The sequence below is a fragment of the Lepisosteus platostomus genome, chromosome 5 (assembly GCF_059453375.1).
Source record: "Lepisosteus platostomus isolate fLepPlt1 chromosome 5, fLepPlt1.hap1, whole genome shotgun sequence".
NCBI lineage: Eukaryota > Metazoa > Chordata > Actinopteri > Semionotiformes > Lepisosteidae > Lepisosteus > Lepisosteus platostomus.
Window position 1 is genome coordinate 25212301 of NC_142615.1, and position 134067 is coordinate 25346367.

The 134067-nt window shown below is 46.3% G+C and overlaps 1 protein-coding gene, 32 non-coding genes and 2 pseudogenes across 33 annotated transcripts; 20 read left to right on the top strand and 15 right to left on the bottom strand.

The window, feature by feature from the left end:
• Positions 1 to 3380: 3380 nt before the first annotated feature.
• trnaw-cca (transfer RNA tryptophan (anticodon CCA)) lies at positions 3381 to 3452 on the bottom strand. The gene has a single exon. It is a non-coding gene; the product is annotated as a tRNA-Trp (tRNA).
• Positions 3453 to 9303: 5851 nt separating this feature from the next.
• On the bottom strand, positions 9304 to 9385 carry trnal-uag (transfer RNA leucine (anticodon UAG)). The gene has a single exon. It is a non-coding gene; the product is annotated as a tRNA-Leu (tRNA).
• Positions 9386 to 14633: 5248 nt separating this feature from the next.
• LOC148665380 (U7 small nuclear RNA) lies at positions 14634 to 14689 on the bottom strand. Its single transcript, XR_015939044.1, has one exon. It is a non-coding gene; the product is annotated as a U7 small nuclear RNA (small nuclear RNA).
• An 11526-nt stretch (positions 14690 to 26215) lies between these two features.
• On the top strand, positions 26216 to 26287 carry trnah-gug (transfer RNA histidin (anticodon GUG)). The gene has a single exon. It is a non-coding gene; the product is annotated as a tRNA-His (tRNA).
• A 574-nt stretch (positions 26288 to 26861) lies between these two features.
• On the bottom strand, positions 26862 to 26934 carry trnav-aac (transfer RNA valine (anticodon AAC)). Its single transcript has one exon. It is a non-coding gene; the product is annotated as a tRNA-Val (tRNA).
• A 1890-nt stretch (positions 26935 to 28824) lies between these two features.
• Positions 28825 to 28897, bottom strand: trnav-cac (transfer RNA valine (anticodon CAC)). Its single transcript has one exon. It is a non-coding gene; the product is annotated as a tRNA-Val (tRNA).
• Positions 28898 to 29591: 694 nt separating this feature from the next.
• Positions 29592 to 29663, top strand: trnah-gug (transfer RNA histidin (anticodon GUG)). The gene has a single exon. It is a non-coding gene; the product is annotated as a tRNA-His (tRNA).
• Positions 29664 to 30419: 756 nt separating this feature from the next.
• Positions 30420 to 30492, bottom strand: trnaf-gaa (transfer RNA phenylalanine (anticodon GAA)). The gene has a single exon. It is a non-coding gene; the product is annotated as a tRNA-Phe (tRNA).
• Positions 30493 to 31516: 1024 nt separating this feature from the next.
• On the top strand, positions 31517 to 31588 carry trnad-guc (transfer RNA aspartic acid (anticodon GUC)). The gene has a single exon. It is a non-coding gene; the product is annotated as a tRNA-Asp (tRNA).
• A 621-nt stretch (positions 31589 to 32209) lies between these two features.
• trnav-cac (transfer RNA valine (anticodon CAC)) lies at positions 32210 to 32282 on the bottom strand. The gene has a single exon. It is a non-coding gene; the product is annotated as a tRNA-Val (tRNA).
• A 694-nt stretch (positions 32283 to 32976) lies between these two features.
• Positions 32977 to 33048, top strand: trnah-gug (transfer RNA histidin (anticodon GUG)). The gene has a single exon. It is a non-coding gene; the product is annotated as a tRNA-His (tRNA).
• A 1853-nt stretch (positions 33049 to 34901) lies between these two features.
• trnad-guc (transfer RNA aspartic acid (anticodon GUC)) lies at positions 34902 to 34973 on the top strand. Its single transcript has one exon. It is a non-coding gene; the product is annotated as a tRNA-Asp (tRNA).
• Positions 34974 to 35594: 621 nt separating this feature from the next.
• On the bottom strand, positions 35595 to 35667 carry trnav-cac (transfer RNA valine (anticodon CAC)). Its single transcript has one exon. It is a non-coding gene; the product is annotated as a tRNA-Val (tRNA).
• A 694-nt stretch (positions 35668 to 36361) lies between these two features.
• trnah-gug (transfer RNA histidin (anticodon GUG)) lies at positions 36362 to 36433 on the top strand. Its single transcript has one exon. It is a non-coding gene; the product is annotated as a tRNA-His (tRNA).
• Positions 36434 to 38286: 1853 nt separating this feature from the next.
• Positions 38287 to 38358, top strand: trnad-guc (transfer RNA aspartic acid (anticodon GUC)). The gene has a single exon. It is a non-coding gene; the product is annotated as a tRNA-Asp (tRNA).
• Positions 38359 to 38979: 621 nt separating this feature from the next.
• trnav-cac (transfer RNA valine (anticodon CAC)) lies at positions 38980 to 39052 on the bottom strand. Its single transcript has one exon. It is a non-coding gene; the product is annotated as a tRNA-Val (tRNA).
• A 694-nt stretch (positions 39053 to 39746) lies between these two features.
• trnah-gug (transfer RNA histidin (anticodon GUG)) lies at positions 39747 to 39818 on the top strand. Its single transcript has one exon. It is a non-coding gene; the product is annotated as a tRNA-His (tRNA).
• A 1853-nt stretch (positions 39819 to 41671) lies between these two features.
• Positions 41672 to 41743, top strand: trnad-guc (transfer RNA aspartic acid (anticodon GUC)). The gene has a single exon. It is a non-coding gene; the product is annotated as a tRNA-Asp (tRNA).
• Positions 41744 to 42364: 621 nt separating this feature from the next.
• Positions 42365 to 42437, bottom strand: trnav-cac (transfer RNA valine (anticodon CAC)). The gene has a single exon. It is a non-coding gene; the product is annotated as a tRNA-Val (tRNA).
• A 694-nt stretch (positions 42438 to 43131) lies between these two features.
• trnah-gug (transfer RNA histidin (anticodon GUG)) lies at positions 43132 to 43203 on the top strand. Its single transcript has one exon. It is a non-coding gene; the product is annotated as a tRNA-His (tRNA).
• A 1853-nt stretch (positions 43204 to 45056) lies between these two features.
• On the top strand, positions 45057 to 45128 carry trnad-guc (transfer RNA aspartic acid (anticodon GUC)). Its single transcript has one exon. It is a non-coding gene; the product is annotated as a tRNA-Asp (tRNA).
• Positions 45129 to 45749: 621 nt separating this feature from the next.
• On the bottom strand, positions 45750 to 45822 carry trnav-cac (transfer RNA valine (anticodon CAC)). The gene has a single exon. It is a non-coding gene; the product is annotated as a tRNA-Val (tRNA).
• Positions 45823 to 46516: 694 nt separating this feature from the next.
• trnah-gug (transfer RNA histidin (anticodon GUG)) lies at positions 46517 to 46588 on the top strand. Its single transcript has one exon. It is a non-coding gene; the product is annotated as a tRNA-His (tRNA).
• Positions 46589 to 48442: 1854 nt separating this feature from the next.
• Positions 48443 to 48514, top strand: trnad-guc (transfer RNA aspartic acid (anticodon GUC)). Its single transcript has one exon. It is a non-coding gene; the product is annotated as a tRNA-Asp (tRNA).
• A 621-nt stretch (positions 48515 to 49135) lies between these two features.
• On the bottom strand, positions 49136 to 49208 carry trnav-cac (transfer RNA valine (anticodon CAC)). Its single transcript has one exon. It is a non-coding gene; the product is annotated as a tRNA-Val (tRNA).
• Positions 49209 to 49902: 694 nt separating this feature from the next.
• On the top strand, positions 49903 to 49974 carry trnah-gug (transfer RNA histidin (anticodon GUG)). Its single transcript has one exon. It is a non-coding gene; the product is annotated as a tRNA-His (tRNA).
• Positions 49975 to 50548: 574 nt separating this feature from the next.
• On the bottom strand, positions 50549 to 50621 carry trnav-aac (transfer RNA valine (anticodon AAC)). Its single transcript has one exon. It is a non-coding gene; the product is annotated as a tRNA-Val (tRNA).
• Positions 50622 to 51827: 1206 nt separating this feature from the next.
• trnad-guc (transfer RNA aspartic acid (anticodon GUC)) lies at positions 51828 to 51899 on the top strand. The gene has a single exon. It is a non-coding gene; the product is annotated as a tRNA-Asp (tRNA).
• Positions 51900 to 59595: 7696 nt separating this feature from the next.
• Positions 59596 to 67432, top strand: LOC148665406 (uncharacterized). The gene is made up of 11 exons (XM_088631615.1): positions 59596 to 59811; positions 61035 to 63781; positions 64005 to 64139; positions 64258 to 64392; positions 64642 to 64707; positions 65180 to 65271; positions 65393 to 65519; positions 65614 to 65734; positions 66267 to 66325; positions 66433 to 66547; positions 67113 to 67432. Exons 2-11 carry the CDS (start codon positions 61793 to 61795, stop codon positions 67127 to 67129), a joined length of 2856 nt encoding a protein of 951 aa, XP_088487741.1. The 5' UTR covers positions 59596 to 59811; positions 61035 to 61792; the 3' UTR covers positions 67130 to 67432.
• Positions 67433 to 94810: 27378 nt separating this feature from the next.
• Positions 94811 to 94882, top strand: trnap-agg (transfer RNA proline (anticodon AGG)). The gene has a single exon. It is a non-coding gene; the product is annotated as a tRNA-Pro (tRNA).
• A 7526-nt stretch (positions 94883 to 102408) lies between these two features.
• Positions 102409 to 102527, bottom strand: LOC148665408 (5S ribosomal RNA; annotated as a pseudogene).
• Positions 102528 to 110932: 8405 nt separating this feature from the next.
• LOC148665409 (U1 spliceosomal RNA) lies at positions 110933 to 111086 on the bottom strand (annotated as a pseudogene).
• A 7025-nt stretch (positions 111087 to 118111) lies between these two features.
• Positions 118112 to 118169, top strand: LOC148665410 (U7 small nuclear RNA). The gene has a single exon (XR_015939005.1). It is a non-coding gene; the product is annotated as a U7 small nuclear RNA (small nuclear RNA).
• Positions 118170 to 127851: 9682 nt separating this feature from the next.
• On the top strand, positions 127852 to 127939 carry trnay-gua (transfer RNA tyrosine (anticodon GUA)). Its single transcript is given in 2 exon segments — positions 127852 to 127888; positions 127904 to 127939. It is a non-coding gene; the product is annotated as a tRNA-Tyr (tRNA).
• Positions 127940 to 131565: 3626 nt separating this feature from the next.
• On the top strand, positions 131566 to 131647 carry trnal-uag (transfer RNA leucine (anticodon UAG)). Its single transcript has one exon. It is a non-coding gene; the product is annotated as a tRNA-Leu (tRNA).
• Positions 131648 to 134067: the final 2420 nt, after the last annotated feature.

Sequence of the window (134067 nt, forward strand, 5' to 3'; positions counted from 1 at the left end):
GGCTCTCTATAGTCATTTTTAAAAATACTAATCCGAGTGGATTACTGGACATATCCTCAGTAAAGGGGAATATGTAAGTAATGATTATCCAAATTGCATTTTTGTATGAAACACATTTCAGAAAATCGAAAACCAATTTTCAAAACTCACAATAACACAAACTGGCATGTTAGACGACAAGTAAATAAGACAAAGGCAAAACGTGAATTCTCTAAGTCTTAAAATCTTGCATTTTGCAAGAAATGTTATTATAGCAGTTTACAATGGGACATTTAGAACATGGCATATGAGAATATATGGTTAACGGAGGATGAGCAAAGGGTGATGACACTTTCTGCTTATTGCTATGACCCTCCCTCCTGATTATAAAATTGTCTCACAATTCTGCCACTGAGGTGTGAGACACAATGTAACAGACTCTCAAAATCCTGAACTTCAGGTAATGTTGCTGTACCATTTTTAAGATATGACCTTCTGAATATGGCATGAGAGAATTCATAGGGAAAAGCTAATTGCTCTTTCTGTTGTATTGTGATGGCCCCTGTTTAGAAAAAAAACATCTCAGAATTCTGACACAAAGGTGTGAGTCACAATGTAACAAATTATGAAAATCATGAACTATAAGAAAATTTACTGTACCTTTTTTTTAATATGACCCTCTGAACATGGCATGTGAGGATTTATAGTCAACAAAATAGCACCCCTTCTGCTGAATTACTTTTTCCCTCCTTCCTCATTACCAAAACATCTTAGTATTCTGACACTAAGGTAAGAGACAAAATCACTCACCACGAACATTTATAATGACAAAACTTCACTGTTGCATTTCTGCATTGTGACATTCTGAACATGGCATGTTAAAGTATATAGAAAACCTAGATCAGAAAAGGCTAAATGTAATTCATAGTGATTTATATTTTTTTAATTCTTTCTAAATGAAAAAAAATGTTTTTCAGTGATTATGACACTTCGGTATTACATAAAATATGCTTCAATGCCAAAATAAATAATAATGGAAAAAAATACCCACAGTGGACATTCATAGTTGTGATTATAGGAATGTTATATATCAGGTGAGTAGCTGTGTCAGCATGCGTAGGCTGCAAAGGAACAAGTAAAGGATTATTCCATGCTGAAAAGAAAGGAAACATAACGTTTACTGCAGTTTAAAGACGTTAGGAAGTTTTACGGCTAACAGCTCCACATCAACTTCCTTTTATAACTAACTTCATCAGATCCCTCAACTCCCAACTCTTCCAATTTCTCACTTCAGAGAAGGATAAAAAACATCCTCTACAGAGAAAAACCATCAACACCCCTACCACCACCTCCAATCCTATCCTTGTTTTTACTATACCCTCTGACCATTCCCTTTCACCCCTTTGCATCCTCAGCTAACTTATTTTAAAATTACAATAGACTGTATAGTATTTATGTTTAAAATTAAGGTAAATATGTCAAAATATCAAAATCCAACTGCACAGTGCTATCGTAACAATGCTTGTCAAGTTCTCAAACAAACCTGCATTGTATTTTTAAAATATTTCAGCAGAGGATTCAACTGGAGTATAAATGAAGATTCGACGATAATTTCTTTTGACTGAATATGGTTTTCTGGGGAGTTGCAATGTTGGGCATTATTGGACATTTCCCGGTGACCCTGACACGTGTTAAACACTCGCATTTCCTGCATATATTAAAATGGTTATGGTTTCACTGAGAAATCCAATTGACTTAAGACAACGTTTACATTGCAGAAGAAACCCATCCCTGGATGGACTCGAACCACCAACCTTTCAATTAATAGCCAAATGCGCTAACCGATTGCGCTACAGAGCATCTCGAATCACAAGTTTTCGGTTAAAAAAAAATCTCTTACCGTTTATTTTGCCAGCCAGTAATATTTCTTCTGCACTGATAACCAAGAATTGAATTTCATTTTTCGCAAGCTGTGTGAATTTCATCAAAAACAAGTTTTCCAGAAAGGAAATGAACACATGCATTTAACGAAATTAAGCCCTTTGTGATTGCCCGAAATGATACGTTCTGTACTACAAGATAGGAAGAAAGACACGGCTGGGATTTGAATCTCGGTTCTTTTGTTTAATAGAGAAGCGCTTTAACCAACTAGGCTACGGTGACAGGACAACCTTCACCTTTTACAGCCGCTTGGACACACCGCTACTGACATCTGCGTTCAGTAAGCGCTTAACCTGCGCTCAGAGCAAATTGCCTCTTTTACATAGCAGCCCCGACACTGAGAAACGAAGAGAACTGGCTTTTATCTGCCATTTTCATGTCCAATGCGTTTGACATCTCCCAAGGGCGACAGAGTTCTTTTGCGACACTATTTCTTCTTCTTTTTTATTTCTGTACGCTTTGATAAAAAACGAGAAATCGTGCAACGGAAAAATATCTTTTTTTCATAGAGAAAACGTGCACCAGGAAATGTTGTGTTGAGAAGAAATGATTTAACATGATACGTGACCTAATTTATCGGAGCAATTGCTCGACCAGCAAGATCTGGAGAGGTTGGAGAGTCTGGTGGATGTGATAATTATACGGTGTTGTGGAAGAAAACAGTCTTTCTTTGAATTCTCAGTCAATCGGAATTTCAGTGCGAAACATAAACCCCTTGTCTGATTTAAAGAGATTATATTTTAAAACTCATAAAAAATCAGAAAACACATGTTTCTCACTTTGAAATTTTAGACGGAGCGGTGCATTACTAGTAGCGGCGCTGAGCACACTATGGGGAAATTCAGGTCATGTGAAATGCCAGCAGTTTAATAAACAACGCGTCTGATTTCGGATCATAAGATTGTAGGTTCGACTTCTACCTGGCTCGTGTAAATTTTATTCAAGCTCCTCAGTAATAGATGTATATTATGTAATGAACCGCACCTGAAAGCAAACGTTGGGTCTGTTTCCTTTGTTTTCCAGCATGAAAAAGCAAATCGTTACAAAAAGCACCTGCTAATGTCCAATAGCGGGTTTTGTTTTCAAATTACAGTTTCAGGCTTCAGACACTTTTTAATAAAACAAAAGTGTCCGGAAACTCATTAACTTTCAGGTTTGCTTGAACCTGTATTAAAAAAAAGTTATCTGAAACTTCCGGGATTCCATTATCTGATGTAGCTGTCTCTAAAGTTGGACGTGATGTTAAGCAGATGTGAACTGTGCCTTTTCTCTTAAAAAAAAACAAAGTTCTTTTTTCCCCTCCACTCCAATGCTGGAGACTGAAAGCCTGTGTGACCTCCACACTGCGTGTCCTGTACTGCTCTATTTTGTTTTGATTATCTATGTGGTGTACAGATAGAATTCAACTGCATGGGGTGAATTCCGTGTTCAGGACCAGCAGAACCTGAAAAAGTAACAGCTGACTTCGACATGATTTGAACACGCAGCCTTCTGATCTGGAGTCAGGCGCGCTACCGTTGCGCCACGAAGTCACGGTTGTCAGTGCTGTTGAATTTCCCAAAGGAGACAAATCAGCTTCACAAAAAAAAAAATCTCCTGTGAAGAGCGCAGCTCTCCGAAGAGAGTCTCTTCTTCCCAGACCACATTTTATTCTTCCTGCGCAGCTCTTGTGCAGGTGTTGTTCTCAATTACAGATCCAGGAACACTGATTTTTTTTTCTATTTTTTTTTAATTAAGTACCCCATGGTGCAACGGTAGCACGTCTGACTCTAAATCCCCAAGTTCATTTTCAAAGTATATCGGAGTCAACTGATACTGATCAGGTTCTGCTGCTACTGAACCCGCAGTCTTCACCTTAAGGTTCAATTCCTCAAGCCTTTTGACCTTATATGTCCATCCCTTCTCGTCAAAACTCGTATTTTCACAGAGTACCCTTCAGAAATCGCAGTATAGAATGAAAAAACTCCAGTAGATCTCGGCCGCTGTTGGTGATTTTCCTTTAAAAATAAATGAATCTCTGGAAATTTTACGGAGTGTATCACTTTCACTGAGACCGAGAAGTGTTAAGCTGTACATGAGTCTTTGTGGTTCGGTTGTTAACCAAAAGGGTGGTGGTTTATCACTTTATCTCCACGGCCGGTCTTGTACCGCAATCAAATACAGAGCCCGTAGGAGGCAGTAAGCTCGCATATATAGCTCACTGTGTATATAATGAAGAAGCAGAGGTTAGTTTCTCATCTGCGCGTTACAGAGCCTTACGCAACTCGTACTGTACCAACAGCTAGGGTTTGATCCCTGCACGGGCTATTAGTTGAAAAGCCATTGTAAATGACGTGTAAGAGATTTATAGATACTGTAGATCAGTGGTTCTCAAACTGTGGTACGCGTACCGGCAGTGGTACGTGGAGTGCCACCAGGGCCAAATGACCCTGGAACTGTGTAGTGTGCACTGAAAAATCGGGACGGGTTTTCATATTTTGTATTTTAATACTTGTCGAATACGCAGCCTACATACTACGATACAGTGCGTGCTAATACTTCAGTGGACACAAGAGATACTCTGTAATTCTATACCACTCTATAGGAATGCGTGCTACGGATGCAAGTGACCAATTGTATTTAAAAAAGCTATTGTATCTCCAGCAAATAGGGAGAAAGGAGAATGTGCGTGATTTTGGAACAATGCCAACATTGTAAACACAGGAATGCATAGAAATACGTGCTACGAACGCAGGCAATCTTGTGAGCACACGAAAGCGTGATAGAAAAATATTTAAGAACTGTTCGAATTTGAGAAAAATACACCGAGCGTCTCTGTGTTTCGCTCCCATGCACATGAAATAAAAACTTTAAATAAATACGGAAATAAAAACGGAAACGCGGAAAAAGCTTGCGGATTGCTAAAGCAGGTAAGCTACACTATTTTTGAAGAACCTTATTTACCGTTGGCAAAAGAGCTGACACGTATTATGTGTGGAAAAAAAGCTGCTAAACAGCTCGACCTGCTGCCCCCCTTCCCCTGAAAGACACAGTCATTCATAGAATTATTGAAATGAAGGATTATATCAAAAGTACACTGATAGAGCGCGTTAAGATGAGCAGATGTTTTTCACTGCAATTAGATGAGTCTGTAGTCGATTTGGCCAATTTGCTCGTTTACGTTAGATACGAGTTTGAGGGTCCCATGAAGACTTTCTGTTCTGTAAACCGCTACCAACAGGAACTACAGGAGAGCACATATTTCAGCTTCAGAATGAATTTATCGAAGAGAACGACCTCGACTTGATAAAATGCATCTGAGTTTGTACAGACGGTGCTAGAGCAATGACAAGCCGACATAACGGTGCAGTTGCACGAATTAGAGAGGTTGCTCCAGAAATTAATGTACGCATTACAACATCCGTCATCCGTTTGCCGTCAAGAAAATGCCTGATGATTTAATATCTGTTAGACTCTGTTGTGAATTGTATCAAGGCTCGAAAAATTAATTCACATCTCCTTTGCTCAACTAAATAGGCTCACCCCTCTCACTGAAATGGTGCTTTTTTATTAGTTGTTGTTAATGTTTTTTTTCTGTAAAATACTTTGAGAAGTCACCTTTAAAGGCGCTATATCAAATAAAGTTCATTATTATAATATTTATTATATGTATGTGTGAGTATGTGCACGTACACTCATGTTGGTCATTGAGAATTTCTGGGGTTCCTATGAGATGATGACTTGTAGGTGGTACTTGGATGCTTTGGTTGGATTAGGGGTGGTACTTGGTCCAAAAAGTTTGAGAACCACTGCTGTAGATACTTTATTGATCCCATGAGGGAAATTAATAAAGCTTATCCAGCTGGCTTTTATGTTTCACACTAAATTGCGATCTTGAAACCAAAATAATTAGAAATATGGAACACAACCATTGTTCTCCAAGAAGGAAAGCTGTTTAACACTGACGTCACTCCTTTTTATTTAACCCAGATTGTGAAGACAACTCCACCCTATCAAAGGAAAATGTTGCACAAAAGTTGGAAAGCACACTCTGAATCCATCTGTACTGTATATTTGATTTCCGCGATCCGTTCAAGGCTGCTTGGTGCTTTGCAAGCAAGTCATGTTCAGGGAAGAAACTCAGCTTAGAGAACTACTGGTGCATTTTCACTCATTGAATTTGATCTTTGTACTCTCTTTTCATTCTCAGCTATAATATTTCAAAATTACAATTCGGATTTCTTGGAAAACTTCACAGGCATTATTAAGTTAGGACTGTACAATTGTATTTTAATATCTTGGTATATTTACCTTCATTTTAATATGGATGTAACCATAAATGTTGTACTTTTGTCGTACATTTTAACTGAGGACACACGACGACTATTATACCTTGTGATACATGCAAGACATCTGTAAACGAAGATGTAATTAGTCAAATTGGCAATTAACAGAAAACCAAAATTGTATAATATTATTTCTCTATGTCGATGATCAGTTGAAGGATTTGAAGAAACTATATATTATTCCTCGATATCGATGATCAATTGAAGGATTTGAAGAAACAGCAGCGATAGCAGGTGATTTTGGTTTTGAACCCATCTTTACACCTCAATAATCCATTTGTCCTCGAAAAAAGAAAAGACAGGCATGTTTTGAGTCTCATAATGATCATCTTCTCGATCCAAAGAAACATATAAATTTGATTCCTTCTGTAGTATTTTGGATTTTCTTACGAAAATCTCACGAAGTATTGCCAGGATCTATATTTAGCGTTCGGTAGCGATAACACTGCTGATATTGATTGAGTAGAAATCTATGATGTATTGACAACTTTATCTGAAGCGAGAAGTCCTAGAACGCTGTCTATGAAGTGTTAGGATTCATACCAAGATATACGTTTTGTTTTCAACCCAAAATGCTGCTATTGCATTACACATTATATGAACATTACCAGTTTTGGTAGCTTCTCTGCATGATTTTTCAAAACTGAAACTAATTACAATATTATTTAAGATCAACCATGACAAAAAAATTATAAATCAGGACTAATATTAATATCAACTGATGTTACTACAGAAAAAAAGATTTAACTGAAATATTAATAAGACTATGCAAGCCTAAAAAGTAGAACAATTCAATTTATATAACTTTTTTTTTTTAGAAATGGGCTCACACACCGGAAGACACTAATGTTTCTCTTCGTTAGAGTATGTGAATAACAGTTTAACCCAAAATATTTGGAGTCCAGAGGGAGGACTTGCTCGCTGAATGATCTCTCAAGAAATCCCTGGTGAGATTCAACAGGTGTTTTCTTCAGCAGCCACTAAAAGTCTGATGACCTTCTCTGGATTTCCTGAATATGACGTAAAATTAGTTCAAATCATTTGGTAGTTAACACAATGAAATGCTTTGGAGGTACATTTAAAACAGCAGAGCAAGACTGTAGCACTTCGTGTGTGACTGAATTTAATTGTGTAAACCTGGCTCTCTATGAACACGAGCAAAGAGTTCTTACTCAACAGAAGATTGCGATGTGAGCACAATAATATAAGACAGCTGGAGACGCCAGAGATTGAACTCAGGAGTTCATACATGAAAAGCATGCACTCTACCACTGAGCTACATCCCCTATGGCACAGATGGTGGAACTGACTTAAAGATGTGCATATGTTTACTGACCACAATCCACCCTTCATGAATAATTGAAATGAATAATTTATTTTTATATCCAGTCACATGGGCGACGGTGGTTGATTCTTCAATGGGGGAGTGCGTTTTTCTACCTCCTTACTCGACTGTCTTTCAATTATGTTTTCTTTGAAACCTTTTTGCATCTTTTAAGTGCTTGCGATTAAATTACGCATAGAAAAACAGCAGTACAGTTGATGTTCATGGACTGATGCACACAACTCCAGTGATAAAGCCCTTTTGTAAATATTGTAGAAGAATGTTAAAGGGCGAAACAACGCTCCAACCACGTGAATGGTAACAAGAAGGATCGTGTTCTTATTTAATATGTGCTTTTGAATTGCCTTGTCAATACACACAGGCTTTAGAGATGGACAAATAATTGAGTGAATCAAATTAGTTTTTGTTGGTTGTCTGTGTCTTCATAACTTTGTAGGTGAGAGAGAGGATTGCGAAAATGTGCAGGTGCTTCTCAGAAGTGCGTTGGTGGTATACGTTCCTTCAAATAACTGAGCCAGTGCATCCCAAATCTTTTCAAGATGATCTGTGATCTGGTAACACATCTCCTGAAACTAACATTCGAGGTAGGAAGTGTGCTCTTAAACACCAAAACACTCAAAAAGGAAGAAGCAGATCTCTGTACACAAGACGGTAGTGCGATATTAGAATTTCAGAGTTCTTGACGGATTCAGGCTGCTTCTCAGAGGTCCTTGCTCGCCAAATAACTTTGCATCTGAGGAAGAGCACCACGGAAAAAACCCAACTCAACAAGAGAGCACGTTGGTTGCTCTTGCTCTTAATGCAAGGAGCTGTTTTTTTTTTCCACCCAATAATAATTATTAACCAGAAACAGCAGCACAGGTAGGTCGCATTTGTGATTATGTCATTTCTCTGCTTCAGCAAGGTCAATAAAAGACTCTGAAAGTAGTAAAGCAAAACTGAACTCAAAATCATATTAGGAATTCTGAGCGATATCTCCATACAGGTAATCCAATAAGAACGTTGAAATATTTGAATATCATCTCTCTGTAGATTGCGCTGCTTTTTACCCAGAGTAAAACTATTGGATTGAAGGAATGCTAACCGCTGGGTTAAAATGTATAGTTGTTATTTGGAGAAATCTGTAAACTCGTGATCGACAGTGCTGATTATTTTCCGGAGACGGAGCACTGATGACCTATCCGAGCTAATTGATAAAGCTCACCCAGTGGATACTCTAGCAGAACGTCAAAGAACATTCACCTTTGTATCCAAAGAAACCACAGGAACAACATCAGGAAGCACCATCAATTCCCCTTTTAAATCTTTCCTGTAAGGTATGCTATGTGAATTCATGAAGTTAATCCTCTGATCTCTTTTGATCACAAACAAAGTACTTCTGATGGAGCGCTATGTTCAAGGAGTTACCCCTGCCAACGATTCGGCGTGAAGAATTAAAAGTTTCACAGACAAAAGCAGCTCACCACCACAGCCAATATTGAATGTACTGTACTTGCCGGTACACTATCATGTGCACTGCCTCAAAAGTGATCTTGGCAGATGTTGTTCCCTACATAAAGCTGAACGTGCCAAAGAGAATTTCTGTTGAGAAAACAAAATATTTTTTCTGCCTTGATGTTAAGCCTGTCTTTTAGAAAGTTTATCTCTTAACACCTGCAGCCTAACAAAAAGCACTTTTACTGATCGTATTGCAGGTCTTAAAACATTAACGTTTGGCAGCGGTGGGATTTGAACCCACGCCCCCAGAGAGACTGGAGCCTAAATCCAGCGCCTTAGACCGCTCGGCCACGCTACCTTCCTCCATGTCCATCTTCCTCACATTGCTGGCTTGGACTGGGGGGCTTCAGCTCTTGTCGTCGGATCTAATGATATCATGACATGTGGAAGTGACTGCACCTTCATCTTCCGAGATGCTTTCAATAGCACAAACGCTACTTTCACCGGCACAAACATAGCAATAACGAAGGAGGTGGGTTTCATCCTTTGTGCTGTTTGTAGGGGCGCAACTCTACGTCGATCTACTGACTTGAAGAGCAAAAATCAAAATCCTCTCCTACTACTATTGCTTTTTTCATAGTTTCTTCAAATCCTTCATTTGAACGTCGATTTTGAAGGATATTGATGATAATACCACATAAATTGTGGTTTTCTTGTGATCGCCAATTTTATTCAAATATCAGCCTTTTTTACAGTTCCTTGCGTGTTTCACAAGGTATAATAGCCCCCCTCGCATCCTCAGCTAACATATTTTAAAATTACAATAGCTTATACAGCATGCATGTTTACATTTATATTAAAATTAAAGTAAATATACAAGAATACATACAGTACTAACCCAATAATTCTTGTCAGGTTCTCCAACAAATCTGCGTTGTTATTTTAACATGTTTCAGCTGAGGGTGCAAAAGGAGTATAAATGAATTATCCCGCCAGCCATTCAAAGACCAAATTCCATGAGTGAACATTATTTTCTCAGAAGTTGCCGGCATTGGACTTTGCCGGTGGTATTGAATTATGTCCAAACTGTTGTAGTAGTTCCTTCTTGAAATTCGACACGTGCAAAGCACTCGTAATATCATAGGTGTTAAATTTCGCTGAGTCTATTCGAGTCATGGTGTGTATCCCTGCCTATCATTGGGAGACAGGTAGCTTTTTTACACTCAGATTCCAATCTTCAATGCTTTGTGTGAGAGCTTACATAACTTTCATTTTCTCACATTTTCTGACGACTGTTCCAAAGGGGCACCCTGTCAATTCCGAATACTTTTCAAAAATCTGCCTGCATGTTTGATTATTGTCATTTCATTTAAAAAAAGTTCAATATTGATCATAACTAAAGAAAATAATGATCATGAACAAAAAAGGGATAAAGATGCGAGTCGATCTTGAATCACAGCTGGGTGACACGGGCTTCTGTTCTGATATGGTTGTATGAGAAACAGGAGGAATCGCCAATCTCCTATAGAACATGAGTTGAATCATGAGTGAGACATTTCGTATACTCGTGCATATGTCAACGCCTGACCTACATCGTAAAACTAACATTAAGTTGTCAGAGACATTCATTTATATACAAACAAGAGACAGACCAAGTAATAATTCTACATTAGTTCAGGTGGGTAAACCTGAACTAACTAACTAATAAACCTATTAATAATTCTACATTAACGTGTCCTACACTGATCAGACTAATTGACATGGTCTGATTCAGAGCCTGTGCAGTTCGTGCTAATTACAACAACGACAGTTCTGAAACCTCATCACCGAACTGAGCACAAGTTCAGCTGTTCTCCAGTTTTGTTACGCATGGTTTTTCATTGCAATTGAGTTCAGAGCTGGAGCTGACCTCCAGACAGTACAGTTTTTTGGGTAAGTTGTCGATGCAGGAGGCTGCAGACAACTTACCCAAAGTGTTTTCTATAGCTTTCAGGTGCAGTTCATTTATATAAAAGAATGTAAGTGGTATAAACTCAACAAGCCAGATGGCAGTCGAACCTATAATTTTCTGACACGAGGCCTAACGCGTTATTCATTACGCCACTGACCCTGCTATTATAGTGTTAAAAAAACGCGTTTTCTACGTCTGTTTAAAAATCACTAAAAAAGACAAAGGGCTTGTGTGTTGCGCTAAAATTCCGCTTCATTTTGAATGCAAATAAAAACCGTTTTGTTCCGTGAAATCATACATTTGTCACATGCTTCATACTATACTTCTCTCTTGTATTAGTAAAGCATTTTGATTTAAACTGAACAATATATTGTAACGCAACAAGGGCTCAGGCGGGCGCCGTCGCCGCATTAGGTCGGCCCCCCACCGTCGGGGGCTCGAACCCGGGACTCCCATGTCTCTCTGCAGCGACCCAGCCCGGTGAGCTAAAGAGAGATCTCCCCACAACCCACGGGCTGTGGTCCTGCTATCACAGGGAAGGGCAGTGACGTCACCTGCTCTGGTACACCGGCTCTTACACAGTGCCTGTCGGCCGTAAGCGTTACACTATGAAAGGTTTCATCTATACACTTACACATAATAAGTATACGAATAAATACTCGGAAGAAGCCGCAGCTCAGGTATTAGAGAGATTTAAAATCGGATCGGAGGATTTAGAGTCCAGACTGCAAACCAACAGCTGACACAGGTCTTTTATAGAACCGTTTTGATTTCCTCTACTTTGTCCCCGTGACGTCATTGTCCTGCTCGCAGCCGAGCCCGACACACGTCTGGTTTCTGTCGCTGGGCGCATACCCTGCGGTCCATGCGGGTCCTGATACCCCAGTACAATGACGGGGACGCTAAACTGTAAACAGGTGCCGTCCTTTGGCTGAGACGTAAAACCAAGGTCCTGACTCTCTGTGATCATTCAGGAGAATGGTGGTGGTGGCGGGGAGTCCCCATTACCTGTAAAGCGCATTGAGTGGAGTATCCAGAACAGCGCTATATAAGTGTAAGCAATAATGATTATTATTATTATGTAAAATGCAATAAAAAATAAAACAAAATATCAAACTTTGATTCAAATTAGATTAATATAAAACTGATAAAGCTAATGCTTTTTTCAGGGCTATATCTACTTTTTTTTTAAAAAAGCGAAGTCTGTCGCGACTGAAAGTTAGAGAAGGTATACCAGCGGGTGCCTTCATATCGTGAGCGTCAGTCTCGCCCGTAGCTGCGAGAAGGTTAAAAGCGCACAAGTGATTTGTCTTTCGTCAAAGTAACTGCCGGAGCAGTAAGATGCAGAGCACCATCCAGCAGCTGTAGACGATGTTCGGGGAAGAGCTAATTCTGTTTTCAGCACAGGGAGTGAGAATGAGCTCAGTCCGGCTCCCAGCAGAATCCATCCTGGTTTGGTTACAGTGAGTCTGAGGCTCTTTGGATCGTAACATAAAAAAAACAATTGCTCACATCGTGTGACTTCCACGACAGGAAGGAAAGATATCACTTAAAAAAATCAGAACTGAAGATTTGGATCCGGGGCCTCATACTTATAAAATTATTAAAATAATAATTATCAAAATATCAGATTGTGTTTCTGCAAAATTTCGTGTACAGTACGCCATTTTTATCTAAAACAGTCACAACGAGGGCTTTACACGCAGTCTGGGGTATTTTCCCCTTTTATATTTTTGCCACTTTATATCGAACCTGTTATACTCCCAGAAGTGCACAGTAGCTTGTACTTAATAAAAATGTACAATTCACCGCTGGTATAAACAGATGTGTGCCGTGTTTGCCTTTGTAAGCATTTGTTTAAAAAATAAGTTCACAATACGATAAAAACACAGAAAGCACAAACTTTATAATACAACGATACAAAATCAATACCAAATCATTATGCCAATTAAGTAACTATCCTTTGAAAACAGAGAACACCTTTATATCTACAAAAAACTTGACATTTGTATGTATTTTTGAATTACAAAGCAGACAGTGTAGTCCCTTAATTCAAAGATCAGATCTTGGCCAAAACAAGACAATCAGACGTGGGCTGAATTCGGAACAGGAGCCTTTGCTTAGTCGATTATTGAGCTTTTGATCAATGTCTGAATAAAACAGAGTCGCTTTTTTAACTCTTTGATTAAATTACATGAAAAGCACCTTCCTTCGAGCCGGAATCAAACCAACGACCTAAGGATTCCCTGTTGACTCCACTACAGTCCCCCACTCTACCAACTGAGCTATCGAAGAGATGCTGTAGCATTGCTCTCTGGCACATACTGCCCAATGAAGTAAAATGTGAAATGGGTGATTTAAATCCCACTTCGACATCAAGTTTCCAACTCGTTTCCTTAGTCTCATTTACCTTGAATTTAAGCCACGAACCAGGATTCTACTGTATAAACTTCCAGGGATATTACAAAATGTTTGATGGGGCATCAATCATTCCAGGCGGAAATTGATTCCTTTTTTTTCTCGAGGGATCATATTAAACATTTCATTAGTATCGAGAGGAGGATCACTAGTAGACACAAAACAAACAGTTTCTTCCTGTCTTTATTAGAAAGTAGCGTTTGTGCTACATTAATAATATTTTCGTGGAAATAAAGAAGTTGTAAATTTTAAAAATTTATATTTGAATCGAAATGTGGTTTTGAGTTAAATATTAGCGTGTTCATGTAATTAGTTTGTGTTTGTCATTACTATATATTGCCATGTTACTAGAATTTGTAACTGAAGTTTACTAGTTGTGTTTTTTATGATGATTAGACATTTGAATACAATATTGTATATAATGTATAATTTGAACTACATATTGTTCAGGTGTGAATAATTGTATATTTTAAGAATACATTTCTAAAACAAATCATTGGCTTTATTTACTAGTTTCTACACCTATAAAAATCTTGCTTTGATGTATAATAGAAATCAAAGAAAGATGTCTCTTATACATCAAAGATGAGCAGTGTGTGTCGTGTTCACAGCTGATAACTAGAAGATGTCTGGAAGAGGCAAAGGCGGAAAGGGACTCGGGAAAGGAGGTGCTAAGCGTCACCATAAGGTTCTCTGCGACAACATCCAGGGAATCACCAAGCCCGCAATCCGCAGCCTGGCTCGCCATTAGGGAGTGAAGCGGATCTCCAGGCTGAACTACGAGGAGACCCGCGGGGTGCTGAAGGTGTTCCTGGAGAACGTCACCTACACCGAGCACGCCAAGCACGCCAAGAGGAAGACCGTCACTGCCATGGACGTGGTGTACGCGCTGAAGCGCCAGGGCCGCACCCTGTACGGCTTCGGAGGCTAAACAGGAGCGGAGCTTCACTACCGGACCCCGACGTATAAACCCAAGTGACCCAGTGACATTTGTCACTGCTGAGGTTGCTTTATGGGTCTATTTTCTATACTGTGCTGATCAATTGGAAATCAAATGGCAAAAAAGACCCATTCCCGCACCTAAGGTCAAATATTAGGAATCAAAACTGCTCGAGTGTATGGAAGCACACAGCTTTATCAAGATTTCCAAGTGCAAGATCTTTTTATTCATAAAAGACCCTATTTATGTTGTATGAGAAATATTAATATTAATACAGAATCCTTTTTCACCAAATAAATGGGGTTCCTGACTTCAGAAAGCCTTCTAGACAAATACTAAAAGAGCAAAAATTCAATTTGGTAAATGAAATGAAAACACATACCCTACCAAACCTTGAGTACAGGCCATTCAGGATGATAATACAAAACCATTTATAATTCAACAAATAAAACCTGTCAACTGGTAATCACCACTTATCATAAAAAAATAAGTAGCAATACACAGTAGGGGACTCTTGGGTGCAAGTTAAATCCATGCAAGAAGGGGTTTAGTGTTATATTTCCAAATCAGATATGCAAATGAGAGATCTGGCCCAGCCAATCTCAAAGCTCCCATGGTATGGAATGGAGCTGCTCCCCTTTTCTAGTTATTCACACTGGAGTTAGGTTACATATTAGCACATTTCATCTAACAGTTGCTCCAGAAACAAAAAATGTAAACAAATGATCTGGAATGTGACCAAACCTATGAGAATGTAGTTCAACAGATAACTTGTAAACCTTGTCATAAGATTTTTTTTGTGCTACAAAATATACTTTATTCCGCAAAAAAAAAAAACATCTCAAAAGGAACATCTCACTCATATTAGCACTCCATGTAATAAAAAACAACGGCGGAACGGAGATTGATTGTCCGTTATCAATCTTTTCAAGTGGGGGCGGATTTGCGCAATTAAGAGAGTCCCTCCAAACCTACCACTTGCTATTGTCCTTTAATCCCTGTATAGGGCCCAAAGTCCATTCCAGCACTCCCTCGCCGTGGGGAAACCCCATTTGGCGACGTGGTGCTTCGTCCTCCTCCTGAGGTCCGCCAGGATCCTCTCCTCCAGCTCCCTCGCCCCCCACTTTATGTTGTGCCGGATGAGAGTGTTCCTCGCCTTCCACAGTCATTGTTTTGTGAGGGACAGTAGCAGCCCCCACAGGTCCTGTGTCCCCTTGTCCAGTCCGGTGGGTGCCAGCCCCCAGCAGAATGTACTGGTAACTGAGCACCGCATCCTTTCCCAGGAGTTGCATAATGTTGTCCATTCTGCCCCACACCGCCTTGGCGAAGAGGCAGCTCCAGAACACGTGCTCCTGAGTCTCCTCGACAAAACACGTGTCCCGGGGGCAATGCGGATTCCTGGTTAGCGAGTGTCTGTAGAGAACCTCTCTGGTAGCCAGTCTCTTGTGTACAGCCATCCAGTTGAGGTCCTTCAGTTGGTTGTCAAGTTCTTTGGGCTGTGTCCTTTCCCAGACTTGTCTGGGAACCTGCAGCCTTTCGTCAGCGACCAAATGCCCCCTCACCTCTTTGTACAGGGCTCTGTGGTTGGTGCAGAGCTCTGGCTGTCTCGTGGCCTCGTACCTCCTGCTCCACTTGACAGCGTGGGTGTAGAACTTCGGTCGCCTCTCTGCCTTGGGCCCAGTGTTTGACCACTGGACCAAGTGCCTCATCGGGACAGAGAGCCACAGCCTGACAATGTACTGGTACTTGTGGCCAATGGGCTCCTGCAGCGCCCGACAGAGGTTGCAGTAGAAGATGCAGAGTTTCAGGGGGAAATGTGGGACATCTCGAACCCCTTCCTCGACCGGCTGACACATCCGGTTTCTCGTGATGTACTCGTACTTGCCACCCCAGACGAAGCCGAAGATCATCCCTTGCGGCGCTCGTCTGAGTCTGGCCGGCAGCGGGTACACCACCGCCAGGTAAACCAAAGCAGGCAGGATGTCTGCTTTCAACACCATCACTTTCCCTGTGTAGGACAGCGACCGCGTTTTCCACAGACCCAGCTTCGCATTCACCTTGGCGATCATCTTGGTCCAGTTGTTGGTCTCGTTGTCCTGGCTCTGGAAGGAAACCCCCAGTATTTTGAGGGGCTCCGTGCAGAGCTCGAGACCCTCCGGCGCTGTCGTCCTGTGCTTCCAGGGCCCGAAGAACTTCAGTTTGCTCTTTCGGCCTCGCCCCCCACTTTCGACCATGAGGCTCTGGAGTATTGCTCCATGACCTGCAGGGCCCTCCTTAACCCCCTGTCCGACCTCAGGAACAGCGTCGTGTCGTCGGCGTACTGGGAGATTTTCAGGGTTTCCCCCGCGCCTCCCGGTATCTCCAGGCCGTCGATGACAGGGTCCCATCTCACCGTCTCTGCTAAGGGCTCTTGAAGAGGAGATGATGCCCTCCCTCATGGTGTCTCCGATTTTCCCCCGGCGGAAGATCTTCTGTGCCACTTCCACCAGATCTGCCGCCAGGGTGTCCCAGAAGCAGGTGTAGAATTCCTTGGGGAGTCCGTCCGGCCCTGGCACCTTGCCATTCTCCATGGACAAGTACGCCGCCTTCAGCTCCTCGGCCGCGATCGGACCCTCCAAGTCCTCCCTCACCTCCTCCGGTACTCGTGCCTTCAGCTCCTCCAGAAAAGCATCGCCTGCCTCCACCTCCGTCTGCTTTTCTGAAAACAGCTCCGTGTAGAAAGCGGTGGCCGCTTCTACCTTGTCGCTTTCGTCCAGCACTTCCTCTCCATCTCCCCGTCTCAGGCCGTGGATCACCCTCTTTTTCTGGGCTCCTCGGACCTGATTGAGTTTGCGGAGCCTCTCCTTCAGGTCCCGTGCCCGGCTGAATTGAAGGCTCCTCCCCCGTTAGCCGAGCTGTACTCCTCCTATAGTTGTCTCTGGAGTCGTGCAGCTTCCTTCCTCTCCCTGGCCGCCTTCCGTCTGCAGTACGTCTGCGCCAGGGTTCGGGTCCTGTCCTTCACCGACTCCCACCATTCCACCATGGAGCTGTAGCCGTCTCTCAGATTGACCCAGCTCGTGTAGTCTTTACGGAACAGTGCCTTGAAGTCGTCTTCCTGCAGTATCTCCCGGTTCAGCTTCCAGTACCCACGACCGAATCCCGGCAGGTTGGTGTTAGCCACCACCGTCAAGCGCTCGTGGCTGGAATACCACTCCGGGGACACCGTCGCCGATTCCAGGGAGCAGGTCGTGTGCAGAAAGATGTAGTCCATGCGGCTGCACACTCCCCGGGAGTTTTTCCATGTCGTTCCGGCGTCGTTAGGGCGGCACCGTCTGAAACCGTCTACCAGGGAGAACTGCTTGAGTAGCGACTCCAGCTCTGCCGAGCTAGCGTTGCTCCCCTTCTCCCGGTCAATGTTGAAGTCCCCGCCAAGCACCACCTGTCTGTAGGTGGTGCAGCAGCTGGCCAGGTCAGCAAACACTTCCTTCCGGATAGAGGGTTCCGTCGGAGCATAGACATTAATTGCTCTCAACTTCTGCCCCCTCCAGTCGATGTCTGCGACCAGGATCCGGCCCTGCACCACCGAGAAGGAGGAAACCAGCGTCATCTCTGGGTTTCTGAGGAGGATTCTCACTCCGGAAGAGTGGACCCCTCCTACGCTCCAGCATGATTCTCCCTTCGTCCATTCCCTGGTGAATGTCAGCTTGTCCCTTTCATCTTTCAGGTGGACCTCCTGTAAGAAACAAACTGAGAAAGACTTTGAGACCAGATCATGAAAGACTCCCCATCTTTTCACCGGGTCTCTTAGCCCTCTCACGTTAGTTGTTAGAAAGGTAAGTTTCACAATCATGATTAAACAAGTGAAAGTTGAACCTCCTCTCTTTGTGCTTACAGTGGAAAACTTGGGAGTCTACATCTGGGCACTGTTTAGCCTAGATGTAACTCCTCTCGTTCGGGTCCTGGGGGGAATATGCTGGGCTCCCTCCAGGTCTCGCTGGGGACTGAAAGGTAAACATGCTGGACAGGTCCAGCCCTACCATCAGTCCCAGCTCCAGGGCGGCTTCAAAGTAATCTTGTCTTCCTCGAGGATACTCTCCGCCACCGCTTCGGGAAGGCTTTTTTCTTCCCTTTCTCCAGGAGTTTCGGGGACCTCCAGTTGCTCCTGGGCCTTGGGGGAGGGGGGCTCCACTTCCTGGGCTGCCTCTTCCTGTTGTTCCTGGGCCTCAGGGGAGGGGGTTCCGACTTCCTGGGCTGCCTCTTCCTGTTGTCCCTGGGCCTCGGGGGAGGGGGTAACCTCTTCCTGGGCTGCCTCCTCCTGTTGTCCGTGGGACTCGGAGGAGGGGGGTTCCGTTTCCTGGGCTGTCACTTCCTGTCATCTTTGGGCCTCGGGGGGGGGATTTCCATTTCCTGGGCTGCCTCCTCCGGTTGTTCCTGGGCCTCGGGGGAAGAAAGTTCCGTTTCCTCTAGGATGAGGAAACGGTTCTCCCTTACCACTGTAGGAAAACCGGCTCAGGGACGCCAAATATGTAAGAAAACCGGCTCAGGGACGCCAAATATGTAATCATAGTGGCTCTCTGAAGGCACCAGTTCTGTAGGGTTTGGGCATTTACTGAGACAATTATTAATTGTAGCAGTAAATCACAAAGTTGATTCTTTTGATGGCTTTAGAATCCAACCATGCGACATAACTCAAACAACGCACACACACAGGTACTAATACATGAGGATACATTTATTAATACATAAAATATGCATGTAAACCTAACAGATCTTATCGAGAGGGTTATCAGAATACAAAAGATATATATTCAGTCAGTTACGAAGTGTTACACATATCAAGAGGACATACATTCAGTATATCATTCATTAAGACCGTTTCGTAAAGTGAACTTGGTTACAACTTCTACATTAGATACTCAAAACAAGAACATAACTCTTAGGAATTAAATTGATATCAACTGGTTGGGATTACAATTGAATTCTCGAGCTGTCATGCATTGAAGTTGAATACTCATCCAATCTCTGGGGATTCAGATCTCCTGCGGGCACAAAGAAACAGTTGCAGGCTGTTGCTGTCCAATCTGCGCTCTCTGGCTCGGTGCCAGGCTGTGCTGTGCGGCTTGCGATGGTGCGCTGCAGATGCTCACTGACCGGCTAGTTAGTGTTGGCTTTAACTAGCAAAGTTTGTGCACAGGAGAAAAGATGACTGTGGGTCCCAGCAAGTCAGGAAGAGGACTGGTTCGTTCCTGATGAAGAGCTAGTTCTGAATAGTGATTCAGCTGTCCACAGTTCCGACCTGTTCACGAGGCCTGCTGCTGGTTTCTCTCTGGCAACCTCCACTCTAGACTGAACAAAGGAAGGTTCTGGCACTCGGAAACTCTGGCCGTTCCGTGGTTGTCCGGGCTGAGTCTCAGGATGGTCAGGAGGCGCTCTGCGAGAATGTCCTGCCCTTGGGAGCCTTCTGCTCCTGGGCCGTCCTGCCCTGGAATTCTCCTTTGAATTCCCTTTAGAACAGTCCACAGAATCATCTCCAGAATCTTACTGAATCTTACTGAATCTTACTGAATCTCGTGTTGCCTGTTTTTACCTGGAGGAACTTCAGCTCATTGATTGGCTGAAAGTTCCATGGGCACCAGAGTCCCACGTGGGTTACTCGGCCCTACCAGTCCCTGATTGGTTGATCAAGGTGAGATATGAGTCACTTACTCCCGACACTTAGGAATGCAGTCCAGATGTCCAACTGGCACTCCCTAGACAGATAGGCGCCAATGGGTGACCATTGATCATGATAGCCAGGCTTAGCTAAGTGCATCCCCCTTTGGGAGCTGTCCTTATCAAAAGAAAACATCTTAAATCAGCCTGCATGAATAGTTTCTCTGTGGCTGCACCACAGAGATGAACAGAGAAATGGGGCCTTAATTCTGCCTTATTATTAAGCCTCGCCGCTACACCACTCTTTTCTTTTGTCCTTCCGAAGGTGGATCCTCTTTCCCTTCTTGCTGGGAGTTATCCAGGGCCCTTCCTCCGGTCAGCCATTTTGTCCGTCGTCCTGGCGATCATCTTGAGGCACTGGTGCGGCTGGGGTGTGGCCTCGGCAGTTTCGGTTCTCTGCGGGGGAGGTGCGGGTTCTTTGTTCTCACCTCTCTCCCTTTGTCTTGAGACCGGTTTCTGCTGGTCGGCTTCCACCACCTGCGCAAACGAAGGTTTGCTTACCTTGCATTAGTGAAGGAGGTGTCCCTCGGCGCCGCATCCATCGCACTTTTTGGCTGCCCGGCAGGTTTTTGCCAGGTGCCCCTCTTTGTTACAGTTGTGACATCTGACGATGTCACACGTGTTCTCCTTGTGGCCGGACTGTCTGCACTTCTTGCAGAAATCCGGCATCCTGGGGTAGTAAAGGTACCCCCTGTCAGCTCCGATGTTGAAGCGGGCCAGGGGGTGCTGGAAACCGTCGACGCCCTCTAGGTCCTCTTTCAGGAGGACTCGGTACTGGCCTTTGCCGTACCAGACGCCGCAACTGTCCCTGATCTCCGTCGGTTTGCCCACCACAGTTACATACCTCCCTAGGTACGCTGTTACCAGTGCCATTGGTACGTAGGGGTTGTACGTGAGGATTGTGATGGTCCTCTGGTTTGTCTTCCTCATAGGCTCCGGCCTGAAATCAGAGAAACGGGGGTGCTTACCTTTTTCTCTGATCATTTTCGTTGCCTTTTCATATGAGGCGTCCGTGGCTATGTAGGCCTCCATGTATCTCTCTGCCTTGTTGTCTTGCAGGCAGTAGAGATCTCCGGCCACCAACTGCAGGATCCCTCTCAGGAAGGTAATGAAAAAGGATTTCGCAGTTGGCATCGTCTCTGTTTTCTTGGTCCAGTGGAACCGGATCAGTGTCTTCTTGTCTGCCATCTGGAAAGGAGAAAAAAGAAAAAAGGAGAGAAAGAGAGAGAGCAAGGTCCTGTGGAGAGGACGGTTTAGCTGCTAAAGGAGCAGCGAGTGAGCCCTGGACTTTGTCCTTGTGGGCAAAGCCCAGCTAGGTGCAGGCGCAGGAGGAGAGAGACAGAGGGAGCGGATAGTGCTTCCGAGTCTCGAGGAAGAAAGCAAGCACCGCGGGCAGGCCACGAGTACCTACTCCCAGCCAAGAGGCCAAGGAGGTGGAGCAAGAGAAAGGGGGAGGGGAGAGGAGAGAGCAGAGAGAGAGAACGTTGCTGCCGGATCCCACCCAGCTCAGCTGCTGCTTGGCCTTAACCCCCTAGGCTCAACCTAGGGCGATACCAGCTCAAGCACTCTTCAGGATCTTCGATTGCCTTCTAGAACTTTGGAAAGACAAGAACTGCGGGCATGCCACTTGAACTTGATCTTAGCCAAAAGGCCGATAAAATTGGATTCCAGCTCACTGGCCCTGCAAAACTTAGTTCAAGACTTTAAACTCTCAGACACATATAGATGTATATATCCCACAACAGCAGGATATACATGGTCAGGGAGGAATAGCAGCTCCAGAATTGACTATTGCTTTGTCTCAGAGAGAGTGAAAGTTGTTGGGGTCACTCTTCACCCTGTCTTCTTCTCAGATCATCAGGCTTTAGGGTGTAGAGTGGAACTCCAGGGCGGGACTGTCTTTGGCCCAGGCCTCTGGAAACTCAACACAAAGCTGCTAGAGAACGAGGGGGTAGTATCCCGCTACAAGGAGAAACTATCACAGTGGCTGTCCTTGCAGTGTCTGTACGGGTCAGTAAGAGAGTGGTGGGAGGAGGTGAAGGTGAGGACAAAGGCCTTTTTCATGGCTGAGGGAAGGAAGGCTGCTGCCAGACGGAGAGGAGTGCTAGCCAGGAAACAGAGGCAGCTGCAGCGTCTCTACACAATGCTGCACAGTGGCTTCGATGTGCTTGAGGATATCACCCTTTTAAAAAAGGACATCCGGAGCATAGCCGAAGAAAGCAGTCGAGGAGTGCTGTTAAGAAGCAGAGTGCAGTTCTTGGAAGAAAATGAGAAGTGTACCTGCTTCTTTTTCAGGAAAGTGGTAGGCTCCAAGTCTGTTCTCTCTCTTCCCTCCTCATCAACTACACTTTCCATGACAGAGCTGAGTGCTATCCTCTCCTGCATCGAGGCCTTCTTGTCACGGACGTCCAAAGGGACTAACTGTGGGGAGCAAGAGTGCGGAAAAAGACCCATATGCGTAGCGGCGAGACGGGAAAAAGGCCCGGGCTCATTAGTGCAAAGAGTTCAGGAATGCCGTATAGAAACCTGTGCCCTCAGGGAGCGGACGTGGGGCGCCCTGGTGCTAGGCGGGTCTCAGGACATCCGAACGTCAGTGCTGAGCGAGGACAGAGTGCAAGACCCAGAAATATATAGCCCAAGGGAAAGAGAGGGAAAGGAAGGACAGCAGACCAGGAACTAGGGACAGGACAGAGAAGGACCGCCCTCTGGCTGCAGAGCGCGTGACACTTCTACTCAAGACTGTACAGCTCTACAGAGGTAAAGGATGAAGAAATTCATTTTTTTACCTCAAAGCTAGAAAACGTTTTGAGTGAAGAAGATAGGGAAGTACTTGAGGGGGATTTGACAGTAGAAGAGCTGAGAGGCTATGGAGAGCTTACAGAAGGGGAAAACTCCGGGTGCTGACAGGCTCCCTAAAGGGGCGTCTGCTTTTACTACTTGCATGAATGAAGGCAAAAAAAAGCCAATCCATGTGAACGAACGGCGCTTTACAGAGGAGTACTGCCTGACTGGATCGTTGATGAACGACAGAGGTCACTCCGACCTCTTCTCGGTTTTCTTCAATGACTTACTAAGGATCTTCTTCACATTCGCCCATGCAGGGGAAGCCAGTTACACCAAAGCAAACGCAGGAAAGTGCAATTCAAGCAGAGACCAGGAGAGACTTGTTTACACCGAGAGTGGGCGGAGAATGGAACAATGCGCCCAGCCCTGTTGCTGGAGCCGACTCTTGATGAGATCTTGGGCTCACTAAGAAGCCCCCGCTGGATGCTAATCTTTCTGTTGTTCTTGCAGGTCCTGCACTGCATTTGAGCCAACAGAGCTCGTCCTGGTCTGTCGGCACAGCCCAATTGCGAATGATCTGCTCCGTGTACAGAAGGAACGTGCGTTTGGTACAAGAGTGCATGAAGGCACCGGAAATACATTGGCAACAAATGACCGGTCGCTCAAGACCTCTGTGAAGTACAGGAGCGTGCAAAACGATGCTGTTTCCGCCCAGTCTCGAACCGGGGACTTTTCAGGTTTCAGCGTCACTTTAGGAAGGGGGTGCTGCAGAGAGGAACAGAGGGCTCCATGAAACAAAACGCTGAAACGAGAAAGGGAAGCGTCACTTTAGGAAGGGGGTGCTGCAGAGAGGAACAGAGGGCTCCATGAAACAAAATGCTGAAACCCGGGATCGAACCAGGGACCTTTAAATCTTCAGTCTAACACTCTCCACACCCACCTGCTCCAGCCTTCCTGTGTTGCGGCATGAGCGCACCAAGAGGAGCGGGAGAGTGTTGCAGGAACGTCACTCAGAAGGAAAGCCACCCAGGTGCGCCCTCTGAGCTCTGTCCAGCGCATCTTCCTCGCATGGACTCCTGCCTGCGACGGGCAGGAAACAATTAGCAAGAACAGAACGACACCCCATGGGTGTCTCATGACCGCACCTTAGGTTGTGACACGTGCAGGTGTGAGGGGTTGCCGGGCTACTTTGGAGCAGAGCTTGGGCGGAGGGGGGGCAGGAAAGCAGACAAAGAGGTGACACTTCAAGGTCTGCACGATCACAGCTCTCCGACGCCCCAGGCTTCCGCTCGATAAGCTACTGGACACACCCGCCCCTCCTCACACAGACCGTGGAAAAGCCCCCGAGTGGGAGGGCTCTCTCTTCCTCCCAGGAGCTCTTGGACACGACCCACAGACAGGGCGGGGGGAGCTGCCGCCTGCAAACACGGCTCCAGGCAGGACTCCACTCCGCAGGAGCCGCAGAGCAGAGGAGATGGGGGCAGCTTAGCTCCTGTGCAGAGACCTGAGCTGTTGTTGCTGTGGATGCTGTCTTTTCTGTTCTCGGGGTAGGACATCAGGAAGCACATTGAAGCGCTGCGACATGCACTGTACAGATGCCGCCACTACTGGGCCCGATTTCCCCGGATCGAAACCGGGCTGAAACAGGCCTGTTTCGTTTGTTGCCACGCACACTGTTTGGGGATTCGCCTAGCGCTGTGATCGAAAAGACCCACTCACCTCTTAGTGTGGCGGGATCTGCACAGTGGATGTCGCAGCGCATCCTGCTTTCACTTCAATGCACGTCCTGATGTAACCCGGTCTCCCGCGTGACAGGTGGGGATACTCGCCACTATACTAACGAGGAAGACATCGCTCTCTGCTTAGTGTGCAAAACACTTACTTGCAGCATTGTGGGTGCTGTGGTTTAAATGCTATTGGTTTGTGTACAGAATACCCCTATCCCAGTGCATTGTGCCACATTAAATAAACGCACGAGAAAAAGAGATTCAGAACGCAAAGCTGTGTCAGTGTTCTGTGTAAAAAATCGGTTTGAACATCATGGGAGCTGTTTTTAATAAGCTGCTGAGTAAAGAATATTTTAATCTTCCTGCTGTCAGTAGTATTGTGCATATAGTTGACTCTTACCTGAATGAAAACAGGACGTAAAGAAAGGGTTTCAGAATTCAGACAAAGCTTTATTCGCGTGCTTACAGTCTGAGTAATTGGAGACTGCACTATTCTGTTGCCTATAGTCATATACGGGTTTTTCGCATGAAGCCGTATTGAACAGTATTTCTCGCGTTGTGATCTTGTGTATACAGCGGTCCCCCAGGTTCCAGTTAGTGCGTAATTACGCATCGATGAAAAACCGGAGGTTTAAAAAAAGATAATTAGCTCACTGATACTTTGATGTAGAGGCTGTGGAAATATCCACATGTCGTGGTCTTTAAAATGTATTTGGTTTGAAGGCGTTCTGTGCTTCCGTTGCGAAGATATGGACAAAATAATATTCGTGATTGGTCAAAAAAATGTCATATAAACGAAAAAGTAAAGGCTGAGAAAGCATTCACAATGTATTTTATACACAAAGCAAGTATTCTCGCGATTCTAAGAGGTTTCGTGTAAACGCTACAGGCGTGCCAAAATCGTTATCGAACTTCAAGCTAACTTTACTCCGGTGGACCTTTCGCGTGTGAGGCGAATGTGATAAGCACTACACTACGGAAACGGTGGTAAGACGTGCCCAGCGGCCCAGCGCTGAGCTTCGCCAATGCGATTCAGCTGTTTCCAGTGCCTTTATTGGAGTGCGCTGATGGACCGTGCTCTCTCTCCAGAGACCAGCACGCCTGTCATGGACGGAGCAGGAAAGGCGGCGCCACATTCTACAGCCCTCTCCACGCAATCGACGAAATCGGGCTACTGAAGTGGAGAAAATCGCCTCTCCAGAAAGTGCAAATATCATCTTGGAGACTATAAATCCTATTGCCGAAGGTCAGCCCTGTCTACCAGAGTAACCCTCCCACAGCGATGATCAGCTCGTCTCACACGCGAGAAGTTTCGGTTGGAAACAAGCGCCCCATCTTCTCGCACGTTTTGCACGTTCGAGTAGTTTTAATGCGGCTCTTTCGTACACGGTGCTGATCTTTTGGAAAGCAGGAGGCAAAACCGAGTCGAACCGCCTGGGTGAAAACCAGGAACCCTAACCGCTAGACTATATGGCAGCGAACAACCATGCTGTTCCCGGCATCATGCAAGCAAACTACATAAATATGAGAAAACACGCAAGAGAGTTGTCACTCAGAGTGTCGAAGGGTCGATGTATACTGGGGCTCAGTTGAAATGCAACGTCAGGACTTTTCCGAATTGTGTCACACGAAGAGAGCACAGCCCTTTCCGCCCTGCCGCGTGTGTCTCGGTAACTCGCTGTGATCGTATAGTGGTCAGTACTTTGCGTTGTGGCCGCAACAACCCCGGTTCGAATCCGGGTCACGGCAGAATAGGGGCGTCTGCTTTTACTACTCGCACGAATGAAGGCAAAAAAAAGCCAATCGACGTGAACGAACGGCGCTTTACAGAGGAGTACTGCCTGACTGGATCGTTGATGAACGACAGAGGCCACTCCGACCTCTTCTCGGTTTTCTTCAATGACTTACTAAGGATCTTCTTCACATTCGCCCATGCAGGGGAAGCCAGTTACACCAAAGCAAACGCAGGAAAGTGCATTTCAAGCAGAGACCAGGAGGGACTTGTTTACACCGAGAGTGGGCGGAGAATGGAACAATGCGCCCAGCCCTGTTGCTGGAGCCGATTCTTGATGAGCTCTTGGGCTCACTAAGAGGCCCCCGCTGGATGCTAATCTTTCTGTTGTTCTTGCAGGTCCTGCGCTGCTTTTGAGCCGACAGAGCTCGACCTGGTCTGTCGGCACAGCCCAATTGCAAATGATCGGCTCCGCGTACAGAAGGAACGTGCGTTTGGTACAAGAGTGCACGAAGGCACCGGAAATACATTGGGAACAAATGACCGGTCGCTCAAGACCTCTGTGAAGTACAGGAGCGTGCAAAACGAGGCTGTTTCCGCCCGGTCTCGAACCGGGGACCTTTCGCGTGTTAGGCGAACGTGATAGCCGCTACACTACGGAAACCGGTAGGGACTGCTGCTGGTGTCTCGCTTGCGTTTCGGGCTGAGAAAGGGACGCGTCACTTTAGGCAGGGGGCGCTGGAGAGAGGAACAAAGGGCGCGATGAAACAAAATGCCAAAAACCGGGATCGAACCAGGGACCTTTAGATCTTCAGTCTAACGCTCTCCCAACTGAGCTATTTTTAAAGCCCACAGCCACCTGCTCCAGCCTTCCTGTGATGTGGCATGAGCGCACCAAGAGTAGCGGGAGAGTGTTGCAGGAACGTCACTCAGAAGGAAAGCCACCCAGCTGCGCCCTCTGAGCTCTGTCCAGCGCATCTTCCTCGCATGGACTCCTGCCTGCGACGGGCAGGAAACAATTAGCAAGAACAGAACGACACCCCATGGGTGTCTCATGACCGCACCTTAGGTTGTGACACGTGCAGGTGTGAGGGGTTGCCGGGCTACTTTGGAGCAGAGCTTGGGCGGAGGGGGGGCGGGAAAGCAGACAAAGAGGTGACACCTCAAGGTCTGCACGATCACAGCTCTCCGCCGCCCCAGGCTTCCGCTCGATAAGCTACTGGACACACCCGCCCCTCCTCACACAGACCGTGGAAAAGCCCCCGAGTGGGAGGGCTCGCTCTTCCTCCCAGGAGCTCTTGGACACGACGCCCAGACAGGGCGCGGGGAGCCGCCGCCTGCAAACACGGCTCCAGGCAGGACTCCACTCCGCAGGAGCCGCAGAGCAGAGGAGATGAGGGCAGCTTAGCTCCTGTGCAGAGACCTGAGCTGTTGTTGCTGTGGATGCTGTCTTTTCTGCACTCGGGGTAGGAGTGAATGTTGAGTTGCCCTTAGAAATGAAGCAGAGCACTTCAACGGCACGGGTGTGTGTGTGTGTGCGCCCTGGTGATTCTGGGAGACAGATCGAACCTGGGCTAAAAGAGAGGGGGCTAAGCCCTCTTCCATTTGCTAGTTCAAAGTTGTACAACCCATTTGTATCTGCTAGGCGGCGCAGTCGTCGTGCACAAAGAACACTTTGAAAAGCGTCAAAGGCAAGTCATTCCGAGTTGGTCGTTTGTGTTTTCCGTTCAGACGCGAAATGCTGACATGATCTCTCGGCTCCTCGGTTGTCATTTCTGCTCCGTAAAGGGATCACAGCACGCGTCGGCTTCCAGCATGCTGGGTCGGAACACGATGCCGGGGGTTGGAGAGAGCGACGTCTTTCTCGTTAGTATAGTGGCAAGTATCCCCGCCTGTCACGCGGGAGACCGGGGTTCGATTCCCCGACGGGGAGTAGCTTTTCTTTCACCTCCTTAGAGAAATGACTGCCTTTCACTTCTCTGTTTTCTTTCACAGCGTCGTGCACCTTTTCATTGCTCTCGCTTTCAGAGCCTCCGCACGGCAGTCGACTCGACATCAGGAAGCACATTGAAGTGAAAGCAGGAAGCGCTGCGACATGCACTGTGCAGATCCCGCCACACTAAGAGGTGAGTGGGTCTGTTCGATGCACAAAGAACGCTTTGAGAAGCGTCAAAGGCAAGTCATTCCGAGTTGGTCGTTTGTGTTTTCCGTTCAGACGCGAAATGCTGAAATGATCTCTCGGCTCCTCGGTTGTCATTTCTGCTCCGTAAAGGAATCACAGCACGCGTCGGCTTCCAGCACGGTGGGTCGGGACACGATGCCGGGGGTCGGAGAGAGCGATGTCTTCCTCGTTAGTATAGGACCTGTCACCTGTCCCCACCTGTCACGCGGGAGACTGGGGTGCATCAGGACGCGCCTTGAAGTGAAAGCAGGATGCGCTGTGACATGCACTGTGCAGATCCCGCCACACTAAGAGGTGGGTCCAGTGGGTCTGTTCGATCACAGCGCCAGGCGAATCCCCAATCCCCTTTTGTGCCTGGCGACAAAAGATGTCTGTTTCCGCCCGGTTTCGAACCGGGGACCTTTCGCGTGTGAGGCGAACGTGATAACCACTACACTACGGAAACGGTGGTAAGAAGTGCCCAGCGGCCCAGCCCTGAGCTTCGCCAATGCGATTCAGCTGCTTCCAGTGCCTTTATTGGAGTGCGCTGATGGACCGTGCTCTCTCTCCAGAGACCAGCACGCCTGTCATGGACGGAGCAGGAAAGGCGGCGCCACATTCTACAGCCCTCTCCACGCAATCGACGAAATCGGGCTACTGAAGTGGAGAAAATCGCCTCTCCAGAAAGTGCAAATATCATCTTGGAGACTATAAATCCTATTGCCGAAGGTCAGCCCTGTCTACCAGAGTAACCCTCCCACAGCGATGATCAGCTCGTCTCACACGCGAGAAGTTTCGGTTGGAAACAAGCGCCCCCTCTTCTCGCACGTTTTGCACGTTCGAGTAGTTTTAATGCGGCTCTTTCGTACACGGTGCTGATCTTTTGGAAAGCAGGAGGCAAAACCGAGTCGAACCGCCTGGGTGAAAACCGGGAACCCTAACCGCTAGACTATATGGCAGCGAACAACCATGCTGTTCCCGGCATCATGCAAGCAAACTACATAAATATGAGAAAACACGCGAGAGAGTTGTCACTCAGAGTGTCGAAGGGTCGATGTATACTGGGGCTCAGTTGAAATGCAACGTCAGGACTTTTCCGAATTATGTCACACGAAGAGAGCACAGCCCTTTCCGCCCTGCCGCGTGTGTCTCGGTAACTCGCTGTGATCGTATAGTGGTCAGTACTTTGCGTTGTGGCCGCAACAACCCCGGTTCGAATCCGGGTCACGGCAGAATAGGGGCGTCTGCTTTTACTACTCGCACGAATGAAGGCAAAAAAAAGCCAATCGACGTGAACGAACGGCGCTTTACAGAGGAGTACTGCCTGACTGGATCGTTGATGAACGACAGAGGCCACTCCGACCTCTTCTCGGTTTTCTTCAATGACTTACTAAGGATCTTCTTCACAATCGCCCATGCAGGGGAAGCCAGTTACACCAAAGCAAACGCAGGAAAGTGCATTTCAAGCAGAGACCAGGAGGGACTTGTTTACACCGAGAGTGGGCGGAGAATGGAACAATGCGCCCAGCCCTGTTGCTGGAGCCGATTCTTGATGAGCTCTTGGGCTCACTAAGAGGCCCCCGCTGGATGCTAATCTTTCTGTTGTTCTTGCAGGTCCTGCGCTGCTTTTGAGCCGACAGAGCTCGACCTGGTCTGTCGGCACAGCCCAATTGCAAATGATCGGCTCCGCGTACAGAAGGAACGTGCGTTTGGTACAAGAGTGCACGAAGGCACCGGAAATACATTGGGAACAAATGACCGGTCGCTCAAGACCTCTGTGAAGTACAGGAGCGTGCAAAACGAGGCTGTTTCCGCCTGGTCTCGAACCGGGGACCTTTCGCGTGTTAGGCGAACGTGATAGCCGCTACACTACGGAAACCTGTAGGGACTGCTGCTGGTGTCTTGCTTGCGTTTCGGGCTGAGAAAGGGACGCGTCACTTTAGGCAGGTGGCGCTGGAGAGAGGAACAAAGGGCGCGATGAAACAAAATGCCGAAACCCGGGATCGAACCAGGGACCTTTAGATCTTCAGTCTAACGCTCTCCCAACTGAGCTATTTCGGCAGTGCGCAAAGCCCACAGCCACATGCTCCAGCCTTCCTGTGTTGTGGCATGAGCGCACCAAGAGTAGCGGGAGAGTGTTGCAGGAACGTCACTCAGAAGGAAAGCCACCCAGCTGCGCCCTCTGAGCTCTGTCCAGCGCATCTTCCTCGCATGGACTCCTGCCTGCGACGGGCAGGAAACAATTAGCAAGAACAGAACGACACCCCATGGGTGTCTCATGACCGCACCTTAGGTTGTGACACGTGCAGGTGTGAGGGGTTGCCGGGCTACTTTGGAGCAGAGCTTGGGCGGAGGGGGGGCGGGAAAGCAGACAAAGAGGTGACACCTCAAGGTCTGCACGATCACAGCTCTCCGCCGCCCCAGGCTTCCGCTCGATAAGCTACTGGACACACCCGCCCCTCCTCACACAGACCGTGGAAAAGCCCCCGAGTGGGAGGGCTCTCTCTTCCTCCCAGGAGCTCTTGGACACGACGCCCAGACAGGGCGCGGGGAGCCGCCGCCTGCAAACACGGCTCCAGGCAGGACTCCACTCCGCAGGAGCCGCAGAGCAGAGGAGATGAGGGCAGCTTAGCTCCTGTGCAGAGACCTGAGCTGTTGTTGCTGTGGATGCTGTCTTTTCTGCACTCGGGGTAGGAGTGAATGTTGAGTTGCCCTTAGAAATGAAGCAGAGCACTTCAACGGCACGGGTGTGTATGTGTGTGCGCCCTGGTGATTCTGGGAGACAGATCGAACCTGGGTTAAAAGAGAGGGGGCTTAGCCCTCTTCCATTTGCTAGTTCAAAGTTGTACAACCCCTTTGTATCTGCTAGGCGGCGCAGTCGTCGTGCACAAAGAACACTTTGAAAAGCGTCAAAGGCAAGTCATTCCGAGTTGGTCGTTTGTGTTTTCCGTTCAGACGCGAAATGCTGACATGATCTCTCGGCTCCTCGGTTGTCATTTCTGCTCCGTAAAGGGATCACAGCACGCGTCGGCTTCCAGCATGCTGGGTCGGGACACGATGCCGGGGGTTGGAGAGAGCGATGTCTTCCTCGTTAGTATAGTGGCAAGTATCCCCGCCTGTCACGCGGGAGACCGGGGTTCGATTCCCCGACGGGGAGTAGCTTTTCTTTCACCTCCTTAGAGAAATGACTGCCTTTCACTTCTCTGTTTTCTTTCACAGCGTCGTGCACCTTTTCATTGCTCTCGCTTTCAGAGCCACCGCACGGAAGTCGACTCGACATCAGGAAGCACATTGAAGTGAAAGCAGGAAGCGCTGCGACATGCACTGTGCAGATCCCGCCACACTAAGAGGTGAGTGGGTCTGTTCGATGCACAAAGAACGCTTTGAGAAGCGTCAAAGGCAAGTCATTCCGAGTTGGTCGTTTGTGTTTTCCGTTCAGACGCGAAATGCTGAAATGATCTCTCGGCTCCTCGGTTGTCATTTCTGCTCCGTAAAGGAATCACAGGACGCGTCGGCTTCCAGCACGGTGGGTCGGGACACGATGCCGGGGGTCGGAGAGAGCGATGTCTTCCTCGTTAGTATAGGACCTGTCACCTGTCCCCACCTGTCACGCGGGAGACTGGGGTGCATCAGGACGCGCCTTGAAGTGAAAGCAGGATGCGCTGTGACATGCACTGTGCAGATCCCGCCACACTAAGAGGTGGGTCCAGTGGGTCTGTTCGATCACAGCGCCAGGCGAATCCCCAATCCCCTTTTGTGCCTGGCGACAAAAGATGTCTGTTTCCGCCCGGTTTCGAACCGGGGACCTTTCGCGTGTGAGGCGAACGTGATAACCACTACACTACGGAAACGGTGGTAAGAAGTGCCCAGCGGCCCAGCCCTGAGCTTCGCCAATGCGATTCAGCTGCTTCCAGTGCCTTTATTGGAGTGCGCTGATGGACCGTGCTCTCTCTCCAGAGACCAGCACGCCTGTCATGGACGGAGCAGGAAAGGCGGCGCCACATTCTACAGCCCTCTCCACGCAATCGACGAAATCGGGCTACTGAAGTGGAGAAAATCGCCTCTCCAGAAAGTGCAAATATCATCTTGGAGACTATAAATCCTATTGCCGAAGGTCAGCCCTGTCTACCAGAGTAACCCTCCCACAGCGATGATCAGCTCGTCTCACACGCGAGAAGTTTCGGTTGGAAACAAGCGCCCCCTCTTCTCGCACGTTTTGCACGTTCGAGTAGTTTTAATGCGGCTCTTTCGTACACGGTGCTGATCTTTTGGAAAGCAGGAGGCAAAACCGAGTCGAACCGCCTGGGTGAAAACCGGGAACCCTAACCGCTAGACTATATGGCAGCGAACAACCATGCTGTTCCCGGCATCATGCAAGCAAACTACATAAATATGAGAAAACACGCGAGAGAGTTGTCACTCAGAGTGTCGAAAGGTCGATGTATACTGGGGCTCAGTTGAAATGCAACGTCAGGACTTTTCCGAATTATGTCACACGAAGAGAGCACAGCCCTTTCCGCCCTGCCGCGTGTGTCTCGGTAACTCGCTGTGATCGTATAGTGGTCAGTACTTTGCGTTGTGGCCGCAACAACCCCGGTTCGAATCCGGGTCACGGCAGAATAGGGGCGTCTGCTTTTACTACTCGCACGAATGAAGGCAAAAAAAAGCCAATCGACGTGAACGAACGGCGCTTTACAGAGGAGTACTGCCTGACTGGATCGTTGATGAACGACAGAGGCCACTCCGACCTCTTCTCGGTTTTCTTCAATGACTTACTAAGGATCTTCTTCACATTCGCCCATGCAGGGGAAGTCAGTTACACCAAAGCAAACGCAGGAAAGTGCATTTCAAGCAGAGACCAGGAGGGACTTGTTTACACCGAGAGTGGGCGGAGAATGGAACAATGCGCCCAGCCCTGTTGCTGGAGCCGATTCTTGATGAGCTCTTGGGCTCACTAAGAGGCCCCCGCTGGATGCTAATCTTTCTGTTGTTCTTGCAGGTCCTGCGCTGCTTTTGAGCCGACAGAGCTCGACCTGGTCTGTCGGCACAGCCCAATTGCAAATGATCGGCTCCGCGTACAGAAGGAACGTGCGTTTGGTACAAGAGTGCACGAAGGCACCGGAAATACATTGGGAACAAATGACCGGTCGCTCAAGACCTCTGTGAAGTACAGGAGCGTGCAAAACGAGGCTGTTTCCGCCCGGTCTCGAACCGGGGACCTTTCGTGTGTTAGGCGAACGTGATAGCCGCTACACTACGGAAACCTGTAGGGACTGCTGCTGGTGTCTCGCTTGCGTTTCGGGCTGAGAAAGGGACGCGTCACTTTAGGCAGGTGGCGCTGGAGAGAGGAACAAAGGGCGCGATGAAACAAAATACCGAAACCCGGGATCGAACCAGGGACCTTTAGATCTTCAGTCTAACGCTCCCCCAACTGAGCTATTTCGGCAGTGCGCAAAGCCCACAACCACCTGCTCCAGCCTTCCTGTGTTGTGGCATGAGCGACCCAAGAGTAGCGGGAGAGTGTTGCAGGAACGTCACTCAGAAGGAAAGCCACCCAGCTGCGCCCTCTGAGCTCTGTCCAGCGCATCTTCCTCGCATGGACTCCTGCCTGCGACGGGCAGGAAACAATTAGCAAGAACAGAACGACACCCCATGGGTGTCTCATGACCGCACCTTAGGTTGTGACACGTGCAGGTGTGAGGGGTTGCCGGGCTACTTTGGAGCAGAGCTTGGGCGGAGGGGGGGCGGGAAAGCAGACAAAGAGGTGACACCTCAAGGTCTGCACGATCACAGCTCTCCGCCGCCCCAGGCTTCCGCTCGATAAGCTACTGGACACACCCGCCCCTCCTCACACAGACCGTGGAAAAGCCCCCGAGTGGGAGGGCTCTCTCTTCCTCCCAGGAGCTCTTGGACACGACGCCCAGACAGGGCGCGGGGAGCCGCCGCCTGCAAACACGGCTCCAGGCAGGACTCCACTCCGCAGGAGCCGCAGAGCAGAGGAGATGAGGGCAGCTTAGCTCCTGTGCAGAGACCTGAGCTGTTGTTGCTGTGGATGCTGTCTTTTCTGCACTCGGGGTAGGAGTGAATGTTGAGTTGCCCTTAGAAATGAAGCAGAGCACTTCAACGGCACGGGTGTGTATGTGTGTGCGCCCTGGTGATTCTGGGAGACAGATCGAACCTGGGTTAAAAGAGAGGGGGCTTAGCCCTCTTCCATTTGCTAGTTCAAAGTTGTACAACCCCTTTGTATCTGCTAGGCGGCGCAGTCGTCGTGCACAAAGAACACTTTGAAAAGCGTCAAAGGCAAGTCATTCCGAGTTGGTCGTTTGTGTTTTCCGTTCAGACGCGAAATGCTGACATGATCTCTCGGCTCCTCGGTTGTCATTTCTGCTCCGTAAAGGGATCACAGCACGCGTCGGCTTCCAGCATGCTGGGTCGGGACACGATGCCGGGGGTTGGAGAGAGCGATGTCTTCCTCGTTAGTATAGTGGCAAGTATCCCCGCCTGTCACGCGGGAGACCGGGGTTCGATTCCCCGACGGGGAGTAGCTTTTCTTTCACCTCCTTAGAGAAATGACTGCCTTTCACTTCTCTGTTTTCTTTCACAGCGTCGTGCACCTTTTCATTGCTCTCGCTTTCAGAGCCACCGCACGGAAGTTGACTCGACATCAGGAAGCACATTGAAGTGAAAGCAGGAAGCGCTGCGACATGCACTGTGCAGATCCCGCCACACTAAGAGGTGAGTGGGTCTGTTCGATGCACAAAGAACGCTTTGAGAAGCGTCAAAGGCAAGTCATTCCGAGTTGGTCGTTTGTGTTTTCCGTTCAGACGCGAAATGCTGAAATGATCTCTCGGCTCCTCGGTTGTCATTTCTGCTCCGTAAAGGAATCACAGCACGCGTCGGCTTCCAGCACGGTGGGTCGGGACACGATGCCGGGGGTCGGAGAGAGCGATGTCTTCCTCGTTAGTATAGGACCTGTCACCTGTCCCCACCTGTCACGCGGGAGACTGGGGTGCATCAGGACGCGCCTTGAAGTGAAAGCAGGATGCGCTGTGACATGCACTGTGCAGATCCCGCCACACTAAGAGGTGGGTCCAGTGGGTCTGTTCGATCACAGCGCCAGGCGAATCCCCAATCCCCTTTTGTGCCTGGCGACAAAAGATGTCTGTTTCCGCCCGGTTTCGAACCGGGGACCTTTCGCGTGTGAGGCGAACGTGATAACCACTACACTACGGAAACGGTGGTAAGACGTGCCCAGCGGCCCAGCCCTGAGCTTCGCCAATGCGATTCAGCTGCTTCCAGTGCCTTTATTGGAGTGCGCTGATGGACCGTGCTCTCTCTCCAGAGACCAGCACGCCTGTCATGGACGGAGCAGGAAAGGCGGCGCCACATTCTACAGCCCTCTCCACGCAATCGACGAAATCGGGCTACTGAAGTGGAGAAAATCGCCTCTCCAGAAAGTGCAAATATCATCTTGGAGACTATAAATCCTATTGCCGAAGGTCAGCCCTGTCTACCAGAGTAACCCTCCCACAGCGATGATCAGCTCGTCTCACACGCGAGAAGTTTCGGTTGGAAACAAGCGCCCCCTCTTCTCGCACGTTTTGCACGTTCGAGTAGTTTTAATGCGGCTCTTTCGTACACGGTGCTGATCTTTTGGAAAGCAGGAGGCAAAACCGAGTCGAACCGCCTGGGTGAAAACCGGGAACCCTAACCGCTAGACTATATGGCAGCGAACAACCATGCTGTTCCCGGCATCATGCAAGCAAACTACATAAATATGAGAAAACACGCGAGAGAGTTGTCACTCAGAGTGTCGAAGGGTCGATGTATACTGGGGCTCAGTTGAAATGCAACGTCAGGACTTTTCCGAATTATGTCACACGAAGAGAGCACAGCCCTTTCCGCCCTGCCGCGTGTGTCTCGGTAACTCGCTGTGATCGTATAGTGGTCAGTACTTTGCGTTGTGGCCGCAACAACCCCGGTTCGAATCCGGGTCACGGCAGAATAGGGGCGTCTGCTTTTACTACTCGCACGAATGAAGGCAAAAAAAAGCCAATCGACGTGAACGAACGGCGCTTTACAGAGGAGTACTGCCTGACTGGATCGTTGATGAACGACAGAGGCCACTCCGACCTCTTCTCGGTTTTCTTCAATGACTTACTAAGGATCTTCTTCACATTCGCCCATGCAGGGGAAGTCAGTTACACCAAAGCAAACGCAGGAAAGTGCATTTCAAGCAGAGACCAGGAGGGACTTGTTTACACCGAGAGTGGGCGGAGAATGGAACAATGCGCCCAGCCCTGTTGCTGGAGCCGATTCTTGATGAGCTCTTGGGCTCACTAAGAGGCCCCCGCTGGATGCTAATCTTTCTGTTGTTCTTGCAGGTCCTGCGCTGCTTTTGAGCCGACAGAGCTCGACCTGGTCTGTCGGCACAGCCCAATTGCAAATGATCGGCTCCGCGTACAGAAGGAACGTGCGTTTGGTACAAGAGTGCACGAAGGCACCGGAAATACATTGGGAACAAATGACCGGTCGCTCAAGACCTCTGTGAAGTACAGGAGCGTGCAAAACGAGGCTGTTTCCGCCCGGTCTCGAACCGGGGACCTTTCGTGTGTTAGGCGAACGTGATAGCCGCTACACTACGGAAACCTGTAGGGACTGCTGCTGGTGTCTCGCTTGCGTTTCGGGCTGAGAAAGGGACGCGTCACTTTAGGCAGGTGGCGCTGGAGAGAGGAACAAAGGGCGCGATGAAACAAAATACCGAAACCCGGGATCGAACCAGGGACCTTTAGATCTTCAGTCTAACGCTCCCCCAACTGAGCTATTTCGGCAGTGCGCAAAGCCCACAACCACCTGCTCCAGCCTTCCTGTGTTGTGGCATGAGCGACCCAAGAGTAGCGGGAGAGTGTTGCAGGAACGTCACTCAGAAGGAAAGCCACCCAGCTGCGCCCTCTGAGCTCTGTCCAGCGCATCTTCCTCGCATGGACTCCTGCCTGCGACGGGCAGGAAACAATTAGCAAGAACAGAACGACACCCCATGGGTGTCTCATGACCGCACCTTAGGTTGTGACACGTGCAGGTGTGAGGGGTTGCCGGGCTACTTTGGAGCAGAGCTTGGGCGGAGGGGGGGCGGGAAAGCAGACAAAGAGGTGACACCTCAAGGTCTGCACGATCACAGCTCTCCGCCGCCCCAGGCTTCCGCTCGATAAGGTACTGGACACACCCGCCCCTCCTCACACAGACCGTGGAAAAGCCCCCGAGTGGGAGGGCTCTCTCTTCCTCCCAGGAGCTCTTGGACACGACGCCCAGACAGGGCGCGGGGAGCCGCCGCCTGCAAACACGGCTCCAGGCAGGACTCCACTCCGCAGGAGCCGCAGAGCAGAGGAGATGAGGGCAGCTTAGCTCCTGTGCAGAGACCTGAGCTGTTGTTGCTGTGGATGCTGTCTTTTCTGCACTCGGGGTAGGAGTGAATGTTGAGTTGCCCTTAGAAATGAAGCAGAGCACTTCAACGGCACGGGTGTGTATGTGTGTGCGCCCTGGTGATTCTGGGAGACAGATCGAACCTGGGTTAAAAGAGAGGGGGCTTAGCCCTCTTCCATTTGCTAGTTCAAAGTTGTACAACCCCTTTGTATCTGCTAGGCGGCGCAGTCGTCGTGCACAAAGAACACTTTGAAAAGCGTCAAAGGCAAGTCATTCCGAGTTGGTCGTTTGTGTTTTCCGTTCAGACGCGAAATGCTGACATGATCTCTCGGCTCCTCGGTTGTCATTTCTGCTCCGTAAAGGGATCACAGCACGCGTCGGCTTCCAGCATGCTGGGTCGGGACACAATGCCGGGGGTTGGAGAGAGCGATGTCTTCCTCGTTAGTATAGTGGCAAGTATCCCCGCCTGTCACGCGGGAGACCGGGGTTCGATTCCCCGACGGGGAGTAGCTTTTCTTTCACCTCCTTAGAGAAATGACTGCCTTTCACTTCTCTGTTTTCTTTCACAGCGTCGTGCACCTTTTCATTGCTCTCGCTTTCAGAGCCACCGCACGGAAGTCGACTCGACATCAGGAAGCACATTGAAGTGAAAGCAGGAAGCGCTGCGACATGCACTGTGCAGATCCCGCCACACTAAGAGGTGAGTGGGTCTGTTCGATGCACAAAGAACGCTTTGAGAAGCGTCAAAGGCAAGTCATTCCGAGTTGGTCGTTTGTGTTTTCCGTTCAGACGCGAAATGCTGAAATGATCTCTCGGCTCCTCGGTTGTCATTTCTGCTCCGTAAAGGAATCACAGGACGCGTCGGCTTCCAGCACGGTGGGTCGGGACACGATGCCGGGGGTCGGAGAGAGCGATGTCTTCCTCGTTAGTATAGGACCTGTCACCTGTCCCCACCTGTCACGCGGGAGACTGGGGTGCATCAGGACGCGCCTTGAAGTGAAAGCAGGATGCGCTGTGACATGCACTGTGCAGATCCCGCCACACTAAGAGGTGGGTCCAGTGGGTCTGTTCGATCACAGCGCCAGGCGAATCCCCAATCCCCTTTTGTGCCTGGCGACAAAAGATGTCTGTTTCCGCCCGGTTTCGAACCGGGGACCTTTCGCGTGTGAGGCGAACGTGATAACCACTACACTACGGAAACGGTGGTAAGACGTGCCCAGCGGCCCAGCCCTGAGCTTCGCCAATGCGATTCAGCTGCTTCCAGTGCCTTTATTGGAGTGCGCTGATGGACCGTGCTCTCTCTCCAGAGACCAGCACGCCTGTCATGGACGGAGCAGGAAAGGCGGCGCCACATTCTACAGCCCTCTCCACGCAATCGACGAAATCGGGCTACTGAAGTGGAGAAAATCGCCTCTCCAGAAAGTGCAAATATCATCTTGGAGACTATAAATCCTATTGCCGAAGGTCAGCCCTGTCTACCAGAGTAACCCTCCCACAGCGATGATCAGCTCGTCTCACACGCGAGAAGTTTCGGTTGGAAACAAGCGCCCCCTCTTCTCGCACGTTTTGCACGTTCGAGTAGTTTTAATGCGGCTCTTTCGTACACGGTGCTGATCTTTTGGAAAGCAGGAGGCAAAACCGAGTCGAACCGCCTGGGTGAAAACCGGGAACCCTAACCGCTAGACTATATGGCAGCGAACAACCATGCTGTTCCCGGCATCATGCAAGCAAACTACATAAATATGAGAAAACACGCGAGAGAGTTGTCACTCAGAGTGTCGAAGGGTCGATGTATACTGGGGCTCAGTTGAAATGCAACGTCAGGACTTTTCCGAATTATGTCACACGAAGAGAGCACAGCCCTTTCCGCCCTGCCGCGTGTGTCTCGGTAACTCGCTGTGATCGTATAGTGGTCAGTACTTTGCGTTGTGGCCGCAACAACCCCGGTTCGAATCCGGGTCACGGCAGAATAGGGGCGTCTGCTTTTACTACTCGCACGAATGAAGGCAAAAAAAAGCCAATCGACGTGAACGAACGGCGCTTTACAGAGGAGTACTGCCTGACTGGATCGTTGATGAACGACAGAGGCCACTCCGACCTCTTCTCGGTTTTCTTCAATGACTTACTAAGGATCTTCTTCACATTCGCCCATGCAGGGGAAGTCAGTTACACCAAAGCAAACGCAGGAAAGTGCATTTCAAGCAGAGACCAGGAGGGACTTGTTTACACCGAGAGTGGGCGGAGAATGGAACAATGCGCCCAGCCCTGTTGCTGGAGCCGATTCTTGATGAGCTCTTGGGCTCACTAAGAGGCCCCCGCTGGATGCTAATCTTTCTGTTGTTCTTGCAGGTCCTGCGCTGCTTTTGAGCCGACAGAGCTCGACCTGGTCTGTCGGCACAGCCCAATTGCAAATGATCGGCTCCGCGTACAGAAGGAACGTGCGTTTGGTACAAGAGTGCACGAAGGCACCGGAAATACATTGGGAACAAATGACCGGTCGCTCAAGACCTCTGTGAAGTACAGGAGCGTGCAAAACGAGGCTGTTTCCGCCCGGTCTCGAACCGGGGACCTTTCGTGTGTTAGGCGAACGTGATAGCCGCTACACTACGGAAACCTGTAGGGACTGCTGCTGGTGTCTCGCTTGCGTTTCGGGCTGAGAAAGGGACGCGTCACTTTAGGCAGGTGGCGCTGGAGAGAGGAACAAAGGGCGCGATGAAACAAAATACCGAAACCCGGGATCGAACCAGGGACCTTTAGATCTTCAGTCTAACGCTCCCCCAACTGAGCTATTTCGGCAGTGCGCAAAGCCCACAACCACCTTCTCCAGCCTTCCTGTGTTGTGGCATGAGCGACCCAAGAGTAGCGGGAGAGTGTTGCAGGAACGTCACTCAGAAGGAAAGCCACCCAGCTGCGCCCTCTGAGCTCTGTCCAGCGCATCTTCCTCGCATGGACTCCTGCCTGCGACGGGCAGGAAACAATTAGCAAGAACAGAACGACACCCCATGGGTGTCTCATGACCGCACCTTAGGTTGTGACACGTGCAGGTGTGAGGGGTTGCCGGGCTACTTTGGAGCAGAGCTTGGGCGGAGGGGGGGCGGGAAAGCAGACAAAGAGGTGACACCTCAAGGTCTGCACGATCACAGCTCTCCGCCGCCCCAGGCTTCCGCTCGATAAGCTACTGGACACACCCGCCCCTCCTCACACAGACCGTGGAAAAGCCCCCGAGTGGGAGGGCTCTCTCTTCCTCCCAGGAGCTCTTGGACACGACGCCCAGACAGGGCGCGGGGAGCCGCCGCCTGCAAACACGGCTCCAGGCAGGACTCCACTCCGCAGGAGCCGCAGAGCAGAGGAGATGAGGGCAGCTTAGCTCCTGTGCAGAGACCTGAGCTGTTGTTGCTGTGGATGCTGTCTTTTCTGCACTCGGGGTAGGAGTGAATGTTGAGTTGCCCTTAGAAATGAAGCAGAGCACTTCAACGGCACGGGTGTGTATGTGTGTGCGCCCTGGTGATTCTGGGAGACAGATCGAACCTGGGTTAAAAGAGAGGGGGCTTAGCCCTCTTCCATTTGCTAGTTCAAAGTTGTACAACCCCTTTGTATCTGCTAGGCGGCGCAGTCGTCGTGCACAAAGAACACTTTGAAAAGCGTCAAAGGCAAGTCATTCCGAGTTGGTCGTTTGTGTTTTCCGTTCAGACGCGAAATGCTGACATGGTCTCTCGGCTCCTCGGTTGTCATTTCTGCTCCGTAAAGGGATCACAGCACGCGTCGGCTTCCAGCATGCTGGGTCGGGACACGATGCCGGGGGTTGGAGTGAGCGATGTCTTCCTTGTTAGTATAGTGGCAAGTATCCCCGCCTGTCACGCGGGAGACCGGGGTTCGATTCCCCGACGGGGAGTAGCTTTTCTTTCACCTCCTTAGAGAAATGACTGCCTTTCACTTCTCTGTTTTCTTTCACAGCGTCGTGCACCTTTTCATTGCTCTCGCTTTCAGAGCCACCGCACGGAAGTCGACTCGACATCAGGAAGCACATTGAAGTGAAAGCAGGAAGCGCTGCGACATGCACTGTGCAGATCCCGCCACACTAAGAGGTGAGTGGGTCTGTTCGATGCACAAAGAACGCTTTGAGAAGCGTCAAAGGCAAGTCATTCCGAGTTGGTCGTTTGTGTTTTCCTTTCAGACGCGAAATGCTGAAATGATCTCTCGGCTCCTCGGTTGTCATTTCTGCTCCGTAAAGGAATCACAGCACGCGTCGGCTTCCAGCACGGTGGGTCGGGACACGATGCCGGGGGTCGGAGAGAGCGATGTCTTCCTCGTTAGTATAGGACCTGTCACCTGTCCCCACCTGTCACGCGGGAGACTGGGGTGCATCAGGACGCGCCTTGAAGTGAAAGCAGGATGCGCTGTGACATGCACTGTGCAGATCCCGCCACACTAAGAGGTGGGTCCAGTGGGTCTGTTCGATCACAGCGCCAGGCGAATCCCCAATCCCCTTTTGTGCCTGGCGACAAAAGATGTCTGTTTCCGCCCGGTTTCGAACCGGGGACCTTTCGCGTGTGAGGCGAACGTGATAACCACTACACTACGGAAACGGTGGTAAGACGTGCCCAGCGGCCCAGCCCTGAGCTTCGCCAATGCGATTCAGCTGCTTCCAGTGCCTTTATTGGAGTGCGCTGATGGACCGTGCTCTCTCTCCAGAGACCAGCACGCCTGTCATGGACGGAGCAGGAAAGGCGGCGCCACATTCTACAGCCCTCTCCACGCAATCGACGAAATCGGGCTACTGAAGTGGAGAAAATCGCCTCTCCAGAAAGTGCAAATATCATCTTGGAGACTATAAATCCTATTGCCGAAGGTCAGCCCTGTCTACCAGAGTAACCCTCCCACAGCGATGATCAGCTCGTCTCACACGCGAGAAGTTTCGGTTGGAAACAAGCGCCCCCTCTTCTCGCACGTTTTGCACGTTCGAGTAGTTTTAATGCGGCTCTTTCGTACACGGTGCTGATCTTTTGGAAAGCAGGAGGCAAAACCGAGTCGAACCGCCTGGGTGAAAACCGGGAACCCTAACCGCTAGACTATATGGCAGCGAACAACCATGCTGTTCCCGGCATCATGCAAGCAAACTACATAAATATGAGAAAACACGCGAGAGAGTTGTCACTCAGAGTGTCGAAGGGTCGATGTATACTGGGGCTCAGTTGAAATGCAACGTCAGGACTTTTCCGAATTATGTCACACGAAGAGAGCACAGCCCTTTCCGCCCTGCCGCGTGTGTCTCGGTAACTCGCTGTGATCGTATAGTGGTCAGTACTTTGCGTTGTGGCCGCAACAACCCCGGTTCGAATCCGGGTCACGGCAGAATAGGGGCGTCTGCTTTTACTACTCGCACGAATGAAGGCAAAAAAAAGCCAATCGACGTGAACGAACGGCGCTTTACAGAGGAGTACTGCCTGACTGGATCGTTGATGAACGACAGAGGCCACTCCGACCTCTTCTCGGTTTTCTTCAATGACTTACTAAGGATCTTCTTCACATTCGCCCATGCAGGGGAAGCCAGTTACACCAAAGCAAACGCAGGAAAGTGCATTTCAAGCAGAGACCAGGAGGGACTTGTTTACACCGAGAGTGGGCGGAGAATGGAACAATGCGCCCAGCCCTGTTGCTGGAGCCGATTCTTGATGAGCTCTTGGGCTCACTAAGAGGCCCCCGCTGGATGCTAATCTTTCTGTTGTTCTTGCAGGTCCTGCGCTGCTTTTGAGCCGACAGAGCTCGACCTGGTCTGTCGGCACAGCCCAATTGCAAATGATCGGCTCCGCGTACAGAAGGAACGTGCGTTTGGTACAAGAGTGCACGAAGGCACCGGAAATACATTGGGAACAAATGACCGGTCGCTCAAGACCTCTGTGAAGTACAGGAGCGTGCAAAACGAGGCTGTTTCCGCCCGGTCTCGAACCGGGGACCTTTCGTGTGTTAGGCGAACGTGATAGCCGCTACACTACGGAAACCTGTAGGGACTGCTGCTGGTGTCTCGCTTGCGTTTCGGGCTGAGAAAGGGACGCGTCACTTTAGGCAGGTGGCGCTGGAGAGAGGAACAAAGGGCGCGATGAAACAAAATACCGAAACCCGGGATCGAACCAGGGACCTTTAGATCTTCAGTCTAACGCTCCCCCAACTGAGCTATTTCGGCAGTGCGCAAAGCCCACAACCACCTGCTCCAGCCTTCCTGTGTTGTGGCATGAGCGACCCAAGAGTAGCGGGAGAGTGTTGCAGGAACGTCACTCAGAAGGAAAGCCACCCAGCTGCGCCCTCTGAGCTCTGTCCAGCGCATCTTCCTCGCATGGACTCCTGCCTGCGACGGGCAGGAAACAATTAGCAAGAACAGAACGACACCCCATGGGTGTCTCATGACCGCACCTTAGGTTGTGACACGTGCAGGTGTGAGGGGTTGCCGGGCTACTTTGGAGCAGAGCTTGGGCGGAGGGGGGGCGGGAAAGCAGACAAAGAGGTGACACCTCAAGGTCTGCACGATCACAGCTCTCCGCCGCCCCAGGCTTCCGCTCGATAAGCTACTGGACACACCCGCCCCTCCTCACACAGACCGTGGAAAAGCCCCCGAGTGGGAGGGCTCTCTCTTCCTCCCAGGAGCTCTTGGACACGACGCCCAGACAGGGCGCGGGGAGCCGCCGCCTGCAAACACGGCTCCAGGCAGGACTCCACTCCGCAGGAGCCGCAGAGCAGAGGAGATGAGGGCAGCTTAGCTCCTGTGCAGAGACCTGAGCTGTTGTTGCTGTGGATGCTGTCTTTTCTGCACTCGGGGTAGGAGTGAATGTTGAGTTGCCCTTAGAAATGAAGCAGAGCACTTCAACGGCACGGGTGTGTATGTGTGTGCGCCCTGGTGATTCTGGGAGACAGATCGAACCTGGGTTAAAAGAGAGGGGGCTTAGCCCTCTTCCATTTGCTAGTTCAAAGTTGTACAACCCCTTTGTATCTGCTAGGCGGCGCAGTCGTCGTGCACAAAGAACACTTTGAAAAGCGTCAAAGGCAAGTCATTCCGAGTTGGTCGTTTGTGTTTTCCGTTCAGACGCGAAATGCTGACATGGTCTCTCGGCTCCTCGGTTGTCATTTCTGCTCCGTAAAGGGATCACAGCACGCGTCGGCTTCCAGCATGCTGGGTCGGGACACGATGCCGGGGGTTGGAGTGAGCGATGTCTTCCTCGTTAGTATAGTGGCAAGTATCCCCGCCTGTCACGCGGGAGACCGGGGTTCGATTCCCCGACGGGGAGTAGCTTTTCTTTCACCTCCTTAGAGAAATGACTGCCTTTCACTTCTCTGTTTTCTTTCACAGCGTCGTGCACCTTTTCATTGCTCTCGCTTTCAGAGCCACCGCACGGAAGTCGACTCGACATCAGGAAGCACATTGAAGTGAAAGCAGGAAGCGCTGCGACATGCACTGTGCAGATCCCGCCACACTAAGAGGTGAGTGGGTCTGTTCGATGCACAAAGAACGCTTTGAGAAGCGTCAAAGGCAAGTCATTCCGAGTTGGTCGTTTGTGTTTTCCGTTCAGACGCGAAATGCTGAAATGATCTCTCGGCTCCTCGGTTGTCATTTCTGCTCCGTAAAGGAATCACAGCACGCGTCGGCTTCCAGCACGGTGGGTCGGGACACGATGCCGGGGGTCGGAGAGAGCGATGTCTTCCTCGTTAGTATAGGACCTGTCACCTGTCCCCACCTGTCACGCGGGAGACTGGGGTGCATCAGGACGCGCCTTGAAGTGAAAGCAGGATGCGCTGTGACATGCACTGTGCAGATCCCGCCACACTAAGAGGTGGGTCCAGTGGGTCTGTTCGATCACAGCGCCAGGCGAATCCCCAATCCCCTTTTGTGCCTGGCGACAAAAGATGTCTGTTTCCGCCCGGTTTCGAACCGGGGACCTTTCGCGTGTGAGGCGAACGTGATAACCACTACACTACGGAAACGGTGGTAAGACGTGCCCAGCGGCCCAGCCCTGAGCTTCGCCAATGCGATTCAGCTGCTTCCAGTGCCTTTATTGGAGTGCGCTGATGGACCGTGCTCTCTCTCCAGAGACCAGCACGCCTGTCATGGACGGAGCAGGAAAGGCGGCGCCACATTCTACAGCCCTCTCCACGCAATCGACGAAATCGGGCTACTGAAGTGGAGAAAATCGCCTCTCCAGAAAGTGCAAATATCATCTTGGAGACTATAAATCCTATTGCCGAAGGTCAGCCCTGTCTACCAGAGTAACCCTCCCACAGCGATGATCAGCTCGTCTCACACGCGAGAAGTTTCGGTTGGAAACAAGCGCCCCCTCTTCTCGCACGTTTTGCACGTTCGAGTAGTTTTAATGCGGCTCTTTCGTACACGGTGCTGATCTTTTGGAAAGCAGGAGGCAAAACCGAGTCGAACCGCCTGGGTGAAAACCAGGAACCCTAACCGCTAGACTATATGGCAGCGAACAACCATGCTGTTCCCGGCATCATGCAAGCAAACTACATAAATATGAGAAAACACGCGAGAGAGTTGTCACTCAGAGTGTCGAAGGGTCGATGTATACTGGGGCTCAGTTGAAATGCAACGTCAGGACTTTTCCGAATTATGTCACACGAAGAGAGCACAGCCCTTTCCGCCCTGCCGCGTGTGTCTCGGTAACTCGCTGTGATCGTATAGTGGTCAGTACTTTGCGTTGTGGCCGCAACAACCCCGGTTCGAATCCGGGTCACGGCAGAATAGGGGCGTCTGCTTTTACTACTCGCACGAATGAAGGCAAAAAAAAGCCAATCGACGTGAACGAACGGCGCTTTACAGAGGAGTACTGCCTGACTGGATCGTTGATGAACGACAGAGGCCACTCCGACCTCTTCTCGGTTTTCTTCAATGACTTACTAAGGATCTTCTTCACATTCGCCCATGCAGGGGAAGCCAGTTACACCAAAGCAAACGCAGGAAAGTGCATTTCAAGCAGAGACCAGGAGGGACTTGTTTACACCGAGAGTGGGCGGAGAATGGAACAATGCGCCCAGCCCTGTTGCTGGAGCCGATTCTTGATGAGCTCTTGGGCTCACTAAGAGGCCCCCGCTGGATGCTAATCTTTCTGTTGTTCTTGCAGGTCCTGCGCTGCTTTTGAGCCGACAGAGCTCGACCTGGTCTGTCGGCACAGCCCAATTGCAAATGATCGGCTCCGCGTACAGAAGGAACGTGCGTTTGGTACAAGAGTGCACGAAGGCACCGGAAATACATTGGGAACAAATGACCGGTCGCTCAAGACCTCTGTGAAGTACAGGAGCGTGCAAAACGAGGCTGTTTCCGCCCGGTCTCGAACCGGGGACCTTTCGTGTGTTAGGCGAACGTGATAGCCGCTACACTACGGAAACCTGTAGGGACTGCTGCTGGTGTCTCGCTTGCGTTTCGGGCTGAGAAAGGGACGCGTCACTTTAGGCAGGTGGCGCTGGAGAGAGGAACAAAGGGCGCGATGAAACAAAATACCGAAACCCGGGATCGAACCAGGGACCTTTAGATCTTCAGTCTAACGCTCCCCCAACTGAGCTATTTCGGCAGTGCGCAAAGCCCACAACCACCTGCTCCAGCCTTCCTGTGTTGTGGCATGAGCGACCCAAGAGTAGCGGGAGAGTGTTGCAGGAACGTCACTCAGAAGGAAAGCCACCCAGCTGCGCCCTCTGAGCTCTGTCCAGCGCATCTTCCTCGCATGGACTCCTGCCTGCGACGGGCAGGAAACAATTAGCAAGCAACAGAACGACACCCCATGGGTGTCTCATGACCGCACCTTAGGTTGTGACACGTGCAGGTGTGAGGGGTTGCCGGGCTACTTTGGAGCAGAGCTTGGGCGGAGGGGGGGCGGGAAAGCAGACAAAGAGGTGACACCTCAAGGTCTGCACGATCACAGCTCTCCGCCGCCCCAGGCTTCCGCTCGATAAGCTACTGGACACACCCGCCCCTCCTCACACAGACCGTGGAAAAGCCCCCGAGTGGGAGGGCTCTCTCTTCCTCCCAGGAGCTCTTGGACACGACGCCCAGACAGGGCGCGGGGAGCCGCCGCCTGCAAACACGGCTCCAGGCAGGACTCCACTCCCCAGGAGCCGCAGAGCAGAGGAGATGAGGGCAGCTTAGCTCCTGTGCAGAGACCTGAGCTGTTGTTGCTGTGGATGCTGTCTTTTCTGCACTCGGGGTAGGAGTGAATGTTGAGTTGCCCTTAGAAATGAAGCAGAGCACTTCAACGGCACGGGTGTGTATGTGTGTGCGCCCTGGTGATTCTGGGAGACAGATCGAACCTGGGTTAAAAGAGAGGGGGCTTAGCCCTCTTCCATTTGCTAGTTCAAAGTTGTACAACCCCTTTGTATCTGCTAGGCGGCGCAGTCGTCGTGCACAAAGAACACTTTGAAAAGCGTCAAAGGCAAGTCATTCCGAGTTGGTCGTTTGTGTTTTCCGTTCAGACGCGAAATGCTGACATGGTCTCTCGGCTCCTCGGTTGTCATTTCTGCTCCGTAAAGGGATCACAGCACGCGTCGGCTTCCAGCATGCTGGGTCGGGACACGATGCCGGGGGTTGGAGAGAGCGATGTCTTCCTCGTTAGTATAGTGGCAAGTATCCCCGCCTGTCACGCGGGAGACCGGGGTTCGATTCCCCGACGGGGAGTAGCTTTTCTTTCACCTCCTTAGAGAAATGACTGCCTTTCACTTCTCTGTTTTCTTTCACAGCGTCGTGCACCTTTTCATTGCTCTCGCTTTCAGAGCCACCGCACGGAAGTCGACTCGACATCAGGAAGCACATTGAAGTGAAAGCAGGAAGCGCTGCGACATGCACTGTGCAGATCCCGCCACACTAAGAGGTGAGTGGGTCTGTTCGATGCACAAAGAACGCTTTGAGAAGCGTCAAAGGCAAGTCATTCCGAGTTGGTCGTTTGTGTTTTCCGTTCAGACGCGAAATGCTGACATGATCTCTCGGCTCCTCGGTTGTCATTTCTGCTCCGTAAAGGGATCACAGCACGCGTCGGCTTCCAGCATGCTGGGTCGGGACACGATGCCGGGGGTTGGAGAGAGCGATGTCTTCCTCGTTAGTATAGGACCTGTCACCTGTCCCCACCTGTCACGCGGGAGACTGGGGTGCATCAGGACGCGCCTTGAAGTGAAAGCAGGATGCGCTGTGACATGCACTGTGCAGATCCCGCCACACTAAGAGGTGGGTCCAGTGGGTCTGTTTGATCACAGCGCTAGGCGAATCCCCAATCCCCTTTTGTGCCTGGCGACAAAAGATGTCTGTTTCCGCCCGGTTTCGAACCGGGGACCTTTCGCGTGTGAGGCAAACGTGATAACCACTACACTACGGAAACGGTGGTAAGACGTGCCCAGCGGCCCAGCCCTGAGCTTCGCCAATGCGATTCAGCTGCTTCCAGTGCCTTTATTGGAGTGCGCTGATGGACCGTGCTCTCTCTCCAGAGACCAGCACGCCTGTCATGGACGGAGCAGGAAAGGCGGCGCCACATTCTACAGCCCTCTCCACGCAATCGACGAAATCGGGCTACTGAAGTGGAGAAAATCGCCTCTCCAGAAAGTGCAAATATCATCTTGGAGACTATAAATCCTATTGCCGAAGGTCAGCCCTGTCTACCAGAGTAACCCTCCCACAGCGATGATCAGCTCGTCTCACACGCGAGAAGTTTCGGTTGGAAACAAGCGCCCCCTCTTCTCGCACGTTTTGCACGTTCGAGTAGTTTTAATGCGGCTCTTTCGTACACGGTGCTGATCTTTTGGAAAGCAGGAGGCAAAACCGAGTCGAACCGCCTGGGTGAAAACCAGGAACCCTAACCGCTAGACTATATGGCAGCGAACAACCATGCTGTTCCCGGCATCATGCAAGCAAACTACATAAATATGAGAAAACACGCGAGAGAGTTGTCACTCAGAGTGTCGAAGGGTCGATGTATACTGGGGCTCAGTTGAAATGCAACGTCAGGACTTTTCCGAATTATGTCACACGAAGAGAGCACAGCCCTTTCCGCCCTGCCGCGTGTGTCTCGGTAACTCGCTGTGATCGTATAGTGGTCAGTACTTTGCGTTGTGGCCGCAACAACCCCGGTTCGAATCCGGGTCACGGCAGAATAGGGGCGTCTGCTTTTACTACTCGCACGAATGAAGGCAAAAAAAAGCCAATCGACGTGAACGAACGGCGCTTTACAGAGGAGTACTGCCTGACTGGATCGTTGATGAACGACAGAGGCCACTCCGACCTCTTCTCGGTTTTCTTCAATGACTTACTAAGGATCTTCTTCACATTCGCCCATGCAGGGGAAGCCAGTTACACCAAAGCAAATGCAGGAAAGTGCATTTCAAGCAGAGACCAGGAGGGACTTGTTTACACCGAGAGTGGGCGGAGAATGGAACAATGCGCCCAGCCCTGTTGCTGGAGCCGATTCTTGATGAGCTCTTGGGCTCACTAAGAGGCCCCCGCTGGATGCTAATCTTTCTGTTGTTCTTGCAGGTCCTGCGCTGCTTTTGAGCCGACAGAGCTCGACCTGGTCTGTCGGCACAGCCCAATTGCAAATGATCGGCTCCGCGTACAGAAGGAACGTGCGTTTGGTACAAGAGTGCACGAAGGCACCGGAAATACATTGGGAACAAATGACCGGTCGCTCAAGACCTCTGTGAAGTACAGGAGCGTGCAAAACGAGGCTGTTTCCGCCCGGTCTCGAACCGGGGACCTTTCGCGTGTTAGGCGAACGTGATAGCCGCTACACTACGGAAACCTGTAGGGACTGCTGCTGGTGTCTCGCTTGCGTTTCGGGCTGAGAAAGGGACGCGTCACTTTAGGCAGGTGGCGCTGGAGAGAGGAACAAAGTGCGCGATGAAACAAAATGCCAAAACCCGGGATCGAACCAGGGACTTTTAGATCTTCAGTCTAACCCTCTCCCAACTGAGCTATTTCGGCAGTGCGCAAAGCCCACAGCCACCTGCTCCAGCCTTCCTGTGTTGTGGCATGAGCGCACCAAGAGTAGCGGGAGAGTGTTGCAGGAACGTCACTCAGAAGGAAAGCCACCCAGCTGCGCCCTCTGAGCTCTGTCCAGCGCATCTTCCTCGCATGGACTCCTGCCTGCGACGGGCAGGAAACAATTAGCAAGAACAGAACGACACCCCATGGGTGTCTCATGACCGCACCTTAGGTTGTGACACGTGCAGGTGTGAGGGGTTGCCGGGCTACTTTGGAGCAGAGCTTGGGCGGAGGGAGGGCGGGAAAGCAGACAAAGAGGTGACACCTCAAGGTCTGCACGATCACAGCTCTCCGCCGCCCCAGGCTTCCGCTCGATAAGCTACTGGACACACCCGCCCCTCCTCACACAGACCGTGGAAAAGCCCCCGAGTGGGAGGGCTCGCTCTTCCTCCCAGGAGCTCTTGGACACGACGCCCAGACAGGGCGCGGGGAGCCGCCGCCTGCAAACACTGCTCCAGGCAGGACTCCACTCCGCAGGAGCCGCAGAGCAGAGGAGATGAGGGCAGCTTAGCTCCTGTGCAGAGACCTGAGCTGTTGTTGCTGTGGATGCTGTCTTTTCTGCACTCGGGGTAGGAGTGAATGTTGAGTTGCCCTTAGAAATGAAGCAGAGCACTTCAACGGCACGGGTGTGTGTGTGTGTGCGCCCTGGTGATTCTGGGAGACAGATCGAACCTGGGCTAAAAGAGAGGGGGCTTAGCCCTCTTCCATTTGCTAGTTCAAAGTTGTACAACCCCTTTGTATCTGCTAGGCGGCGCAGTCGTCGTGCACAAAGAACACTTTGAAAAGCGTCAAAGGCAAGTCATTCCGAGTTGGTCGTTTGTGTTTTCCGTTCAGACGCGAAATGCTGACATGATCTCTCGGCTCCTCGGTTGTCATTTCTGCTCCGTAAAGGGATCACAGCACGCGTCGGCTTCCAGCATGCTGGGTCGGGACACGATGCCGGGGGTTGGAGAGAGCGATGTCTTCCTCGTTAGTATAGTGGCAAGTATCCCCGCCTGTCACGCGGGAGACCGGGGTTCGATTCCCCGACGGGGAGTAGCTTTTCTTTCACCTCCTTAGAGAAATGCCTGCCTTTCACTTCTCTGTTTTCTTTCACAGCGTCGTGCACCTTTTCATTGCTCTCGCTTTCAGAGCCTCCGCACGGCAGTCGACTCGACATCAGGAAGCACATTGAAGTGAAAGCAGGAAGCGCTGCGACATGCACTGTGCAGATCCCGCCACACTAAGAGGTGAGTGGGTCTGTTCGATGCACAAAGAACGCTTTGAGAAGCCTCAAAGGCAAGTCATTCCGAGTTGGTCGTTTGTGTTTTCCGTTCAGACGCGAAATGCTGACATGATCTCTCGGCTCCTCGGTTGTCATTTCTGCTCCGTAAAGGAATCACAGCACGCGTCGGCTTCCAGCACGGTGGGTCGGGACACGATGCCGGGGGTCGGAGAGAGCGATGTCTTCCTCGTTAGTATAGGACCTGTCACCTGTCCCCACCTATCACGCGGGAGACTGGGGTGCATCAGGACGCGCCTTGAAGTGAAAGCAGGATGCGCTGTGACATGCACTGTGCAGATCCCGCCACACTAAGAGGTGGGTCCAGTGGGTCTGTTCGATCACAGCGCCAGGCGAATCCCCAATCCCCTTTTGTGCCTGGCGACAAAAGATGTCTGTTGCCGCCCGGTTTCGAACCGGGGACCTTTCGCGTGTGAGGCGAACGTGATAACCACTACACTACGGAAACGGTGGTAAGACGTGCCCAGCGGCCCAGCCCTGAGCTTCGCCAATGCGATTCAGCTGCTTCCAGTGCCTTTATTGGAGTGCGCTGATGGACCGTGCTCTCTCTCCAGAGACCAGCACGCCTGTCATGGACGGAGCAGGAAAGGCGGCGCCACATTCTACAGCCCTCTCCACGCAATCGACGAAATCGGGCTACTGAAGTGGAGAAAATCGCCTCTCCAGAAAGTGCAAATATCATCTTGGAGACTATAAATCCTATTGCCGAAGGTCAGCCCTGTCTACCAGAGTAACCCTCCCACAGCGACCGGGGTAAAGTTAGCTCGAAGTTCGAAAACGATTTTGGCACGCCTGTAGCGCTTTCACGAAACCTCTTAGAATTGCGAGAATGCTTGTTTTGTGTATAAAATACATTGTGGATGCTTTCTCAGCCTTTACTTTTTCGTTTTTATGACATTTTTTTGACCAAGCACGAATATTCTTTTGTCCATATCTTCGCAATGGAAGCACAGAACGCCGTCAAACCAAATGCATTTTAAAGACCACGACTTGTGGATATTTCCACACTCTTTACATCAAACTATCAGTGAGCTAATTATCTTTTTTTAAACCTCCAGTTTTTCATCGATGCGTAATTACGCACGAACTGGAACCCGGGGGACCGCTGTGTGCACACGTTCACAACGCGAGAAATACTGTTCAAATCGCTTCGTGCGAAAAACCCGTATATGACCATAGGAAGCAGAACAGCGCAGTCTCCCATTACCCAGACTGTAAGCACGGGAATAAAGCTTTGTTTGATTTCTGAAACCCTTCCTTTACGCCCTGTTTTCATTCAGGTAAGGGTCAACTATATTGAAAATACTACTGACAGCAGGAAGATTAAAATATTCTTTACTCAGCATCTTATTAAAAACAGCTCCCATGATGTTCAAACCGATTTTTTACACAGAACACTGACACAGCTTTGCATTCTGAATCTCTTTTTCTCATGCTTTTATTTAATATGGCACAATGCACTGGGATAGGGGTATTCTGTTCACAAACCAATAGCATTTAAACCACAGCACCCACAATGCTGCAAGTGTTTTGCACACTAAGCAGGTCCTCTGACTTTTCCCAGCTTTATTTTGGGTTGTGGAACCTTTCTTTATATTTTTTAGGATTTTCTGAAGATAACACTACAGGTGGGATGGGTGGGTTGTCTTCATGGCTCAATAGCATTTCAAATACAGCACCCACACTGCTGAAACCAAGTGTTTTACACACCAGACAGGCCCCCGAACCTCATACAACCTTACTGTGGCTGTGGCCCCTGTCTTTATTTTGTAATGAGTTTCTGAAGATAACACTACAGGTAATACACTGGGACAGGTGGGTCGTCTTCATGGCTCAATAGCATTTCAAATACAGCACCCACTCTGCTGAAACCAAGTGTTTTACACACCAGACAGGCCCCCGAACCTCATACAACCTTACTGTGGCTGTGGCCCCTGTCTTTATTTTGTAATGAGTTTCTGAAGATAACACTACAGGTAATACACTGGGACAGGTGGGTCGTCTTCATGGCTCAATAGCATTTCAAATACAGCACCCACTCTGCTGAAACCAAGTGTTTTACACACCAGACAGGCCCCCAAACCTCATACAACCTTACTGTAGCTGTGGCCCCTTTCTTTAATTTTTTATGATTTTCTGAAGATTACACTACAGGTAATACACTGGGACGGGTGGGTCGTCTTCATGGCTCAATAGCATTTCAAATACAGCACCCACTCTGCTGAAACCAAGTGTTTTACACACCAGACAGGCCCCCAAACCTCATACAACCTTACTGTAGCTGTGGCCCCTTTCTTTAATTTTTTATGATTTTCTAAAGATTACACTACAGGTAATACACTGGGACAGGTGGGTCGTCTTCATGGCTCAATAGCATTTCAAATACAGCACCCACTCTGCTGAAACCAAGTGTTTTACACACCAGACAGGCCCCCGAACCTCATACAACCTTACTGTGGCTGTGGCCCCTGTCTTTATTTTGTAATGAGTTTCTGAAGATAACACTACAGGTAATACACTGGGACAGGTGGGTCGTCTTCATGGCTCAATAGCATTTCAAATACAGCACCCACTCTGCTGAAACTAAGTGTTTTACACACCAGACAGGCCCCCAAACCTCATACAACCTTACTGTGGCTGTGGCTCCTTTCTTTATTTTGTAATGAGTTTCTGAAGATAACACTACAGGTAATACACTGGGACAGGTGGGTCGTCTTCATGGCTTCATGATTTTTTGACTGTAATCAAGTGTTGTGCACTTGTGCAAGTGTCAGGCCTCCTGACCTTTCACAGTCATGCTTTGTTGTGTGAAACTTTAATTCTCTTTTTAGGATTTTTTGAACATGGGAACTTCCACCGAGATGAATGAGGTGCTCTTCAATAGCTTTTTCATCTATACACACAAGCGTATGTAACCAAGACACTCAGAACCAACAGAATCAACGTGAAGTCATAGAAAAACAAGAATGCCCCCGAGACATCTGCACCCCCCTCTTGGACCACTCTGGTATCAACACCCCCAAACCAATCCATACCAGCTAACAAGACTCAGAATCGGTGCAACCCTCCAACCTGGACCAAGAGCAGGATGGGACAAGTACCTGCACCACACTACGCACCCCTCATCCAGACCAGCAGGACAGCCAGACAGCACCATCATGACACACATAATGAGATCACTCTCTGTCAGTATGTGTAACATTCTGGGCCTGGGCTCCTCTGTATTTGGGCTGAAGGGAGTTCAACAACATTATTAAACGGACTGACATCATAATCTGACAAGATACATTGTTTAGGGGAGACTTGTCCACCCACTGTCCCCCTGGTAACGTGAAGATCATTGTCCCTTGGCTTACCTAAACCAGAATCACTTGGGTCTCCGGGGAGGATCGGTGTATGGTACAAAGTCTTAAAAACAGAACATTGTTGAATTGTCTATAAAAAACAACCAATATCCCTTGGATTTCCCAAACACAAAGCTGGAGCAAGTATACTAACTCCATACCCTTAAACTACAAAAGGCCTGTGGCGTAGACAGGGTAAACAGCCACATCATGTGACATAACTGCATGAGCCTAGTGATGAGCCTAGTTTAAAATACTCAACCCCATCCTGAAGTACGGATGTTTTCCTTTGGCCTGGAATCCAGGACTGATCACCTGACCCTAACAACTGCCGGAGCATTTGTGTGAACAGTAACCTGGGCTAGCTATTCACCAGTATCTTCAATACCCTATTACTGGCAGCTTGTCAAATACAGTGTCCTGAATAGAAGTCAGATCGACTTCATATGAAGCTGGCACATATCTGACCACATACGCACTCAACACACACTTTAAATGAACAGAAAAATAGTGACCAGTGTCTTTGATTTCTAAAAAGCAATAGGCTCTATTTTGAACAAATAACAAATATACAAACTTTCAATGTGGGGTAAGAGGTACAGTCCACAACTGATTTTTTTTAGCGTACTCAGAAAGTATAAGCGGTTTGAAAATACTTACATAAATTATTTTAGGAAGACTGTGTTGGTTTTTGTATCATTTGTGTTTGTGTTGACTCTTATTGAGATCTCCAGTCACCTGCCCTTATAGATGCCTCTTTTGCTTATGTGTTGTTAGAAATTGAGCTCGCCTGTGTGCCTGCTTCTAGGGTTTTTTTAAAAAAGGAATAGGTTGGTTTTCTATTTTTTTGACCCCTTGCCCAGTAGCAGTCTACTACAGGGGGGATTCTGGGTCCTCTCTCCATACAGTATGTCTCCTTTTGCATTGTTTCCAGACCTGGGCTGATTTGAGTTTTTCATGGTAATGGATTACAAGGGTAGGTCTGACAGAAGTGAATGTGGTGGATCTGCCATCTGCCCAGGCAGGAAGGTAGATACAGTATATGTAAACAGGTTTTAGCATTAATGTTTTGCATACAATCACCCTTTCCAAAAGGTAGGATAACCAGAGAAAACAGGACACAGCTTTTCTAGGGACTTTTTTTCCCTACAGTATTTATGGTTACGATGGGTTTTAACTCTTTGTGGAGAAAAGCTATTTTTATCTTTTCTTTGGTGTAGGTTCATGAATGCATGGGCTTTCTTTTCTTCCATGTCTTGTTCCTTTGTTCAGTTGTTTTGTATTCTTTCTGTTTTGTCCCCTTATTTTTGTGCTGGTGCTAGAATTTCTGCTGGCTTTTCCATGTTTTTCCCTTTTGCTCTTTGATTTAATTTTTTCCTGTGACCCATTTTTCCTTATTTATCTCAATGTGATATTTTCCCCTTCTCCTCAGCTGTTGAGTCTCTTGCACTTTCTTCCCTGTTATCAGTATTGTCTGATGTTGGATTGCATTTTAAGTTCCTTATTTTTTAGTAATCCTGTAATTTTTTTTCCACTGTTATTCTCATCTTTTATTGTACTATTGCTGTTATTGCAGTCTTCCCACAGTTTATTTTATTCTTAAACAACATACTAAATAATATAAGAATACATGTTGTGCTCATCTCTTTCCTGCCACTTGCACTCCTGATATTGTCTTCAAATAATTCCAATATTTTAGAGCTCTATATTTTCAAGCCTTGAAGGCCTAAGGTTGTTTTTTAAAGTGTTTGAATGTGATGTACTAACTACTGTCTACAATAACAATAACATACATAAATTACCAATAACATGCATATAAAAAATAGCCCAGAAATCAAGTATGAAGTAAGGAAATGGCTGCAGCTATGAATCAGAATTTTAATCTATTGGTTTTGTAGTTGGTTGGAACTTGGAACTAGTTAGACAAGGGGTGTGAAGATTCGTTACAGATGTATTTTGCTGTACGCAGAACAAGTGAACAATAGACGGACATAATTTCACAAGACAACCCAGTTGGTTCTTGAAATTTCCAAACCACACATCAGAGTGAAAATTAAAACAAATTGAGGAAGGACCGATAGGAGAAGATCAACAATGAATCATTAACATTACAATGCTTAAGTTGCCTTTATAATAAAGACAATTTTGTCCTTTTGTGAGGATCATGTCCACATTGGACCTGTTTTTTTAAGTTGTTTTGAAATTTCACTTAGGGTTCAGAACATTTCACAACTACTAATTTTTTTTCCTACCACCTCAGCTAATTCTCTCCCCCTTTAGGTTTGGGTGGGGGTATGGGTTTTTTCCAGAAACCTGTTATCATTTCTTTGATGTTGGACACATTTGTCTTCAGGAAGTTTTCTTCACACCTCCTATCATACTCATCTGACATGTCCATAGCTACACTCATTTACTTGCAGCAGACAAACAATGACAGAGTCGTCTGCAAATTTTATTAAGTGTCTGGAGTGGTGAGAGCTCTTGAGGGTGTTTGCTTACAGGACAAAGAGTAACGGAGACAATATGCATCCTTGGGGGAACCAGTAAAACAATACCTGTTGTTGGATAATACATTGTTGACTTTCACACTCTAAGTCTGTTCAGAAATCAGTAACCCCTCTGATGATGTTAAGATCAAAACCAAAGTTTGATAATAGCTTTGCTGCCTGTACTTGAGGTCAAATGCAATTGCATACAGAGGAGGAAGTATAGCACAACAAAAATAACACACTTCTAAATCTACCACAGCACAGAAAAAAACTAGAAAAATCACTTATAAAACCACAGGAGTACACAAACATAACACAAACTAGAATGCCACATAGACAATAATCTGTAGCAGAATATCTGCTTATGTTGTATTTTCTTTGTGGATGTTTTTGGATGTTGTATTGGCCTTGGCAACTCTGTGATTTAACAGTCATGATAATAAAGCATTTTTGAATCTCTATGTGAGTGGAACCTGTTGAATATTAGTTCAGATGGCTAGCTGTGTCAGCAGGTGTAGGCTGCAAAGGATCAAGTAATAGTTTAATTCCATGCTGAAAAGAGAAGAAAGAAAACACAACATTTTGGCTGTGGAGCCTTCTTCAAGGGTTACAGTTGAAGAAGGCTCCATGGCCGAAACTTTGTTTTCTTTCTTCTCTTTTCAGCATGGAATTAAACTATTACTTGTTAAATATTAGTTACACTTGGGTTTCGCAATATAATATAACCAAGAGGTATTGTTATTTTTTTAATACTTTTACAGCAGTCAAACTGGCATACTCTGATATCTGAGAGAGAGTTTAATATAAAAATTTTCTCTTGAACTGTCATGAACCAGTTTAATTTGTTTTTACCTCTCTACAAATCAGCCTTCAAAAGCTTAACTCATGTAGCTGTAATGTACATGAACACCATTAAAAAGTTTTCCTTTCTCTATGTGGCACGTGGAGTGCTGAGAACGCATGCTCCAAGCTGCTTGCTCCTGTAAGGAATTAACAACTTAAAGATTAAGTTAAATTATAAATAGGCCTCACCCTGTACATAGGGAGTTATGGGACATGTTTCGTTTAGAAGGGATTTAAAAGTAAAAAGTAAAGCCTGAAATAAACAAACTGTGCCATGTAAGACCAAGGTAAGGAATGTTTGTTACTATTTGTTTTGTCTGGTTATTTAAACCATTCCGTCTATTTCACACTTAACCAATTTTGAATTAGAAAGACTACAAACTGTGCAAACTTCCAAGTCTGTAAGGGTGTATGATGTAGATCATTCACAAGAGCACACGGCTGCTTGTTATAATTGTAAGAACTGTAGTTCACTACTGTTCTTTTGACTCTTGAGCTTGCATCATACAGCCGTTGGAGTGCATTTCAAACCTAAGAGATATCAAACTCATTTAACCTGTCAGACATATGTTAAATGGGTTGTGACTTTTGGCAAAGTTTTTTGCTACATAATTTGTTTCATGAATACCATTTATCTCTATAACAACTTTCCTGTCCCCAGAACATATGTTTTAAGCTGCTTGATCCCATTGGGTGCAACCTTTCCATTGTATTCATAATGTGTTGTTTGCAGTAGGAGTGTGTTAAATAAGCAGAAAAGAGGCCTGTTTTTTCTGTTGCTTCTGATCTTATACAGTGGTCAGAATCTCTCATCCAAAAGCTTATGAGTGGAAAAAAATTTAGTACAGATGCACAATCCATTAAAAACCATTTAAAGAGCATAAGGGTTTTCATCACATGGACTTGTTCGACTGTTGAGGATTTCTGTTTTGGTTGAGGATCAATTAAAGGACAACAACCTGAAACACTATCTTCGATCTTTCCAGAGCTGTAAGTAGTCATTCCAAGTTTATTAACTTGTCTCTTTTTTTCTATGTACTTTTCAATAGCCACTGATGTTATTTACAACAGTTTTTTTTTTTCAAAATTGCATCTTTTTGGACAAATTTTAAAGAATTGGCACAATAGGCGGAGGAGTGGCTCTGTGGCTCAGGATCTGCACCGGTGGCTGGAAGGTTGCTGGTTCACATCCCATGGTTGACAGAGGAATCCTACTCTGTTGAGCCCCTGAGTAAGGCCTTTAATCCCAGCTGCTCCAGGGGTGCTGTACAATGGCAGACCCTGTGCTCTGACTCCCAGCTTTTCTCCCTGTCTGTGTGTCTCATGGAGAGCAAGCTGAGGTATGCAGAATATGAAGTCCTAATGCAAGAAAATGTATATGGTCAATACAGTAATCAGATTTATTCCATGCTGAAAAGAGAAGAAAGAAAACACAATGTTTTGACCATGGAGCCTTCTTCAGTTATGATTTGATTTTTTACAATCATACCCACAAAAACTTTGCAATTTTTAAAAATCTTGCAAACACAACCCAGATATGTTGACTTCTTTAAAAACATTTTTTTAAAAGAAACACATACTTCTTTTCTAGTTTTTTTTTATGTGGTGGCTGCCAGGAATCCTCAGTGAAAAGGTATGCAGATCCTGTGCAGACGCAGGAGCAAGTAGTTATTGAGACAAGAGAACAATCTGAAACGTCAGGCAAGATCATAGTCGATCGGCGAAAGGTAGATCAAAATCCAGGAAGTACAGAGAGAAGCAAACAATCCGAAACAGAAGGCAAGGCCCAAGGTCGAGAGGCAAAAGGGAGATCAGTAACCAGTAAGCGAGATTTAGAGTAAACGCGAGGTAGAGCTGTCAAAGAGAAGACTCAATACCGAGGGTTTGGATGGTTAAAATTGTGCTGCTTGCCGCACAGTAGAGTGTGTGCTGATGGATTAACACGTGCGGCGGTGCTTGTTATAATTAACCCGCTGCTGGTAGTGGTTAGTTCTTTTGTGAGTTATTCTCCGCTAGCTGGTGGTTGTGACAGTGACAGAATGCTGTTTTGTGATTGATGCTATATCAAAATATAGGGCCCGTAAAATTAAACACAGAACTAAAACCATTTAATGGACTTGTACATCTGTTGCGCTCCTACACTATTAACATCCATTGGGCATTGAATTTCAATTATGTTTCCAGTCCATTCAGATATGTTCTCTATTTTTCAGATTGCTGGCAATGTCACATGTTAAAGGAGGACAGAGGAGTAGAAGGCCAGACCTGTGGTCAAGGGCTGGTGGAGTAGGGAATGTGATCAACGAATTTCTGAAGTTTTCTAAACTCGAAAAAAAAATTAGGTGGAATGACAGTATGTGGTCAACACTGTCAAACAGACTCCTTGGAGAGGAATGCCCCAGCAACAAGAAATGGTTATCAGTGATTTGGCATGAAGATAGAAAACAACTAAGAACCAAAGTGCTTAGGGCGCAGAAAGAGGAGAGTATTGGTAGGGATTCCAAACCAGATGACAGTACACAATCTATAGTCAATATTTCAAGTCAAAGTGAGGGACATAGTTTGGAAGGCAACACAGAGCTCAGAAGTTCATCAGAAGATACAGAAGATGCATGGGCAGCACACGGCAGCACAGACAGTGGTGACATGTTAGAGGGAGAAAAAATCTGTGTAGAATCAGAAAAAAAGCCTGAAGAGCACAGTGAATATTCCCAGGGGGCAAGCTCATCTGGGACATCACCTCAGGATAAAAGGGGATTAAGAAAGATTATGTCTGTGCCTAAAACTTTCCAAGTATGTTTAAAGGCTGAACAATGGAGAAAAATAGCACCTCTAAAAGGTACATCTAAACTAAGACGACCATGGACCCAGATCTTATATAACGAGTTCAGGAAGATAAATCCTTGTTGCCCAATAGCCTTCAAATACCAATACATCAGGAAAGAGAACAGCAGAAAAAAAAAACTTTCTGATGATAAAAGCAGTCTGTACCTTCAGGTCCTGCAATGTAAAATACATTATGACAACAAGACACAAACCAATGGGCAATGATGACATCACAATTGATGTTGTACGAGCAGGGCAAATACAGCACAGTAAAAGGGAAACAAAATTTCGACAAGCACGTCAGCCTTATCGTCGAAAGATTGCCCGTGCCCTCACAAAAGGAATCAGCAATGTGTACTACAGGAACCTGAGCAGAACACCGCTTGCTGAAATTGCAGCAGGCAATTTATCTAAACCACTAACACAGAATGTCCTGAAAGTCATTTCATCAGAGTTCAGGAACAGTAAACGCATTCACTATGATCCAGTGTTTGAATTACATATGGCACAAAAATATATGAAAGCATGCGACTTCGACATTGTCCATTTCCCAGGATATATACAGATTTTGCAGTTAGACACATTTGCTGCCTATCTTTACACAGAACAGAGTATGCGAATTCTTATTGCCCATCTAAAGATGAAGGAGAAAGTCAGCCTTTACCTGGATGCAACAGGAGGGGTAGTCAGAAAAATTCCATCGGAGAACAAAATAATTTTGTACTACAGTCTTACGTTACCTGGAGGTGGAAAAAGAAAGCCTCCATTACCAGTGTCTGAAATGTTGACAACTGACCACACCATTGTCAGTATAGAACGTTGGCTACGGAAATTCATGTTTGACATCTCAACATGTACTACCAAGAGAGTGCAGCATGTAGAAACTGACTACAGCTGGGCCCTGATTCACAGTGTTCTTTTTGCCTTCAATGGGGACACCATCCATGCATACTTAAATCGTGCAATGAAAGTCTGCCAAGGCAAACTTAAGTACACAGAACTTCAGATGTTCACTGTTCTGCACCTTTGCTCTGCCCATGTCATAAAGGCTGTCTCTCAAGCAATTAGTAAAAAAACAACAGACAAAGGACTGCGAGACTTTGCAACATTTTCCTTTGCCATCCTGCAAAACAGCACAACTTTGAGTGTCGCCAGAAATGTTTTCAAACACATGTGTATTGTACTCTCAAGCAGGAGGTTCACAAATGAAGTCCAATCTAGTGTCTGCCTCCTTAACGCTTACATTTCTCAAACAACCACACCAGACCAGATGGAAAAGGAAGCAGAAGTCAAAGACACAGATGAGGTACTGTACCCAAAAATGAGAGGCAGCCTGGGCCGCTCTCCTTTCGCTGTGGAGTTCAAAGGTATTTATGAAGACAGCATATCAGCTCAAGGACATGATGACTATGGGACACAACACAATGTGAACCCCTATTTCTGTGAAGACATAATAAGATTTCTGTTGCAAAGATACATGGCACTATTTCCACTGTGGAGTGGAATTTTGTTGGGTGACCTGGCAAGATATGCTTCAGACAGCAAAAAAGACATATCAATGTCAGAGGTAGCACAAACAAGAGCCACTAATTGTCATGTTGAGACCTGGTTTGGCATTGTCAAGCATTCAATACTTCAGCACAGGAGGAAACTGAGGCCAGCAGAGTTTATTACGATAATGAGACAATCCCTCCAAGGCCGGTACAGAGAACATATAATCCAAAATGCTCTCCCCAAAAAGGTTTTGACGGCTCCATTGATCACCACTAAGACACGTCATGAACATGCACAGGAACAATGGGCAAAGAGAGCACCAGGTGTAGGCAAAGAAACAAAAAATAAATTCTACAGCGCACCACAGAAAATTCCAATCCCCAAAAAAATGAGAACACAGGAAAAAAAAGTTAGCAATAGAAATATTGAAACAAATGAAAAATCGCCAGATGACAGCAACGGCCTGCAAGTACAGCAGGGGAAAGCAGGAACCACAGAATATAAAGAATGGCAGCACAAAGAAGAAAGGAAAGTGTCACCCAAGCAAGCTGCCGTGGGCATGGCTGAAGTGATCACACCACACTGTGATGCACGCCCCATCTCAAAACTTATAAAAGAGAAAACAGATTTCAAAAAGAAGGTAGGATTTGTATTTCAAATATTTCTCTGTGTGGACATTCACTTCTTTTTCAGAGCTTATGAATGTCATCTTCTACTACTGTAGGTGTTCTTTGTCGTTTCTCTCTAACTTGTTATACTTGTTGACATACTTGTGTTATACTTGTGGTGTGTAATCTCAATTTTCATTATGTTAGGTCCAGTGATCTCTTGTGTATGCTTTTGGCTTGGTAAATCTTTTTTAGGTACACGCCCTTTGGAACATCAATCCGAGTGAATTAGTGGTTGCAGTTTTGCCATCCATGCACAGTGCAGACACATATATTTTCAGACACTCGGAGTTTGTGTCTCTGAAACCAGATGAGTGGCTCATAGGCGAGGTAAGATGAAAGTGTTTGATTGCATGCATTTGTTAAGGTTTCTGAGCTTTTGTGTAATCAAATGTTTGTGAGTGCGTGAAATCACATCTTCTTCAATTGTGTTTGCTTTTTCCATAAGACCATTGAGTGTTACTTTCAAGTAGCGAAAGAATCCATGGACTTGGGGAAGAAGGTTTTCCTAATGAACCACTACACAACTGGTGTAATCATGAGTGGGAATAGAGAGCGCATGGCTAGACAACGTTTGTCCAAGGTAAGGACATCAAACACAAATGTTGATGGATTACATTAGTGAGGGGGCAAACATGGTTTTTCACTAACTGATGATTGTTTTATCAATAGAGAAACAAGGAGAGCTACAAGCAATCAAAACAGGTCACAACTGTGCCCATGGTGCTGCCTAAAGAAACTACCTTTATAGTCAGAAATCAAAATTCAAAGGTAGCACACCATCCCTGTGAGGCAGCCTGTTGTACTAATCTTGTCATTCTTTTCATTACAGGTCAACTTTGAAAACTATGAAGCCATTATTAGCTTTTTTAACACTGGTGTCCACTGGAAATTGTTGGTAAGTGTGGTGCAGGTAATCCAAAACAGCGTAGGTTTATAATTACACCTGGAACCATTACAGTTCAAGTGATTATCCTTGTTGCATCTAAAAAAATTACAAAGTCACAATGTATGTGTTCCTCTCCTGTTAAAAAAGGTGGACATTGATAGTGAGTGTCCAAGGCAATGGTGACAGTGCACTTTTCCTAAATTATTATTGTGAATACTGCTGTGTAATGAACAGACAACCAAACAAGTCAAAGTGTCATGTAGGAAAAAAAGTACTGTTAGGTCATTTCCTGACTGTCTTTGCCGAGGTTTGCAAAATATTAAATGTTAAATAATATATAAATATAAATATTATATATATAAAATATTCAAATATTAAAAACCTTTGTTTAAACAACATAAAACTCCTGAAACTGCCTGTGTGTCTGGCCCCACATTAAATGCAACTTCATGTCTGATGATGGGCCCTTTGTTTCTTGCAGTATCTGTATGCTCCATCCCAGAAAGTCTTTGTGGTCGACCCTATGGGGAGTGATGAGATGGGAGACTCCACTGCAGCGGCAAAAAGGTTCAGGTAAGAAATCAAGCATTAGTTTCGTGGTGAAATTCTGCAGGGGCACACATACATTTCAGGTTCAAGTTCAGCATGACAAATATTTCCTCATTTATCAATAACCTATTGTTTTGATTCACAGGGACTTTTTTAAGATGCGAAGGAATGTCCTAGGAAAAGAAGACTGGTTGAATATCAACTGGCACCCAAGCGTGATTGGTCACACCAGGCAAGCAGATGCCTCAAGCTGTGGGGTCTTTGTGATGCAGGTCAGCATAACCTTTCCACGCCGAAATTTTGGACTTAAAACTATTGTATGAGAGATTTTTAGGGAAATAATTGAAACAAACTTTTGTCTGTTAGATGGGCGCAGACATCATTAACAATTTCCCGGATATTCCAACATATATCGAAATAAACAGCAGTGCCAAAGAAATGAGAAAGTTGCGGGAAGACCTGTCAATCAGAATTCTTCAGGCTTCAGGTATTGTACCATTTGATCCTCATTGCCTACGTTTCTTGGTGTATATTATTTTCCTGAAGCATGTTCTCTCTCTGTAACAAGTCTGGATGAAAAAGATTCTCAATTTATTTATATGCAGAACTCATTTGGGTATTCTTTTTGTACTATATAACACAGTGATGAAAAGTTAATTAAATCACATTTCACACAGTTAAAATTCAATGACACTTTGGCCTTCGTCGTGGTTGACACAACCATTGTCTGGGAAAAGTGTGGGTCTAAATTGCCCATAGTGAAGCAAAGCAAACTGAAACATGATAGCTGTGTTATCATGTGCCCCCTTAAAATCATAGCAACACACGCTGACGCAAAAAAGGGTAACAGGTGTTGACAGGAGTATTCTGAGACATGACAATGTGCGGTTTAAGAAGCAGTAGAACACCTAATCAGGAAAGTGCATACGAAAAGGTCTCTATCAAACTGTCTTCAATTATGCAACAATGATCTGTAGATAACATTGGAAAAATCAGTCTATTTGGCATGTTTATTATAGCTCCTCTCCAGGACATGTGCCTGATGTGTGGAGAAACACCAGTGCGGCAGACAAACTGGGTAAGTGAACATCATCTCTATCTGTATGTGTAATGTATGCACATAATAACAAAACATGCCAGTGAAATGTGATAGCTGAACTGATATAAGGTTTACTGTCCGTGTAGATTCAGTGTGACAGTTGTGAAAACTGGTTCCATGAATTGTGCATCTCAAAAGAAGAGTATGAAAGCGCAAAGAATGAAGTAACATGGATATGTACATTTTGCCAACCCCAGTTTGGTGAGTATGCTCTGCATGCAAACTATCACTATGAAAGGGTTTTTTAAGCAGGACATGTAGTTTTAGATTCAGCAGAAACATACAGTAGGATGACATATTTCAGTGGACGTTATAATTGTTTGTTATTGTTAAGAAGTTTGGATTGCAGGCTTGTCTTCTGGCATTAATGGTTCTATAAATTAGAGATAACTTTTCAAAAAACACACCAAAGAAGGCACACATAAAAGATTACTGATAATCTGTGCAATTTATTACATGACACAGGCATCTCAAAGATAGAATTACTGTGTCAGATTAATGATTAGACATGGATGCATCAAATCACTTTCTAGGTTTCTTTCCAATAGTATAGAAACAAAGACACAACCATGAACACCTAAAAGAGCTTGCCATTTAGCACAGAAACAATATAACGTCTTGCTGTAAAAACACAAAGTAAGAAAAAAGGAGTTTGATTAAGAGAGATCTGGCAAATTGTGCAAATACCTAGATCTTGATTTGTGACCCATTTATACTCCTTGGATCCTTTGCAGTTCGTAACCCTTCTTACGGTTTTATATTTCAGGCACTGTTGATGAGTGAGCATCCACCCCCTACTCCCGAGCATTACATAAAAGACATGCTGGAAACTCAAGAAGACTGTCAACGTGTTCTCAGCAGAATTCACCTCCAAAAGACACGTAAGTACAAGTTTCAATATCCCCCCAAAAATTTATCTTGGGTAAGAGTAAACTTTCGTACACTTTGCCAAACAATAATGAAAAACACTAGAACACAAAATCACTAGAAACCATTTGTTATCTATTGCCAGAAACCAAACAAAGTCTGTATGAAAACAGTAAAAAAGTTAATCATGACACAACACAGTCCCTTTTAAATATGATCACTACACTACACTGTTAACATCACTGTAGTAGTGCAAAGAAATGTAAAACGACAGTATGTCACCATGACATGATTTATGTGAAAGATTTCCAGATAAAATTGTATCCATCCTAGTAAGATAGTAAGATTAATCAAGAAATTCCACTCCGTTGTGAGAAAGATCAAAGAAAAATGGCTTCTATCAAATAGAAGTGTATCTAGGGTGATTCCTTTTTATTAGGTTTCCAAAACAGTACTCTATCTACCTTCAGACAGGGCACAGTGCTAAAAGGATTCTAACCAGAACAATAAAACACAATTGCATCATCGAAGTCCGAACCCCACTGGCTTTCAATATCGTACCATGTACATCTCCAGGAGTGGAGACTCATGAAAAAGAACAGCCTAGACACCAAAGTGATACTTTTCTTACAGTAAGGTTAAGGTAGTTGTAGGATGCTGTCTAGATCAATGAACAGATTATGTTAACAATAGCAAGCACGTAGCAGAGCATTTAGGCACACAGCCCCTAAATTGTGGAAATATATGTCAGACCTTTTTAAGGATGCCCCATACCTACAAGCATATTTAACAATGCTGTAGTCTTCTACATCATCTCTGTAGTCTTCTTCATCCCAAGTGATCTAATTCTTTAGGAGGTGCAGAAACATAGATATCAAGTGGGTAAGTAGACAACCACGTTGCAATTGTTTTTTCTGTGTCTAACCCTTTTTTTTTCTCCACACCATGCCTGCCACTGTTCTCTCTTCGGTGCCTTTGGTTGATATTGAGCTCCGTCCCCCATGACAAGGGATCCTCCTGGATTTCTGAAGCAAGGAACCCAGCCTACAAAACTCAAGATCCTGTACTGCTCAACCCAGTGGATGGGACACACTCAACATTAACATCTAGTCTCACATAATATATGAAATAGAATTCACCGTGTCAATCTGCATGGTTGTGCATGTGAACTGTTTCTAGTAACTACTTGTCATACACAACCAGGACCTGGAGGGGAGGTCAACCATCAGGCCTTGGACCCCCAGAGATTTTTTTTCTCCTTTGGAGTTTTTTGTTTTTCTCTCCTTCGTGCCTGATGGTTACACAGTCACATCATCAAGACTGCATAACACACCTTCATTGTGATTACAGATATAGCTTATTTAAAATGTGAAATTAGGAAAAAACTAAACGAAACATGGGAAATAAAAAGAATGTAAAATCTAAAATTTTCAGATGTTGTGATGAAGCTTTTGACTCATGAATAGCACCCCCCTATCCCAGTGAATTACCTGTAGTGTTATCTTCAGAAACTCATTACAAAATAAAGAAAGGGGCCACAGCCACAGCAAGGTTGTACGAGGTTCGGGGGCCTGTCTGGTGTGTAAAACACTTGGTTTCAGCAGTGTGGGTGCTGTATTTGAAATGCTATTGAGCCTTGAAGACGACCCACCCGTCCCAGTGTATTACCTGTAGTGTTATCTTCAGAAACTCATGACAAAATAAAGAAAGGAGCCACAGCCACAGGAAGGTTGTATGAGGTTTGGGGGCCTGTCTGGTGTGTAAAACACTTGGTTACAGCAGAGTGGGTGCTGTATTTGAAATGCTATTGAGCCATGAAGACGACCCACCCGTCCCAGTGTATTACGTGTAGTGTTATCTTCAGAAACTCATGACAAAATAAAGAAAGGAGCCACAGCCACAGGAAGGTTGTATGAGGTTTGGGGGCCTGTCTGGTGCGAAAAACACTTGGTTTCAGCAGTGTGGGTGCTGTATTTGAAATGCTATTGAGCCATGAAGACGACCCACCCGTCCCAGTGTATTACCTGTAGTGTTATCTTCAGAAACTCATGACAAAATAAAGAAAGGAGCCACAGCCACAGGAAGGTTGTATGAGGTTTGGGGGCCTGTCTGGTGCGAAAAACACTTGGTTTCAGCAGTGTGGGTGCTGTATTTGAAATGCTATTGAGCCATGAAGACGACCCACCCGTCCCAGTGTATTACCTGTAGTGTTATCTTCAGAAACTCATGACAAAATAAAGAAAGGAGCCACAGCCACAGGAAGGTTGTATGAGGTTTGGGGGCCTGTCTGGTGTGAAAAACACTTGGTTTCAGCAGTGTGGGTGCTGTATTTGAAATGCTATTGAGCCATGAAGACGACCAACCCGTCCCAGTGTATTACCTGTAGTGTTATCTTCAGAAACTCATGACAAAATAAAGAAAGGAGCCACAGCCACAGGAAGGTTGTATGAGGTTTGGGGGCCTGTCTGGTGTGTAAAACACTTGGTTTCAGCAGAGTGGGTGCTGTATTTGAAATGCTATTGAGCCATGAAGACGACCCACCTGTCCCAGTTTATTACCTGTAGTGTAATCTTCAGAAAATCATAAAAAATTAAAGAAAGGGGCCACAGCCACAGTAAGGTTGTATGAGGTTCGGGGGCCTGTCTGGTGTGTAAACACTTGGTTTCAGCAGTGTGGGTGCTGTATTTGAAATGCTATTGAGCCATGAAGACGACCCACCTGTCCCAGTGTATTACCTGTAGTGTAATCTTCAGACAATCATAAAAAATTAAAGAAAGGGGCCACAGCCACAGTAAGGTTGTATGAGGTTCGGGGGCCTGTCTGGTGTGTAAAACACTTGGTTTCAGCAGTGTGGGTGCTGTATTTGAAATGCTATTGAGCCATGAAGACAACCCACCCATCCCACCTGTAGTGTTATCTTCAGAAAATCATAAAAAAATAAAGGTTCCATAACCCAAAACAAAGCTGGGAATAGTCAGATGACCTGCTTAGTGTGCAAAACACTTACCTGCAGCATTGTGGGTGCTGTGGTTTAAATGCTATTGGTTTGTGAACAGAATACCCCTATCCCAGTGCATTGTGCCACATTAAATAAAAGCAAGAGAAAAAGAGATTCAGAACACAAAGCTGTGTCAGTGTTCTGTGTAAAAAATCGGTTTGAACATCATGGGAGCTGTTTTTAATAAGCTGCTGAGAAAAGAATATTTTAATCTTCCTGCTGTCAGTAGTATTGTGAATATAGTTGACCCTTACCTGAATGAAAACAGGGCGTAAAGGAAGGGTTTCAGAAATCAAACAAAGCTTTATTCCCGTGCTTACAGTCTGGGTAATGGAAGACTGCGCTGTTCTGCTTCCTATGGTCATATACGGGTTTTTCGCACGAAGCCGTATTGAACAGTATTTCTCGCGTTGTTAACTTTACCCCGGGGTAAAGTTAGCTCGAAGTTCGAAAACGATTTTGGCACGCTTGTAGCGCTTTCACGAAACCTCTTAGAGTTGCGAGAATGCTTGTTTTGTGTATAAAATACATTGTGGATGCTTTCTCAGCCTTTACTTTATCGTTTTTATGACATTTTTTTGACCAAGCACGAATATTCTTTTGTCCATATCTTCGCAATGGAAGCACAGAACGCCGTCAAACCAAATGCATTTTAAAGACCACGACTTGTGGATATTTCCACACTCTTTACATCAAACTATCAGTGAGCTAATTATCTTTTTTTAAACCTCCGGTTTTTCATCGATGCGTAATTACGCACGAACTGGAACCCGGGGGACCGCTGTGTGCACACGTTCACAACGCGAGAAATACTGTTCAATACGGCTTCGTGCGAAAAACCCGTATATGACCATAGGAAGCAGAACAGCGCAGTCTCCCATTACCCAGACTGTAAGCATGGGAATAAAGCTTTGTTTGATTTCTGAAACCCTTCCTTTACGCCCTGTTTTCATTCAGGTAAGGGTCAACTATATTGAAAATACTACTGACAGCAGGAAGATTAAAATATTCTTTACTCAGCAGCTTGTTAAAAACAGCTCCCATGATGTTCAAACCGATTTTTTACACAGAACACTGACACAGCTTTGCATTCTGAATCTCTTTTTCTCATGCTTTTATTTAATATGGCACAATGCACTGGGATAGGGGTATTCTGTTCACAAACCAATAGCATTTAAACCACAGCACCCACAATGCTGCAAGTGTTTTGCACACTAAGCAGGTCCTCTGACTTTTCCCAGCTTTGTTTTGGGTTGTGGAACCTTTCTTTATATTTTTTAGGATTTTCTGAAGATAACACTACAGGTAATACACTGGGACAGGTGGGTCATCTTCATGGCTCAATAGCATTTCAAATACAGCACCCACACTGCTGTACCCAAGTGTTTTACACACCAGACAGGCCCCGAACCTCGTACAACCTTGCTGTGGCTGTGGCCCCTTTCTTTAATTTTTTTATGATTTTTTGAAGATAACACTACAGGTAATACACTGGGACAGGTGGGTCATATTCATGGCTCAATAGCATTTCAAATACAGCACCCACACTGCTGAAACCAAGTGTTTTACACACCAGACAGGCCCCCTAACTTTATATAACCTTGCTGTGGCTGTGGCCCCTTTCTTTAATTTTTTATGATTTTTTGAAGATAACACTACAGGTAATACACTGGGACAGGTGGGTCATCTTCATGGCTCAATAGCATTTCAAATACCACAGCCACACTGCTGAAACCAGGTGTTTTACACACCAGACAGCCCCCAGAACCTTATACAACCTTGCTGTGGTTGTGGCCCCTTTCTTTATTTTTTTATGAGTTTTTGAAGATAACACTACAGGTAATACACTGGGACAGGTGGGTCATCTTCATGGCTCAATAGCATTTCAAATACAACAGCCACACTGCTGAAACCAGGTGTTTTACACACCAGACAGCCCCCAGAACCTCATACAACCTTGCTGTGGTTGTGGCCCCTTTCTTTATTTTTTTATGAGTTTTTCAATATGGCACCATTAGACAGGCGGTACATGGGGATAGTACATCGTGCTCTTCACGAGTCAATAGCTCTTCAAGCACAACAGCCACAGTGCTGCAACCAGGTGTTTTACACACCAGACAGCTCCCCTAACCTTATACAACCTCGCTTTGAGTTGTTTAACATTTCTTTCAAATCACTTGGGTTCATCAATCATTTGATCATTTTTCAGCGTGGAATAAACCTATTACTTGTTCCTTGGAGATTACCATCTGCTGATAAGATATGATCACTATATTGACCAAATACAATTTCTTGCATAAGGAATTCATATTTTGCATACACCGATCCCCCCGGAGTCCCAAGTGATTCTGGTTTTGGAAAGCTAAAGGACAATGAGCTTCACGATACCAGGGGGACAGTGGGTGGTCAAGTCTCCCCTAAACAATGGATCTTGTCAGATTATGATGTCAGTGCATTTAATAATGTTGTTGAACTCTCTTTAGCCCAAATACAGAGGAGCCCAGACCCAGAATGTTACACATACTGACAGAGAGTGATCTCATTATGTGTGTTTGGATTTTAACAACTATTTTTATTGTTTGCTAGAACCAAAACAATCTATGTTAGACATTTTCATCTTCAGCCAAAAATACAAACCTGTGTACGTAGTGTGGTGCAGGTTCTTGTCCCATCCTGCTCTTGGTCCAGGTTGGAGGGTTGCACCGATTCTGAATCTTGTAAGCTGGTATGGATGGGTTTGGGGGTGTTGATACCAGAGTGGTCCAGGAGGGGGATTCAGGTGTCTCGGGGGCATTCTTGTTTTTCTATGAGTTCAGGTTGATTCTGTTGGTTCTGTCATGAATCTCCCTCACGCAGGCAAGCGCTCCCGCATTCCCTCGAGCTCTCCCCATACCAAACGTGCACATGTCAATCAGTCCTCTACTTAAACCCTCATCTGTCCCCCGGTCATTGCTCACGATTGAGATTCTCTCCTGGAGCTTACCTACTAACTACGCCTTTGCCTTACTATGACTTCTCCCCTGGACCTCGACCCCGCTTTTCCGACAACTGCTTTAGCCACTCGATTTTGTACCTTCGCCTGTTTTACGCTTTCTCGGATCCTGACCCCAGCCTGTCTCTTCATTTACGCCTCTGCCTACCGACGCAACTTCTACGCCTTCCCGGACCCTGACCCCTGCCAGTCCCTCGACTACGCCTTCGCCTGTCGATTCTGTGCCTATGCCTGTACTACGCCTTCCCGGACTCGGGCCCCTGCCTGTTTACTCCGACTACGCCTGCGTCTCGCGCCAACCCTACCAAGGGCACCGCATTGGATCCCTATCCTCAGCAGTCAGCCCCTGCGTGACAGGTTCTGTGTTTCTTGGTTACATCCGTTTGTGTGTATAGATGAAAAAGCTATTGAAGAGCACCCCCACACCCCCCACCCGTCTCGGTGGAAGTTGCCATGTTCAAAAAATCCTAAAAAGATAATTAAAGTTGCACACAACAAATCATGTCTGTGTAAGGTCAGGAGGCTTGCCTAGTGAGCACAACACTTGATTATAGTCAAAAAAACAATTAAAAAATAAATAAATGTTCCACAACTCAAAGCGAGGTTGTATAAGGTTAGGGGAAATGTCTGGTGTAAAACACCTGGTTGCAGCACTGTGGCTGTTGTGCTTGAAGAGCTATTGACTCATGAATAGCACCCCCCAATCCCCATGTACCGCCTGTCTAATGGTGCCATATTGAAAAACTAAAATTCTTATTAAAAAAATAAAGAAAGGGGCCACAACCACAGAAAGGTTGTATAAGGTTCTGGGGGCTGTCTGGTGTGTAAAACACTTGGTTTCAGCAGTGTGGGTGCTGTATTTGAAATGCTATTGAGCCATGAAGATGACCCACCTGTCCCAGTGTATTACCTGTAGTGTTATCTTCAAAAAATCATAAAAAATTAAAGAAAGGGGCCACAGCCACAGCAAGGTTATATAAAGTTAGGGGGCCTGTCTGGTGTGTAAAACACTTGGTTTCAGCAGTGTGGGTGCTGTATTTGAAATGCTATTGAGCCATGAAGACGACCCACCCGTCCCAGTGTATTACCTGTAGTGTTATCTTCAAAAAATCATAAAAAATTAAAGAAAGGGGCCACAGCCACAGCAAGGTTGTACGAGGTTCAGGGGCCTGTCTGGTGTGTAAAACACTTGGTTTCAGCAGAGTGGGTGCTGTATTTGAAATGCTATTGAGCCATGAAAACGACCCACCCATCCCACCTGTAGTGTTATCTTCAGAAAATCATAAAAAAATAAAGGTTCCATATCCCAAAACAAAGCTGGGAATAGTCAGATGACCTGCTTAGTGTGCAAAACACTTACCTGCAGCATTGTGGGTGCTGTGGTTTAAATGCTATTGGTTTGTGAACAGAATACCCCTATCCCAGTGCATTGTGCCACATTAATTAAAAGCAAGAGAAAAAGAGATTCAGAACACAAAGCTGTGTCAGTGTTCTGTGTAAAAAATCGGTTTGAACATCATGGGAGCTGTTTTTAATAAGCTGCTGAGTAAAGAATATTTTAATCTTCCTGCTGTCAGTAGTATTGTGAATATAGTTGACCCTTACCTGAATGAAAACAGGACGTAAAGGAAGGGTTTCAGAAATCAAACAAAGCTTTATTCCCGTGCTTACAGTCTGGGTAATTGGAGACCGCGCTGTTCTGCTTCCTATGGTCATATACGGGTTTTTCGCATGAAGCCGTATTGAACAGTATTTCTCGCTTTGTGAACGTGTGCACACAGCGGTCCCCCGGGTTCCAGTTCGTGCGTAATTACGCATCGATGAAAAACCGGAGGTTTAAAAAAAGATAATTAGCTCACCGATAGATTGATGTAAAGGCTGTGGAAATATCCACAAGTCGTGGTCTTTAAAATGCTTTTGGTTTGAAGGCGTTCTGTGCTTCCATTGCGGAGATATGGACAAAAGCATATTCGTGCTTGGTCAAAAAAATGTCATAAAAACGAAAAAGTAAAGGCTGAGAAATCATCCACAATGTATTTTATACACAAAGCAAGTGTTTTTGTAACTCTAAGAGATTTCGTGAAAGCGCTACAGGCGTGCCAAAATCGTTTTCGAACTTCAAGCTAACTTTACCCCGGTATTAGCTCTTCCCCGAACATCGTCTACAGCTGCTGGATTGTGCTCTGCATCTTACTGCTCCGGCAGTTACTTTGACGAAAGACAAATCACTTGTGCGCTTTTAACCTTCTCGCAGCTACGGGCGAGACTGACGCTCACGATATGAAGGCACCCGCTGGTATACCGTCTCTAACTTTCAGTCGCGACAGACTTCGCTTTTTTAAAAAAAAAGTAGATATAGCCCTGAAAAAAGCATTAGCTTTATCAGTTTTATATTAATCTATTTTGAATCAAAGTTTGATATTTTGTTTTATTTTTTATTGCATTTTACATAATAATAATAATCATTATTGCTTACACTTATATAGTGCTGTTCTGGATACTCCACTCAATGCGCTTTACAGGTAATGGGGACTCCCCGCCACCACCACCATTCTCCTGAATGATCACAGAGAGTCAGGACCTTGGTTTTACGTCTCAGCCGAAGGACGGCACCTGTTTACAGTTTAGCGTCCCCGTCATTGTACTGGGGTATCAGGACCCGCATGGACCGCAGGGTGTGCGCCCAGCGACAGAAACCAGACGTGTGTCGGGCTCGGCTGCGAGCAGGACAATGACGTCACGTGGACAAAGTAGAGGAATTCAAAACGGTTCTATAAAAGACCTGCGTCAGCTGTTGGTTTGCAGTCTGGACTCTAAATCCTCCGATCCGATTTTAAATCTCTCTAATACCTGAGCTGCGGCTTCTTCCGAGTATTTATTCGTATACTTATTATGTGTAAGTGTATAGATGAAACCTTTCATAGTGTAACGCTTACGGCCGACAGGCACTGTGTAAGAGCCGGTGTACCAGAGCAGGTGACGTCACTGCCCTTCCCTGTGATAGCAGGACCACAGCCCGTGGGTTGTGGGGAGATCTCTCTTTAGCTCACCGGGCTGGGTCGCTGCAGAGAGACATGGGAGTCCCGGGTTCGAGCCCCCGACGGTGGGGGGCTGACCTAATGCGGCGATGGCGCCCGCCTGAGCCCTTGTTGCGTTACAATATATTGTTCAGTTTAAATCAAAATGCTTTACTAATACAAGAGAGAAGTATAGTATGAAGGATGTGACAAATGTATGATTTCACGGAACAAAACGGTTTTTATTTGCATTCGAAATGAAGCGGAATTTTAGCGCAACACACAAGCCCTTTGTCTTTTTTAGTGATTTTTAAACAGACGTAGAAAACGCGTTTTTTTAACACTATAATAGCAGGGTCAGTGGCGTAATGAATAACGCGTTAGGCCTCGTGTCAGAAAATTACAGGTTCGACTGCCATCTGGCTTGTTGAATTTATACCACTTACATTCTTTTATATAAATGAACTGCACCTGAAAGCTATAGAAAACACTTTGGGTAAGTTGTCTGCAGCCTCCTGCGTCGACAACTTACCCAAAACACTGTACTGTCTGGAGATCAGCTCCAGCTCTGAACTCAATTGCAATGAAAAACCATGCATAACAAAACTGGAGAACAGCTGAACTTGTGCTCAGTTCGGTGATGAGGGTTCAGAACTGTCCTTGTTGTAATTAGCACGAACTGCACAGGCTCTGAATCAGACCATGTCAATTAGTCTGATCAGTGTAGGACACGTTAATGTAGAATTATTAATAGGTTTATTAGTTAGTTAGTTCAGGTTTACCCACCTGAACTAATGTAGAATTATTACTTGGTCTGTCTCTTGTTTGTATATAAATGAATGTCTCTGACAACTTAATGTTAGTTTTACGATGTAGGTCAGGCGTTGACATATGCACGAGTATACGAAATGTCTCACTCCTGATTCAACTCATGTTCTATAGGAGATTGGCGATTCCTCCTGTTTTTCATACAACCATATCAGAACAGAAGCCCGTGTCACCCAGCTGTGATTCAAGATCGACTCGCATCTTTATCCCTTTTTTGTTCATGATCATTATTTTCTTTAGTTATGATCAATATTGAACTTTTTTTAAATGAAATGACAATAATCAAACATGCAGGCAGATTTTTGAAAAGTATTCGGAATTGACAGGGTGCCCCTTTGGAACAGTCGTCAGAAAATGTGAGAAAATGAAAGTTATGTAAGCTCTCACACAAAGCATTGAAGATTGGAATCTGAGTGTAAAAAAGCTACCTGTCTCCCAATGATAGGCAGGGATACACACCATGACTCGAATAGACTCAGCGAACTTTAACACCTATGATATTACGAGTGCTTTGCACGTGTCGAATTTCAAGAAGGAACTACTACAACAGTTTGGACATAATTCAATACCACCGGCAAAGTCCAATGCCGGCAACTTCTGAGAAAATAATGTTCACTCATGGAATTTGGTCTTTGAATGGCTTGCGGGAAAATTCATTTATACTCCTTTTGCACCCTCAGCTGAAACATGTTAAAATAACAACGCAGATTTGTTGGAGAACCTGACAAGAATTATTGGGTTAGTACTGTATGTATTCTTGTATATTTACTTTAATTTTAATATACATGTAAACATGCATGCTGTATAAGCTATTGTAATTTTAAAATATGTTAGCTGAGGATGCGAGGGGGGCTATTATACCTTGTGAAACACGCAAGGAACCGTAAAAAAGGCTGATATTTGAATAAAATTGGCGATCACAAGAAAACCACAATTTATGTGGTATTATCATCAATATCCTTCAAAATCGACGTTCAAATGAAGGATTTGAAGAAACTATGAAAAAAGCAATAGTAGTAGGAGAGGATTTTGATTTTTGCTCAAGTCAGTAGATCGACGTAGAGTTGCGCCCCTACAAACAGCACAAAGGATGAAACCCACCTCCTTCGTTATTGCTATGTTTGTGCTGGTGAAAGTAGCGTTTGTGCTATTGAAAGCATCTCGGAAGATGAAGGTGCAGTCACTTCCACATGTCATGATATCATTAGATCCGACGACAAGAGCTGAAGCCCCCCAGTCCAAGCCAGCAATATGAGGAAGATGGACATGGAGGAAGGTAGTGTGGCCGAGTGGTCTAAGGCGCTGGATTTTAGGTTCCAGTCTCTCTGGGGGCATGGGTTCAAATCCCACCGCTGCCAAATGTTAATGTTTTAAGACCTGCAATACAATCAGTAAAAGTGCTTTTTGTTAGGCTGCAGGAGGTGTTAAGAGATAAACCTTCTAAAAGACAGGCTTAACATCAAGGCAGAAAAAATATTTTGTTTTCTCAACAGAAATTCTCTTTGGCACGTTCAGCTTTATGTAGGGAACAACATCTGCCAAGATCACTTTTGAGGCAGTGCACATGATAGTGTACCGGCAAGTACATTTAATATTGGCTGTGGTGGTGAGCTGCTTTTGTCTGTGAAACTTTTAATTCTTCACGCCGAATCGTTGGCAGGGGTAAAGCTTATTAAATCTTTGAACATAGCGCTCCATCAGAAGTACTTTGTTCGTGATCAAAAGAGATCAGAGGATTAACTTCATGAATTCACATAGCATACCTTACAGGAAAGATTTAAAAGGGGAATTGATTGTGCTTCCTGATGTTGTTCCTGTGGTTTCTTTGGATACAAAGGTGAATGTTCTTTGACGTTCTGCTAGAGTATCCACTGGGTGAGCTTTATCAATTAGCTCGGATAGGTCATCAGTGCTCCGTCTCCGGAAAATAATCAGCACTGTCGATCATGAGTTTACAGATTTCTCCAAATAACAACTATACATTTTAACCCAGCAGTTAGCATTCCTTCAATCCAATAGTTTTACTCTGGGTAAAAAGCAGCGCAATCTATAGAGAGATGATATTCAAATATTTCAACGTTCTTATTGGATTGCCTGTATGGAGATATCGCTCAGAATTCCTAATATGATTTTGAGTTCAGTTTTGCTTTACTACTTTCAGAGTCTTTTATTGACCTTGCTGAAGCAGAGAAATGACATAATCACAAATGCGACCTACCTGTGCTGCTGTTTCTGGTTAATAATTATTATTGCGAGGAAAAAAAAACAGCTCCTTGCATTAAGAGCAAGAGCAACCAACGCACTCTCTTGTTGAGTTGGGTTTTTTCCGTGGTGCTCTTCCTCAGATGCAAAGTTATTTGGCGAGCAAGGACCTCTGAGAAGGAGCCTGAATCCGTCAAGAACTCTGAAATTCTAATATCGCACTACCGTCTTGTGTACACAGATCTGCTTCTTCCTTTGTGAGTGTTTTGGTGTTTAAGAGCACACTTCCTACCTCGAATGTTAGTTTCAGGAGATGTGTTACCAGATCACAGATCATCTTGAAAAGATTTGGGATGCACTGGCTCAGTTATTTGAAGGAACCTATACCACCAACGCACTTCTGAGAAGCACCTGCACATTTTCGCAATCCTCTCTCTCACCTACAAAGTTATGAAGACACAGACGACCAACAAAAACTAATTTGATTCACTCAATTATTTGTCCATCTCTAAAGCCTGTGTGTATTGACAAGGCAATTCAAAAGCACATATTAAATAAGAACACGATCCTTCTTGTTACCATTCACGTGGTTGGAGCGTTGTTTCGCCCTTTAACATTCTTCTACAATATTTACAAAAGGGCTTTATCACTGGAGTTGTGTGCATCAGTCCATGAACATCAACTGTACTGCTGTTTTTCTATGCGTAATTTAATTGCAAGCACTTAAAAGATGCAAAAAGGTTTCAAAGAAAACATAATTGAAAGACAGTCGAGTAAGGAGGTAGAAAAACGCACTCCCCCATTGAAGAATCAACCACCGTCGCCCATGTGACTGGATATAAAAATAAATTATTCATTTCAATTATTCATGAAGGGTGGATTGTGGTCAGTAAACATATGCACATCTTTAAGTCAGTTCCACCATCTGTGCCATAGGGGATGTAGCTCAGTGGTAGAGTGCATGCTTTTCATGTATGAAGTCCTGAGTTCAATCTCTGGCTTCTCCAGATGTCTTATATTATTGTGCTCACATCGCAATCTTCTGTTGAGTAAGAACTCTTTGCTCGTGTTCATAGAGAGCCAGGTTTACACAATTAAATTCAGTCACACACGAAGTGCTGCAGTCTTGCTCTGCTGTTTTAAATGTACCTCCAAAGCATTTCGTTCTGTTAACTACCAAATAATTTGAACTAATTTTACGTCATATTCAGGAAATCCAGAGAAGGTCATCAGACTTTTAGTGGCTGTTGAAGAAAACACCTGTTGAATCTCACCAGGGATTTCTTGAGAGATCATTCAGCGAGCAAGTCCTCCCTCTGGACTCCAAACATTTTGGGTTAAACAGTTATTCACATACTCTAACGAAGAGAAACGTTAGTGTCTTCCGGTGTGTGAGCCCATTTCTCAAAAAAAAAAGTTATATAAATTGAATTGTTCTACATTTTAGGCTTGCATAGTCTTATTCATATTTCAGTTAAATCTTTTTTTCTGTAGTAACATCAGTTGATATTAATATTAGCCCTGGTTTATAATTGTTTGTAATGGTTTATCTTAAGTAATTTTGTAATTAGTTTCAGTTTTGAAAAATCATGCAGAGAAGCTACCAAAACTGGTAATGTTCATATAGTGTGTAATGCAATAGCAGCATTTTGGGTTGAAAACAAAACGTATATCTTTGTATGAATCCTAACACTTCATAGGCAGCGTTCTAGGACTTCTCGCTTCAGATAAAGTTGTCAATACATCATAGATTTCTACTCAATCAATATCAGCAGTGTTATCGCTACCGAACGCTAAATATAGATCCTGGCAATACTTCGTGAGATCTTCGTAAGAAAATCCAAAATACTACGGAAGGAATCAAATTTATACGTTTCTTTGGATCGAGAAGATGATCATTATGAGACTCAAAACATGCCTGTCTTTTCTTTTTTCGAGGACAAATTAATTATTGAGGTGTAAAAATGGGTTCAAAACCAAAATCACCTGCTATTGCTGCTGTTTCTTCAAATCCTTCAACTGATCATCGATATCGAGGAATAATATATAGTTTCTTCAAATCCTTCAACTGATCATCGACATAGAGAAATAATATTATACAAATTGTGGTTTTCTTTTAATTGCCAATTTGACTGTAATTACATCTTCGTTTACAGATGTCTTGCATGTATCACAAGGTATAATAGTCGTCGTGCGTCCTCAGTTAAAATGTTTTAAAAAGTACGACAAAAGTACAACATTTATGGTTAAATCCGTATTAAAATGAAGGTAAATATACCAAGATATTAAAATACAATTGTACAGTCCTAACTTAATAATGCCTGTGAAGTTTTCCAACAAATCCGAACTGTAATTTTGAAATATTATAGATGAGAATGAAAAGAGAGTACAAAGATCAAATTCAATGAGTGAAAATGCACCAGTAGTTCTCTAAACTGAGTTTCTTCCCTGAAATGACTTGCTTGCGAAGCACCAAGCAGCCTTGAACGGTTCGCGGAAATCAAATATACAGTACTGATGGATTCAGAGTGTTCTTTCCAACTTTTGTGCAACATTTTCCTTTGATAGGGCAGAGTTGTCTTTACAATCTGGGTTAAATAAAAAGGTGTGACATCAGTGTTAAACAGCTTTCCTTCTTGGGAAACAACGGTTGTGTTCCATATTTCTAACTATTTTGGTTTCAAGATCGCAATTTAGTGTGAAACATAAAAGCCAGCTGGATAAGCTTGATTAATTTCCGTCACGGGATCAATAAAGTATCTATCTATAAATCTCTTACATGTCATTTACAATGGCCTTTCAACTAATAGCCCGTGCAGGGATCAAACCCCAGCTGTTGGTATGAGTTGCATAAGGCCCTGTAACGCGCAGATAAGAAACTAATCTCTGCTTCTTCATTATATACACAGTGAGCTATATATGCGAGCTTACTGCCCCCTGCGGGCTCTGTATTCGATTGCGGTGGAGATCGGCTGTGGAGATAAAGTGAGATGGGTGTGTACATTAAAAGGCTCATAGCGTCCCTGGAAGGGCTCAAACCACCACCCTTTTTGTTAACAACCGAGCCACAAAGACTCATGTACAGCTTAACACTCCTCGGTCTCAGTGAAAGTGATACACTCCGTAAAATTTCAGGAGATAAATTTGTTTTTAAAGGAAAATCACCAACAGTGGCCGAGATCTACTGGAGTTTTTCATTCTATACTGCGATTTCTGTAGGGTACTCTGTGAAAATATGAGTTTTGACGAGAAGGGATGGACATATAAGGTCAGAAGGCTTGGGGAATTGAACTTTAAGGTGAAGACTGCGGGTTTAGTAGCAGCAAAAACTGATCAGTATCAGTTGACTCTGATATACTTTGAAAATGAACTTGGAGATTTAGAGTCAGACGTGCTACCGTTGCACCATGGGGTACTTAATTAAAAAAAATAGAAAAACAGTGTTCCTGGATCTATTATTGAGAACAACACCTGCACATCAGCTGCACAGGAAGAATAAAATGTGGTCTGGGATGAAGAGACTCTCTTCAGAAGAGCGGCGCTCTTCACAGAATTTTTTGTGAAGCTGATTTGTCTCCTTTGGGGAATTCAAATTAGCTGATAGTTGTGACCTCGTGGTGCAAAGGTAGCGTGGTCTGATTAAAGATCAGAAAGCTGCGTGTTCAAATCGCGTTGAGGTCTACTTTTAGTTTTTCAGGTTCTGCTCGTCCTGAACACAGAATTCACCCCATGCAGTTGAGTTCTATCTGTACACCACATAGATAATCTAAACAAAATAGAGCCCTACTGGACATACAGTTAGGATCTCACACAGCGAATACCCTTGAACACAAGAGAGAAGGCACAGTTCACATCTGCGAAACATCACATCCGTCTTTAGAGACAGCTACATCAGAGAATGGGATCCCGGAAGTTTCAAATAACTTCTTTTAATACAGGTTCAAGCAAACCTGAAAGTTAGGGAGTTTCCGGACACTTTTGTTTTATTAAAAAGTGTCTGAAGCCTGAAAATGTAATTTGAAATAAAAAAACACTATTGGACATTAGCAGGTACTTTTTGTAACGATTTGCTATTTCATGCAGGAAAACAAAGGAAACAGACCCAATGTTTGCTTTCAGGTGCGGTTCATTACATAATAGACATCTATTACTGAGGAGCTTGAATAAAATTTACACGAGCCAGGTAGAAGTCGGACCTACAATCTTATGATCCAAAATCAGATGCGTTATTTATTAAACTGCTGGTATTTCACATAACCGGAATTCCCCCATAGTGTGCTCACCGTCGCTACTAGTAATATACCACCCCGTCTAAAATTTCAAAGTGAGAAACGTGTTTTCTGATTTTTTATGAGTTTTAAAATATTATCTCTTTAAATCACACAAAGGGTTTATGTTTCGCACTGAAATTCCGATTGATTGAGAATTCAAAGAAAGACTGTTTTCTTCCACAACACCGTATAATTATCACATCCACCAGACTCTCCAACTTCTCCAGACCTTGCTGGGTGAGCATTTGCTCCGATAAATTAGGTCACGTATCATGTTAAATCACTTCTTCTCAACACAACACTTCCCGGTCCACGTTTTCTCTATGAAAAAAAGACATTTTTCCCTTGCACGATTTCTAGTTTTTTATCAAAGCGTACAGAAATAAAAAAGAAGAAGAAATAATGTTGCAGAAGAACTTTGTCGCCCTTGGGAGATGTCAAACGCATTGGACATGAAAAATGCCAGATAAAAGCCAGTTCTCTTCGTTTCTCAGTGTTGGGGCTGCTACTGTATGTAAAAGAGGCAATTTGCTCTGAGAGCAGGTTCAGCGCTTTCTGAACGCAGATGTCTCAGAGCGGTGTGTCCAAGTGTCTGTAAAAGGTGATGGTTGTCTTGTCACCGTAGCCTAGTTGGTTAAAGTGCCTCTTTATTGAACAACAGAACTGTGGTTCAAATCCCAGCTGTGTATTTCTTCCTATCTTGTAGTACAGAACGTACCATTTGGGGCACTCACAAAGGGCTTGATTTTGTTAAATGCATGTGAAATATTTTAAAAATACAATGCAGATTTATTTGAGAAGTTGACAAGCATTGTTTTGTTAGCACTGTGCAGTTGGATTTTGATATTTGGACATATTTACCTTAATTTTAAACTGTAAATACTGTACAATCTATTGTAATTGTGTTGTAATATTAAAATATGTTAGCTGAGGATGCAAAGGGGTGAAAGGGAAAGGTCAGAGGGTATAGTAACAACAAAGTTAGGATTGGTGGAGGTGGTAGGGGTGTTGATGGTTTTTCTCTGTAGAGGATGATTGAGTTTTTTATCCTTCTCTGAAGTGAGAAACTGGAAGAGTGCAGTTGAGAGATCTGATGACGTTAGTTATGGAAGGAAGTTGATGTGGAGCTGTTAGCCGTAAGAATTCCTTAATGTCTTTGATGTTGTCATCAAAGATAAACTGCAGTCATCAAAGATAAAAAGAAAATTATCTTTGCATACTGCCCTGTCTTTCTCACACCTGAAGAAGGCTCCACAGCTAAAACATTGTGATTCTTTTTTTCTCTTTTCAGCATGGAATAATCCTTTACTTGTTCCTTTGCAGCCTACGCATGCTGACGCAGCTACTCACCTGATATTTAACATTCCTATAATCACAACTATGAATGTCCACTGTGGGTATTTTTTCCATGATTATTTATTCTGTCATTGAAGCATATTTTATGTCATACCGAAGTGTCATAATCACCGAAAACAAATTTGTTTTCATTTAGAAAGTAAGAAAATGATAAGTCACTATGAATTGCATTTAGCCTGTTCTGATCTAGATTTTCTATATACTTTAACATGCCATGTTCACAATGTCACAACTCAGAAATGCAACAGTGAAGTGTTGTAATTACCAATGTACATAGTGTCGGAACATTGAGATGTTTTGGTAATGAGGAAGGAGGGACATGCCATGTTCACAGGGTCATATTTGAAAAAATGGCACAGTAATATTTCCTAAAGTTCAGGATTTTGATAGTCTGTTCCATTGTCTCTCACACCTCAGTGTCATAATTTTTAGATGTTTTTATAACCAGGGGGTAGGTTTATAGCAAGAAGCAGAAAGTGCCATCACCCGTTGCTCATCCTCGATTAACCATATATTCTCATATGCCATGTTCTAAATGTCCCATTTATATTAAAAAGTTCTTGTAAAATGCAAGATTTTAAGACTTTTGATGATCAGAAGGTAAGGTCGTGGTAAATATGCAGAAAGTGCCTGTGAACTTACGTTTTGCCTTTGTCTTATTTACTTATTGTGTTTGTGTTATTGTGAGTTTTGAAAATTGGTTTACAATTTTCTGAAATGTGTTTCACACAAAAATTATATTTGGATAGTCACTACTTACATATTCCCCTTTCTTCTTCTTCTTCTTCTTTTTCACAGCCTTAGTCCCAGACTGTCCTGGGGTCAGCTGCTTTGGTTGCTCTTCTCCATTTGTCTCTGTCGAGCACATCTTCCTCACTCACTTCACATACCTCCATATCTTTTCTCACACAATCTATCCATCTCTTTCTAGGCCTGCCTCTTCCTCTGTTACCTTCCACCTCAAATTCCATTACCCTCTTTGTTACTTCCTCAACGTCCCTCCTCATGATATGTCCATACCACCGTAACCTCGCCTCTCGCATCTTCTCAACCACATCCACCACCCTACATCGTCTACGGATTTCTTCATTTCGGATCTTATCCTTCATTGCAATCTGCAGAATCCATCTCAACATCCTCATTTCAGTTCTTCTCATCAAGTTCTCTTCCCTCTTTCCAACTGCCAAGCATTCAGCTCCATATAGTAGTACAGGTCTAATCACAGTCTTGTACATTTTGCACTTTAACTTTCTGGGAATTTTCCTGTCACAGATTATTCCAGTTATTTCTCTCCACTTGTTCCATCCAGCTTTCACTCTTTGTTTTACTGCCTCCAGTGTTTCTCCTCCCTTTACCAGTTTTGATCCAAGGTATTTAAAGTCATCAACTTGTTTCAGTTTTCCTCCATTTGTCTCCTCAACATTGGTCATAGTATCTCCTCTTCTCTCCATTACCATTATTTCAGATTTTTCTGCATTCATTTTCAGTCCACCCTTTTCCAGACTCCTCTGCCATTTGAACACTTTCTCCTGTAGTTCTACTTCTGAGTCTGCCATCAGTGCCACATCATCAGCAAAGATGAGTTCCCAAGGCACTTCTGTTCTTACCTCCTCTGTCAGTGTGTCAATAATGTTTATGAAAAGGAAAGGACTTAGTGTTGATCCTTGGTGTACTCCAACTGTGATTTCAAACTCTTTTGTCTCTCCCTGTTGTGTTATCATCTTCGTAGTTGCATCTCTATAGGTTGCTTGAACTAACTTCACCATGCTTTCTGGTACTCCTTTCTTCCTCAAGCACCAATACACCACCTCTCTGGGCACACGGTCATATGCCTTCTCCAAGTCCAGAAAGGCCACATACAGCTTTTTCCCTTTCTCTAGTGTCTTCTCCTGTAACTGTCTCATCACAAAAATGGCATCTGTTGTGCTTTTCCCCGCTGAGAATCCAAATTGTGAGTTGTGGATCCTGATTATCTTCCTGAGTCTCTTGTCCAGAATTTTTTCCAGGATTTTCAATCCATGTTCCAGAAGTTTTATTCCTCTATAGTTTTTACACTCCATTGGGTCTCCTTTCTCCTTGTAGATGGTAACCATACTGCTTTTTGTCCAGTCTTCTGGAATTCTCTCTTCCTTTGCAATATTGTTTAGCAATCTCGTCAGCCGCTGAATCCCCTCTTCATCGAGCTTCTTAAAGTGTTCTGCTGCTATTCCTGATGGTCCAGTTGCTTTGCCCACTTTCATCTCTTTGATAGCTTCTGTCACTTCCTTTACTGAAATTTCTTGGATATTCCCCTTTACTGAGGATAAATACAGTAATCCATCCCGATTAGTAATTTTAAAAATTACTGTAAAGAGCCATCTACAGGTGAAAGGCGGCATAACATCACAGCAGCAGCATTTAGGGCAGAAGAAGAAGCTGGCGAATAAGAAGCCAGATTCAGCCTCGTTAATGCAATACCATTGGGTGAGGTGGAAAAATATTTCTTGCTCTGAATCCTAACATTTTTATAGGAGGTGTTCTAGTACTTCTTGCCTCAGATAAAACTACCAATACACTTAATTTCTACTCCATCAATATCAGCAGCGTTATCGGTACTGAGTCCTAAATGTACGTCCTGTCATCATATAAAATGTCAAAAGTTTCGACTGCATTCAACTGATCAAATTTCTCTTCGATGACAGTTATAATTTTATCCAAAATACATCCGAAACAAATTTGCACTGTTTTTTTTTTATCCAGAAGAGCATCATCATGAGACTCAAAACATACCTGTTTTTTCTTCTTTCCAGGAGGAAGGATTGTTCAGATGCAAACATTGGTCCAAAATCAATGTACTCTCCTATCGCTGTTGCTTCTTTAAATCCTTCATTTGAACGTCGATATTGAGGGTTGATATCGTACAAATTGTGGTTTTCTTTTAAAGCAAATTATATTAAAATATGAGCCTCTGTTATAGTTGTCTTGGAAGTTTCGGAAGGTATAATAGACCCCCTTGTGCCCTCAGCTAAAATATGATAAAATACAACAAAATGTATTTACATAGAACAGCATTTATGATTACATGTATATTACAATTAAGATAAATATACAAAAGTATTAAAATACAAATGTACAGTCCTAGCATAATCATGCTGTCCAACTGTCTTTTTTGCTTGTCAAGTTCTCCAACAAATCTGTGTCGTAATTTTAAATATTCTAACTAAGGATGCATCGAGAGAATTCTTCTGCTAGCCGTTCGAAGATCAAAGTCCTTGGCTGAATATGATGTCCTTGAATGTTGGTCATTATTGGCCATTCCCAGTGATATTGACTTACATACTTAATTGTTTAACAAAAACATTCACATTTCTTGCAAATATCAAGTGGGTTAAGGTTTTGCTAAGAAATCCGAATAAGTAGAGATGAGGTTTACATTGCAATAATGAGAAGTACATTTCTGGGTGGGCTCAAACCACTAACCTTTCAATTAACAGAGACTCACGTGTGTCCCTTTTCTCCATTTGCAAGCTTAAAAAAAAGAAAATAATGCTTTTTTCTTACCAGCCTGCGATATACAAGGCAATATTTGTATTTCATCTTTCATAAGCTGTATGGATTTCATGAAAAGCAAGTTGTTCCAGAAAGAAAATGAAAACTTGCGTTAAACAAAATCAAGCTGTACGTAATCATCAGTGATACATTTTGTAAGACAAGACAGGAAGAAAAGCACTGCTGGGATTTGAACTCAGCATCTCCTGTTTAAGAGGAAAACATGTTAACCAAATCAGCCAAAGTGCCGTCAGTGTATCAACACCATGTCTGAGTCAATGATTGCAGCTGACTGTCACTGGAGGACAGTTCATCGTGAACAAGTCAGCCTGCATAATGAGGGGGAAGAGACTGACTTCTGTGATGCAGTATCGACAGATACTAACCTTCTGTCCAGCTGTTCTCTGCTGCATTCTGGATTAGCAGGTAAATATTGGTTTCCATGCGTGTGTAGGGGTTTTGTGTATTTACTGGGACAATTATTAATTGTAGCAGTAAGTCACAAAATGATTCTTTGATGGCTATTAGAAAACCGACCTTGCGGGTTAACTCATTAACGCACACACACAGATACTAATACACTTATTAATACATAAAATGTGCATATAAACATAACAGATCTTAAGAGTGTGGGTTAGCAGAATACAAAAGGTATATATTAAATCATGAAGAGTTCCAAACCAAGAGGGACATATATTCAGTATACCATTCATTTAGACTGTTTCATAAATGAACTGGGATTACAACTTCTACACTAGATACTCAAAAGCAAGTACATCACTCATAGGTATTAGATTGATATCAATTGTGGTTGAGGTAACAATTGAATTCTCGAGCTGTAATGCAGAATGTTGAATACTCATCCGATCTGTGTGGATTCAGATCTCCCGCGGACACAAAGAAGCAGTGGCAGACTGTTGTTGTGTGCAATCGGTACTCTCTGGCTCGGTGCCAGGCAGTGGCCGGTGCGGCTGGCGAGAAGGAGAGGAGGGAGAGATTCCTGCTGTGATGCGCTGCTGATGCTCTTTGAAGACCGGCTAGTTAGTGTTGGCTGAAACTAGCAGAGCTTGTGCACATGGAAAGTGACTGTGGGTCCAAGCCAGTCACACTCTTTAGATGGGAAGAAGACCAGTTCGTTCCCGATGTAGGGCTAGTCTTGAATCCTGAGATTCAGCTGTCGACAGTTCCAACCGTAGTTCACTCGTTGATCAGGCGAGCTTTGACGGTGGAGTACCGGCGGTTCACGGGGCTTGCTGCTGGGCTAACCTCGGACGGATCCTTCGGTTATGCGTGGGCAACCTCCGTTCTCGACTCTTAAAACAAAGTTAAGTCCTGGCACTCGGACACAGTGGCCGTCACGTGATTGTCCGAGCTGAGTCTGAGAACGTCCTGGAGGGGCACCTTCTGGGCATCGTGCTGCCTTTTTTATCTGGAGGAACTACGGTAGTTCAGTGGCTTAAAGTTCCGCGGGCATTCGAGACCCATGTGGGGTTACCCTGCCCTACCAGTTCCTCATTGGCTGATTGAGGTGGAGGATGAGTAACAGTGACCTCTGACCTTAGGGTTGTAAACCTTGGGATGAGCCTCTCCCATGGAATCTCCCAGACAGTAAGGCGCCAGAGATGACCACTTATTAGGGTGGCTGGTGAATCTCAGCCTTGGGAGCTGTTCCTTATCAGGAAACTCTATCAGCTAGAAAAACACCTTAAATGTGAACCAGATGGAATGGTCTCTCTGTATCCAGCTGCACTGAGATGAGGGAGAGAGGGACTGGCAAGGGAGCAGCAAACTTAATTCCTGTATTTTAAATACGCCTTGCCGCTACAGAAGTGTCCTTAGAAGAAAAACATCTTCTATGATAGTGGTACAGTCCATCACACCCCTCCTATAGCCTTTCAAAGAGAAAAAAAACTGACAACAAAGTATGTCTATGTGTGGTAATCAACAAGGTCTTACAAACATTCTTAAACCCTTCCATCTCCTTTCATTCCAAATGATTTGTACATGTTAGAAGGTTAATTTTGGCTTCTGATATTATGGTGGATTAAGAGTCCTGAAATCTTTGTAGAAGTATAAAGATGAAGGAAAGGGCAGTGTAATCATGGCCAAGAGAAGGCAAATGTTGGACTATCTGCTTGGATTGAATGGAGCAAAACGTAGGCAACTCCTTGAGCAGAACCTGCTTCATCCTTCAGACTGGGGTTTCTGAAGATCTATACATTTGAACTTTCAAAGTGACTAAAGTAAAGGAGTTTTCCCTTTTTACCGCATAATTCCCACAGATCAACACTAACAGAGAGCCTAATTCCAGCCAGGATTCAATCACTGTCTCTCAGGCATCCCAGCAGTGGATTTCATGACTTCAGAAAGCCATCTTCACCAGTGGAGAACTCAATGCTCTGAGGTTTACTGGCAGAGTCTCACACTGGGTAATGTTAGATGTTGATAAATAATGTCCTATGGAATTCTACTATTGATAAATTCTACTATGGAACTGCGATGTGTCTTGAAAAAAATCTTCTATGATAGTGGTACAGTCCAGCACAGCCTTTAAAAGAGAAAAAATAAACAAGGTAAGTCTGTGGTGTAATCAACTAGGTCTTGCAAACATACTTAACCTCTTCCAGCTACCAACATTACAAATGCTGTTTACACATTAGATGGTTATTTTTGGCTTCAGATATTATGGTGGATAAAGAGCCCTGGAATCTTTGTAGAAGGACAAAAGACGGAAAGAAAGGGCAGTGTAACCATGGCCAAGAGAAGAAATTGTTGGGGAGAGCTTTTTTCATACACTTTTTATCATTGTTTTTCCAGCCCAACAAAGATCAACATATATGAGCAGGCGTCCTGTGCCAAATCCAATCTGCCTTCCTTCCAAGCATACAGGAATGTGAGTGAATTAAATACTGACATATGAAAATACACAAAAATATGCAATCACACTGTAGTGTGCTCTCTGAAGGCACCAGTTCTGTAGGGTTTGGGCATTTACTGGGACAATTATTAATTGTAGCAGTAAATCACAAAATTGATTCTTTTGATGGCTTTAGAATCCAACCATGCGACATAACTCAAAGAACGCACACACACAGGTACTAATACACAAGGATACATTTATGAATACATAGAAGATGCATATAAACCTAACAGATCTTATCGAGAGGGTTATCAGAATACAAAAGGTATATATTCAGTCAGTTACAAAGTGTTACACATATCAAAAGGACATACGTTCAGTATATCATTCATTTAGATCGTTTCATAAATGAACTTGGTTATAACTTCTACATTAGATACTCAAAACAAGTACATAACTCTTAGGAATTAAATTGATATCAACTGGTTGGGATAACAATTGAATTCTCGAGCAGTAATGCAGTGAAGTTGAATACTCATCCAATCTCTGCGGATTCAGATCTCCTGCGGACTCAAAGAAACAGTTGCAGGCTGTTGCTGTCCAATCCGCGCTCTCTGGCTCGGTGCCAGGCTGTGCTGTGCGGCTTGCGATGGTGCGCTGCTGATGCTCACTGACCGGCTAGTTAGTGTTGGCTTTAACTAGCAAAGTTTGCGCACAGGAGAAAAGATGACTGTGGGTCCCAGCAAGTCAGGAAGAAGACCGGTTCGTTCCTGATGAAGCGCTAGATCTGAATACTGTATCAGCTGTCCACAGTTCTGACCTGTTCACGAGGCCTGCTACTGGTGCTAACCTCGGGTGGATCCTCTGGTTACTCTCTGGCAACCTCCGCTCTAGACTCTTAGAACAAAGGAAAGTTCTGGCACTCGGACACACTGGCCGTTCCGTGGTTGTCCGGGCTGAGTCTCAGGATGGTCAGGAGGCGCTCTGCGAGAATGTCCTGCCCTTGGGAGCCTTCTGCTCCTGGGCCGTCCTGCCCTGGAATTCTCCTTTGAATTCCCTTTAGAAAAGTCCACAGAATTCTCCTGAATCTTACTACAGGCTCTCTGTGTTTCCTGTTTTTACCTGGAGGAACTTCATCTCGTTGATTGGCTGAAAGTTCCATGGGCATGAGAGTCCCACGTGGGTTACTCGGCCCTACCAGTCCCTGATTGGTTGATCAAGGTGAGATATGAGTCATTTACTCCTGACACCTAGGAATGCAGTCCAGATGTCCATCTGGCACTCCCTAGACAGATAGGCGCCAATGGATGACCATTGATCATGATAGCCAGGCTTAGCTAAGTGCATCCCCCTTTGGGAGCTGTCCCTTATCAAAGGAAACCTTAAATCAGCCTGCATGAATAGTTTCTCTGTGGCTGCACCACAGAGATGAACAGAGATGGGGCCTCATTTGGGAAGGCTCAGAACACTTAATTCTTTCTTATTAATAAGCCTCGCTGCTACAACACATATGCAGTTTGAGCAAACATAAGACAATAACCAAGTACCACAAACTACCAGGCATCTAGTATCATTAGCAGTTCAGGTGGGGAGCTGCATCACCATGTGTAGGCTGCAAAGGAACAAGTAATAGGTCTATTCCATGCTTAAAAGAAAAGAAAGAAAACACAACATTTCAGCCATGGAGCCCTCACACCTGAAAAAGCCTCCACGGCTGAAACGTTTTTTTTCTTTCTTCTCCTTTCATCTAGTGTCATTAGCCTTTTAACAGTTCCTGTCAAAATAAAATAGAAATGGATAACATACTAGAGAGAGTTTGAAATACCAAGGTACAATTTAAAACATATCTCTTCCACTACAACCACAATATTTTGGAGAGATCGTTGAACCTCACTGTTCTGACATGTCCGTTAGCCTCCGTCCTGCTTCAGCAATGAATGTGGCGGGGCACATTCTGAGGGAGATGAGGTCAATCAGGTGGCAGGAAAACCACGCTATGCTTTTTTTTGAGATCCTGAAAAGGAAATAAGGGCCATGTATATATGTGCAGCTGGATATGTAATTGCAGGTGGCGTAGAAAATTCTGCTGAAGCCCCACTGCCTGGTGTGGACGGTGGCTGTGCATGTTGCAGCAGAATTGTGCATGTGAGATCAAGGGGGCATGTCATGTGTTTCAGCACTTCACTCCATTCAGTAGCACATGATTCCCTGAGTTCTTTGGATGACCTGTGGACCGATCTTTCACGATGAATAATTCCTTAAGAAGAATAGATCTCGGCACACCATCCCAATGCCTCCGTCTCAAAACAGCAACCTCCCACTGCCCTTAGTCTGCAAGGCAGTCCTTTCAAGTGCAGTGACGACGCCGGAACCTTCGTTGCCTATTGTACGAGCTGAACTTTTGTGCTCATCAATTCAACGCTCTTTCCATCAACTCATCTTGTCTTTTGACGCTTCGTGTTTTGCGCTCCTTTGACTATCGGCATATCGGGTGACTGCAAACACTGAAGTTCTTGCTTACGGAGTGTGGAACATTGTTTTCAAGTGATCGCTGTTCTGTCATGTTGACGCCGAGTGAATCTTTCTTTGGCAACATGGGCAGGCTGACAGCAGTGCGAGCGAAAGTAATGGCAAATTTCTTGACTTATTTCTGAATGTGAATGTTCTTTAGAAAAGGGATGCGGCGTTGCTTCTCGCCCGTGTAAAGGTCACGCATTCCAGACGTGGTTATGAGCGAACAGTTGCCGCAAGTGTTTGAAAAGAGCAAGAGAGGAAGCAGCCCTGCCCCGTGTGAGGATCAAACTCAGGCCCTTCAGATGACGAGACTGACGCACTACCAATTACGCCAACAAGCCCAGCTGCAGTACACACACCGGAAAGTTTGCCTCACATGGATTTCAGTCGCCCGTTCCCTAATCTTTAGACGCCCTCTGCTGAATGTTGCATTTGCCTTTTGATCTCACCGATACATTTTTGGTCTGTTTCTGTTGCGAGTCCGTCTTTCAGATCTCACCTAGCACAAGTCTGTGTGGCTGAAGTGGCCTCTCTGCTTCAGCATCGTGCCCACACTCAGCCATTAAAAATGTCACTCGGACTTCTGACATGCTGACATGAAATGTCAAGAGAGAGGGGCGGAGTGACGTTTAAGCCAGAGAGAAGATGAAAAGGGGGCATGGCTGCGAAACGCTTGACAGCTGCACGATGCTCTCCATGCAAGGCGTGACCACAGGCTAAAGGACACCTTTCGGCACATCAAGCTCTAAGCACACACCTGGAGGATGCGGGAATTGATCCTGCTACCTCCCACATGCAAAGCAAGCACTGTACCATACAAGCCAACCCCCCTCGCTGGGACTTATGCCTCGGCGTCACCTAGTGCCGCTTGTTCCCCTCTTACCGGGCACAGTTCACTGCCCTTCGTCTGCAAGGCAGTCGTGTAATTGCGGCTTTCTTGACTTATTGATGAAGGTCTGACTGGACGAGCGAATGGCGCCTCTCCCCCATCCTCAAGCTCGCTGACAGATTGAAATGGAAAGGGCTGCTGTGGCTTGTTGGTCTAGTGGTATGATTCTCGCTTAGGGTGCGAGAGGTCCTGGGTTCAACTCCCGGACGAGCCCTCGTGTGCTCTTTTCCTCCTCTTCCACAAGACTGGGAACTGATATCCACATCACTTCGCAGCATCTGCTTATGGCAAACGATGGAATGTGACTAATGACTGAACGAGCCTAGTGAATTCTCATCACGTGGCACAATGAGAGCGTGCAGTCAGCTGTCCAAGGCGGCAACCTCATTGCTCGTTCAAAAGAACACGTACTGAAAACTCATCACCACTATGTCGTAGATGAGCACCCCGATCGCTTGTTGTCATGCGTCCTTACTTGGGAAATGCAGAAGCAAAAACTGCCCTCTCTCAGCCACCGAAACGTGTGCGGCTTCGCCTTGCGCTCTCTGCGCCTCGCATATTTGTGGAGCTGTCTGCTCTTCTTTCTGTTGAAGTAATCAAGTTACGGGGCGTCCTGCAGCCTATGATGTTCTCACTGAGAGCTTTCAAGATTTGAAGGAAAACTACGAGCTTGATGGCTCAAGTCGAACGAATGTGATTGTTAAGCAATCGATGATCAAAAGCACGTCTTCTAACAATTCGTGAGAGTATTATCAGCACTGTTTTCACTCGGATATACTTTTCACTTGCTAAGCTGACAAATTGGACGAGAAAATGCCGGAGACGCACTCAGTGCAGACTGAGGTTGGGAAGGAGGTGTGGCCCTTCAACGCTTGACAACTGAAGGACATTCTCTCCGCAACGGAGGAGCACCTGTCAGAAGTCGCAGAGGCTAAATGAGAGCACCGGGCTCCCGAAGCTCCAAACTCAGACCTGGAGGATGCGGGCATCAATCCCGCTACCTCTCGCATGCTAAGCGAGCGCTCTACCATTTGAGCTAATCCCCCTCGCTTCATGCTTCTCGGCATCATGGCTTACCGCCTCTGCCCCTCTTACCGGGCACCGCCCACTGCCCTTGGTCTGCAAGGCAGTCCTTTCAAGTGCGATGACGACGCTGGGATCTTCGTTGCCTATTGTACGAGCTGAACTTTTGTGCTCTTTCCATCAACTCATCTTGTCATCTTACAGTCTGGGTAATTGGAGACTGCACTGTTCTGCTTCCTAAGGTCATATACGGGTTTTTCGCATGAAGCCGTATTGAACAGTATGTCTCGCATTGTGAACATGTGCACACAGCGGTCCCCCGGGTTCCAGTTAGTGCGTAATTACGCATTGATGAAAAACTAAATTAGCTCACTGAAAGTTTGATGTAGAGAATGTAGAAATTTCCACAAGTTGTGGTCTTTAAAATGCATTTGGTTTGAAGACGTTCTGTGCTTCCATTGTGAAGATATGGACAAAACAATATTTGAGCGTGGTAAAAAAAAGTCATAAAAATGGCAAAGTGAAGGCTGAGAAAGCATTCAAAATGCATTTTATACACAAAGCAAGTGTTTTTGTAACTCTGAGAGATTTCGCGAAAGCACTACATGCGTGCCAAAATCGTTTTTGAACTTCAAGCTAACTTTACCCCGGTCTTAGAGAAAGGACTGCCTTTCACTTCTCTGTGTTTTCTTTCACAGCGCTGTGCACTTTTTCATTGCTCCCGCTTTCAGAGCCTCTGCACAGCACACGACTCGACATCAGGAAGCACATTGAAGTGAAAGCAGAAAGCGCTGCGACATGCACTGTGCAGATCCCGCCACACTAAGAGGTGAGTGGGTCTGTTCGATCACAGCGCTAGGCGAATCCCCAAACAGTGTGCGTGGCAACAAAAAAAGCTGCTCTGGGGACATTCCACGTGTGAGGCTAACGTGATAACCACTACACTATGGAAACAGTGGGAAATTGTGCCTAGTGGCCCAGTGCTGAGCTTCGCCAATGCTATTCAGGGGCTATTCAAGGGCCAATGCTATTCGATGTGAATTGAATGCTATTCAACTCGCCCAATGCTATTCAGGGGTGGAAAAGGGTGGAGCCGTGTGTGTCTTTTGTTCAAAGACACCCCCATCTCAGAGCCGGAAGTACAGGCCTTCCTCCCGCAGGTCCACAAAGATGTTATTTTTTAAGAAGATCCTGCGAAAGTCGGCCATCCGGCTTTCAGCCCTGCAGTAGGCCAGGCTGAGAGAGAAGCAGTCCTTCACCCTGGCAATGTACAGCCTGACAAGGTCTGGCTTCAGGCCATTGTACATCATGAGGTTCCTCCTCTCCCAGACAGCTGTCCTCGTTAGGCTGAGGAGGAGGTTCACTAAAATGGCGTTAACCCCCCTCTCAGACCCGCGGTACCCAAAGAGGAACAGCTCTTTCCAGGGCACCCCGTCAAGAACAGCTCCTCGAACAGAGCGAAACAGGCCATCCAGCAGATCCGTCAAGTACGCCCTGGCTCGAGCTGGGGGAAGATCTTACCCCAGAACACCTCTGAGACCGGCACTCTGAAGCGTTTCGCCACCATCAGCCTGTAGAACATGCTGGTGGTGAACCCCAGGAGGTCCACCCCACGGTCTCCCCACTTCACCCTCAGCTCTGGCCAGGCCGGGCCTGCTGCCCCATCTTGTAGATGGAGCTTCTCCAGCCAACTGTCCGGGAGACCGAGTTTGAGCTGCTCGTAATCCTGACGGATCTTACTGACAGGCAGCTCGTCGTCGACCTCTCGCACAGCGTCGACAATAGCCTGGGTGGGCAGAAATCCGTCCTTTACTTCATAAAGAAGATCCTTGACCTTGGATATGCCAGCCTCGTAGAGCCGCCTGTTCCATCGAGACCCCAGCAGGGGGTCGAGGAACAGAGGCTGTTCCAGAAGCTGGGCCCGGGTCTCCGGCGTGTAGGAGACATGCTGGGACATGAACTACCCCCTCGCCAGCAGGACCTCCCTGTAAAAGGAGGGCAGATGTTATATCAACCCCGGAGTCAGCCTCACCAGGAGGGTCTCCTGCCCCAAGCCCCCGCAAGTCTCGAGGTAGCTTGCCATACCAATCTTCCAAATGCTGACATTATCCAGGTCAAGGAACTTCTTCACTACTTTCAGCCTAAAGCTTTTCAGCTTCAGGCCTACATCACACAGCTTCAGCCCACCCCTGGAGATTTCCCCAATGAGGGTGTCATGAGTGACCCGCGGAGGCGTCCCCTCCCACACGAATCCAACCACCAGTTGCCTAATCTCATTCTCTACCCGTTCAGGAAGAGGCATCACAGACAATGGGTACCACAAGAGGGACAGGCACAGTGTGTTAACGAGCAGGACCCTTCCCTTTAGGGTCAGGGACCTGTGTCTCCACCGATTTAATTGGCCCTCATCTTAATGAGCTTCTCCTTCCACAGGAGAAGCCCAGTGGCCTGCTCATCAGCGTTAATGTAGACGCCAAGGACCTTCAGGTGACCCGTCTCAACCCTGAAAGGGTAGCCGAAGAGCGGGGCAAGGTCTGCCCTCCCCACCGGCATGACCTCAGACTTCTCCAAGTTTACCTTGGCGCCCGAGGCAGCGCAGTAGGCCTGCACCACCTCTAAAATGGCTGAGATCTCCGCCACCTCTGCCAACGTCAGTCTGGTGTCGTCAGCATATTGGTAGATCAATGAGGTGGCGGTGCCCCCAGGCAAGGTCACTGGAAAGAAGCTCGTGAGGGAACCATTCACCTTGACACAGCTCACGATCCCCTTGTACACGAGCCTCACCCAGGAGATGAAGGCCTCGCCGAAACCAAAGCTCTTCAAGACCTCAAACAGGATGGAATGCTCCACCCTGTCGAAGGCCTTCTCCTGGTCCAGTTTCAGGACGTATCCACCCCTCGGCTGCTCCCGCATAAGGTCCACAACATCTCTGATGGAGCACACCGTGTCCGCAATGTCTCTCCACTTGACGCAGTAGGTCTGCGAAGGCGACAGGATCCTGGGCAGAACCTTCCCGAGCCTGAGGGAGAGAACACGAGTTAGGATCTTATAGTCCGTGTTCAACAGGCTGATCGGGCGAAAGTTTTTCAAAAGGGAGGGATCCCCCTGCTTTTTGTAGACAAGAGAGATCACCCCCCTTCTCATAGATGGGGTCAGAGCGCCGGACCTGGCAATCTCCTGGAACACCTCCAGAAGGAGGGGCCCCAGGGACTGCTGAAAGTGTCTGTAGAGCTCGGAGGAGAGCCCGTCCCACCCAGGGCTCTTGTTAGGAGACGAGCCCCGAAGTGCCTCAAGCACTTCCTCCAAGCTCAGCGCACTGTCACAGAGCTCACGATCGCTCTGTGACAGGCGGGTACTCACCCAAGCCAGCATGGCCCGGGTCTGCTGCTCATCCACCCCTTCGGACCAGAACAAGGCGCTATAAAAAGAAAACACCTCATTCCTAACGGCCTCGGGGGCAGAGAGCCGCACACCGTCCTCTCCCACCAGCTCCTCGATGAAGGAGCTGCGCTGCCTCTCCTGCTCCAGGCCGAAAAAGAACCTCGTGCTCTTCTCGCCCTCGGCCAGATACTGGGCTCTGCTGCGCACCCTGGCTCCTCTCCACTTCTCCTCCTCCAGGGCTTGCAGCTCATCCCTCAGCTCCAGCAAGAGCTCGCAGCCCCCGCCGTGATCTGCCAGGAGCCCAAGCTCTGAGGTGATCCGAGCCCGAAGCTCTCTCTCCCGCCTTGGCCTTCTCCCGCCCCTGGGACAGGCCATACGAGATACTGAACTCTTTGATCCCGTACTTGAGATTATCCCACCTGACCAGCTTTTCTGACCTATACAGGGGACACTGCAGCTGCTGCCGGATTAGGTCTTCTATGCCCTGACAGAATGAAGCCTCCCCCAGGAGCGCGTTATTAAAGCACCAGGGGCAGGGGCCCCGGTCCTCCTGTGCCCCTGCTACAGAGAAGTGAAGCACAGCATGGTCGCTCAGGGTCGTGAACACATAGCGCATACGGCTCAGGCACGGGAAGAGACTCATGTGCCCCAGCAACAGGTCGATCCGGCTCTGTCTCAAGACACCTTCAACGACCTGCCGCCGAAAAAAGTCCCTCCGCGCACCATAAGCCTGACACCACGCATCCACGAACCCGTGAGCCTCCGCACTGTGCTCCAGGAAGCTGCGAGCAGCGCTGCTCTTAAAGGTCATCCCAACCGCGACATTGAGCACACTCAGTGCACAGTTAAAATCTCCGACGACCAGCCCTGGCTGCTTGAAGAAGGCGTGCCGCTCAGCTTCCCCATTGGGGGCGTAGATGTTGCTCAGCAGCACGGACTGTCCCAGAAACCCGAGACAGACCTGCAGGAGCCGGCCGTCCGTGTCGCGGTGCAGGAGCCTTACGCTCTCGTACACTCCCCTCCTCACCAGCACGGCCACCCCCCTCCTGCACAGGCTGGAGGCGTTGCTGTAAAACAGCTCCCAGTCCCACTGTGCTCGCACCTCTTGGACACACTCCTCGTCCCAGAAGGTCTCCTGGAGGCAGACAACATCCGTCCGCCCCAGCAGAGCTAACACTGCCCCGAGCTTCGCTCTGTCCCTCAGCCCGTTGGCATTTAAAGAGGCGAAAGATGCCATCACGTATATGGCCAGGAAAGAGTGAAGTTAATTCTCCGGCCCGCACAACAGTTTCCCCGCCCTTTCTGCCACATTCTCATTGCCAACACTTGCTGCTTCCTCCCCACCTCCTGTCTCCGCCACCGCAGAGACATCAAGGATGGGTCTGCGGACAACTCTTGAACTGGGATTGAGGTTGGGCTGAGGCCTGACGTGGTGCCACTGGATCCCGGCCTTCGAGGGCCCAGGCGGTTGTACCCCGGCTCGCCCACTCCTCTCCCCCTCCTCCCTGTCCTCCCTCTCCACCCCATCCATCTCCACCACCTCTCCTTCCCCCTCCATCTTCATGCCCTGTAATTCCCCGTCCTCTGTCCCTGCCCCATCCATCTCCAGACACCCATCCTCCATTCCTTCTTCCACCACTTCCCCTACCTCTCCTCCCACGACCATATCCAACTCCCCTTCCACAGTCTCTGCCAACGGTGCCTGACCGAGTATTGAAGAGGCTCCCTCACCAGGCAGGGCAGTGTCTTGTGGCCGCTGCAGGGCAACCGGGCGCTTCCCCTCAGGCTCCTCTGGTGGTGGTGGTGTCCGTAGGATCTCAGCTGCACCACGCTGCACTGCCGCCTGTTGTGGAGCAACCTTCCTCCGCTTCTCTTGCGGCACAGAGTGGGACGCAGCAGGTCTGTTAGGGCAACGGGGCGCCCCTGCTGGTGGAGATGCTGGCTGGTCCCCGGCTCCTTTCTGCTGCGCTGTACCCAGGATTGGAGGGGCCTCCCTCTGCCTCTCCCCCATCACCGGCTGGGGCGTTGCTGGCTCACTGGGGTCCTGGGGCACCGCTGCTGGCAACTCTCCATGCTCAGCTGCAGCGGCCACCCGTAGTCCATCTTCAATCCCTTCAGCGTTGCGGGCAGCTGCTCCTGCTCCGGCTGGATCTTCCGGCTCCGGCTCGCAGTTGCAGCTCATGAGCGCATGGAGGCAGTCCGGGCACTTGGCAGCGGTGCAGTTCCTGGCGCGGTGGCCGGGCTGTCTGCAGTCATAGCAGAGGAACTCAGGGCAGTCCTTGGCCATGTGCCCCGAGTCCAGGCAGACATGACACACCCTTTGTTGCTGGTCGTGGAGGACCCTGAAGTACTGCCCCCCCTCTGCCGTGGCGAAGCGGGTGCTGTACGGCAACGAGGCTACATGCTCGGGAAAGCGAATCCGAACAAACCTCGTGCCATCAGCAATGGTGGTCCCGGGGTAGTGGCGCATCCTGATGTCCGAAATCACTCTCGCCCCCCAGCTACTCAGCTTCTCCTTGATAGTCTAATCTGAGATATATGCCGGGAGGTGGAAGAAGGACACCACTACCTCCTTCCGCTCCAGCCAGCGGCAGTAACAGGGTGTGGCCTGCACATCCAGCCCCACAGTCACCGTGTCTGCATGTTCCTTTGAGTCCAGAGTCAGTTCAAACTCTTTTGGCGTCTGGGGGCGGCAGGCAAAAAGAGAGCCCTCCCCACAGACGCCGTGCACCGCTGCGATAATAGCACCCGCAGACGGTTTCTCCACGCCGCTCACATCCACCACAACAGTATGCACCCTTGCAAAAACCCGCCGGGGGAGTCGGTCCGAATTCCTCATCCTTCTCTTTCCTACACCACTCTCCTCCTCCACTACAATAACATTCTCTGCCTCCATGTTTTTTCCTTCCATTAAAACACAAACAGGACTCAGAAAGCAACAAAAAAGCAACAAAAAAAACCCCAAAAGTCTCTCCCCTCCCCAAACAGAGCTAGGCTGAAGGGGAGGGCTTCAAAAATCAACCAAAAACACCAAAAAACCACAAAAATCAAAGTCTTACTTAAGGCAAACAAATCCTCTGTTCCTCTTCTTCTTCTCCTTCTTATAGAGAGGACAACTCCGTCACCTCTTTTACGACGCTGCTTTTTTTCCCTTGCGTTTTTCTCTTCTTCCACGTTCTCTCTCTTCACTGAGAATAGAATAAAAAATGCTCACGCTAATACACAAGCACCCGTGTCTCGCCAAAGCTGACAAATAAACAGACGGACAAGCCGCACTGCACGTGTGAACAGGGGAATGAGCGAGCGAGCGGGGATAGGGCGCCTCCTACGCTTAAAAGCTTACAGCACCTGGTATTCCAAGGACGTCTCTCATCCAAGTACTAACCAGGCCCATCCCTGTTTAGCTTCCGAGATCAGACAAGATCAGGTGTGCTCAAGGGGGTGTGGCCGTAAGCGAGAGCAAGGCTCGCTTGCACCCTTCTTATTGAGAGGACAGCTCCGTCACCTCTTTTATGACGCTGCTTTTTTTCCCTTGCGTTTTTCTCTTCTTCCCACATTCTCTCTCTTCACTGCCTTCGTCCCCGCTCTATTTCACTTCAGCCTTTCACTCTTGCTTCCTTCCAATGAGGACGGAGCTGCGGGAGAAAGGGCGCTATAGAGGATCGCTGTGGAGAGCTGCTGCTGTGCTTTGACATCTGAGCTCGGTGGAAAACGATCTCAATACAATTCTGAAAAACGCGACTCCCCGAACGCCAGCCGAACAAGTCTTGAAGTGGAAATCTAATAAGTAAATTGTTTCTTAAAATGTAGAGAGCTTTGCAAGAAATATATTGGTGCTTTAATATAATATATTTCAAGGATGTAAATGCTGTGCTACAGTACGTGCAGAATTTTAGAAAACAGTGCATCAACAAAGTACACTGTTTAGGTTACTTTAGAAGACAATGTACCAAAACAATATATGCTGTCTGGGTCGTTAGAATTAGCTGAAAGTAACTGATTAGCTTTGAATAACAAATCTAGTGCTTCTTCTCTCGCTTTTTGATGTAATCTGTTTTCTCTTAGGGAAAGGGGAACTTTTAGAAGGGACAAAGCGCTGAGCTTTTTTACAGCGCAACGTCTTTTAAAAACCCTGTACTGCTTGTAACAAATTGAGTCTCTGGTTGCACTTTGCGAAGTGGCAGCAGGGCTTGCAATATTGAAATAAAGACCTTACTCAGGTGAGAACTCTCTCTTGTAGTTCCATGACAATTTGGGGGCTCGTCCGGGATCAGAAACCTGAACGCGAACGGCTGCTGAAACTCCATCCGGACCCTGACAATTTTAGCAAAATTGGACGAACCTCGCAGGATAAATTGTTTATCCTTCCAGAGACGCGTCTGGAGAATTGGCAGCTGTCTGACGCCAGTAAGTGATCCTTAAAAATTAATAGTTTGAGAAGCGAGCCACAGGGGTGTTCTCACGCGGGTTTGATGAGTCTGGGACTCATATAAAGAACTTATCTTAACACAGACGTGTGGTTTTTGCTCTGCGGAGTAGTTGATGTGATAAGGTTCTAAGTAAGGCACCGATCGGTAAAAATGGGAAATTAAAATTCAAAGATGAAAATGGGACCGAGCAGTCCAGCAAAAGTACATGTACGACAAATTCAGAGAAACAATTATAGCCTGGGTTAGAGTAAAAAAAATGTTTTATGTTCATGAACTGTAAAGCTAGGGTAATAGGTGTAAGGGAACTTGCACATAATTTATATATGATAATTAGGGGCCCATAACTATGAAGGATCTTTGTAAGTGAATCAGAATGGACAGAGGAAAGTTGAATTAGGAAAAAGAAGTTTCCTGAAGAAGGTGAAACTTAGAAGAGAAGGAGAAGAAAGGAAAGAAAGTGAATTGGAAAACTTATGTAATGGAAAGAGGAATCACAGAAATAATGGGAAGCTTCAAAAAAGACTAGTCTTGAAACTAAAGAACAGCAAGCTGCAGCTAAAGTCATGGCCATGCCTTCTAAAAAGAAAAAGTCTCCACCGAAACTAGAAAGCGGTCCGGAGCCAAAGCCTTTTCACTTGTTCGTGAAATGCTAATGTGCACTTTTACAGGTCCAGAAGGAACTCCAGCATATGTACATTGACATTGGTCTCCTAGTGAATTATTTGCATTAGTTAAGTCTTTTCCTAAATTGCCTGATGACCGTAAAGAATTTCGAAGAAAGGCAAGCCTTGTTCTTGATTGTCTTAAGCCTAATTACAGTGACATAACCTTGTTGCTAGATCATATTGTTCCTAAAGGTTTACAACGTCCTCTAAAAAGGAGGAGGCAGATTGGCGGATACGTGACCCAAATGATGAAGAAGTATCCATCTAAATTAAACCACACGGACATGGAGAGGAAAAGTTAGGCGGCCGCTTCTAAAAAGAGGTAAGGACTCCTCTTTTCTAAAAAGTCCCTTGTCCTCTCCATGTTGCTGTGGTGCTGAAGCAAGTACAACAGAAAAATGAGTTAATGGTGTATGTGTTTTTAGATGCCTGTATTGTGAAGGTGGGGTAGAAAAAAAGGGATAGCTGAAGGAATAGCGTCTCGCCCTGCCCGTGCGAAACAATCCAGGTGTTGCATCCTGGTACACGACTGCAGTACGGCTGAAGGTAGTAACTAGAACTGTACTCGCAGAAGAGCCGAAAATGGTAACTCGATTCAACTGTGTGTTTAAAGCCAGGATTTGGAACCTGGTCCGTGTTCCCGAATTGTGATAGTTCGTCAGTTTGTCTCGACTGGGGGGTTCCGCGGGGCGCGTGGGAGACATGTAAATGGTTTGGTGTGAAGAAAAAAAAAAGTTTGATTAATCCAAAGAGAAACTTAAAAGAAATATGTCAGACGGAATATAGGCTGAACAGGAATGTAGAAAAGTGTATGAACATTTGGATAAAAATAAACAATATTTAGAGGAATATTTGAGAATTCAACAGAATATCATAGATGAGACGCAAAAATCTCTGATGGAAAAGCTAAAAGCAATGGCTGAACGAAACGAAGTTATATATGCAGAAAAAGAAACAGCAAAAGAAGAAATAGAACGCCTTAAGAGAGAATCTAGGAGAAGGGTGGGAATTAGTGATGATGTTGCCAAGAATGTACAACTATGCTTTCCTGATATTACGGACAGCGGAGACAGATTTGATTTAATAACTCGCGAAGCATGCATCCAGAAGTGCGAGCGCTGCAAATGGGAGGTAAAAAGACTCCCAAAGAGGAGAAAAGGGTGCCGCCAGTTTGTCCAAATTATTGTGCGACTTTAATGTTATACCGAGATATAAAACCCCAAAGACAAAACTATTAATAAGCTGGTGTGCAGTTACTAAAAAAAAGGTGTTTTTGGGAGAAATTGTAAGAAAGAGGCTTGATTTCACAATTAAAGAACATGTCAGAAGCTGAAACGAGAGCCGTGCGTGAACTAACAGTTTTAATCTAGTAAGCCCCTCTGTAGCCTTCCTGAATTTATCTCAGGATTTAAATAAAAGTGAAATAATCTTACAGTGTGCAGTAACTGGGGGACACAGGAGCACAGCTGTCCTGTTTTTAGACTAAAACAGCATAAAGATGTGATATAAAGTTTTCTAACGGGTAACAGGAGGCTACAGGAGAAGGGGTGCAAGGGTTGTGTTTAAAGCAAATATAAGCTGTCACAGTCTGCTTGGGAAAAGATGTACAGTTTCAACTACTGATGTGGGTGGGGGACACCCCAGACCTATTTTAGGCCCAGACTGCAGCATTTTATAAGGAATTACTGCATGAAATAGCATTTATGTAAACTAACTCAATAGAGTTATGTGATATTGTGATTGTTTTACCTAATGAGGGAATCCATAAGGCCGGGCTACTCCAAGTATTGGATCTAAAGAGGAAAAAAAGGAGTATAAAACCAACTACATGATAAAGCCAGGGTGAATGCCTTCTCAGAACGAGCTTGTCTAGTGACGTATTGGTTTAAGGGGGGTAGTGCAGTCTAAAGACAAAATTGCCTTGACCCCTGCAGCAGAAACCGTTTTTGATGTTTTGAGACAAGCTTTCTTGCAGGCACTGGCCCTGGACTGGATTCCCTCAGACTGATCATCTGTATGTAATTTGTCTGTAAGTGAAAGAAATGGGTTGTGAGCTGTTGTGCTGGTGCAGGAGCATGGAGATAGGCATCGTCTGGTGGGTTATTATTATTCAGGACCCCTTGATGCAGTGGCCAAGGGGCCGTGTTTATGTGTTGTGCAGGCTACCTGCCTGGCTGTATAAACTGTGAATAATCTGGTGTAGAACTAGCAGACCGAATGAAAATATTTAATTGAAACTTGTAAATATGCTAAATGGAAAATTGTAGCAATTTATATAGACTATATATATACATTTGGTGTATGCCACAATTTTGGATGGCAGTGAAGGAATAGGGATTTCCCCAACATGGGAGATGGCTCTCCAGGCTTTTCTCAAGGCCCTCTCACCCGAGGAGCTGCGGCGCCACGTGCAGCTGGCCGCACCAACATCGCTGGAGCAGGCCTCGGCCCTTGCTACACGGGCTGAGGCCGTGTTCGAGGTGACTGGAAGTGCCAGCAGACGCAGTGCGCCCTGCCGGCTGACCGATACGGCGACGGAGGGATCCAGCGAGGGGGAAGAGGAGCCAGCCCGGGCAGCGACCCCCGCGGAACAGCCCCGCACGCTGATTTGCAACCGCTGCGGGAAGAGGGGACACCGAGCCCGGTTCTGCCGGGCACCCGAACCTCGCACTCCTCGATCGGCGTCGGGAAACGGGAACGGGGCGGCTCAGCGTGGGGAAGGCCGCCCCTCGAACACCTCAACCCCCGCTCCGGAGAGCGATGTTAAGACCGGTGCCCCTCACGCCACCGTGGGGCGAGTCGGCTGTAGCCGGGGCCTGTACATCCACTGCAAAATCGAGGACCAACCCTGCCTGGCCCTACTCGACACCGGCTCATCGGTAACCCTACTCCGTCCGGGCGTCCTCCCCGACACCGAGGGCACCAACCCCCCAGGATGGGAGGCTTCCAGCCTGCGGCTAAAGACCGTGACGGGACAGCTCGCTGCAGTCCGGGGGAAACAGGTGCTTGCCTTCCGTCTAGGTGCAGCGACGGTGCGCCACCCCTGCTACCTCGCACCCATCCAGGAGGACTGCATTCTGGGGCTGGACGTACTGCAGCGAGTGGGGGCCAGTTTGGACTTGAGCCGGCAGGAGTTGGTGTGGCAGGGGGAGCGACTGCACCTGGTGGAGGGCAGGCCCGGCGAAGGCCGAGGGACGCGGGCTTGCCGGAGCCGGGAGAAAAAGAGGCAGTGGCGGCGGCAGCGGCGGCGGCAGTCTACGGGGCAGACCAGGCCTGTGAGCCGGGGAGAGAGCGTGCCAGATCCTGCTCCCGAGTCAGCCGGGGGGCCAGACAAAGCGGCGGCGGCGGGGGCCGAAGGTTGCGTGGAAGCGAGGCGCGCCGTTGAGGATCTCTACCAGCGGAGCTGCGAGGGCCTCGATCAAGACCAGCTGCAGCGGCTCCAGGAGCTACTCACCCAGAACAAGGATCTCTTTGCGGCGAGAGATGAGGACTGCACCCGCACTGCCCTGGTCCAACATAAGATCAACACCGGCGACGCTCGGCCCATCCGCATCCCACCGGGACGCATGGTTCACGCCAAGCGGACCGCCGCCGAGGAAAAGATCCGGGAGATGGCCGCAGCGGGGGTGATTGAGCCCTCCGCGAGCCCGTGGTCGGCGCCAGCTGTACTGGTAAAAAAAAAAGACGGCTCGTGGAGGTTCTGCGTCAACTACCGCAAGCTGAACGAGGTCACCCGGAAAGATTCCTACCCCCTGCCGGGGATAGATGACGCCCTAGACTACATCACTGGGTCGACCTGGTTCAGCTCCCTGGACCTCCGCTGCGGCTACTGGCAGGTACCGCTTGCTCCCGATGCTCGCCCGAAGACGGCCTTTTCTATCGGCCAGGGCCTCTGGCAGTTTACTGTCATGCCTTTTGGCCTGTGCAATGCCCCGGTGACGTTCGAGAGGCTGATGGAGAGGGTGCTGGCATCTGTCCCGCGGAACCAGTGTGTGCTGTATCTGGACGATCCGATACTACATGCCCGGGGCTTAGACCAGGCCTTGACGAACCTCCAGGCGGTGCTGGCCTGCATCCGCCGTGCTGGCCTGAGGCTCAACCCCCGCAAATTCGAGCTCCTGCGGTGGGAGGTGAGCTTCCTGGGACATGTTGTTGGACCGCGAGGGGTGGCTACGGACCCAGGTAAGGTCGCCGCAGTGAGGGACTGGCCGACTCCACGCACCGTCACGGAGCTCCGCAGCTTTCTGGGGTTGGCCTCGTACTCGTACTGGGGTTCGTCCGGGACTTTGCCAGCATCGCTGCCCTGCTGCACCGCCTAACCGACAAGGGCCGCCGTTTCGACTGGGACTCGGGCTGTGAGACTGCCTTCGGCCGGTTGCGTGAAGCTCTGGTGGGGGCCCCCGTGCTGGCCTACCCGACCTGCGGTTGCCGTATGTTCTCGACACCGACGCGAGTGACTCGGGGGTGGGTGCGGTGTTGGCGCAGGAGGGGCCGGATGGGGAGCGCGTAGTGGCCTACTATAGTCGGGCTTTGACTAGGGCTGAACGGAACTACTGCGTGACCCGTCGCGAGCTGCTGGCGGTGATGGCGGCGGTCCACCACTTCAGGCCGTACCTGTTCGGGACCTGGTTCCGGCTGAGGTCCGACCATGTGTCCCTCACCTGGCTGCTCCATTTTAAGGAGCCGAAGGGGCAGATGGCGCGATGGATAGAGATCCTGCAGGAGTACGACTTCACTGTCGTGCACCGTGTGGGGTCTCGCTCTCTCGCGGCGCCCCAGCGAGGCCGCGGTGCACGGCCAGCCGGGCGTGGGGCACTTCGGCGGTAAAAAAACCCTGCAGCGTCTCCGAGGCCATTGCCACAGAGACGTGCAGCGGTACTGCCGAACGTGTGCGGTGTGCGTGGCGCAGAAGGGTCCCCCCGAGCGCTCTCGGGCCCCCCTCCAACAATACCAGGTGGGGGCTCCTATGGAGCAGGTGGGGGTGGAAGTTTTGGGCCCGTTTCGGCGCACCGAGGCCGGGAACCTGCAGGACGTCTTGGTGGTCATGGATTATTTTACGAAGTGGCCGGAGGCCTACGCCCTCCCGGACCAGAGTGCCCCCACGGTGGCCGATGCACTGCTGGAGGGGATGTTTGCCAGGCTGGGGGTGCCGGAGGAGTTACACAGTGACCAGGGGCGTAACTTCGAGTCCCAGGTCTTCGCCAGAGTGTGCCAGCGCCTGGGGATTACTAAGACGCGGACCACCCCGCTGCATTCCCAGAGCGACGGGTTGGTGGAGCGGTTTAATAGGACGCTCGCCACCCAGCTGGCCACCCTGGTGTCCCTACACCAACGGGACTGGGACCGCCACCTCCCCCTTGCGCTCTGGGCGTATAGGACCGCGGTCCAGGAATCCACCGGGTGCACCCGGCCTCGCTCATGCTGGGCCGGGAAATGCGAACCCCGGTGGACCTGGTCTTCGGCCCGCCGCCCGGAGACGGGTCGGCACCACCGGCTGGACCGGACTACGAGTGGGACCTGCGGCAGCGGATGCAGCGGGTGCACAGCTTTGCACGGACCCACCTGACACAGGCGGGGGTCCGGCAGAAGCGGTACTATGACCTGCGCTGCAGGGGGCCTGCCTTCCAGCCCGGGGACTCGGTTTGAGTGTACAACCCGCGCCGCCGCAAAGGCCTCAGCCCTAAGATGGCGCCGTCGTGGGAGGGGCCCGCTGAGGTACTCGGGGTGGTGGGCGAGGTCTGCTACCGTGTCCGGTTGCGAACACGGGGGAGAGTGGTGGTCCTGCACTGAGACCGCCTGGCCCCCTACCGGGCCCGGGAGGAGGAGCCGTGTGGGGAGCCTCTAGAGGAGCAGCCGGGGCTTGAGCCGGCCGATAGTGGGGCGTCCATGGGTCGCCAGCCATCACCGCGGCGCAGCGGCCGCTCACGCAGGGTTCCGCAGCAGTTAGCCGAGTACGAGTACAGCCTGAGGGGGGTGTTCGACGTCGGCGAGACGCCAGACGCTTCAGGTGGGGGCAGTGTAACACCCTCGCCTGGTGGTGAGGAGGAAGCGCCCCTAGGCCCTCGTAGTACCGCTGGGCATGCTGGGAGTGGTAGCTGGGGAGAGTCTGAGGGTCAGCACGATGACCAGCGGCTGACCCTACCTGTGTAAATAATGTCCTAGTATTTCTAGCGCCCTGTGTAGTCTTATAAGAGTATAGCGTGTTGTTAAGTAATTACCACCATAAAGATGTGTACGTGTTCCGTCTCCTCATGTGCGTGTATATTCTGTGTTTGGTTTTGTGTGGTTGTTAACAAATAAAGCTAGCGCTTGGTTTGTTAATCGCGTCTCTACTGGTCTTTTGTTCTGAAAAGAACCTATAAATGCTACAATATATTCATTTATTACTGGTTTCATTCATTGAGCACGGATACAATAGAGGTACAGCCATTCACTATTTGACATGTCTGCACTGGTACAGAACCTAGCAATCAGAAAACAGGTGAAACTGTCTTTAGAATTAGCACACAGTACTGAGGCCCCCATGACCAAATAAAGGCTAACCTCGATAATCAGCCTAAATAATGCAGACCACAGCAAAACGACTGACTTTGAAAAGGGAATGAATGTCCGGAAGGAGAAGTGTAACCAGCTTGAGATGCTTCTCCGGACCTCTAACTAAAAGAAACCGGGAACCAGCAGTGGCATCGACTCCTTTCGAACTAGGATCCTATCGCAGCTCGTGGTGTCGTAACTCTCCCGTATCTGATATTGGACCAAGCACATCAGGGGAGAGCGTGAACACAGTCCCCCACTACCAGAAATTATGCAGTCGAGATTCCCACATTTGGGGAATTCGCAGGGGTCAGCACAGCCAGAGTGCAATGGCCGAGCCTCGCTCTGGGTGAACCGATTTCGATTTCGATTTTTAAGAACTTTTATTTCCTTTTCACAATCAAATACAGGGCATCACAAATGCTTTACATTAATATACATGCTTAAAACAGTATATATGATCACATCTTATTACATTTTGACACCGTACCAGTTACATAGCAACAATTTCTTTTTTCTGAAGCAAATCACATTCTTTACTTAAACATGATAATGTTTTTCACAGTTTCTTGAGATATTGACCTATGCCCTCTATTTCCCACAGATTTTCTGCTTCCTCCCTCCCTTCTCTCCACAGATCTCTGAGGTAATAGTTCTCTCGGGTGATGAACAGGGCCAGGCTACCTGCTGCCTTGACTGGGACCTCGATGCCTTTGAACAGCCCCATGTTCCTCACTCTCCACAGGGCGTCTTTCCCACTGTTCACCACGGCCCAGATCCTGTCAAACACGTCAGGAGGAAGTTTGACAGGAGAGATGCCGTATATGACGAAAGCAGCGGTCAGGGTAAATTGGGGCGAGAGAGCTTGAAACCAATCTTCAAACTGTGCCCAGAAGGCCTTAGCAAAAAAGCAGGACCACAGGAGATGGGTCACAGTCTCCTCCTCGCCGCAGCCCACCCTAACGCAGCGAGGGCTGGGGGTGAGGCCTAAGAACTAAGAAAGTTCGTACCGGTAAGCACTGGTGGACGACACTCCAGGCTAAATCTCTGTGAATGTTGCACAGAAACTTAGAGGATGTGTGTTTCCACACCTTCCTTGTTTGGGCTGATGTTAAAATGCCCACAGGGGTCTGCCTATTGTTCTGGGGTGCAACGAAATCTTCCAGTTTTTGGACGCTGACATCTCGGAGGGGAATATGGCGAATTGGGTGAGATCTTAGAAAACTTTTAACTGTCCCATAAATTGCAGGGCATGTGTCAGAGAGTGGGACATCCAGCTTGGGTCTGACACCCCACACTCTGAACACCTCCCTACCTACCCAGAGCCTGGCACAATAAGTCCAGGTACGCGCTGCAGGTGCTGTTGCAAAGCCTCTCAGCACAGAGGCCAGGAAAATGCACAGCAGCTTCGTAGCAATATCTGGGACAGACTTCCCCCCTGAGGGTAGCGGCCTGTACATTATTTCCCTTCTGAGTCTTTCCTGCTTCCCACCCCATAGAAATTGAAACATCAATCTCCTCAGCACCGCCGCAACACGGTGTCGGATTGGGAAGGTAGAAGCCAGAAAATTCAAGACAGGCAAGAGCTCGGCTTTGATGACCAGCACCTTACCTGTCATGGTGAGGTCTCGGTCCTTCCATTGCATCAGTTTTTTGTTTAAGATTGGCAATTTGTTCTGCCAATTTACTGTTCCCATCTCTTCTCCAAAATACACCCCCAGGACCTTAATTCTCTTCTCTTGCAGCCTGAGGTCATGTCCTTCTTTTGGCTCCCTCCAGTTCTGATAAAAAATCTCACTCTTAGATTTGTTAATTTTTGCAGAGGAAGCCAAAGAGAAACGATCACATCACTGCAGAGCTCTGCTAATTGAGGCATAGTCAGAGAGGAGCAGGGTGACGTCATCCATGTATAGAGATGTCTTTACCTCTCCTCCCCCACTTCCAGGCACTGGTATCCCATTAATGGCCTGATCCTGGCGCAAGGCACAGGCTAAGGGCTCCATAGCCAAAACGAATAACAAGGGGGATAATGGGCAGCCCTGCCTCACCCCTGAACAGACTTCAAAGGGGCGTGATCTATTGCCATTAACCATTACTCTGCTGTTGCTACCTGTGTACTGCAGGTTAATCCACTTTCTCATGATGGGGCCAAACTTCATGTGCTCAAGTACCGATGTTAAGTACTGCCGGTTTAGGCGGTCAAAGGCCTTTTCTAGGTCTACACCTAAAATGCACAGAGGGAGGGAGCGATCCTCTGAGTACAGACAGACATCCCTCAACAAGGCCAGGTTGTCGCTCATCAGGCGTCCTGCTATCCCACAAGTCTGTTCTTTCCCTACCAGTGAGGCCACTACATTTTGTAGGAGCAGGAAAAGGGCTTTGGACAGAATCTTAGTGTCCATGCCTTACAGGTTGAAGGGTCTCCAGTTCTTTATGTCATTCTTTGCTCCTTTCTTAAACAAGAGAGAGATAGTGCCTTCTCTTAAGGAGTCAGGCAGCAATTCTGTCTTATAGCTTTCCTCGAATAGGAGCAGTAGCGGATCCTGAAGCAGATCCCAAAAGGTGCAGTAAAATTCTTTAGGGAGCCCGTCAGCACCCGGATTTTTCCCCTTTTGTAAGCTCTCCATAGCCTGTCTCAGCATTTCTACTGTCAAATTCCTCTCAAGTACTTCCCTATCTTCTTCACTCAAAACGTTTTCTAGCTTTGAGGTAAAAAAATGAATTTCTTCATCCTTTACCTCTGTAGAGCTGTACAGTCTTGAGTAGAAGGCCTCGGTGCAGGAGAGGATAGCACTCGGCTCTGTTCTCTCTCTTCCCTCCTCATCAACTACACTTTCCATGACAGACTTGGAGCCTACCACTTTCCTGAAAAAGAAGCGAGTACACTTCTCATTTTCTTCCAAGAACTGCACTCAGCTTCTTAACAGCACTCCTCGACTACTTTCTTTCGCTATGCTCCGGATGTCCTTTTTTAAGAGGGTGATATCCTCGAGCACATCGAAGCCACTGTGCAGCATCGTGTAGAGACGCTGCAGCTGCCTCTGTTTCCTGGCTAGCACTCCTCTCCGTCTGGCAGCAGCCTTCCTTCCCTCAGCCATGAAAAAGGCCTTTGTCCTCACCTTCACCTCCTCCCACCCATCTCCTACTGACCCATACAGACACTGCAAGGACAGCCAGTGTGATAGTTTCTCCTTGTAGCGGGATACTAATCCCCTCGTTCTCTAGCAGCTTTGTGTTGAGTTTCCAGAGGCCTGGGCCAAAGACAGTCCCGCCCTTGAGTTCCACTCTACACCCTAAAGCCTGATGATCTGAGAAGAAGACAGGCTGAAGAGTGACCCCAACAACTTTCATTTTCTCTGACACAAAGCAATAGTCAATTCTGGAGCTGCTATTCCTCCCTGACCATGTATATCCTGCTGTTGTGGGATATATACATCTATATGTGTCTGAGAGTTTAAAGTCTTGAACTAAGTTTTGCAGGGCCAGTGAGCTGGAATCCAATTTTATCGGCCTTTTGGCTAAGATCAAGTTCAAGTGGCATGCCCGCAGTTCTTGTCTTTCCAAAGTTCTAGAAGGCGATCGAAGATCCTGAAGAGCGCTTGAGCTGGTATCACCCTAGGTTGAGCCTAGGGGGTTAAGGCCAAGCAGCAGCTGAGCTGGGTGAGATCCGGCAGCAACGTTCTCTCTCTCTGCTCTCTCCTTTCTCCTCTCCCTTTCTCTTTCTCTGCCTCCTTGGCCTCTTGGCTGGGAGTAGGTACTCGTGGCCTGCCCGCGGTGCTTACTTTCTTCCTCGAGACACGGAAGCACTATCCGCTCCCTCCCTCTCTCTCCTCCTGCGCCTGCACCTAGCTGGGCTTTGCCCACAAGGACAAAGGCCAGGGCTCCCTCGCTGCTCCTTTAGCAGCTAAACCCTTCTCTCCACAGGACCTTGCTCTCTCTCTTTCTCTCCTTTTTTCTTTTTTCTCCTTTCCAGATGGCAGACAAGAAGACACTGATCCGGTTCCACTGGACCAAGAAAACAGAGACGATGCCAACTGCGAAATCCTTTTTCATTACCTTCCTGAGAGGGATCCTGCAGTTGGTGGCCGGAGATCTCTACTGCCTGCAAGACAACAAGGCAGAGAGATACATGGAGGCCTACATGGCCACGGACGCCTCATATGAAAAGGCCACGAAAATGATCAGAGAAAAAGGTAAGCACCCCTGTTTCTCTGATTTCAGGCCGGAGCCTATGAGGAAGACAAACCAGAGGACCATCACAGTCCTCACATACAACCCCTACGTACCAATGGAACTGGTAACAGTGTACCTAGGGAGGTATGTAACTGTGGTGGGCAAACCGACGGAGATCAGGGACAGTTGCGGCGTCTGGTACGGCAAACGCCAGTACCGAGTCCTCCTGAAAGAGGACCTAGAGGGCGTCGACGGTTTCCAGCACCCCCCAGCCCACTTCAACATCGGAGCTGACAGGGGGTAGCTTTACTACCCCAGGATGCCGGATTTCTGCAAGAAGTGCAGACAGTCCGGCCACAAGGAGAACACGTGTGACATCGTCAGATGTCACAACTGTAACAAAGAGGGGCACCTGGCAAAAACCTGCCGGGCAGCCAAAAAGTGCGATGGATGCGGCGTCGAGGGACACCTCCTTCACTAATGCAAGGTAAGCAAACCTTCGTTTGCGCAGGTGGTGGAAGCCGACCGGCAGAAACCGGTCTCAAGACAAAGGGAGATAGGTGAGAACAAAGAACCCGCACCTCCCCTGCAGAGAACCGAAACTGCCGAGGCCACACCCCAGCCGCACCAGTGCCTCAAGATGGCCGCCAGGACGACGGACAAAATGGCTGACCCGAGGAAGGGCCCTGGATAACTCCCAGCAAGAAGGGAAAGAGGATCCACCTTCGGAAGGACAAAAGAAAAGAGTGGTAAAGGAGAACCGTTTCCTCGTCCTAGAGGAAACGGAACTTTCTTCCCCCGAGGCCCAGGAACCAACGGAGGAGGAAGCCCAGGAAATGGAAACCCTCTCCCCCGAGGCCCAAAGATGACAGGAAGTGACAGCCCAGGAAACGGAACCCCCCTCCCCCGAGTCCCACGGACAACAGGAGGAGGCAACCCAGGAAGTCGGAACCCCCTCCCCTGAGGCCCAGGAACAACAGGAAGAGGCAGCCCAGGAAGTGGAGCCCCCCTCCCCCAAGGCCCAGGAGCAACTGGAGGTCCCCAAAACTCCTGGAGAAAGGGAAGAAAAAAGCCTTCCCGAAGCAGTGGCGGAGAGTATCCTCGAGGAAGACTAGGATTACTTTGAAGCCGCCATGTAACGCAACGGGGGCTCAGGCGGGCGCCCTTGCCGCATCTGGTCGGCCCCTGCACCCTCCGGGGCTCGAACCCGGGACTTCCGCGTCTCTCTGCAGCGACCTAGCCCCGTGAGCCAAAGAGAGATCTCTCCACAGCCCAGTAGCTGTGGTCCTGCTATCACAGGGAAGGGCGGTGACGTCACCCGCTCTGGTACGCCGGCTCTTACACAGCGCCTGTCGGCCGTAAGCGTTACACTCTCCCCCGCTTAAATCGCCGTCCCCGGCGAAGGGCTATCCCACCCCGCTTCTGACACCAATGTAACGCAACGGGGGCTCAGGCGGGCGCCCTTGCCGCATCTGGTCGGCCCCTCCACCGTCCGGAAACTCCGCAAACTCTATCAGGTCCGAAGAGCCCAGAAAAAGAGGGTGATCCACGGCCTGAGACGGGGAAATGGAGAGGAACTGCTGGGCGAGAGCGACAAGGTAGAAGCGGCCACCGCTTTCTACACGGAGCTCTTTTGAGAAAAGCAGACGGAGGTGGTGAGGGAGGACTTGGAGGGTCCGATTGCGGCCGAGGAGCTGAAGGCGGTGCTCTTGTCCATGGAGAATGGCAAGGTGCCAGGGCCGGACGGACTCCCCAAGGAATTCTACACCTGCTTCAGGGACACCCTGGCGGAAGACCTGGTGGAAGTGGCGCAGGAGATCTTCCGCCGGGGGAAACTCGGAGACACCATGAGGGAGGGCTCCCTGCTCTTCAAGAGCCCTTAGCAGAGACGGTGAGACGGGACCCTATCATCGACGGCCTGGAGATACCGGGAGGCGTGGGGGAAACCCTGAAGATCTCCCAGTACGCCGACGACACGACGCTGTTCCTGAGGTCGGACAGGGGGTTGAGGAGGGCCCTGCAGGTCATGGAGCAATACTCCAGAGTCTCGGGGTCGAAACTCAACCGCCGAAAGAGCAAACTGAAGTTCTTCGGGCCCTGGAAGCACAGGACGACAGCGCCGGAGGGTCTCGAGCTCTGCACGGAGCCCCTCAAAATACTGGGAGTTTCCTTCCAGAGCCAGGACAACGAGACCAACAACTGGACCAAGAGGATCGCCAAGGTGAACGTGAAGCTGGGTCTGTGGAAAACGCGGTCGCTGTCCTACACAGGGAAAGTGATCCTGCCGGCTTTGGTTTACCTGGCGGTGGTGTACCCGCTGCCGGCCAGACTCAGACGAGCGCTGCAAGGGATGATCTTCGGCTTCGTCTGGGGCGGGAAGTACGAGTACATCACGAGAAACCGGATGTGTCAGCCGGTCGAGGAAGGGGGTCGAGATGTCCCACATTTCTCCCTGAAACTCGACTGCATCTTCTACTGCAACCTCTGTCGGGTGCTGCGGGAGCCCATCGGACCTCAGGAGGAGGACGAAGTGCCTAGTCGCCAAATGGGGTTTCCCCACGGCGAGGGAGCGCTGGAAAGGACTTTGGGCCCTATACAGGGATTTAAGGACAATAGCGAGTTGTAGGTTTGGAGGGACTCTCTTATTTGCGCAAATCCGCCCCCACTTGCAAAGATTGATAACGGACAATCAATCTCCGTTACGCCGTTGTTATTTATTACATGGAGTGTTAATATGTGTGAGATGTTTCTTTTGAGATGTTTATTTTGCGGAATAAAGTATATTTTGTAGAACAAAAAAAATCTTATGACAAGGTTTACAAGTTATCTGTTGAACTACATTCTAATAGGTGTGGTCACATTCCAGGTCATTTGTTTACGTTTTTGTTTCTGGAGTACCTGTTAGATGAAATGTGCTAATATGTAACCTAACTCCAGTGTGAATAACTAGAAGAGGGGAGCAGCTCCATTCCAGACCAAGGGAGCTTTGAGATTGGCTGGGCCAGATCTCTCATTTGCATATCTGATTTGGAAATACAACACTAAACCCCCTTCTTGCATGGATTTAACTTGCACCCAAGAGACCCCTACTGTGTATTGCTACTTATTTTTTATGATAAGTGGTGATTACCAGTTGACAGGTTTCATTTGTTGAATTATAAATGGTTCTGTATTATCACCCTGAATGGCCTGTACTCAAGGTTTGGTAGGGTATGTGTTTTCATTTCATTTACCAACTGGAATTTTTGCTCTATTAGTATTTGTCTAGAAGGCTTTCTAAAGTCAGGAAGCCCATTTATTTGGTGAAAAAAGATTCTGTATTATTATTAATATTTCTCATAAATAGGGTCTTTTATGAATAAAAAGATCTTGCACTTGGAAATCTTGATAAAGCTGTGTGCTTCCATACACTCTAGCAGTTTTGATTCCTAATATTTGACCTTAGGTGTGGGAACGGGTCTTTTTTGCAATTTGATTTCCAATTGATCAGCACAGTATAGAAAAAAGACCCATAAAGCAACCTCAGCAGTGACAAATGTCACTGGGTCACTTGGGTTTATACGTCGGGGTCCAGTAGTGAAGCTCCGCTCCTGTTTAGCCTCCGAAGCCGTACAGGGTGCGGCCCTGGCGCTTCAGCACGTACACCACGTCCATGGCGGTGACGGTCTTCCTCTTGGCATGCTCGGTGTAGGTGACGGCGTCGCGGATGACGTTCTCCAGGAACACCTTCAGCACCCCGCGGGTCTCCTCGTAGATCAGCCCGGAGATCCGCTTCACTCCCCCACGGCGAGCCAGGCGGCGGATGGCGGGCTTGGTGATTCCCTGGATGTTGTCACGGAGAACCTTATGGTGACGCTTAGCGCCTCCTTTCCCAAGTCCCTTTCTGCCTTTGGCTCTTCCAGACATCTTTGTAACAAACAGTTCTTTCCGGACCCTATGCGGACGACACAATCCGACGAAGTGGGGAAACACTGGTGAAACGTCATGCAGGAATACGGGGCTGAAGACAGGAGGGCGTGTCCAAGGTGCGCTGGTGCACAGCGGAGGTGTGGCCGAGGCGAACAATCCAAAAGAGAAGTCCTAAGGGAATATCCAAAACACACGAGAAAGTCCAAAACCAGAAGATCCATCAGAACAAGTTAAAAACCGCGAAGACCGGCGGACAGGGAACAGGAACGGGAACCGAGATTAAAACCTTAACGGGACCAGGCGCTTCCATGTCCCAGACTCGCACGATACGGAAATCAGATGCAGAGCCCGGATGAGCGTCAGCGCCTGGCTTTTAAGGTGGGCTGGGAATGGGAAACAGGTGCAGAATGAAGTCTTAAGTGAAAGGGCTGGAGCACCCTTAAGGAGGGGGAATTAATATCGTGACAATCTTCTAGTTATCAGCTGTGAACACGACACACACTGCTCATCTTTGATGTACAGATGCAGCCATTCAAAATGCGCGGTACAGACACGTACCGGAGGTAATTGGCTACGGCGTCGTGCATCCTGACGCGCGATGACGCAAAATACCGCGGTATTTTTGCCGAGACAAGTTGCCTTTCTTATACGCGGAGGGATCTGCTCGTGAGATGTCCGCTCGGTCCATTTCTGAGCTCAGTATAAGGTGTAGAAAGCATGACTGTCATCATAACCCGCCTCTCACCCTGGCCCGAGCCTGAAGCATGCCCCCTAGTGCAGGGTTAGAGGTGTGGAATAATGTTGTGACTATTGCTTCATCAATAACATGCTGATTGCATGTTTCTAGATGGGTATAACAGAGATCTCAACTACTGAGGGGCCTTACTAATAATTGCTTACACTTATATACAGATGCAGCCATTCAAAGTGAGTGGTACAGACACGTACCGCAGGTAAGATGACACGGGGTACCGCGGTGCGTGATTGGTTGACCAACAGGGGCACTCGTGGTCCGTTGGTCTGTCGTAGAAAGACTTACTGTAAACGTCTTTACTGTGCCCGTTGTAGCTATTGAATTTTACCACTGAAGGGAAATCTTAGTAGCTGAGCATAAAAAGAATAGGAGCATACTGTAACGCGTGTGAAGGCCATAAACGATATTAATTTTGGAACATAAACATACAGTATATAGCTGGTCTTGGTACTTTAAAGAAAAAAATACACACCAGTATTCCATTTCTCCCTAAACATTGTAAGCTTCGAAGTCTTTAACGTGATACCGGAGTCAACAAGCATCCTTTTAGAATTTGATTAAAAGGGAATATAATATGGTATGATTACATCCGTGTGCTGCGACAGGGCTGTGTAGGGCTGTTTCACCTGCCTGTTCATGCGCGCTGTCTTGTAGCCTACTGGTCTAGGTGTGTGACTACCAACTGACAGGTTGTGTGTTCAAATCCAGCTGGTGCTGGACTTTTCATTTTTATTTATTTTTTAATCGCGTAACATAAACATATTACTGTATGCAAACTGTACTGTATACAGTATGTATATGTATATTTAATGTCTTAACTGTGCCCGTTTAATTGAATTTAAAAAAATTATTTAACACGAACATTAAGCTGTTTACATCTTCCGCCTGAGAACAGTCACCCGTTGCTACCCAACGCAGAAACACAGCCACTAACTAGCAAAGAGAGGACATTAGCTACCCAATATGATAAAGAAATAAATGATTATTTTGTTTATTTCTTTTGCACATTTATTTGAACATTTCTATCGATTGTACAAGCACTTGGAAACTGTCCAATCCCTACTTCATCAGGCATTTTACCGGTCTGGCGCCGGTCTGTGTCTTCCAGGATATAATGCCAGGGAACTCTTGTTTTTATGTCCACTATAACAGACAATCTCCTTTGCTTTTAACCGAGCGTTTAATAATTTCCTAAAATGAAAATGATTTACTTTATTTCCCTCACAGGATCAATAAAATTATCTATCATCTGTCTAAACTATGGGACAGAATTTTGGGGTCTCCCCATACCAGAGATTATGGTAGGGCTTCAGAATGGTGATTGGCTGACACCATCTGACACCCCTCTGATTGGAGAAAAAAGACGTGCTGGTTTGCTATACATACTGTACCAGGAAGAGGATTTCTTTCTATTCAAAACGTGTATTTTAAAAGTTTAAGAAGAAAAAACCTTACAGCGTACACAGATTTCTAAACTGATCAGGATCGTTATCTTTGTCTTATGCATAATAATGTTCACCGCTCTGTCCAGCAAATTAATAATAAACTTTATTTTATATAGCGTTTTAAACGAATAAGTAATTAGATTGCTCATAAACCTAATCACTTGCTTTTTCTTTTTATTTAGGCTCAGATTTCAACTATAGATCGTATTATTAATAACCATAATAACAACCAACCAACAAAAACAACCATATAAACATAATACCAACCAAAAACATAGATAACAACCACAATACAAAATCAAATATATCAAACCATTTTACTCTCGCAAATTCCACCAATTATCATAATCCCGCCCCTTATGCAAAACCAAACCCTCCTCCCATCCCAGTTTATCCTCTTTATCATAAACAAAATCCACCTCAATTTTCAACATAAAGCATTACACAAAATCAATACCTCAACACTCCATACTCAACAACGATAATTCACAAACAGCCAGAACATGTAACTACACATTCCCAAACAGACCTAATTTCAATAGCCCCGCCCCTTATGCAAAACCAACATCCCTCCCCTGTTCTCTCTCTCCCCTGGCGGTTGTAATTGTTTTTATTTTCAAATAAATTTTAGCAAAGTCATGTATTTTAAAAATCTTAAGATTTTTATATTTATGTCTTTATTTAGTGGTTTCATTAGTGACAAAGGCTAAACTTTCTTGCAAAAATGTCTTTTATGTAAACCATGTTTGCTATTAATTCATTCAGGGCTAAAATATGTTCATTGTCTTCTAATGAAAGAAGGGTTCCTTTCGCGGTAGCCGGGAGCCTAGCCTTTAACTAGTAAGTACTGTACTTACTGGGTTTTTGAGGGGGGGAGGTGTCTTTCGCTGGAAATCTCGCCTCCTACTTTGAAAATACCCGTGAAACCGGTTCAATTCGTCACAGCCAGCACTCCTGCAGAGAGGGGGGTTGTACTTGCAGTGTATACAGTACACGCGTTATGCTCTTCCTTAATGTCTAAGCCGGAACATATCATTATATCTCATTTTGTATTTCTTAAAAAAAATCGTTTTCCCAGCCTAACAGTATTGTTTTTAACCTGTAAAGCGCTTTGAGGAGCCACCTTTAAAGGCGCCATATACAATAAAGTTCATTATTATTACTTTTGTAAATTTGATGGACAGAGAGGTGAACATTATTACACAGAAGACAAAGATAGCGATTTACATTGCATTGTGTATCGTGCTGCTTTAATATAGTTTTAAATAATTAAAAGTCTAAACAGTATCAGCTTTATTTATGGGTTTTAAATAAAGGTGATTTAAACGCGATTTAAATCAATATAAATGTTTATATTATAACGCATAGGTGACTATTCATTGTTATTTAAATGACTTAAATTCGATCATGTTGTGATATTTAGAAATATACATTTGTTTGGTGCGAGTGAAGTTTTATTTAATCTCTGAGCCATACTGATTCTTCTGGAAGCCAGTTTCCGCCAGGGAGTAAAAAAAAAAAAAACACACTATGGTATTCTCTCCAATGCAGTGCAGTTAAAAACATACCTCTGATGCTGCTCCTAAATGAATATCGTTTATGACCATCAGAAGCTTTATGCTCCTTTTCTTTTTTCCAGTGGTTTGAACAGGGAGAGGCATTTCATGATGTACTTTTCACTGATGAAACAACAGTGGCTCTGGAACAGTTTTCAACCATGTCGTTTTATAAAAAGGGGAGATATGTACAAGTTACTGAAGCTAAAAGTTTAGCCTTTGTCACTAATGTAACCACTAAATAAAGACATATAGAAATCCCTACGTTACAGACTGTATATGGATGGTATTGGTAGTTTAAAGAAAAAATACTCACCAGTATTCCACTTTCTCCCTAAACATTTTAAGCATCAGAGTCTTACATATGGTTATTTCGGAAACGTTTGTACGTGCTCCTTCTGACCATGTTACTGTTTACTGTTACTGACCATTTTAAGTTTAAGTGCCTGTGGGCACTTTTCCTGTCAGTGGGGGGTGGACCGTCTTTCATTAGAAGGTTAGTCTGTTCTACTCTGAGAATGTAGAGGGGGTGGAAAGTGCCCGCGGTCATTTAATTAGTATTAAAATTCACACTGATTCCCTTGCGAAGATACGGACATAGGAATATTCGTGCGTGGTCAAAAAATGGCATAAAAACGACAAAGTGAAGGCTGTGAAAACATTCACAATGTACTTTATACACAAAGCAAATATAACCCCCCCCCCCACACACCTCTCTCAATTCAATTCAAGCAGCTTTATTAGCATGACAGATGGGTACAATCAGTGTTGGGTATTTGCTTTGCTTTGAGATGCCACTTTTAAAGGTGATATATAAAATCAAGGCTTTAACTTGTTTTAACTCCGCAAGTCTGAGTTCTTGTGTCTGTCCTATCCGAACTCGAAAGTATTACAATATGTATCTTTATAGCAGGTGGTGTACAGCTTTTTAGGATAGATTACACTTTTCTAAAATGTATTTAAAAAATAAAAAAAATTACAATCTAATCTTTCCACGTTTGATCCCAAAATAAATCTAAACGGGGAGAAAGCTATGCTGAAAGTTTATTAAGATACTTAGAAGACAAAGATATCAATTTATGTTGCATTTGTCTGATTGTGAATCAAAAAACACATATATTTAAACCCGCATTTGTGATTTAAATCAAAACGTTATTTAAATCAATATAAATGTTTATATTGTAACACCTAGCTGACTATTCATTGTTATTAAAATGACTTAAATTCGATCATGTTGTGATATTTAGAAATATAAATTTGTTTGGTGCAAGTGAGGTTTTATTTAATCTCTGACTCAGTGATGGCCTGGCATGGTGAGGTGCGCTGGCAGCTATGTGGTGTTACGCAGTCGTGGCCTGACACGGTGAGGTGCGCTGGCATCTGTGTGGTGTGACGCAGTGGTGGCCTGGCACGGTGAAGTGCGCTGGCAGCTGTGTGGTTTGACGCAGCTGGTGGCATGGCACGGTGAGGTGCGCTGGCATCTGTGTGATGCAGTGGTGGCCTGGCATGGTGAGGTGCGCCTGCAGCTGTGTGATGCAGTGGTGGTCGGGTATGTAGAGGTGCACTGGCAGCTGTGTGTTGTGATGCAGTGGTGGCCTGGCACGGTGAGGTGCGCTGGCAGCTGTGTGGTGTGACGCAGTGGTGGAAATGTTCACCATGTTTCACCATGCTGAAAATGTTTGTACCAGACTTTTTTGAGGCCTGTTTAATTGTGTCTGAAGTCTGATGTTGTAAATTTTTTTTGTTAAAAAGATCCATGAAAATGTCACTACTAAAGTTAGCTGGTACTGTTGGTATTGTAAGTGGCAAGTAGAGCTCATATTTTAGATTTTGTGTAGTTGCTAGCGTTGAACTGTGTGTTGGATGCACATGAATATATTCATTATATGCCAGCGCACCTCACCGTGCCAGGCCACCACTGCGACACACCACACAGCTATCAGCGCACCTCACCGTGCCAGGCCACCACTGCATCACACAGCTGCCAGCGCACCTCACCGTGCCAGGCCACCACTGCGTCACAACACACAGCTGCCAGTGCACCTCTACATACCCGACCACCACTGCATCACACATATTTCAGCGCTATATATTTCATGGATATATATGGAATATACTGGTACTGTTGGTATTGTAAGTGGCAAGTAGAGCTCATATTTTAGATTTTGTGTAGTTGCTAGCGTTGAACTGTGTGTTGGATGCACATGAATATATTCATTATATGCCAGCGCACCTCACCGTGCCAGGCCACCACTGCGTCACACCACACAGCTGCCAGCGCACTTCACCGTGCCAGCCCACCAGTGCGTCACACCACACAGCTGCCAGCGCACCTCACGGTGCCAGGCCACCACTGCATCACCCACCTGCCAGCGCACCTCACCGTGCCCAGCCACCACTGCATCACACATATTTCAGCGCCGTATATTTCATGGATATTATGGAATATAATGGATGGATATCTTAGTTATCTTTCTAGTTCACAGGTTTGCATGCATAATTTAATTTTGAAAGCCACTGAGACATCAAGTACTACTGTTGTATTTATGAGAAAGAAACAAAACAAAAAACATACTAACAACTGTGCCATCCTACTCCTTAGTTAATACATTTTATTATTCATAAACAGTTAACATTGTTAGCAAAATATTTTGAATTATATTTAACCCTATTTTTTCTTTAGTTTTGTAATTAACTTATTATATGATAGTCAGACTTAATGTATATTTGAACATTGAAAATATATTTTTACAAGATTTTACATTAAGCACTTAAAATTAATATGGTTAATAATAGTAAACTGTAACATGCTGTAACAAGATCGGTTAAACTGCGAAGAAAATGCTTTCAGAGAAAATGTTTCAGGTGTGAAGAACATAGATCTCCAATGCAACTTCAACCAAACCTGTTCCCACACACCCTGCCCCCACTACCATTAGAATATACACAAACATTTTAGCGTTTCATTCTGAGCAGAAGACCCTCACACCTGAAGAGTGCTGGCTGTGACGAATTAAACCGGTTTTACAGGTTTCAATCACAGACCATGTGACATGGGACTCAGTAAACTATCACACAGCGCCACCAGATTTGATAATACCTAACCAAAATCCGCAATATGGAAACAGAACCTGTGTAATTGTTGATAGATGATGTACTCGTAACATTTTTTCAAGACGAACTACAACATTTAAAAAATGACTTGTATGTACTTGATATCTCTAATCAATCCACGGGTCCCAGCACAAAACGAAACTAAAACGAATACCGTTTCGCGCTTCTTATTAGTTGCTCAAAAGTAATTTGACCGTATGAAATGCATAATATAAACCTAGAAACATATACGTGAGCAGTACGTAAGCACTGTAGTATCGGTGTTAAGACATACCTCTCAAATACTGTAAATCAAGTTAAAAATATCTCAAGACCGATTCTAGTCATAATGAAACCATGTTTCATGTATGTTTTCTTTTTCATCTTGAAATAACTCATTTCTAAATACCTTTTTCACTGTTAACATCTTGCAGCAACTCTGCCACAAAATATACACTCTGACAGTTCATCCTGCTACCAACATTAAATAAAACAAATCTTAAGATTTCTATATTTATGTCTTTATTTAGTGGTTTCATTAGTGACAAAGGCTAAACTTTCTTGGAAAAATGTATTTTATGTGCTGCGGAAAAAACTGACTTGCTTTAACAAAATATGTTTACAAATCCTTTCACCTGGCATTTTCGTAGTTAGAAATTATGGAATGCTCTGTTAAAAGCAAGGGAGTTTTTATGTCCGTTGCAGTTCTTTTGCAACATTAATATAATTATATCATTATTAATTTCTTGAGATACGCGATTCCATATTATATTCCCTTTTAATCAAATTCTAAAAGTATGCTTGTTGACTCCGGTATCACGTTAGTTAAAGACTTCGAAGCTTACAATGTTTAGGGAGAAATGGAATACTGGTGTGTATTTTTTTCTTTAAAGTGCCGATTCCTGGAACACCCCTCTGAAGTGGTTCCATAAAATCTGGTATACGGAAAAGAAAGCTTTGATAAATACAAGTGTCTTTTAATACACTCTTTGCTGTGCTCTTGAGGATCCTTGTGATATTTTAAGCTCTAATTGAATTATAGGTGTCGCATTTTAAATCATTTTCGTAGTTAGAAATTATGAAACGCCCTGTTAAAAGCAAGGAAGTTTTTATGCCCGTTGAAGTAAAACAAAATGCCTGACAAAGTATGGCTTGGACAGATTCCAAGTGCTTGTACAAATGTGCTAAAGAAATTATACTTTGATTATACAGCTTGTCCAAAGTCATCCATTATTAATACTATTAGTAATATCTTCAGTAACGACTTTGATGCATAAATATTTCTGATAAAGGTAGGTTGTGTACTTTTGTCCAACTGAGCAATCTTGCTTTCATAAAATATACCAACATTTTAATGACTGATGATTAACATGCTGTAATACACAGTTCAAAATTAAAGGCTCAAATGCTGTGCATGAGAGGTTAAGCTCCCCCTGGCGGTTTTACAAAGCGACGCCGGATAGTTAGTCACGTGACACACGTGAACTGCGTGATACCCCGGTGGGCGTGTCGCGGTATGCCGCGAAATACCTCACCCATTTTGAATGGCTGCATCTGTATAATAGACATCTTTCTTTGATGTCTATTAGACATCAAAGAAAGATTTTTATAGGTGTAGAAACTAGAAAATAAAGCCAATGATTTGTTTTAGAAATGTATTCTTAAAATATACAATTATTCACACCTTAACAATATGTAGTTCAAATTATACATTATATACAATATTGTATTCAAATGTCTAATCATTATAAAAAACACAACTAGTAAACTTCAGTTCCAAATTCTAGTAACATGGCAATATATATATATATTAATGACAAACACAAACTAATTACATGAACACGCTAATATTTAACTCAAAACCACATTTCGATTCAAATATAAATTTTTAAAATTTACAACTTCTTTATTTCCACGAAAATATTATTAATGTAGCACAAACGCTATGGTGATCCTCCTCTCGAGACTAATGAAATGTTTAATATGATCCCTCGAGAAAAAAAAGGAATCAATTTCCGCCTGGAATGATTGATGCCCCATCAAACATTTTGTAATATCCCTGGAAGTTTATACAGTAGAATCCTGGTTCGTGGCTTAAATTCAAGGTAAATGAGACTAAGGAAACGAGTTGGAAACTTGATGTCGAAGTGGGATTTAAATCACCCATTTCACATTTTACTTCATTGGGCAGTATGGGCCAGAGAGCAATGCTACAGCATCCCTTCGATAGCTCAGTTGGTAGAGCGGAGGACTGTAGTGGAGTTAACAGGGAATCCTTAGGTCGCTCGTTCGATTCCAGCTCGAAGGAAGGTGCTTTTCATGTAATTTAATAAAAGAGTTAAAAAAGCGAATCTGTTTTATTCAGACATTGATCAAAAGCTCAATAATCAACTAAGCAAAGGCTCCTGTTCCGAATTCAGCCCACGTCTGATTGTCTTGTTTTGGCCAAGATCTGATCTTTGAATTAAGGGACTACACTGTCTGCTTTGTAATTCAAAAATACATACAAATGTCAAGTTTTTTGTAGATATAAAGGTGTTCTCTGTTTTCAAAGGATAGGTACTTAATTAGCATAATGATTTGGTATTGATTTTGTATCGTTGTATTATAAAGTTTGTGCTTTCTGTGTTTTTATCGTATTGTGAACTTATTTTTTAAACAAGTGCTTACAAAGGCAAACACGGCACACATCTGTTTATACCAGCGGTGAATTGTACATTTTTATTAAGTACAAAATACTGTGCACTTCTGGGAGTATAACAGGTTCGATATAAAGTGGCAAAAATATAAAAGGGGAAAATACCCCAGACTGCATGTAAAGCCCTCGTTGTGACTGTTTTAGATAAAATGGCGTACTATGCACGAAATGTTGCAGAAACACAATCTGATATTTTGATACAGGTAGGCCAGCGCTTCCAAAGCACAAAAATTCGTATTCTATATTCTGGTCGCTTGCAGATTAGAATGGCATATGTTTAGCAATAATATTATTTATGGTACCTGAAAGTTTCAGGTTGTTGCACAAAGCTAAGGTATGCGTATACGTGATCTGACAACTGGAATCAATTTCCTGTCGTTAAACTCTGTTTATTTTTAAGTTGAGGCCCAGGATCCAAATCTTCAGTTCTGATTTTTTAAAGTGATATCTTTCCTTCCTGTCGTGGAAGTCACACGATGTGAGCAATTGTTTTTTTTACGTTGCGATCCAAAGAGCCTCAGACGCACAGTCTAACAGTAACCAAACCAGAATGGATTCTGCTGGGAGCCGGGCTGAGCTCATTCTCACTCCCTGTGCTGAAAACAGAATTAGCTCTTCCCCGAACATCGTCTACAGATCACTTGTGCGCTTTTAACCTTCTCGCAGCTACGGGCGAGACTGACGCTCATGATATGAAGGCACCCGCTGGAACACATTCTCTAACTCTCACAATCGCGACAGACTTCGCTTTTTAAAAAAAAAGTAGATATAGCCCTGAAAAAAGCATTAGCTTTATCAGTTTTTACATTAATCTATTTTGAATCAAAGTTTGATTTTTTTTATTGCATTTTACATTATAATAATAATAATTATCATCATCATCATTATTGCTTACACTTATATAGCGCTGTTCTGGATACTCCACTCAATGCGCTTTACAGGTAATGGGGACTCCCCTCCACCACCACCATTCTCCTGAATGATCACAGGACCTCGGTTTTACGTCTCAGCCGAAGGACGGCACCTGTTTACAGTTTAGTGTCCCCGTCATTGTACTGGGGTATTAGGACCCGCATGGACCGCAGGGTATGCACCCAGCGACAGAAACCAGACGTGTGTCGGGCTCGGCTGTGAGCAGGACAATGACGTCACGGGGACAAAGTAGAGGAAATCAAAACGGTTCTATAAAAGACCTGTGTCAGCTGTTGGTTTGCAGTCTGGACTCTAAATCCTCCGATCCGATTTTAAATCTCTCTAATACCTGAGCGGCTTCTTCCGAGTATTTATTCGTATACTTATTAGTAGTATGAAGGATGTGACAAATTTATGATTTCTTGGAACAAAATGGTTTTAATTTGCATTCGAAATGAAGCGGAATTTTAGCGCGACACACAAACCCTTTGTCTTTTTTAGATAGTGATTTTTAAACAGATATAAATGTAGAAAACGTGTTTTATTTTAGCACTACAATAGCAGGGTCAGTGGCGTAATGAATAACGCGTCAGGACTTCCATCAGAAAATTATACTGTAGGTTGGACTGCCGTCTGGCTTGTTTCGTTTATACCACTTACATTCTTTTATATAAATGAACTCCACCTGAAAGCTATAGAACACACTTTAGGTAAGTTGTCTGCAGCCTCATGCGAATTTCAACAACTTACCCAAAACACTGTACTGTCTGGAGTTCAGCTCCAGCTCTGAACTCAATTGCAATGAAAAACCATGCGTAACAAAACTGGAGAACAGCTGAACTTGTGCTCAGTTTGGTGATGAGGGTTCAGAACTGTCCTTGTTGTAATTAGCACGAACTGCACAGGCTCTGAATCAGACCATGTCAATTAGTCTGATCAGTGTAGGACACGTTAATGTAGAATTATTAATAGGCTTATTAGTTAGTTAGTTAGTTCAGGTTTACCCACCTGAACTAATGTAGAATTATTACTTGGTCTGTCTCTTGTTTGTATATAAATGAATGTCTCTGACAACTTAATGTTAGTTTTACGATGTAGGTCAGGCGTTGACATATGCACGAGTATACGAAATGTCTCACTCCTGATTCAACTCATGTTCTATAGGAGATTGGCGATTCCTCCTGTTTTTCATACAACCATATCAGAACAGAAGCCCGTGTCACCCAGCTGTGATTCAAGATCGACTCGCATCTTTATCCCTTTTTTGTTCATGATCATTATTTTCTTTAGTTATGATCAATATTGAACTTTTTTTAAATGAAATGACAATAATCAAACATGCAGGCAGATTTTTGAAAAGTATTCGGAATTGACAGGGTGCCCCTTTGGAACAGTCGTCAGAAAATGTGAGAAAATGAAAGTTATGTAAGCTCTCACACAAAGCATTGAAGATTGGAATCTGAGTGTAAAAAAGCTACCCGTCTCCCAATGATAGGCAGGGATACACACCATGACTCAAATAGACTCAGCGAACTTTAACACCTATGATATTACGAGTGCTTTGCACGTGTCGAATTTCAAGAAGGAACTACTACAACAGTTGTGGATATAATTCATTACCACCGGCAAAGTCCAATACCGGCAACTTCTGAAAAAATAATGTTCACTCATGGAATTTGTTCTTTGAACGGCTGGCGGGAAAATTCATTTATACTCCTGTTGCACCCTCAGCTGAAACATGTTAAAATAACAACGCAGATTTGTTGGAGAACCTGACAAGAATTATTGGGTTAGCACTGTATGTATTCTGGTATATTTACTTTAATTTTAATATAAATGAAAACATGCATGCTGTATAATCTATTGTAATTTTAAAATATGTTAGCTGAGGATGCGAGGGGGGCTATTATACCTTGTGAAACACGCAAGGAACTGTAAAAAAGGCTGGTATTTGAAAAAAATTGGCGATCACAAGAAAACCACAATTTATTTGGTATTATCATCAATATCCTTCAAAATCTATGTTCAAATGAAGGATTTAAAGAAACTATGAAAAAAGCAACAGTAATAGCAGAGGATTTTGATTTTTGCTCTTCAAGTCAGTAGATCGACGTAGAGTTGCGCCCCTACAAACAGCACAAAGGATGAAACCCACCTCTTTCGTTATTGCTATGTTTGTGCCGGTGAAAGTAGCATTTGTGCTATTGAAAGCATCTCGGAAGATAAAGTTGCAGTCACTTCCACATGTCATGATATCATCGGACGACAAGAGCTGAAGCCCCCCAGTCCAAGCCAGGAATGTGAGGAAGACAGACATGGAGGAAGGTAGTGTGGCCGAGTGGTCTAAGGCGCTGGCTTTAGGCTCCAGTCTCTCTGGGGGCGTGGGTTCGAATCCCACCGCTGCCAAATGTTAGTGTTTTAAGACCTGCAATACGACCAGTAAAAGTGCTTTTTGTTAGGCTGCAGGAGGTGTTTAGAGATAGACTTTCTAAAAGATAGGCTAAACATCAAGGCAGAAAAAATATTTTGTTTTCTCAACAAAAATTCTCTTTGGCATGTTCAGCTTTATGTAGGGAACAACATCTGCCAAGATCACTTTTGAGGCAGTGCACATGATAGTGTACCGGCAAGTACAGTACATTCAATATTGGCTGTGGTGGTGAGCTGCTTTTGTCTGTGAAACTTTTAATTCTTCACGCCGAATCGTTGGCAGGGGTAATAGCTTATCTTTGAACAGAGCGCTCCATCAGAAATACTTTGTTCGTGCTCAAAAGAGATCAGAGGATTAACTTCATGAATTCACATAGCATACCTTACAGGAAAGATTTAAAAGGGGAATTGATTGTGCTACCTGATGTTGTTCCTGTGGTTTCTTTGGATACAAAGGTGAATGTTCTTTGATGTTCTGCTAGAGTATCCACTGGGTGGGTTTTATCGATTAGCTCAGATAGGTCATCAGTGCTCCGTCTCCGGAAAATAATCAGCACTGTTTTTTCCTGTGCTGTCTTTTAAAACATATAAGATCACGAGTTTACAGATTTCTCCAAATAACAACTATACATTTTAACCCAGCGGTTAGCATTCCTTCAATCCAATAGTTTTACTCTAGGTTAAAAGCAGCGCAATATACAGAGAGATGATATTCAAATATTTCAACGTTCTGTTGGATTACCTGTATGGAGATATCGCTCAGAATTCCTAATATGATTTTGAGTTCAGTTTTGCTTTACTACTTTCAGAGTCTTATATTGACCTTGAAGCAGAGAAGTGACATAATCACAAATAGTCTTATTAATATTTCAGTTAAATCTTTTTTTCTGTAGTAACATCAGTTGATATTAATATTAGTCCTGATTTATAATTTTTTGTCATGGTTGATCTTAAATAATTTTGTAATTAGTTTCAGTTTTGAAAAATCATGCAGAGAAGCTACCAAAACTGGTATAGTTCATATAATGATTAATGCAATAGCAGCATTTTGGGTTGAAAACAAAAAGTATATCTTGGTATGAATCCTAACACTTCATAGGCAGCGTTCTAGGACTTCTCGCTTCAGATAAAGTTGTCAATACATCATAGATTTCTACTCAATCAATATCAGCAGTGTTATCACTACCGAACGCTAAATATAGATCCTGGCAATACTTCGTGAGATCTTCGTAAGAAAATCCCAAATACTACGGAAGGAATCAAATTTATATGTTTCTTTGGATCGAGAAGATGATCATTATGAGACTCAAAACATGCCTGTCTTTTCTTTTTTCGAGGACAAATGGATTATTGAGGTGTAAAGATGGGTTCAAAACCAAAATCACCTGCTATCGCTGCTGTTTCTTCAAATCCTTCAACTGATCATCAATATCGAGGAATAATATATAGTTTCTTCAAATCCTTCAACTGATCATCGACATAGAGAAATAATATTATACAATTGTGGTTTTCTGTTAATTGCCAATTTGACTGTAATTACATCTTCGTTTACAGATGTCTTGCATGTATCACAAGGTATAATAGTCGTCGTGCGTCCTCAGTTAAAATGTACGACAAAAGTACAACATTTATGGTTACATCCATATTAAAATGAAGGTAAATATACCAAGATATTAAAATACAATTGTACAGTCCTAACTTAATAATGCCTGTGAAGTTTTCCAACAAATCCGAACTGTAATTTTGAAATATTATAGCTGAGAATGAAAAGAGAGTACAAAGATCAAATTCAATGAGTGAAAATGCACCAGTAGTTCTCTAAACTGAGTTTCTTCCCTGAAATGACTTGCTTGCGAAGCACCAAGCAGCCTTGAACGGATCGCGGAAATCAAATATACAGTACAGATGGATTCAGAGTGTGCTTTCCAACTTTTGTGCAACAATTACCTTTGATAGGGTGGAGTTGTCTTCACAATCTGGGTTAAATAAAAAGGAGTGACGTCAGTGTTAAACAGCTTTCCTTCTTGGAGAACAACGGTTGTGTTCCATATTTCTAATTATTTTGGTTTCAAGATCGCAATTTAGTGTGAAACATAAAAGCTAGCTGGATAAGCTTTATTAATTTCCCTCATGGGATCAATAAAGTATCTACAGCAGTGGTTCTCAAACTTTTTGGACCAAGTACCACCCCTAATCCAACCAAAGCATCCAAGTACCACCTACAAGTCATCATCTCATAGGAACCCCACAAATAAATATTATAATAATGAACTTTATTTGATATAGCGCCTTTAAAGGTGGCTTCTCAAAGTATTTTACAGAAAAAAAAACATTAACAACAACTAATAAAAAAGCACCATTTCAGTGAGAGGGGTGAGCCTATTTAGTTGAGCAAA

Coding starts and splice junctions, on each gene's coding strand:
- LOC148665406 (XM_088631615.1), top strand. CDS start 61,793: ATGATAAAAGCAGTCTGTACCTTCAGGTCCTGCAATGTAAAATACATT. Junction 64,140..64,257: donor ATGAGTGGCTCATAGGCGAG/GTAAGATGAAAG, acceptor TTTTTCCATAAG/ACCATTGAGTGTTACTTTCA. Junction 65,735..66,266: donor CAGAATTCTTCAGGCTTCAG/GTATTGTACCAT, acceptor TGTTTATTATAG/CTCCTCTCCAGGACATGTGC.